We start from the raw sequence: 144,179 nt of genomic DNA, 5'->3' as shown, positions 1-144,179 counted from the left end.
ACAAGAAACAAAGATGTAATTCTATCCACTATACCACGCATCCCCCGAACAGCGCATCAATCTAAGATTCTTGATACCATTAATATAGGCTCATATGTGATGGAAGTCTGGATAGAAATGCACAATGCTAAGCATACGGATGATCTCTGCGCATGTGCAAGACATCGACATTAAAGTTTCTATTAAATTTATAGATATTTTTAAATCAAATTTTATTTCACTAAGAATGAATATTTATGGACTTCGAAGTAACTATAGAATAAGTGTGGAGAATAATAATAAATATAAATATATAAAAATAATGAATAAATATATTATTCGTTCGGCTTCCAGATTCAAACTTGAGACCATCAAAAATAACAAGAAATAAAGATGTAATTCTATCCACTATACCACGCATCCCTCGAACATTGCATCACTCTAAGATTCTTGACACCATTAATATAGGCTCATATGTGATGGAAATCTGGATACAAATGCACAATGCTAAGCATACGGATGATCTCTGCGCATGTGTAAGACATCGACACTAAAAGTTTCTAGTAAATTTATAGATATTTTTAAATCAAATTTTATTTCAGGAAGAATGAATATTAATGGACATCGAAGAAACTATAGAATAAGTGTGGAGAATAATAATAAATATAAATATATAAAAATAATGAATAAATATATAATTCGTTCGGCTTCCAGATTCGAACTTGAGACCATCAAAAAGAACAAGAAACAAAGATGTAACTCTATCTACTATACCACGCATCCCCCGAACAGCGCATCAATCTAAGATTCTTGACACCATTAATCAAGGTTCATATGTGATGGAAGTCTGGATAGAAATGCACAATGCTAAGCATACGGATGATGTCTGCGCATGTGCAAGACATCGACACTAAAAGTTTCTAGTAAATTTATAGATATTTTTAAATCAAATTTTTTTTCAGGAAGAATTAATATTAATGGACATCGAAGTAACTATAGAATAAGTGTGGAGAATAATAATAAATATAAATATATAAAAATAATGAATAAATATATTATTCGTTCGGCTTCCAGATTCGAACTTGAGACCATCAAAAAAAGAACAAGAAATAAAGATGTAATTCTATCCACTATACCACGCATCCCCCGAACAGCGCATCAATCTAAGATTCTTGACACCATTATTATAGGCTCATATGTGATGGAAATCTGGATAGAAATGCACAATGCTAAGCATACGGATGATCTCTGCGCATGTGCAAGACATCGACACTAAAAGTTTCTATTAAATTTATAGATATTTTTAAATCAAATTTTATTTCAGGAAGAATGAATATTAATGGACATTGAAGTAACTATAGAATAAGTGTGGAGAATAATAATAAATATATATATATAAAAATAATGAATAAATATATTATTCGTTCGGCTTCTAGATTCGAACTTGAGACCATCAAAAAGAACAAGAAATAAAGATGAAATTCTATCCACTATACCACGCATCCCTCGAACAGCGCATCAATCTAAGATTCTTGACAACATTAATATAGGCTCGTATGTGATGGAATTCTGGATAGAAATGCACAATGCTAAGCATACGGATGATCTCTGCGCATGTGCAAGACATCGACACTAAACGTTTCTAGTAAATTTATAGATATTTTTAAATCAAATTTTATTTCAGGAAGAATGAATATTAATGGACATTGAAGTAACTATAGAATAAGTGTGGAGAATAATAATAAATATAAATATATAAAAATAATGAATAAATATATTATTCGTTCGGCTTCCAGATTCGAACTTGAGACCATCAAAAAGAACAAGAAACAAAGATGTAATTCTATACACTATACCACGCATCCCTCGAACAGTGCAACAATCTAAGATTGTTGACACCATTAATCAAGGCTCATATGTGATGGAAGTCTGGATAGAAATGCACAATGCTAAGCATACGGATGATCTCTGCGCATGTGCAAGACATCGACACTAAAAGTTTCTATTAAATTTATAGATATTTTTAAATCAAATTTTATTTCACTAAGAATGAATATTTATGGACTTCGAAGTAACTATAGAATAAGTGTGGAGAATAATAATAAATATAAATATATAAAAATAATGAATAAATATATTATTCGTTCGGCTTCCAGATTCAAACTTGAGACCATCAAAAATAACAAGAAATAAAGATGTAATTCTATCCACTATACCACGCATCCCTCGAACATTGCATCAATCTAAGATTCTTGACACCATTAATATAGGCTCATATGTGATGGAAATCTGGATACAAATGCACAATGCTAAGCATACGGATGATCTCTGCGCATGTGCAAGACATCGACACTAAAAGTTTCTATTAAATTTATAGATATTTTTAAATCAAATTTTATTTCAGGAAGAATGAATATTAATGGACATCGAAGAAACTATAGAATAAGTGTGGAGAATAATAATAAATATAAATATATAAAAATAATGAATAAATATATAATTCGTATGGCTTCCAGATTCGAACTTGAGACCATCAAAAAGAACAAGAAAAAAAGATGTAATTCTATCCACTATACCACGCATCCCCCGAACAGCGCATCAATCTAAGATTCTTGACACCATTAATCAAGGTTCATATGTGATGGAAGTCTGGATAGAAATGCACAATGCTAAGCATACGGATGATGTCTGCGCATGTGCAAGACATCGACACTAAAAGTTTCTAGTAAATTTATAGATATTTTTAAATCAAATTTTTTTTCAGGAAGAATTAATATTAATGGACATCGAAGTAACTATAGAATAAGTGTGGAGAATAATAATAAACATAAATATATAAAAATAATGAATAAATATATTATTCGTTCGGCTTCCAGATTCGAACTTGAGACCATCAAAAAAAGAACAAGAAATAAAGATGTAATTCTATCCACTATACCACGCATCCCCCGAACAGCGCATCAATCTAAGATTCTTGACACCATTAATATAGGCTCATATGTGATGGAAATCTGGATAGAAATGCACAATGCTAAGCATACGGATGATCTCTGCGCATGTGCAAGACATCGACACTAAAAGTTTCTATTAAATTTATAGATATTTTTAAATCAAATTTTATTTCAGGAAGAATGAATATTAATGGACATCGAAGTAACTATAGAATAAGTGTGGAGAATAATAATAAATATAAATATATAAAAATAATGAATAAATATATTATTCGTTCGGCCACCAGATTCGAACTTGAGACCATCAAAAAGAACAAGAAACAAAGACGTAATTCTATCCACTATACCACGCATCCCTCGAACAGCGATTCAATCTAAGATTCTTGACACCATTAATAAAGGCTCATATGTGATGGAAATCTGGATAGAAATGCACAATGTTAAGCATACGGATGATCTCTGCGCATGTGCAAGACATCGACACTAAAAGTTTCTAGTAAATTTATAGATATTTTTAAATCAAATTTTATTTCAGGAAGAATGAATATTAATGGACATCGAAGTAACTATAGAATAAGTGTGGAGAATAATAATAAATATAAAAATATAAAAATAATGAATAAATATATTATTCGTTCGGCCACCAGATTCGAACTATAGACCATCAAAAAGAACAAGAAATAAAGACGTAATTCTATCCACTATACCACGCATCCCTCGAACGGCGATTCAATCTAAGATTCTTGACACCATTAATATAGGCTCATATGTGATGGAAATCCGGATAGAAATGCACAATGCTAAGCATACGGATGATCTCTGCGCATGTGCAAGACATCGACACTAAAAGTTTCTATTAAATTTATAGATATTTTTAAATCAAATTTTATTTCAGGAAGAATGAATATTAATGGACATCGAAGTAACTATAGAATAAGTGTGGAGAATAATAATAAATATAAATATATAAAAATAATGAATAAATATATTATTCGTTCGGCTTCCAGATTCGAACTTGAGACCATCAAAAGGAACAAGAAATAAAGATGTAATTCTATCCACCATACCACGCATCCCTCGAACAGCGCATCAATCTAAGATTCTTGATACCATTAATATAGGCTCATATGTGATGGAAATCTGGATATAAATGCACAATGCTAAGCATACGGATGATCTCTGCGCATGTGCAAGACATCGACACTAAAAGTTTCTAGTAAATTTATAGATATTTTTAAATCAAATTTTATTTCACTAAGAATGAATATTTATGGATTTCGAAGTAACTATAGAATAAGTGTGGAGAATAATAATAAATATAAAGATATAAAAATAATGAATAAATATATTATTCGTTCGGCTTCCATATTCAAACTTGAGACCATCAAAAATAACAAGAAATAAAGATGTAATTCTATCCACTATACCACGCATCCCTCGAACATTGCATCAATCTAAGATTCTTGACACCAATAATATAGGCTCATATGTGATGGAAATCTCGATAGAAATGCACAATGCTAAGCATACGGATGATCTCTGCGCATGTGCAAGACATCGACACTAAAAGTTTCTATTAAATTTATAGATATTTTTAAATCAAATTTTATTTCACTAAGAATGAATATTTATGGACTTCGAAGTAACTATAGAATAAGTGTGGAGAATAATAATAAATATAAATATATAAAAATAATGAATAAATATATTATTCGTTCGGCTTCCATATTCAAACTTGAGACCATCAAAAATAACAAGAAATAAAGATGTAATTCTATCCACTATACCACGCATCTCTCGAACATTGCATCAATCTATGATTCTTGACACCATTAATATAGGCTCATATGTGATGGAAATCTGGATACAAATGCACAATGCTAAGCATACGGATGATCTCTGCGCATGTGTAAGACATCGACACTAAAAGTTTCTAGTAAATTTATAGATATTTTTAAATCAAATTTTATTTCAGGAAGAATGAATATTAATGGACATCGAAGAAACTATAGAATAAGTGTGGAGAATAATAATAAATATAAATATATAAAAATAATGAATAAATATATAATTCGTTCGGCTTCCAGATTCTAACTTGAGACCATCAAAAAGAACAAGAAACAAAGATGTAATTCTATCCACTATACCACGCATCCCCCGAACAGCGCATCAATCTAAGATTCTTGATACCATTAATATAGGCTCATATGTGATGGAAGTCTGGATAGAAATGCACAATGCTAAGCATACGGATGATCTCTGCGCATGTGCAAGACATCGACACTAAACGTTTCTAGTAAATTTATAGATATTTTTAAATCAAATTTTATTTCCGGAAGAAGGAATATTAATGGACTTCGAAGTAACTATAGAATAAGTGTGGAGAATAATAATAAATATAAATATATAAAAATAATGAATAAATATATTATTCGTTCGGCTTCCATATTCAAACTTGAGACCATCAAAAAGAACAAGAAATAAAGATGTAATTCCATCCACTATACCACGCATCCCTCGAACAGCGCATCAATCTAAGATTCTAGACACCATTAATATAGGCTCATATGTGATGGAAATCTGGATAGAAATGCACAATGCTAAGCATACGGATGATCTCTGCGCATGTGCAAGACATCGACACTAAAAGTTTCTAGTAAATTTATAGATATTTTTAAATCAAATTTTATTTCCGGAAAAATGAATATTAATGGACATCGAAGTAACTATAGAATAAGTGTGGAGAATAATAATAAATATAAATATATAAAAATAATGAATAAATATATTATTCGTTCGGCTTCCAGATTAGAACTTGAGACCATCAAAAAGAACAAGAAATAAAGATGTAATTCTATCCACTATACCACGCATCCCTCGAACAGCGCATCAATCTAAGATTCTTGACACCATTAATATAGGCTCATATGTGATGGAAATCTGGATAGAAATGCACAATGCTAAGCATACGGATGATCTCTGCGCATGTGCAAGACATCGACACTAAAAGTTTCTATTAAATTTATAGATATTTTTAAATCAAATTTTATTTCAGGAAGAATGAATATTAATGGACATCGAAGTAACTATAGAATAAGTGTGGAGAATAATAATAAATATAAATATATAAAAATAATGAATAAATATATTATTCGTTCGGCCACCAGATTCGAACTTGAGACCATCAAAAAGAACAAGAAACAAAGACGTAATTCTATCCACTATACCACGCATCCCTCGAACAGCGATTCAATCTAAGATTCTTGACACCATTAATATAGGCTCATATGTGATGGAAATCTGGATAGAAATGCACAATGTTAAGCATACGGATGATCTCTGCGCATGTGCAAGACATCGACACTAAAAGTTTCTAGTAAATTTATAGATATTTTTAAATCAAATTTTATTTCAGGAAGAATGAATATTAATGGACATCGAAGTAACTATAGAATAAGTGTGGAGAATAATAATAAATATAAAAATATAAAAATAATGAATAAATATATTATTCGTTCGGCCACCAGATTCGAACTATAGACCATCAAAAAGAACAAGAAATAAAGACGTAATTCTATCCACTATACCACGCATCCCTCGAACGGCGATTCAATCTAAGATTCTTGACACCATTAATATAGGCTCATATGTGATGGAAATCCGGATAGAAATGCACAATGCTAAGCATACGGATGATCTCTGCGCATGTGCAAGACATCGACACTAAAAGTTTCTATTAAATTTATAGATATTTTTAAATCAAATTTTACTTCAGGAAGAATGAATATTAATGGACATCGAAGTAACTATAGAATGAGTGTGGAGAATAATAATAAATATAAATATATAAAAATAATGAATAAATATATTATTCGTTCGGCTTCCAGATTCGAACTTGAGACCATCAAAAGGAACAAGAAATAAAGATGTAATTCTATCCACCATACCACGCATCCCTCGAACAGCGCATCAATCTAAGATTCTTGATACCATTAATATAGGCTCATATGTGATGGAAATCTGGATATAAATGCACAATGCTAAGCATACGGATGATCTCTGCGCATGTGCAAGACATCGAGACTAAAAGTTTCTAGTAAATTTATAGATATTTTTAAATCAAATTTTATTTCACTAAGAATGAATATTTATGGATTTCGAAGTAACTATAGAATAAGTGTGGAGAATAATAATAAATAGAAAGATATAAAAATAATGAATAAATATATTATTCGTTCGGCTTCCATATTCAAACTTGAGACCATCAAAAATAACAAGAAATAAAGATGTAATTCTATCCACTATACCACGCATCCCTCGAACATTGCATCAATCTAAGATTCTTGACACCAATAATATAGGCTCATATGTGATGGAAATCTCGATAGAAATGCACAATGCTAAGCATACGGATGATCTCTGCGCATGTGCAAGACATCGACACTAAAAGTTTCTATTAAATTTATAGATATTTTTAAATCAAATTTTATTTCACTAAGAATGAATATTTATGGACTTCGAAGTAACTATAGAATAAGTGTGGAGAATAATAATAAATATAAATATATAAAAATAATGAATAAATATATTATTCGTTCGGCTTCCATATTCAAACTTGAGACCATCAAAAATAACAAGAAATAAAGATGTAATTCTATCCACTATACCACGCATCTCTCGAACATTGCATCAATATATGATTCTTGACACCATTAATATAGGCTCATATGTGATGGAAATCTGGATACAAATGCACAATGCTAAGCATACGGATGATCTCTGCGCATGTGTAAGACATCGACACTAAAAGTTTCTAGTAAATTTATAGATATTTTTAAATCAAATTTTATTTCAGGAAGAATGAATATTAATGGACATCGAAGAAACTATAGAATAAGTGTGGAGAATAATAATAAATATAAATATATAAAAATAATGAATAAATATATAATTCGTTCGGCTTCCAGATTCTAACTTGAGACCATCAAAAAGAACAAGAAACAAAGATGTAATTCTATCCACTATACCACGCATCCCCCGAACAGCGCATCAATCTAAGATTCTTGATACCATTAATATAGGCTCATATGTGATGGAAGTCTGGATAGAAATGCACAATGCTAAGCATACGGATGATCTCTGCGCATGTGCAAGACATCGACATTAAAGTTTCTATTAAATTTATAGATATTTTTAAATCAAATTTTATTTCACTAAGAATGAATATTTATGGACTTCGAAGTAACTATAGAATAAGTGTGGAGAATAATAATAAATATAAATATATAAAAATAATGAATAAATATATTATTCGTTCGGCTTCCAGATTCAAACTTGAGACCATCAAAAATAACAAGAAATAAAGATGTAATTCTATCCACTATACCACGCATCCCTCGAACATTGCATCACTCTAAGATTCTTGACACCATTAATATAGGCTCATATGTGATGGAAATCTGGATACAAATGCACAATGCTAAGCATACGGATGATCTCTGCGCATGTGTAAGACATCGACACTAAAAGTTTCTAGTAAATTTATAGATATTTTTAAATCAAATTTTATTTCAGGAAGAATGAATATTAATGGACATCGAAGAAACTATAGAATAAGTGTGGAGAATAATAATAAATATAAATATATAAAAATAATGAATAAATATATAATTCGTTCGGCTTCCAGATTCGAACTTGAGACCATCAAAAAGAACAAGAAACAAAGATGTAACTCTATCTACTATACCACGCATCCCCCGAACAGCGCATCAATCTAAGATTCTTGACACCATTAATCAAGGTTCATATGTGATGGAAGTCTGGATAGAAATGCACAATGCTAAGCATACGGATGATGTCTGCGCATGTGCAAGACATCGACACTAAAAGTTTCTAGTAAATTTATAGATATTTTTAAATCAAATTTTTTTTCAGGAAGAATTAATATTAATGGACATCGAAGTAACTATAGAATAAGTGTGGAGAATAATAATAAATATAAATATATAAAAATAATGAATAAATATATTATTCGTTCGGCTTCCAGATTCGAACTTGAGACCATCAAAAAAAGAACAAGAAATAAAGATGTAATTCTATCCACTATACCACGCATCCCCCGAACAGCGCATCAATCTAAGATTCTTGACACCATTATTATAGGCTCATATGTGATGGAAATCTGGATAGAAATGCACAATGCTAAGCATACGGATGATCTCTGCGCATGTGCAAGACATCGACACTAAAAGTTTCTATTAAATTTATAGATATTTTTAAATCAAATTTTATTTCAGGAAGAATGAATATTAATGGACATTGAAGTAACTATAGAATAAGTGTGGAGAATAATAATAAATATATATATATAAAAATAATGAATAAATATATTATTCGTTCGGCTTCTAGATTCGAACTTGAGACCATCAAAAAGAACAAGAAATAAAGATGAAATTCTATCCACTATACCACGCATCCCTCGAACAGCGCATCAATCTAAGATTCTTGACAACATTAATATAGGCTCGTATGTGATGGAATTCTGGATAGAAATGCACAATGCTAAGCATACGGATGATCTCTGCGCATGTGCAAGACATCGACACTAAACGTTTCTAGTAAATTTATAGATATTTTTAAATCAAATTTTATTTCAGGAAGAATGAATATTAATGGACATTGAAGTAACTATAGAATAAGTGTGGAGAATAATAATAAATATAAATATATAAAAATAATGAATAAATATATTATTCGTTCGGCTTCCAGATTCGAACTTGAGACCATCAAAAAGAACAAGAAACAAAGATGTAATTCTATACACTATACCACGCATCCCTCGAACAGTGCAACAATCTAAGATTGTTGACACCATTAATCAAGGCTCATATGTGATGGAAGTCTGGATAGAAATGCACAATGCTAAGCATACGGATGATCTCTGCGCATGTGCAAGACATCGACACTAAAAGTTTCTATTAAATTTATAGATATTTTTAAATCAAATTTTATTTCACTAAGAATGAATATTTATGGACTTCGAAGTAACTATAGAATAAGTGTGGAGAATAATAATAAATATAAATATATAAAAATAATGAATAAATATATTATTCGTTCGGCTTCCAGATTCAAACTTGAGACCATCAAAAATAACAAGAAATAAAGATGTAATTCTATCCACTATACCACGCATCCCTCGAACATTGCATCAATCTAAGATTCTTGACACCATTAATATAGGCTCATATGTGATGGAAATCTGGATACAAATGCACAATGCTAAGCATACGGATGATCTCTGCGCATGTGCAAGACATCGACACTAAAAGTTTCTATTAAATTTATAGATATTTTTAAATCAAATTTTATTTCAGGAAGAATGAATATTAATGGACATCGAAGAAACTATAGAATAAGTGTGGAGAATAATAATAAATATAAATATATAAAAATAATGAATAAATATATAATTCGTATGGCTTCCAGATTCGAACTTGAGACCATCAAAAAGAACAAGAAAAAAAGATGTAATTCTATCCACTATACCACGCATCCCCCGAACAGCGCATCAATCTAAGATTCTTGACACCATTAATCAAGGTTCATATGTGATGGAAGTCTGGATAGAAATGCACAATGCTAAGCATACGGATGATGTCTGCGCATGTGCAAGACATCGACACTAAAAGTTTCTAGTAAATTTATAGATATTTTTAAATCAAATTTTTTTTCAGGAAGAATTAATATTAATGGACATCGAAGTAACTATAGAATAAGTGTGGAGAATAATAATAAACATAAATATATAAAAATAATGAATAAATATATTATTCGTTCGGCTTCCAGATTCGAACTTGAGACCATCAAAAAAAGAACAAGAAATAAAGATGTAATTCTATCCACTATACCACGCATCCCCCGAACAGCGCATCAATCTAAGATTCTTGACACCATTAATATAGGCTCATATGTGATTCAAATCTGGATAGAAATGCACAATGCTAAGCATACGGATGATCTCTGCGCATGTGCAAGACATCGACACTAAACGTTTCTATTAAATTTATAGATATTTTTAAATCAAATTTTATTTCAGGAAGAATGAATATTAATGGACATTGAAGTAACTATAGAATAAGTGTGGAGAATAATAATAAATATATATATATAAAAATAATGAATAAATATATTATTCGTTCGGCTTCTAGATTCGAACTTGAGACCATCAAAAAGAACAAGAAATAAAGATGAAATTCTATCCACTATACCACGCATCCCTCGAACAGCGCATCAATCTAAGATTCTTGACAACATTAATATAGGCTCGTATGTGATGGAATTCTGGATAGAAATGCACAATGCTAAGCATACGGATGATCTCTGCGCATGTGCAAGACATCGACACTAAACGTTTCTAGTAAATTTATAGATATTTTTAAATCAAATTTTATTTCAGGAAGAATGAATATTAATGGACATTGAAGTAACTATAGAATAAGTGTGGAGAATAATAATAAATATAAATATATAAAAATAATGAATAAATATATTATTCGTTCGGCTTCCAGATTCGAACTTGAGACCATCAAAAAGAACAAGAAACAAAGATGTAATTCTATACACTATACCACGCATCCCTCGAACAGTGCAACAATCTAAGATTGTTGACACCATTAATCAAGGCTCATATGTGATGGAAGTCTGGATAGAAATGCACAATGCTAAGCATACGGATGATCTCTGCGCATGTGCAAGACATCGACACTAAAAGTTTCTATTAAATTTATAGATATTTTTAAATCAAATTTTATTTCACTAAGAATGAATATTTATGGACTTCGAAGTAACTATAGAATAAGTGTGGAGAATAATAATAAATATAAATATATAAAAATAATGAATAAATATATTATTCGTTCGGCTTCCAGATTCAAACTTGAGACCATCAAAAATAACAAGAAATAAAGATGTAATTCTATCCACTATACCACGCATCCCTCGAACATTGCATCAATCTAAGATTCTTGACACCATTAATATAGGCTCATATGTGATGGAAATCTGGATACAAATGCACAATGCTAAGCATACGGATGATCTCTGCGCATGTGCAAGACATCGACACTAAAAGTTTCTATTAAATTTATAGATATTTTTAAATCAAATTTTATTTCAGGAAGAATGAATATTAATGGACATCGAAGAAACTATAGAATAAGTGTGGAGAATAATAATAAATATAAATATATAAAAATAATGAATAAATATATAATTCGTATGGCTTCCAGATTCGAACTTGAGACCATCAAAAAGAACAAGAAAAAAAGATGTAATTCTATCCACTATACCACGCATCCCCCGAACAGCGCATCAATCTAAGATTCTTGACACCATTAATCAAGGTTCATATGTGATGGAAGTCTGGATAGAAATGCACAATGCTAAGCATACGGATGATGTCTGCGCATGTGCAAGACATCGACACTAAAAGTTTCTAGTAAATTTATAGATATTTTTAAATCAAATTTTTTTTCAGGAAGAATTAATATTAATGGACATCGAAGTAACTATAGAATAAGTGTGGAGAATAATAATAAACATAAATATATAAAAATAATGAATAAATATATTATTCGTTCGGCTTCCAGATTCGAACTTGAGACCATCAAAAAAAGAACAAGAAATAAAGATGTAATTCTATCCACTATACCACGCATCCCCCGAACAGCGCATCAATCTAAGATTCTTGACACCATTAATATAGGCTCATATGTGATTCAAATCTGGATAGAAATGCACAATGCTAAGCATACGGATGATCTCTGCGCATGTGCAAGACATCGACACTAAAAGTTTCTATTAAATTTATAGATATTTTTAAATCAAATTTTATTTCACTAAGAATGAATATTTATGGACTTCGAAGTAACTATAGAATAAGTGTGGAGAATAATAATAAATATAAATATATAAAAATAATGAATAAATATATTATTCGTTCGGCTTCCAGATTCAAACTTGAGACCATCAAAAATAACAAGAAATAAAGATGTAATTCTATCCACTATACCACGCATCCCTCGAACATTGCATCAATCTAAGATTCTTGACACCATTAATATAGGCTCATATGTGATGGAAATCTGGATTCAAATGCACAATGCTAAGCATACGGATGATGTCTGCGCATGTGCAAAACATCGACACTAAAAGTTTCTAGTAAATTTATAGATATTTTTAAATCAAATTTTTTTTCAGGAAGAATTAATATTAATGGACATGGAAGTAACTATAGAATAAGTGTGGAGAATAATAATAAATATAAATATATAAAAATAATGAATAAATATATTATTCGTTTGGCTTCCAGATTCGAACTTGAGACCATCAAAAAAAGAACAAGAAATAAAGATGTAATTCTATCCACTATACCACGCATCCCCCGAACAGCGCATCAATCTAAGATTCTTGACACCATTAATATAGGCTCATATGTGATGGAAATCTGGATAGAAATGCACAATGCTAAGCATACGGATGATCTCTGCGCATGTGCAAGACATCGACACTAAAAGTTTCTATTAAATTTATAGATATTTTTAAATCAAATTTTATTTCAGGAAGAATGAATATTAATGGACATTGAAGTAACTATAGAATAAGTGTGGAGAATAATAATAAATATAAATATATAAAAATAATGAATAAATATATTATTCGTTCGGCTTCTAGATTCGAACTTGAGACCATCAAAAAGAACAAGAAATAAAGATGAAATTCTATCCACTATACCACGCATCCCTCGAACAGCGCATCAATCTAAGATTCTTGACACCATTAATATAGGCTCATATGTGATGGAAATCTGGATACAAATGCACAATGCTAAGCATACGGATGATCTCTGCGCATGTGTAAGACATCGACACTAAAAGTTTCTAGTAAATTTATAGATATTTTTAAATCAAATTTTATTTCAGGAAGAATGAATATTAATGGACATCGAAGAAACTATAGAATAAGTGTGGAGAATAATAATAAATATAAATATATAAAAATAATGAATAAATATATTATTCGTTCGGCTTCCAGATTCGAACTTGAGACCATCAAAAAAAGAACAAGAAATAAAGATGTAATTTTATCCACTATACCACGCATCCCCCGAACAGCGCATCAATCTAAGATTCTTGACACCATTAATATAGGCTCATATGTGATGGAAATCTGGATAGAAATGCACAATGCTAAGCATACGGATGATCTCTGCGCATGTGCAAGACATCGACACTAAAAGTTTCTATTAAATTTATAGATATTTTTAAATCAAATTTTATTTCAGGAAGAATGAATATTAATGGACATTGAAGTAACTATAGAATAAGTGTGGAGAATAATAATAAATATAAATATATAAAAATAATGAATAAATATATTATTCGTTCGGCTTCTAGATTCGAATTTGAGACCATCAAAAAGAACAAGAAATAAAGATGAAATTCTATCCATTATACCACGCATCCCTCGAACAGCGCATCAATCTAAGATTCTTGACAACATTAATATAGGCTCATATGTGATGGAAATCTGGATAGAAATGCACAATGCTAAGCATACGGATGATCTCTGCGCATGTGCAAGACATCGACACTAAACGTTTCTAGTAAATTTATAGATATTTTTAAATCAAATTTTATTTCAGGAAGAATGAATATTAATGGACATCGAAGTAACTATAGAATAAGTGTGGAGAATAATAATAAATATAAATATATAAAAGTAACGAATAAATATATTATTCGTTCGGCCTCCAGATTCGAACTTGAGACCATCAAAAAGAACAAAAAATAAAGATGTAATTCTATCCACTATACCACGAATCCCTCGAACAGCGCATCAATCTAAGATTCTTGATACCAATAATAAAGGCTCATATGTGATGGAAATCTGTATATAAATGCACAATGCTAAGCATAAGGATGATCTCTGCGCATGTGCAAGACATCGACACTAAAAGTTTCTATTAAATTTATAGATATTTTTAAATCAAATTTTATTTCAGGAAGAATGAATATTAATGGACATCGAAGTAACTATAGAATAAGTGTGGAGAATAATAATAAATATAAATATATAAAAATAATGAATAAATATATTATTCGTTCGGCCAACAGATTCGAACTATAGACCATCAAAAAGAACAAGAAATAAAGACGTAATTCTATCCACTATACCACGCATCCCTCGAACGGCGATTCAATCTAAGATTCTTGACACCATTAATATAGGCTCATATGTGATGGAAATCCGGATAGAAATGCACAATGCTAAGCATACGGATGATCTCTGCGCATGTGCAAGACATCGACACTAAAAGTTTCTAGTAAATTTATAGATATTTTTAAATCAAATTTTATTTCAGGAAGAATGAATATAAATGGACATCGAAGTAACTATAGAATAAGTGTGGAGAATAATAATAAATATAAATATATAAAAATAATGAATAAATATATTATTCGTTCCGCCTCCAGATTCGAACTTGAGACCATCAAAAAGAACAAGAAATAAAGATGTAATTATATCCACTATACCACGCATCCCTCGAACAGCGCATCAATCTAAGATTCTTTATACCATTAATAAAGGCTCATATGTGATGGAAATCTGGATAGAAATGCACAATGCTAAGCATACGGATGATCTCTGCGCATGTGCAAGACATCGACACTAAAAGTTTCTATTAAATTTATAGATATTTTTAAATCAAATTTTATTTCAGGAAGAATGAATATTAATGGACATCGAAGTAACTATAGAATAAGTGTGGAGAATAATAATAAATATAAATATATAAAAATAATGAATAAATATATTATTCGTTCGGCCACCAGATTCGTACTTAAGACCATCAAAAAGAACAAGAAATAAAGACGTAATTCTATCCACTATACCACGCATAACTCGAACGGCGATTCAATCTAAGATTCTTGACACCATTAATATAGGCTCATATGTGATGGAAATCTGGATAGAAATGCACAATGCTAAGCATACGGATGATCTCTGCGCATGTGCAAGACATCGATACTAAAAGTTTCTAGTAAATTTATAGATATTTTTAAATCAAATTTTATTTCAGGAAGAATGAATATTAATGGACATCGAAGTAACTATAGAATAAGTGTGGAGAATAATAATAAATATAAATATATAAAAATAATGAATAAATATATTATTCATTTGGCCTCCAGATTCGAACTTGAGACCATCAAAAAGAACAAGAAATAAAGATGTAATTCTATCCACTATACCACGCATCCCTCGAACAGCGCATCAATCTAATATTCTTGATACCATTAATAAAGGCTCATATGTGATGGAAATCTGGATCGAAATGCACAATGCTAAGCATACGGATGATCTCTGTGCATGTGCAAGACATCGACACTAAACGTTTCTAGTAAATTTATAGATATTTTTAAATCAAATTTTATTTCAGGAAGAATGAATATTAATGGACATCGAAGTAACTATAGAATAAGTGTGCAGAATAATAATAAATATAAATATATAAAAATAATGAATAAATATATTATTCGTTCGGCTTCCAGATTCGAACTTGAGACCATCAAAAAGAACAAGAAATAAATATGTAATTCTATCCACTATACCACGCATCCCTCGAACAGCGCATCAATCTAAGATTCTTGACACCATTAATATAGGCTCATATTGATGGAAATCTGGATAGAAATGCACAATGCTAAGCATACGGATGATCTCTGCGCATGTGCAAGACATCGACACTAAACGTTTCTAGTAAATTTATAGATATTTTTAAATCAAATTTTATTTCAAGAAGAATGAATATTAATGGACATCGAAGTAACTATAGAATAAGTGTGCAGAATAATAATAAATATAAATATATAAAAATAATGAATAAATATATTATTCGTTCGGCTTCCAGATTCGAACTTGAGACCATCAAAAAGAACAAGAAATAAATATGTAATTCTATCCACTATACCACGCATCCCTCGAACAGCGCATCAATCCAAGATTCTAGACACCATTAATATAGGCTCATATGTGATGGAAATCTGGATAGAAATGCACAATGCTAAACATACGGATGATCTCTGCGCATGTGCAAGACATCGACACTAAACGTTTCTAGTAAATTTATAGATATTTTTAAATCAAATTTTATTTCAGGAAGAATGAATATTAATGGACATCGAAGTAACTATAGAATAAGTGTGGAGAATAATAATAAATATAAATATATAAAAGTAACGAATAAATATATTATTCGTTCGGCCTCCAGATTCGAACTTGAGACCATCAAAAAGAACAAGAAATAAAGATGTAATTCTATCCACTATACCACGAATCCCTCGAACAGCGCATCAATCTAAGATTCTTGATACCAATAATAAAGGCTCATATGTGATGGAAATCTGTATATAAATGCACAATGCTAAGCATACGGATGATCTCTGCGCATGTGCAAGACATCGACACTAAACGTTTCTATTAAATTTATAGATATTTTTAAATCAAATTTTATTTCAGGAAGAATGAATATTAATGGACATCGAAGTAACTATAGAATAAGTGTGGAGAATAATAATAAATATAAATATATAAAAATAATGAATAAATATATTATTCGTTCGGCCACCAGATTCGTACTTAAGACCATCAAAAAGAACAAGAAATAAAGACGTAATTCTATCCACTATACCACGCATCCCTCGAACGGCGATTCAATCTAAGATTCTTGACACCATTAATATAGGCTCATATGTGATGGAAATCTGGATAGAAATGCACAATGCTAAGCATACGGATGATCTCTGCGCATGTGCAAGACATCGATACTAAAAGTTTCTAGTAAATTTATAGATATTTTTAAATCAAATTTTATTTCAGGAAGAATGAATATTAATGGACATCGAAGTAACTATAGAATAAGTGTGGAGAATAATAATAAATATAAATATATAAAAATAATGAATAAATATATTATTCATTTGGCCTCCAGATTCGAACTTGAGACCATCAAAAAGAACAAGAAATAAAGATGTAATTCTATCCACTATACCACGCATCCCTCGAACAGCGCATCAATCTAATATTCTTTATACCATTAATAAAGGCTCATATGTGATGGAAATCTGGATAGAAATGCACAATGCTAAGCATACGGATGATCTCTGCGCATGTGCAAGACATCGACACTAAAAGTTTCTATTAAATTTATAGATATTTTTAAATCAAATTTTATTTCAGGAAGAATGAATATTAATGGACATCGAAGTAACTATAGAATAAGTGTGGAGAATAATAATAAATATAAATATATAAAAATAATGAATAAATATATTATTCGTTCGGCCACCAGATTCGTACTTAAGACCATCAAAAAGAACAAGAAATAAAGATGTAATTCTATCCACTATACCACGCATCCCTCGAAAAGCGCATCAATCTAAGATTCTTGATACCATTAATAAAGGCTCATATGTGATGGATATCTGGATAGAAATGCACAATGCTAAGCATACGGATGATGTCTGCGCATGTGCAAGACATCGACACTAAAAGTTTCTAGTAAATTTATAGATATTTTTAAATCAAATTTTATTTCAGGAAGAATGAATATTAATGGACATCGAAGTAACTATAGAATAAGTGTGAAGAATAATAATAAATATAAATATATAAAAATAATGAATAAATATATTATTCGTTCGGCCTCCAGATTCGAACTTGAGACCATCAAAAAGAACAAGAAATAAAGATGTAATTCTATCCACTATACCACGCATCCCTCGAACAGCGCATCAATCTAAGATTCTTGATACCATTAATAAAGGCTCATATGTGATGGAAATCTGGATAGAAATGCGCAATGCTAAGCATACGGATGATGTCTGCGCATGTGCAAGACATCGACACTAAAAGTTTCTAGTAAATTTATAGATATTTTTAAATCAAATTTTATTTCAGGAAGAATGAATATTAATGGACATCGAAGAAACTATAGAATAAGTGTGGAGAATAATAATAAATATAAATATATAAAAATAATGAATAAATATATAATTCGTTCGGCTTCCAGATTCGAACTTGAGACCATCAAAAATAACAAGAAATAAAGATGTAATTCTATCCACTATACCACGAATCCCTCGAAAAGCGCATCAATCTAAGATTCTTGATACCATTAATAAAGGCTCATATGTGATGGAAATCTGGATAGAAATGCACAATGCTAAGCATACGGATGATCTCTGCGCATGTGCAAGACATAGACACTAAAAGTTTCTAGTAAATTTATAGATATTTTTAAATCAAATTTTATTTCAGGAAGAATGAATATTAATGGACATCGAAGTAACTATAGAATAAGTGTGGAGAATAATAATAAATATAAATATATAAAAATAATGAATAAATATATTATTCGTTCGGCTTCCAGATTCGAACTTGAGACCATCAAAAAGAACAAGAAATAAAGATGTAATTCTATCCACTATACCCTCATCCCTCGAAAAGCGCATCAATCTAAGATTCTTGATACCATTAATAAAGGCTCATATGTGATGGAAATCTGGATAGAAATGCACAATGCTAAGCATACGGATGATCTCTGCGCATGTGCAAGACATAGACACTAAAAGTTTCTAGTAAATTTATAGATATTTTTAAATCAAATTTTATTTCAGGAAGAATGAATATTAATGGACATCGAAGTAACTATAGAATAAGTGTGCAGAATAATAATAAATATAAATATATAAAAATAATGAATAAATATATTATTCGTTCGGCTTCCAGATTCGAACTTGAGACCATCAAAAAGAACAAGAAATAAATATGTAATTCTATCCACTATACCACGCATCCCTCGAACAGCGCATCAATCTAAGATTCTAGACACCATTAATATAGGCTCATATTGATGGAAATCTGGATAGAAATGCACAATGCTAAGCATACGGATGATCTCTGCGCATGTGCAAGACATCGACACTAAAAGTTTCTATTAAATTTATAGATATTTTTAAATCAAATTTTATTTCAGGAAGAATGAATATTAATGGACATCGAAGTAACTATAGAATAAGTGTGGAGAATAATAATAAATATAAATATATAAAAATAATGAATAAATATATTATTCGTTCGGCCACCAGATTCGAACTATAGACCATCAAAAAGAACAAGAAATAAAGACGTAATTCTATCCACTATACCACGCATCCCTCGAACGGCGATTCAATCTAAGATTCTTGACACCATTAATATAGGCTCATATGTGATGGAAATCCGGATAGAAATGCACAATGCTAAGCATACGGATGATCTCTGCGCATGTGCAAGACATCGACACTAAAAGTTTCTAGTAAATTTATAGATATTTTTAAATCAAATTTTATTTCAGGAAGAATGAATATAAATGGACATCGAAGTAACTATAGAATAAGTGTGGAGAATAATAATAAATATAAATATATAAAAATAATGAATAAATATATTATTCGTTCGGCCTCCAGATTCGAACTTGAGACCATCAAAAAGAACAAGAAATAAAGATGTAATTATATCCACTATACCACGCATCCCTCGAACAGCGCATCAATCTAAGATTCTTTATACCATTAATAAAGGCTCATATGTGATGGAAATCTGGATAGAAATGCACAATGCTAAGCATACGGATGATCTCTGCGCATGTGCAAGACATCGACACTAAAAGTTTCTATTAAATTTATAGATATTTTTAAATCAAATTTTATTTCAGGAAGAATGAATATTAATGGACATCGAAGTAACTATAGAATAAGTGTGGAGAATAATAATAAATATAAATATATAAAAATAATGAATAAATATATTATTCGTTCGGCCACCAGATTCGTACTTAAGACCATCAAAAAGAACAAGAAATAAAGACGTAATTCTATCCAATATACCACGCATCCCTCGAACGGCGATTCAATCTAAGATTCTTAACACCATTAATATAGGCTCATATGTGATGGAAATCTGGATAGAAATGCACAATGCTAAGCATACGGATGATCTCTGCGCATGTGCAAGACATCGATACTAAAAGTTTCTAGTAAATTTATAGATATTTTTAAATCAAATTTTATTTCAGGAAGAATGAATATTAATGGACATCGAAGTAACTATAGAATAAGTGTGGAGAATAATAATAAATATAAATATATAAAAATAATGAATAAATATATTATTCATTTGGCCTCCAGATTCGAACTTGAGACCATCAAAAAGAACAAGAAATAAAGATGTAATTCTATCCACTATACCACGCATCCCTCGAACAGCGCATCAATCTAATATTCTTGATACCATTAATAAAGGCTCATATGTGATGGAAATCTGGATAGAAATGCACAATGCTAAGCATACGGATGATCTCTGTGCATGTGCAAGACATCGACACTAAACGTTTCTAGTAAATTTATAGATATTTTTAAATCAAATTTTATTTCAGGAAGAATGAATATTAATGGACATCGAAGTAACTATAGAATAAGTGTGCAGAATAATAATAAATATAAATATATAAAAATAATGAATAAATATATTATTCGTTCGGCTTCCAGATTCGAACTTGAGACCATCAAAAAGAACAAGAAATAAATATGTAATTCTATCCACTATACCACGCATCCCTCGAACAGCGCATCAATCTAAGATTCTTGACACCATTAATATAGGCTCATATTGATGGAAATCTGGATAGAAATGCACAATGCTAAGCATACGGATGATCTCTGCGCATGTGCAAGACATCGACACTAAACGTTTCTAGTAAATTTATAGATATTTTTAAATCAAATTTTATTTCAAGAAGAATGAATATTAATGGACATCGAAGTAACTATAGAATAAGTGTGCAGAATAATAATAAATATAAATATATAAAAATAATGAATAAATATATTATTCGTTCGGCTTCCAGATTCGAACTTGACACCATCAAAAAGAACAAGAAATAAATATGTAATTCTATCCACTATACCACGCATCCCTCGAACAGCGCATCAATCCAAGATTCTAGACACCATTAATATAGGCTCATATGTGATGGAAATCTGGATAGAAATGCACAATGCTAAGCATACGGATGATCTCTGCGCATGTGCAAGACATCGACACTAAACGTTTCTAGTAAATTTATAGATATTTTTAAATCAAATTTTATTTCCGGAAGAATGAATATTAATGGACATCGAAGTAACTATAGAATAAGTGTGGAGAATAATAATAAATATAAATATATAAAAATAATGAATAAATATATTATTCGTTCGGCTTCCAGATTCGAACTTGAGACCATCAAAAAAAGAACAAGAAATAAGGATGTAATTCTATCCACTATACCACGCATCCCTCGAACAGCGCATCAATCTAAGATTCTAGACACCATTAATATAGGCTCATATGTGATGGAAATCTGGATAGAAATGCACAATGCTAAGCATACGGATGATCTCTGCGCATGTGCAAGACATCGACACTAAACGTTTCGAGTAAATTTATAGATATTTTTAAATCAAATTTTATTTCAGGAAGAATGAATATTAATGGACATCGAAGTAACTATAGAATAAGTGTGGAGAATAATAATAAATATAAATATATAAAAATAATGAATAAATATATTATTAGTTCGGCCTCATGATTCGAACTTGAGACCATCAAAAAGAACAAGAAATAAAGATGTAATTCTATTCACTATACCACGCATCCCTCGAACAGCGCATCAATCTAAGATTCTTGATACCATTAATAAAAGCTCATATGTGATGGAAATCTGGATAGAAATGCACAATGCTAAGCATACGGATGATCTCTGCGCATGTGCAAGACATCGACACTAAACGTTTCTAGTAAATTTATAGATATTTTTAAATCAAATTTTATTTCAGGAAGAATGAATATTAATGGACATCGAAGTAACTATAGAATAAGTGTGGAGAATAATAATAAATATAAATATATAAAAATAATGAATAAATATATTATTCGTTCGGCCTCATGATTCGAACTTGAGACCATCAAAAAGAACAAGAAATAAAGATGTAATTCTATCCACTATACCACGCATCCCTCGAACAGCGCATCAATCTAAGATTCTTGATACCATTAATAAAGGTTCATATGTGATGGAAATCTGGATAGAAATGCACAATGCTAAGCATACGGATGATCTCTGCGCATGTGCAAGACATCGACACTAAACGTTTCTAGTAAATTTATAGATATTTTTAAATCAAATTTTATTTCAGGAAGAATGAATATTAATGGATATCGAAGTAACTATAGAATAAGTGTGGAGAATAATAATAAATATAAATATATAAAAATAATGAATAAATATATTATTCGTTCGGCCTCATGATTCGAACTTGAGACCATCAAAAAGAACAAGAAATAAAGATGTAATTCTATCCACTATACCACGCATCCCTCGAACAGCGCATCAATCTAAGATTCTTGATACCATTAATAAAGGCTCATATGTGATGGAAATCTGGATAGAAATGCACAATGCTAAGCATACGGATGATCTCTGCGCATGTGCAAGACATCGACACTAAACGTTTCTAGTAAATTTATAGATATTTTTAAATCAAATTTTATTTCAGGAAGAATGAATATTAATGGACATCGAAGTAACTATAGAATAAGTGTGCAGAATAATAATAAATATAAATATATAAAAATAATGAATAAATATATTATTCGTTCGGCTTCCAGATTCGAACTTGAGACCATCAAAAGGAACAAGAAATAAAGATGTAATTCTATCCACTATACCACGCATCCCTCGAACAGCGCATCAATCTAAGATTCTTGATACCATTAATAAAGGCTCATTTGTGATGGAAATCTGGATAGAAATGCACAATGCTAAGAATACGGATGATCTCTGCGCATGTGCAAGACATCGACACTAAAAGTTTCTAGTAAATTTATAGATATTTTTAAATCAAATTTTATTTCAGGAAGAATGAATATTAATGGACATCGAAGTAACTATAGAATAAGTGTGAAGAATAATAATAAATATAAATATATAAAAATAATGAATAAATATATTATTCGTTCGGCCTCCAGATTCGAACTTGAGACCATCAAAAAGAACAAGAAATAAAGATGTAATTCTATCCACTATACCACGCATCCCTCGAACAGCGCATCAATCTAAGATTCTTGATACCATTAATAAAGGCTCATATGTGATGGAAATCTGGATAGAAATGCACAATGCTAAGCATACGGATGATCTCTGCGCATGTGCAAGACATAGACACTAAAAGTTTCTAGTAAATTTATAGATATTTTTAAATCAAATTTTATTTCAGGAAGAATGAATATTAATGGACATCGAAGTAACTATAGAATAAGTGTGGAGAATAATAATAAATATAAATATATAAAAATAATGAATAAATATATTATTCGTTCGGCTTCCAGATTCGAACTTGAGACCATCAAAAAGAACAAGAAATAAAGATGTAATTCTATCCACTATACCACGCATCCCTCGAAAAGCGCATCAATCTAAGATTCTTGATACCATTAATAAAGGCTCATATGTGATGGATATCTGGATAGAAATGCACAATGCTAAGCATACGGATGATGTCTGCGCATGTGCAAGACATCGACACTAAAAGTTTCTAGTAAATTTATAGATATTTTTAAATCAAATTTTATTTCAGGAAGAATGAATATTAATGGACATCGAAGTAACTATAGAATAAGTGTGAAGAATAATAATAAATATAAATATATAAAAATAATGAATAAATATATTATTCGTTCGGCCTCCAGATTCGAACTTGAGACCATCAAAAAGAACAAGAAATAAAGATGTAATTCTATCCACTATACCACGCATCCCTCGAACAGCGCATCAATCTAAGATTCTTGATACCATTAATAAAGGCTCATATGTGATGGAAATCTGGATAGAAATGCACAATGCTAAGCATACGGATGATCTCTGCGCATGTGCAAGACATAGACACTAAAAGTTTCTAGTAAATTTATAGATATTTTTAAATCAAATTTTATTTCAGGAAGAATGAATATTAATGGACATCGAAGTAACTATAGAATAAGTGTGGAGAATAATAATAAATATAAATATATAAAAATAATGAATAAATATATTATTCGTTCGGCTTCCAGATTCGAACTTGAGACCATCAAAAAGAACAAGAAATAAAGATGTAATTCTATCCACTATACCACGCATCCCTCGAAAAGCGCATCAATCTAAGATTCTTGATACCATTAATAAAGGCTCATATGTGATGGATATCTGGATAGAAATGCACAATGCTAAGCATACGGATGATGTCTGCGCATGTGCAAGACATCGACACTAAAAGTTTCTAGTAAATTTATAGATATTTTTAAATCAAATTTTATTTCAGGAAGAATGAATATTAATGGACATCGAAGTAACTATAGAATAAGTGTGGAGAATAATAATAAATATAAATATATAAAAATAATGAATAAATATATTATTCGTTCGGCTTCCAGATTCGAACTTGAGACCATCAAAAAGAACAAGAAATAAAGATGTAATTCTATCCACTATACCACGCATCCCTCGAAAAGCGCATCAATCTAAGATTCTTGATACCATTAATAAAGGCTCATATGTGATGGATATCTGGATAGAAATGCACAATGCTAAGCATACGGATGATGTCTGCGCATGTGCAAGACATCGACACTAAAAGTTTCTAGTAAATTTATAGATATTTTTAAATCAAATTTTATTTCAGGAAGAATGAATATTAATGGACATCGAAGTAACTATAGAATAAGTGTGAAGAATAATAATAAATATAAATATATAAAAATAATGAATAAATATATTATTCGTTCGGCCTCCAGATTCGAACTTGAGACCATCAAAAAGAACAAGAAATAAAGATGTAATTCTATCCACTATACCACGCATCCCTCGAACAGCGCATCAATCTAAGATTCTTGATACCATTAATAAAGGCTCATATGTGATGGAAATCTGGATAGAAATGCACAATGCTAAGCATACGGATGATCTCTGCGCATGTGCAAGACATAGACACTAAAAGTTTCTAGTAAATTTATAGATATTTTTAAATCAAATTTTATTTCAGGAAGAATGAATATTAATGGACATCGAAGTAACTATAGAATAAGTGTGGAGAATAATAATAAATATAAATATATAAAAATAATGAATAAATATATTATTCGTTCGGCTTCCAGATTCGAACTTGAGACCATCAAAAAGAACAAGAAATAAAGATGTAATTCTATCCACTATACCACGCATCCCTCGAAAAGCGCATCAATCTAAGATTCTTGATACCATTAATAAAGGCTCATATGTGATGGATATCTGGATAGAAATGCACAATGCTAAGCATACGGATGATGTCTGCGCATGTGCAAGACATCGACACTAAAAGTTTCTAGTAAATTTATAGATATTTTTAAATCAAATTTTATTTCAGGAAGAATGAATATTAATGGACATCGAAGAAACTATAGAATAAGTGTGGAGAATAATAATAAATATAAATATATAAAAATAATGAATAAATATATAATTCGTTCGGCTTCCAGATTCGAACTTGAGACCATCAAAAATAACAAGAAATAAAGATGTAATTCTATCCACTATACCACGCATCCCTCGAAAAGCGCATCAATCTAAGATTCTTGATACCATTAATAAAGGCTCATATGTGATGGAAATCTGGATAGAAATGCACAATGCTAAGCATACGGATGATCTCTGCGCATGTGCAAGACATAGACACTAAAAGTTTCTTGTAAATTTATAGATATTTTTAAATCAAATTTTATTTCAGGAAGAATGAATATTAATGGACATCGAAGTAACTATAGAATAAGTGTGGAGAATAATAATAAATATAAATATATAAAAATAATGAATAAATATATTATTCGTTCGGCTTCCAGATTCGAACTTGAGACCATCAAAAAGAACAAGAAATAAAGATGTAATTCTATCCACTATACCACGCATCCCTCGAAAAGCGCATCAATCTAAGATTCTTGATACCATTAATAAAGGCTCATATGTGATGGAAATCTGGATAGAAATGCACAATGCTAAGCATACGGATGATCTCTGCGCATGTGCAAGACATAGACACTAAAAGTTTCTAGTAAATTTATAGATATTTTTAAATCAAATTTTATTTCAGGAAGAATGAATATTAATGGACATCGAAGTAACTATAGAATAAGTGTGCAGAATAATAATAAATATAAATATATAAAAATAATGAATAAATATATTATTCGTTCGGCTTCCAGATTCGAACTTGAGACCATCAAAAAGAACAAGAAATAAAGATGTAATTCTATCCACTATACCACGCATCCCTCGAACAGCGCATCAATCTAAGATTCTAGACACCATTAATATAGGCTCATATTGATGGAAATCTGGATAGAAATGCACAATGCTAAGCATACGGATGATCTCTGCGCATGTGCAAGACATCGACACTAAACGTTTCTAGTAAATTTATAGATATTTTTAAATCAAATTTTATTTCAAGAAGAATGAATATTAATGGACATCGAAGTAACTATAGAATAAGTGTGCAGAATAATAATAAATATAAATATATAAAAATAATGAATAAATATATTATTCGTTCGGCTTCCAGATTCGAACTTGAGACCATCAAAAAGAACAAGAAATAATTATGTAATTCTATCCACTATACCACGCATCCCTCGAACAGCGCATCAATCCAAGATTCTAGACACCATTAATATAGGCTCATATGTGATGGAAATCTGGATAGAAATGCACAATGCTAAGCATACGGATGATCTCTGCGCATGTGCAAGACATCGACACTAAACGTTTCTAGTAAATTTATAGATATTTTTAAATCAAATTTAATTTCCGGAAGAAGGAATATTAATGGACATCGAAGTAACTATAGAATAAGTGTGGAGAATAATAATAAATATAAATATATAAAAATAATGAATAAATATATTATTCGTTCGGCTTCCAGATTCAACTTGAGACCATCAAAAAAGAACAAGAAATTAGGATGTAATTCTAACCACTATACCACGCATCCCTCGAACAGCGCATCAATCTAAGATTCTAGACACCATTAATATAGGCTCATATGTGATGGAAATCTGGATAGAAATGCACAATGCTAAGCATACGGATGATCTCTGCGCATGTGCAAGACATCGACACTAAACGTTTCTAGTAAATTTATAGATATTTTTAAATCAAATTTTATTTCAGGAAGAATGAATATTAATGGACATCGAAGTAACTATAGAATAAGTGGGGAGAATAATAATAAATATAAATATATAAAAATAATGAATAAATATATTATTCGTTCGGCTTCCAGATTCGAACTTGAGACCATCAAAAAAAGAACAAGAAATAAGGATGTAATTCTATCCACTATACCACGCATCCCTCGAACAGCGCATCAATCTAAGATTCTAGACACCATTAATATAGGCTCATATGTGATGGAAATCTGGATAGAAATGCACAATGCTAAGCATACGGATGATCTCTGCGCATGTGCAAGACATCGACACTAAACGTTTCTAGTAAATTTATAGATATTTTTAAATCAAATTTTATTTCAGGAAGAATGAATATTAATGGACATCGAAGTAACTATAGAATAAGTGTGGAGAATAATAATAAATATAAATATATAAAAATAATGAATAAATATATTATTCGTTCGGCCTCATGATTCGAACTTGAGACCATCAAAAAGAACAAGAAATAAAGATGTAATTCTATTCACTATACCACGCATCCCTCGAACAGCGCATCAATCTAAGATTCTTGATACCATTAATAAAAGCTCATATGTGATGGAAATCTGGATAGAAATGCACAATGCTAAGCATACGGATGATCTCTGCGCATGTGCAAGACATCGACACTAAACGTTTCTAGTAAATTTATAGATATTTTTAAATCAAATTTTATTTCAGGAAGAATGAATATTAATGGACATCGAAGTAACTATAGAATAATTGTGGAGAATAATAATAAATATAAATATATAAAAATAATGAATAAATATATTATTCGTTCGGCCTCATGATTCGAACTTGAGACCATCAAAAAGAACAAGAAATAAAGATGTAATTCTATCCACTATACCACACATCCCTCGAACAGCGCATCAATCTAAGATTCTTGATACCATTAATAAAGGTTCATATGTGATGGAAATCTGGATAGAAATGCACAATGCTAAGCATACGGATGATCTCTGCGCATGTGCAAGACATCGACACTAAACGTTTCTAGTAAATTTATAGATATTTTTAAATCAAATTTTATTTCAGGAAGAATGAATATTAATGGACATCGAAGAAACTATAGAATAAGTGTGGAGAATAATAATAAATATAAATATATAAAAATAATGAATAAATATATAATTCGTTCGGCTTCCAGATTCGAACTTGAGACCATCAAAAAGAACAAGAAATAAAGATGTAATTCTATCCACTATACCACGCATCCCTCGAAAAGCGCATCAATCTAAGATTCTTGATACCATTAATAAAGGCTCATATGTGATGGAAATCTGGATAGAAATGCACAATGCTAAGCATACGGATGATCTCTGCGCATGTGCAAGACATAGACACTAAAAGTTTCTAGTAAATTTATAGATATTTTTAAATCAAATTTTATTTCAGGAAGAATGAATATTAATGGACATCGAAGTAACTATAGAATAAGTGTGCAGAATAATAATAAATATAAATATATAAAAATAATGAATAAATATATTATTCGTTCGGCTTCCAGATTCGAACTTGAGACCATCAAAAAGAACAAGAAATAAAGATGTAATTCTATCCACTATACCACGCATCCCTCGAACAGCGCATCAATCTAAGATTCTAGACACCATTAATATAGGCTCATATTGATGGAAATCTGGATAGAAATGCACAATGCTAAGCATACGGATGATCTCTGCGCATGTGCAAGACATCGACACTAAACGTTTCTAGTAAATTTATAGATATTTTTAAATCAAATTTTATTTCAAGAAGAATGAATATTAATGGACATCGAAGTAACTATAGAATAAGTGTGCAGAATAATAATAAATATAAATATATAAAAATAATGAATAAATATATTATTCGTTCGGCTTCCAGATTCGAACTTGAGACCATCAAAAAGAACAAGAAATAATTATGTAATTCTATCCACTATACCACGCATCCCTCGAACAGCGCATCAATCCAAGATTCTAGACACCATTAATATAGGCTCATATGTGATGGAAATCTGGATAGAAATGCACAATGCTAAGCATACGGATGATCTCTGCGCATGTGCAAGACATCGACACTAAACGTTTCTAGTAAATTTATAGATATTTTTAAATCAAATTTAATTTCCGGAAGAAGGAATATTAATGGACATCGAAGTAACTATAGAATAAGTGTGGAGAATAATAATAAATATAAATATATAAAAATAATGAATAAATATATTATTCGTTCGGCTTCCAGATTCAACTTGAGACCATCAAAAAAGAACAAGAAATTAGGATGTAATTCTAACCACTATACCACGCATCCCTCGAACAGCGCATCAATCTAAGATTCTAGACACCATTAATATAGGCTCATATGTGATGGAAATCTGGATAGAAATGCACAATGCTAAGCATACGGATGATCTCTGCGCATGTGCAAGACATCGACACTAAACGTTTCTAGTAAATTTATAGATATTTTTAAATCAAATTTTATTTCAGGAAGAATGAATATTAATGGACATCGAAGTAACTATAGAATAAGTGGGGAGAATAATAATAAATATAAATATATAAAAATAATGAATAAATATATTATTCGTTCGGCTTCCAGATTCGAACTTGAGACCATCAAAAAAAGAACAAGAAATAAGGATGTAATTCTATCCACTATACCACGCATCCCTCGAACAGCGCATCAATCTAAGATTCTAGACACCATTAATATAGGCTCATATGTGATGGAAATCTGGATAGAAATGCACAATGCTAAGCATACGGATGATCTCTGCGCATGTGCAAGACATCGACACTAAACGTTTCTAGTAAATTTATAGATATTTTTAAATCAAATTTTATTTCAGGAAGAATGAATATTAATGGACATCGAAGTAACTATAGAATAAGTGTGGAGAATAATAATAAATATAAATATATAAAAATAATGAATAAATATATTATTCGTTCGGCCTCATGATTCGAACTTGAGACCATCAAAAAGAACAAGAAATAAAGATGTAATTCTATTCACTATACCACGCATCCCTCGAACAGCGCATCAATCTAAGATTCTTGATACCATTAATAAAAGCTCATATGTGATGGAAATCTGGATAGAAATGCACAATGCTAAGCATACGGATGATCTCTGCGCATGTGCAAGACATCGACACTAAACGTTTCTAGTAAATTTATAGATATTTTTAAATCAAATTTTATTTCAGGAAGAATGAATATTAATGGACATCGAAGTAACTATAGAATAATTGTGGAGAATAATAATAAATATAAATATATAAAAATAATGAATAAATATATTATTCGTTCGGCCTCATGATTCGAACTTGAGACCATCAAAAAGAACAAGAAATAAAGATGTAATTCTATCCACTATACCACACATCCCTCGAACAGCGCATCAATCTAAGATTCTTGATACCATTAATAAAGGTTCATATGTGATGGAAATCTGGATAGAAATGCACAATGCTAAGCATACGGATGATCTCTGCGCATGTGCAAGACATCGACACTAAACGTTTCTAGTAAATTTATAGATATTTTTAAATCAAATTTTATTTCAGGAAGAATGAATATTAATGGACATCGAAGAAACTATAGAATAAGTGTGGAGAATAATAATAAATATAAATATATAAAAATAATGAATAAATATATAATTCGTTCGGCTTCCAGATTCGAACTTGAGACCATCAAAAAGAACAAGAAATAAAGATGTAATTCTATCCACTATACCACGCATCCCTCGAAAAGCGCATCAATCTAAGATTCTTGATACCATTAATAAAGGCTCATATGTGATGGAAATCTGGATAGAAATGCACAATGCTAAGCATACGGATGATCTCTGCGCATGTGCAAGACATAGACACTAAAAGTTTCTAGTAAATTTATAGATATTTTTAAATCAAATTTTATTTCAGGAAGAATGAATATTAATGGACATCGAAGTAACTATAGAATAAGTGTGCAGAATAATAATAAATATAAATATATAAAAATAATGAATAAATATATTATTCGTTCGGCTTCCAGATTCGAACTTGAGACCATCAAAAAGAACAAGAAATAAAGATGTAATTCTATCCACTATACCACGCATCCCTCGAACAGCGCATCAATCTAAGATTCTAGACACCATTAATATAGGCTCATATTGATGGAAATCTGGATAGAAATGCACAATGCTAAGCATACGGATGATCTCTGCGCATGTGCAAGACATCGACACTAAACGTTTCTAGTAAATTTATAGATATTTTTAAATCAAATTTTATTTCAAGAAGAATGAATATTAATGGACATCGAAGTAACTATAGAATAAGTGTGCAGAATAATAATAAATATAAATATATAAAAATAATGAATAAATATATTATTCGTTCGGCTTCCAGATTCGAACTTGAGACCATCAAAAAGAACAAGAAATAATTATGTAATTCTATCCACTATACCACGCATCCCTCGAACAGCGCATCAATCCAAGATTCTAGACACCATTAATATAGGCTCATATGTGATGGAAATCTGGATAGAAATGCACAATGCTAAGCATACGGATGATCTCTGCGCATGTGCAAGACATCGACACTAAACGTTTCTAGTAAATTTATAGATATTTTTAAATCAAATTTAATTTCCGGAAGAAGGAATATTAATGGACATCGAAGTAACTATAGAATAAGTGTGGAGAATAATAATAAATATAAATATATAAAAATAATGAATAAATATATTATTCGTTCGGCTTCCAGATTCAACTTGAGACCATCAAAAAAGAACAAGAAATTAGGATGTAATTCTAACCACTATACCACGCATCCCTCGAACAGCGCATCAATCTAAGATTCTAGACACCATTAATATAGGCTCATATGTGATGGAAATCTGGATAGAAATGCACAATGCTAAGCATACGGATGATCTCTGCGCATGTGCAAGACATCGACACTAAACGTTTCTAGTAAATTTATAGATATTTTTAAATCAAATTTTATTTCAGGAAGAATGAATATTAATGGACATCGAAGTAACTATAGAATAAGTGGGGAGAATAATAATAAATATAAATATATAAAAATAATGAATAAATATATTATTCGTTCGGCTTCCAGATTCGAACTTGAGACCATCAAAAAAAGAACAAGAAATAAGGATGTAATTCTATCCACTATACCACGCATCCCTCGAACAGCGCATCAATCTAAGATTCTAGACACCATTAATATAGGCTCATATGTGATGGAAATCTGGATAGAAATGCACAATGCTAAGCATACGGATGATCTCTGCGCATGTGCAAGACATCGACACTAAACGTTTCTAGTAAATTTATAGATATTTTTAAATCAAATTTTATTTCAGGAAGAATGAATATTAATGGACATCGAAGTAACTATAGAATAAGTGTGGAGAATAATAATAAATATAAATATATAAAAATAATGAATAAATATATTATTCGTTCGGCCTCATGATTCGAACTTGAGACCATCAAAAAGAACAAGAAATAAAGATGTAATTCTATTCACTATACCACGCATCCCTCGAACAGCGCATCAATCTAAGATTCTTGATACCATTAATAAAAGCTCATATGTGATGGAAATCTGGATAGAAATGCACAATGCTAAGCATACGGATGATCTCTGCGCATGTGCAAGACATCGACACTAAACGTTTCTAGTAAATTTATAGATATTTTTAAATCAAATTTTATTTCAGGAAGAATGAATATTAATGGACATCGAAGTAACTATAGAATAATTGTGGAGAATAATAATAAATATAAATATATAAAAATAATGAATAAATATATTATTCGTTCGGCCTCATGATTCGAACTTGAGACCATCAAAAAGAACAAGAAATAAAGATGTAATTCTATCCACTATACCACACATCCCTCGAACAGCGCATCAATCTAAGATTCTTGATACCATTAATAAAGGTTCATATGTGATGGAAATCTGGATAGAAATGCACAATGCTAAGCATACGGATGATCTCTGCGCATGTGCAAGACATCGACACTAAACGTTTCTAGTAAATTTATAGATATTTTTAAATCAAATTTTATTTCAGGAAGAATGAATATTAATGGACATCGAAGTAACTATAGAATAAGTGTGGAGAATAATAATAAATATAAATATATAAAAATAATGAATAAATATATTATTCGTTCGGCCTCATGATTCGAACTTGAGACCATCAAAAAGAACAAGAAATAAAGATGTAATTCTATCCACTATACCACGCATCCCTCGAACAGCGCATCAATCTAAGATTCTTGATACCATTAATAAAGGCTCATATGTGATGGAAATCTGGATAGAAATGCACAATGCTAAGCATACGGATGATCTCTGCGCATGTGCAAGACATCGACACTAAACGTTTCTAGTAAATTTATAGATATTTTTAAATCAAATTTTATTTCAGGAAGAATGAATATTAATGGACATCGAAGTAACTATAGAATAAGTGTGCAGAATAATAATAAATATAAATATATAAAAATAATGAATAAATATATTATTCGTTCGGCTTCCAGATTCGAACTTGAGACCATCAAAAGGAACAAGAAATAAAGATGTAATTCTATCCACTATACCACGCATCCCTCGAACAGCGCATCAATCTAAGATTCTTGATACCATTAATAAAGGCTCATATGTGATGGATATCTGGATAGAAATGCACAATGCTAAGCATACGGATGATCTCTGCGCATGTGCAAGACATAGACACTAGAAGTTTCTAGTAAATTTATAGATATTTTTAAATCAAATTTTATTTCAGGAAGAATGAATATTAATGGACATCGAAGTAACTATAGAATAAGTGTGGAGAATAATAATAAATATAAATATATAAAAATAATGAATAAATATATTATTCGTTCGGCTTCCAGATTCGAACTTGAGACCATCAAAAAGAACAAGAAATAAAGATGTAATTCTATCCACTATACCACGCATCCCTCGAAAAGCGCATCAATCTAAGATTCTTGATACCATTAATAAAGGCTCATATGTGATGGATATCTGGATAGAAATGCACAATGCTAAGCATACGGATGATGTCTGCGCATGTGCAAGACATAGACACTAAAAGTTTCTAGTAAATTTATAGATATTTTTAAATCAAATTTTATTTCAGGAAGAATGAATATTAATGGACATCGAAGAAACTATAGAATAATTGTGGAGAATAATAATAAATATAAATATATAAAAATAATGAATAAATATATAATTCGTTCGGCTTCCAGATTCGAACTTGAGACCATCAAAAATAACAAGAAATAAAGATGTAATTCTATCCACTATACCACGCATCCCTCGAAAAGCGCATGAATCTAAGATTCTTGATACCATTAATAAAGGCTCATATGTGATGGAAATCTGGATAGAAATGCACAATGCTAAGCATACGGATGATGTCTGCGCATGTGCAAGACATCGACACTAAAAGTTTCTAGTAAATTTATAGATATTTTTAAATCAAATTTTATTTCAGGAAGAATGAATATTAATGGACATCGAAGAAACTATAGAATAAGTGTGGAGAATAATAATAAATATAAATATATAAAAATAATGAATAAATATATAATTCGTTCGGCTTCCAGATTCGAACTTGAGACCATCAAAAATAACAAGAAATAAAGATGTAATTCTATCCACTATACCACGCATCCCTCGAAAAGCGCATCAATCTAAGATTCTTGATACCATTAATAAAGGCTCATATGTGATGGAAATCTGGATAGAAATGCACAATGCTAAGCATACGGATGATCTCTGCGCATGTGCAAGACATAGACACTAAAAGTTTCTAGTAAATTTATAGATATTTTTAAATCAAATTTTATTTCAGGAAGAATGAATATTAATGGACATCGAAGTAACTATAGAATAAGTGTGGAGAATAATAATAAATATAAATATATAAAAATAATGAATAAATATATTATTCGTTCGGCTTCCAGATTCAACTTGAGACCATCAAAAAAGAACAAGAAATTAGGATGTAATTCTAACCACTATACCACGCATCCCTCGAACAGCGCATCAATCTAAGATTCTAGACACCATTAATATAGGCTCATATGTGATGGAAATCTGGATAGAAATGCACAATGCTAAGCATACGGATGATCTCTGCGCATGTGCAAGACATCGACACTAAACGTTTCTAGTAAATTTATAGATATTTTTAAATCAAATTTTATTTCAGGAAGAATGAATATTAATGGACATCGAAGTAACTATAGAATAAGTGTGGAGAATAATAATAAATATAAATATATAAAAATAATGAATAAATATATTATTCGTTCGGCTTCCAGATTCGAACTTGAGACCATCAAAAAAAGAACAAGAAATAAGGATGTAATTCTATCCACTATACCACGCATCCCTCGAACAGCGCATCAATCTAAGATTCTAGACACCATTAATATAGGCTCATATGTGATGGAAATCTGGATAGAAATGCACAATGCTAAGCATACGGATGATGTCTGCGCATGTGCAAGACATCGACACTAAAAGTTTAGAGTAAATTTATAGATATTTTTAAATCAAATTTTATTTCAGGAAGAATGAATATTAATGGACATTGAAGTAACTATAGAATAAATGTGGAGAATAATAATAAATATAAATATATAAAAATAATGAATAAATATATTATTCGTTCGGCCTCATGATTCGAACTTGAGACCATCAAAAAGAACAAGTAATAAAGATGTAATTCTATTCACTATACCACGCATCCCTCGAACAGCGCATCAATCTAAGATTCTTGATACCATTAATAAAAGCTCATATGTGATGGAAATCTGGATAGAAATGCACAATGCTAAGCATACGGATGATCTCTGCGCATGTGCAAGACATCGACACTAAACGTTTCTAGTAAATTTATAGATATTTTTAAATCAAATTTTATTTCAGGAAGAATGAATATTAATGGACATCGAAGTAACTATAGAATAATTGTGGAGAATAATAATAAATATAAATATAAAAAAATAATGAATAAATATATTATTCGTTCGGCCTCATGATTCGAACTTGAGACCATCAAAAAGAACAAGAAATAAAGATGTAATTCTATCCACTATACCACACATCCCTCGAACAGCGCATCAATCTAAGATTCTTGATACCATTAATAAAGGTTCATATGTGATGGAAATCTGGATAGAAATGCACAATGCTAAGCATACGGATGATCTCTGCGCATGTGCAAGACATCGACACTAAACGTTTCTAGTAAATTTATAGATATTTTTAAATCAAATTTTATTTCAGGAAGAATGAATATTAATGGACATCGAAGTAACTATAGAATAAGTGTGGAGAATAATAATAAATATAAATATATAAAAATAATGAATAAATATATTATTCGTTCGGCCTCATGATTCGAACTTGAGACCATCAAAAAGAACAAGAAATAAAGATGTAATTCTATCCACTATACCACGCATCCCTCGAACAGCGCATCAATCTAAGATTCTTGATACCATTAATAAAGGCTCATATGTGATGGAAATCTGGATAGAAATGCACAATGCTAAGCATACGGATGATCTCTGCGCATGTGCAAGACATCGACACTAAACGTTTCTAGTAAATTTATAGATATTTTTAAATCAAATTTTATTTCAGGAAGAATGAATATTAATGGACATCGAAGTAACTATAGAATAAGTGTGCAGAATAATAATAAATATAAATATATAAAAATAATGAATAAATATATTATTCGTTCGGCTTCCAGATTCGAACTTGAGACCATCAAAAGGAACAAGAAATAAAGATGTAATTCTATCCACTATACCACGCATCCCTCGAACAGCGCATCAATCTAAGATTCTTGATACCATTAATAAAGGCTCATATGTGATGGATATCTGGATAGAAATGCACAATGCTAAGCATACGGATGATGTCTGCGCATGTGCAAGACATCGACACTAAAAGTTTCTAGTAAATTTATAGATATTTTTAAATCAAATTTTATTTCAGGAAGAATGAATATTAATGGACATCGAAGAAACTATAGAATAAGTGTGGAGAATAATAATAAATATAAATATATAAAAATAATGAATAAATATATAATTCGTTCGGCTTCCAGATTCGAACTTGAGACCATCAAAAATAACAAGAAATAAAGATGTAATTCTATCCACTATACCACGCATCCCTCGAAAAGCGCATCAATCTAAGATTCTTGATACCATTAATAAAGGCTCATATGTGATGGAAATCTGGATAGAAATGCACAATGCTAAGCATACGGATGATCTCTGCGCATGTGCAAGACATAGACACTAAAAGTTTCTAGTAAATTTATAGATATTTTTAAATCAAATTTTATTTCAGGAAGAATGAATATTAATGGACATCGAAGTAACTATAGAATAAGTGTGGAGAATAATAATAAATATAAATATATAAAAATAATGAATAAATATATTATTCGTTCGGCTTCCAGATTCGAACTTGAGACCATCAAAAAGAACAAGAAATAAAGATGTAATTCTATCCACTATACCACGCATCCCTCGAAAAGCGCATCAATCTAAGATTCTTGATACCATTAATAAAGGCTCATATGTGATGGAAATCTGGATAGAAATGCACAATGCTAAGCATACGGATGATCTCTGCGCATGTGCAAGACATAGACACTAAAAGTTTCTAGTAAATTTATAGATATTTTTAAATCAAATTTTATTTCGGGAAGAATGAATATTAATGGACATCGAAGTAACTATAGAATAAGTGTGGAGAATAATAATAAATATAAATATATAAAAATAATGAATAAATATATTATTCGTTCGGCTTCCAGATTCGAACTTGAGACCATCAAAAAGAACAAGAAATAAAGATGTAATTCTATCCACTATACCACGCATCCCTCGAAAAGCGCATCAATCTAAGATTCTTGATACCATTAATAAAGGCTCATATGTGATGGATATCTGGATAGAAATGCACAATGCTAAGCATACGGATGATGTCTGCGCATGTGCAAGACATAGACACTAAAAGTTTCTAGTAAATTTATAGATATTTTTAAATCAAATTTTATTTCAGGAAGAATGAATATTAATGGACATCGAAGAAACTATAGAATAATTGTGGAGAATAATAATAAATATAAATATATAAAAATAATGAATAAATATATAATTCGTTCGGCTTCCAGATTCGAACTTGAGACCATCAAAAATAACAAGAAATAAAGATGTAATTCTATCCACTATACCACGCATCCCTCGAAAAGCGCATGAATCTAAGATTCTTGATACCATTAATAAAGGCTCATATGTGATGGAAATCTGGATAGAAATGCACAATGCTAAGCATACGGATGATGTCTGCGCATGTGCAAGACATCGACACTAAAAGTTTCTAGTAAATTTATAGATATTTTTAAATCAAATTTTATTTCAGGAAGAATGAATATTAATGGACATCGAAGAAACTATAGAATAAGTGTGGAGAATAATAATAAATATAAATATATAAAAATAATGAATAAATATATAATTCGTTCGGCTTCCAGATTCGAACTTGAGACCATCAAAAATAACAAGAAATAAAGATGTAATTCTATCCACTATACCACGCATCCCTCGAAAAGCGCATCAATCTAAGATTCTTGATACCATTAATAAAGGCTCATATGTGATGGAAATCTGGATAGAAATGCACAATGCTAAGCATACGGATGATCTCTGCGCATGTGCAAGACATAGACACTAAAAGTTTCTAGTAAATTTATAGATATTTTTAAATCAAATTTTATTTCAGGAAGAATGAATATTAATGGACATCGAAGTAACTATAGAATAAGTGTGGAGAATAATAATAAATATAAATATATAAAAATAATGAATAAATATATTATTCGTTCGGCCTCATGATTCGAACTTGAGACCATCAAAAAGAACAAGAAATAAAGATGTAATTCTATCCACTATACCACGCATCCCTCGAACAGCGCATCAATCTAAGATTCTTGATACCATTAATAAAGGCTCATATGTGATGGAAATCTGGATAGAAATGCACAATGCTAAGCATACGGATGATCTCTGCGCATGTGCAAGACATCGACACTAAACGTTTCTAGTAAATTTATAGATATTTTTAAATCAAATTTTATTTCAGGAAGAATGAATATTAATGGACATCGAAGTAACTATAGAATAAGTGTGCAGAATAATAATAAATATAAATATATAAAAATAATGAATAAATATATTATTCGTTCGGCTTCCAGATTCGAACTTGAGACCATCAAAAGGAACAAGAAATAAAGATGTAATTCTATCCACTATACCACGCATCCCTCGAACAGCGCATCAATCTAAGATTCTTGATACCATTAATAAAGGCTCATATGTGATGGATATCTGGATAGAAATGCACAATGCTAAGCATACGGATGATGTCTGCGCATGTGCAAGACATCGACACTAAAAGTTTCTAGTAAATTTATAGATATTTTTAAATCAAATTTTATTTCAGGAAGAATGAATATTAATGGACATCGAAGAAACTATAGAATAAGTGTGGAGAATAATAATAAATATAAATATATAAAAATAATGAATAAATATATAATTCGTTCGGCTTCCAGATTCGAACTTGAGACCATCAAAAATAACAAGAAATAAAGATGTAATTCTATCCACTATACCACGCATCCCTCGAAAAGCGCATCAATCTAAGATTCTTGATACCATTAATAAAGGCTCATATGTGATGGAAATCTGGATAGAAATGCACAATGCTAAGCATACGGATGATCTCTGCGCATGTGCAAGACATAGACACTAAAAGTTTCTAGTAAATTTATAGATATTTTTAAATCAAATTTTATTTCAGGAAGAATGAATATTAATGGACATCGAAGTAACTATAGAATAAGTGTGGAGAATAATAATAAATATAAATATATAAAAATAATGAATAAATATATTATTCGTTCGGCTTCCAGATTCGAACTTGAGACCATCAAAAAGAACAAGAAATAAAGATGTAATTCTATCCACTATACCACGCATCCCTCGAAAAGCGCATCAATCTAAGATTCTTGATACCATTAATAAAGGCTCATATGTGATGGAAATCTGGATAGAAATGCACAATGCTAAGCATACGGATGATCTCTGCGCATGTGCAAGACATAGACACTAAAAGTTTCTAGTAAATTTATAGATATTTTTAAATCAAATTTTATTTCAGGAAGAATGAATATTAATGGACATCGAAGTAACTATAGAATAAGTGTGGAGAATAATAATAAATATAAATATATAAAAATAATGAATAAATATATTATTCGTTCGGCTTCCAGATTCGAACTTGAGACCATCAAAAAGAACAAGAAATAAAGATGTAATTCTATCCACTATACCACGCATCCCTCGAAAAGCGCATCAATCTAAGATTCTTGATACCATTAATAAAGGCTCATATGTGATGGATATCTGGATAGAAATGCACAATGCTAAGCATACGGATGATGTCTGCGCATGTGCAAGACATAGACACTAAAAGTTTCTAGTAAATTTATAGATATTTTTAAATCAAATTTTATTTCAGGAAGAATGAATATTAATGGACATCGAAGAAACTATAGAATAATTGTGGAGAATAATAATAAATATAAATATATAAAAATAATGAATAAATATATAATTCGTTCGGCTTCCAGATTCGAACTTGAGACCATCAAAAATAACAAGAAATAAAGATGTAATTCTATCCACTATACCACGCATCCCTCGAAAAGCGCATGAATCTAAGATTCTTGATACCATTAATAAAGGCTCATATGTGATGGAAATCTGGATAGAAATGCACAATGCTAAGCATACGGATGATGTCTGCGCATGTGCAAGACATCGACACTAAAAGTTTCTAGTAAATTTATAGATATTTTTAAATCAAATTTTATTTCAGGAAGAATGAATATTAATGGACATCGAAGAAACTATAGAATAAGTGTGGAGAATAATAATAAATATAAATATATAAAAATAATGAATAAATATATAATTCGTTCGGCTTCCAGATTCGAACTTGAGACCATCAAAAATAACAAGAAATAAAGATGTAATTCTATCCACTATACCACGCATCCCTCGAAAAGCGCATCAATCTAAGATTCTTGATACCATTAATAAAGGCTCATATGTGATGGAAATCTGGATAGAAATGCACAATGCTAAGCATACGGATGATCTCTGCGCATGTGCAAGACATAGACACTAAAAGTTTCTAGTAAATTTATAGATATTTTTAAATCAAATTTTATTTCAGGAAGAATGAATATTAATGGACATCGAAGTAACTATAGAATAAGTGTGGAGAATAATAATAAATATAAATATATAAAAATAATGAATAAATATATTATTCGTTCGGCTTCCAGATTCGAACTTGAGACCATCAAAAAGAACAAGAAATAAAGATGTAATTCTATCCACTATACCACGCATCCCTCGAAAAGCGCATCAATCTAAGATTCTTGATACCATTAATAAAGGCTCATATGTGATGGAAATCTGGATAGAAATGCACAATGCTAAGCATACGGATGATCTCTGCGCATGTGCAAGACATAGACACTAAAAGTTTCTAGTAAATTTATAGATATTTTTAAATCAAATTTTATTTCAGGAAGAATGAATATTAATGGACATCGAAGTAACTATAGAATAAGTGTGGAGAATAATAATAAATATAAATATATAAAAATAATGAATAAATATATTATTCGTTCGGCTTCCAGATTCGAACTTGAGACCATCAAAAAGAACAAGAAATAAAGATGTAATTCTATCCACTATACCACGCATCCCTCGAAAAGCGCATCAATCTAAGATTCTTGATACCATTAATAAAGGCTCATATGTGATGGATATCTGGATAGAAATGCACAATGCTAAGCATACGGATGATGTCTGCGCATGTGCAAGACATAGACACTAAAAGTTTCTAGTAAATTTATAGATATTTTTAAATCAAATTTTATTTCAGGAAGAATGAATATTAATGGACATCGAAGAAACTATAGAATAATTGTGGAGAATAATAATAAATATAAATATATAAAAATAATGAATAAATATATAATTCGTTCGGCTTCCAGATTCGAACTTGAGACCATCAAAAATAACAAGAAATAAAGATGTAATTCTATCCACTATACCACGCATCCCTCGAAAAGCGCATGAATCTAAGATTCTTGATACCATTAATAAAGGCTCATATGTGATGGAAATCTGGATAGAAATGCACAATGCTAAGCATACGGATGATCTCTGCGCATGTGCAAGACATAGACACTAAAAGTTTCTAGTAAATTTATAGATATTTTTAAATCAAATTTTATTTCAGGAAGAATGAATATTAATGGACATCGAAGAAACTATAGAATAAGTGTGGAGAATAATAATAAATATAAATATATAAAAATAATGAATAAATATATAATTCGTTCGGCTTCCAGATTCGAACTTGAGACCATCAAAAATAACAAAAATAAAGATGTAATTCTATCCACTATACCACGCATCCCTCGAAAAGCGCATCAATCTAAGATTCTTGATACCATTAATAAAGGCTCATATGTGATGGAAATCTGGATAGAAATGCACAATGCTAAGCATACGGATGATCTCTGCGCATGTGCAAGACATAGACACTAAAAGTTTCTAATAAATTTATAGATATTTTTAAATCAAATTTTATTTCAGGAAGAATGAATATTAATGGACATCGAAGTAACTATAGAATAAGTGTGGAGAATAATAATAAATATAAATATATAAAAATAATGAATAAATATATTATTCGTTCGGCTTCCAGATTCGAACTTGAGACCATCAAAAAGAACAAGAAATAAAGATGTAATTCTATCCACTATACCACGCATCCCTCGAAAAGCGCATCAATCTAAGATTCTTGATACCATTAATAAAGGCTCATATGTGATGGATATCTGGATAGAAATGCACAATGCTAAGCATACGGATGATGTCTGCGCATGTGCAAGACATAGACACTAAAAGTTTCTAGTAAATTTATAGATATTTTTAAATCAAATTTTATTTCAGGAAGAATGAATATTAATGGACATCGAAGAAACTATAGAATAAGTGTGGAGAATAATAATAAATATAAATATAGAAAAATAATGAATAAATATATAATTCGTTCGGCTTCCAGATTCGAACTTGAGACCATCAAAAATAACAAGAAATAAAGATGTAATTCTATCCACTATACCACGCATCCCTCGAACATTGCATCAATCTAAGATTCTTGACACCATTAATATAGGCTCATATGTGATGGAAATCTGGATAGAAATGCACAATGCTAAGCATACGGATGATCTCTGCGCATGTGCAAGACATCGACACTAAACGTTTCTAGTAAATTTATAGATATTTTTAAATCAAATTTTATTTCAGGAAGAATGAATATTAATGGACATCGAAGTAACTATAGAATAAGTGTGGAGAATAATAATAAATATAAATATATAAAAATAATGAATAAATATATTATTCGTTCGCCCTCATGATTCGAACTTGAGACCATCAAAAAGAACAAGAAATAAAGATGTAATTCTATCCACTATACCACGCATCCCTCGAACAGCGCATCAATCTAAGATTCTTGATACCATTAATAAAGGCTCATATGTGATGGAAATCTGGATAGAAATGCACAATGCTAAGCATACGGATGATCTCTGCGCATGTGCAAGACATCGACACTAAACGTTTCTAGTAAATTTATAGATATTTTTAAATCAAATTTTATTTCAGGAAGAATGAATATTAATGGACATCGAAGTAACTATAGAATAAGTGTGCAGAATAATAATAAATATAAATATATAAAAATAATCAATAAATATATAATTCGTTCGGCTTCCAGATTCGAACTTGAGACCATCAAAAAGAACAAGAAACAAAGATGTAATTCTATCCACTATACCACGCATCCCCCGAACAGCGCGTCAATCTAAGATTCTTGACACCATTAATCAAGGTTCATATGTGATGGAAGTCTGGATAGAAATGCACAATGCTAAGCATACGGATGATGTCTGCGCATGTGCAAGACATCGACACTAAAAGTTTCTAGTAAATTTATAGATATTTTTAAATCAAATTTTTTTTCAGGAAGAATTAATATTAATGGACATCGAAGTAACTATAGAATAAGTGTGGAGAATAATAATAAATATAAATATATAAAAATAATGAATAAATATATTATTCGTTCGGCTTCCAGATTCGAACTTGAGACCATCAAAAAAAAGAACAAGAAATAAAGATGAAATTCTATCCACTATACCACGCATCCCCCGAACAGCGCATCAATCTAAGATTCTTGACACCATTAATATAGGCTCATATGTGATGGAAATCTGGATAGAAATGCACAATGCTAAGCATACGGATGATCTCTGCGCATGTGCAAGACATCGACACTAAAAGTTTCTATTAAATTTATAGATATTTTTAAATCAAATTTTATTTCACTAAGAATGAATATTTATGGACTTCGAAGTAACTATAGAATAAGTGTGGAGAATAATAATAAATATAAATATATAAAAATAATGAATAAATATATTATTCGTTCGGCTTCCAGATTCAAACTTGAGACCATCAAAAATAACAAGAAATAAAGATGCAATTCTATCCACTATACCACGCATCCCTCGAACATTGCATCAATCTAAGATTCTTGACACCATTAATATAGGCTCATATGTGATGGAAATCTGGATACAAATGCACAATGCTAAGCATACGGATGATCTCTGCGCATGTGTAAGACATCGACACTAAACGTTTCTAGTAAATTTATAGATATTTTTAAATCAAATTTTATTTCAGGAAGAATGAATATTAATGGACATCGAAGAAACTATAGAATAAGTGTGGAGAATAATAATAAATATAAATATATAAAAATAATGAATAAATATATAATTCGTTCGGCTTCAAGATTCGAACTTGAGACCATCAAAAAGAACAAGAAACAAAGATGTAATTCTATCCACTATACCACGCATCCCCCGAACAGCGCATCAATCTAAGATTCTTGACACCATTAATCAAGGTTCATATGTGATGGAAGTCTGGATAGAAATGCACAATGCTAAGCATACGGATGATGTCTGCGCATGTGCAAGACATCGACACTAAAAGTTTCTAGTAAATTTATAGATATTTTTAAATCAAATTTTTTTTCAGGAAGAATTAATATTAATGGACATCGAAGTAACTATAGAAAAAGTGTGGAGAATAATAATAAATATAAATATATAAAAATAATGAATAAATATATTATTCGTTCGGCTTCCAGTTTCGAACTTGAGACCATCAAAAAAGAACAACAAATAAAGATGTAATTCTATCCACCATACCACGCATCCCTCGAACAGCGCATCAATCCAAGATTCTTGATACCATTAATAAAGGCTCACATGTGATGGAAATCTGGATAGAAATGCACAATGCTAAGCATACGGATGATCTCTGCGCATGTGCAAGACATCGACACTAAAAGTTTCTAGTAAATTTATAGATATTTTTAAATCAAATTTTATCAGGAAGAATGAATATTAATGGACATTGAAGTAACTATAGAATAAGTGTGGAGAATAATAATAAATATAAATATATAAAAAATAATGAATAAATATATTATTCGTTCGGCTTCCAGATTCGAACTTGAGACCATCAAAAAAAGAACAAGAAATAAAGATGTAATTCTATCTACCATACCACGCATCCCTCGAACAGCGCATCAATCCAAGATTCTTGATACCATTAATATAGGCTCATATGTGATGGAAATCTGGATACAAATGCACAATGCTAAGCATACGGATGATGTCTGCGCATGTGCAAGACATCGACACTAAAAGTTTCTAGTAAATTTATAGATATTTTTAAATCAAATTTTATTTCAGGAAGAATGAATATTAATGGACATTGAAGTAACTATAGAATAAGTGTGGAGAATAATAATAAATATAAATATATAAAAATAATGAATAAATATATTATTCGTTCGGCTTCCAGATTCGAACTTGAGACCATCAAAAAAGAACAAGAAATAAAGATGTAATTCTATCCACTATACCACGCATCCCTCGAACAGCGCATCAATCTAAGATTCTTGACACCATTAATATAGGCTCATATGTGATGGAAATCTGGATAGAAATGCACAATGCTAAGTATACGGATGATCTCTGCGCATGTGCAAGACATCGACACTAAAAGTTTCTATTAAATTTATAGATTTTTTTAAATCAAATTTTATTTAACTAAGAATGAATATTAATGGACTTCGAAGTAACTATAGAATAAGTGTGGAGAATAATAATCAATATAAATATATAAAAATAATGAATAAATATATTATTCGTTCGGCTTCCAGATTCAAACTTGAGACCATCAAAAAGAACAAGAAGTAAAGATGTAATTCTATCCACTATACCACGCATCCCTCGAAGAGCGCATCAATATAAGATTCTTGACACCATTAATATAGGCTCATATCTGATAGAAATCTGGATAAAAATGCACAATGCTAAGCATACGGATGATGTCTGCGCATGTGCAAGACATCGACACTAAAAGTTTCTAGTAAATTTATAGATATTTTTAAATCAAATTTTATCAGGAAGAATGAATATTAATGGACATTGAAGTAACTATAGAATAAGTGTGGAGAATAATAATAAATATAAATATATAAAAAATAATGAATAAATATATTATTCGTTCGGCTTCCAGATTCGAACTTGAGACCATCAAAAAAAGAACAAGAAATAAAGATGTAATTCTATCCACCATACCACGCATCCCTCGAACAGCGCATCAATCCAAGATTCTTGATACCATTAATATAGGCTCATATGTGATGGAAATCTGGATACAAATGCACAATGCTAAGCATACGGATGATGTCTGCGCATGTGCAAGACATCGACACTAAAAGTTTCTAGTAAATTTATAGATATTTTTAAATCAAATTTTATTTCAGGAAGAATGAATATTAATGGACATTGAAGTAACTATAGAATAAATGTGGAGAATAATAATAAATATAAATATATAAAAATAATGAATAAATATATTATTCGTTCGGCTTCCAGATTCGAACTTGAGACCATCAAAAAAAGAACAAGAAATAAAGATGTAATTCTATCCACTATACCACGCATCCCCCGAACAGCGCATCAATCTAAGATTCTTGACACCATTAATATAGGCTCATATGTGATGGAAATCTGGATAGAAATGCACAATGCTAAGCATACGGATGATCTCTGCGCATGTGCAAGACATCGACACTAAAAGTTTCTATTAAATTTATAGATATTTTTAAATCAAATTTTATTTCAGGAAGAATGAATATTAATGGACATTGAAGTAACTATAGAATAAGTGTGGAGAATAATAATAAATATAAATATATAAAAATAATGAATAAATATATTATTCGTTCGGCTTCTAGATTCGAACTTGAGACCATCAAAAAGAACAAGAAATAAAGATGAAATTCTATCCACTATACCACGCATCCCTCGAACAGCGCATCAATCTAAGATTCTTGACAACATTAATATAGGCTCATATGTGATGGAAATCTGGATAGAAATGCACAATGCGAAGCATACGGATGATGTCTGCGCATGTGCAAGACATCGACACTAAAAGTTTCTAGTAAATTTATAGATATTTTTAAATCAAATTTTATTTCAGGAAGAATGAATATTACTGGACATTGAAGTAACTATAGAATAAGTGTGGAGAATAATAATAAATATAAATATATAAAAATAATGAATAAATATATTATTCGTTCTGCTTCCAGATTCGAACTTGAGACCATCAAAAAGAACAAGAAATAAAGATGTAATTCTATCCACTATACCACGCGACCCTCGAACAGCGCATCAATCTAAGATTCTTGACACCATTAATATAGGCTCATATGTGATGGAAATCTGGATAGAAATGCACAATGCTAAGTATACGGATGATCTCTGCGCATGTGCAAGACATCGACACTAAAAGTTTCTATTAAATTTATAGATATTTTTAAATCAAATTTTATTTCAGGAAGAATGAATATTAATGGACATCGAAGTAACTATAGAATAAGTGTGGAGAATAATAATAAATATAAATATATAAAAATAATGAATAAATATATTATTCGTTCGGCTTCCAGTTTCGAACTTGAGACCATCAAAAAAAGAACAACAAATAAAGATGTAATTCTATCCACTATACCACGCATCCCTCGAACAGCGCATCAATCTAAGATTCTTGATACCATTAATAAAGGCTCACATGTGATGGAAATCTGGATAGAAATGCACAATGCTAAGCATACGGATGATCTCTGCGCATGTGCAAGACATCGACACTAAAAGTTTCTATTAAATTTATAGATTTTTTTAAATCAAATTTTATTTAACTAAGAATGAATATTAATGGACTTCGAAGTAACTATAGAATAAGTGTGGAGAATAATAATCAATATAAATATATAAAAATAATGAATAAATATATTATTCGTTCGGCTTCCAGATTCAAACTTGAGACCATCAAAAAGAACAAGAAGTAAAGATGTAATTCTATCCACTATACCACGCATCCCTCGAAGAGCGCATCAATCTAAGATTCTTGACACCATTAATATAGGCTCATATCTGATAGAAATCTGGATAAAAATGCACAATGCTAAGCATACGGATGATGTCTGCGCATGTGCAAGACATCGACACTAAAAGTTTCTAGTAAATTTATAGATATTTTAAATCAAATTTTTTTTCATGAAGAATGAATATTAATGGACATCGAAGTAACTATAGAAAAAGTGTGGAGAATAATAATAAATATAAATATATAAAAATAATGAATAAATATATTATTCGTTCGGCTTCCAGTTTCGAACTTGAGACCATCAAAAAAGAACAACAAATAAAGATGTAATTCTATCCACCATACCACGCATCCCTCGAACAGCGCATCAATCCAAGATTCTTGATACCATTAATAAAGGTTCACATGTGATGGAAATCTGGATAGAAATGCACAATGCTAAGCATACGGATGATCTCTGCGCATGTGCAAGACATCGACACTAAAAGTTTCTAGTAAATTTATAGATTTTTTTAAATCAAATTTTATTTAACTAAGAATGAATATTAATGGACATTGAAGTAACTATAGAATAAGTGTGGAGAATAATAATCAATATAAATATATAAAAATAATGAATAAATATATTATTCGTTCGGCTTCCAGATTCAAACTTGAGACCATCAAAAAGAACAAGAAATAAAGATGTAATTCTATCCACTATACCACGCGACCCTCGAACAGCGCATCAATCTAAGATTCTTGACACCATTAATATAGGCTCATATGTGATGGAAATCTGGATAGAAATGCACAATGCTAAGCATACGGATGATCTCTGCGCATGTGCAAGACATCGACACTAAAAGTTTCTATTAAATTTATAGATATTTTTAAATCAAATTTTATTTCAGGAAGAATGAATATTAATGGACATTGAAGTAACTATAGAATAAGTGTGGAGAATAATAATAAATATAAATATATAAAAATAATGAATAAATATATTATTCGTTCGGCTTCTAGATTCGAACTTGAGACCATCAAAAAGAACAAGAAATAAAGATGAAATTCTATCCACTATACCACGCATCCCTCGAACAGCGCATCAATCTAAGATTCTTGACAACATTAATATAGGCTCATATGTGATGGAAATCTGGATAGAAATGCACAATGCGAAGCATACGGATGATGTCTGCGCATGTGCAAGACATCGACACTAAAAGTTTCTAGTAAATTTATAGATATTTTTAAATCAAATTTTATTTCAGGAAGAATGAATATTACTGGACATTGAAGTAACTATAGAATAAGTGTGGAGAATAATAATAAATATAAATATATAAAAATAATGAATAAATATATTATTCGTTCTGCTTCCAGATTCGAACTTGAGACCATCAAAAAGAACAAGAAATAAAGATGTAATTCTATCCACTATACCACGCGACCCTCGAACAGCGCATCAATCTAAGATTCTTGACACCATTAATATAGGCTCATATGTGATGGAAATCTGGATAGAAATGCACAATGCTAAGTATACGGATGATCTCTGCGCATGTGCAAGACATCGACACTAAAAGTTTCTATTAAATTTATAGATATTTTTAAATCAAATTTTATTTCAGGAAGAATGAATATTAATGGACATCGAAGTAACTATAGAATAAGTGTGGAGAATAATAATAAATATAAATATATAAAAATAATGAATAAATATATTATTCGTTCGGCTTCCAGTTTCGAACTTGAGACCATCAAAAAAAGAACAACAAATAAAGATGTAATTCTATCCACTATACCACGCATCCCTCGAACAGCGCATCAATCTAAGATTCTTGATACCATTAATAAAGGCTCACATGTGATGGAAATCTGGATAGAAATGCACAATGCTAAGCATACGGATGATCTCTGCGCATGTGCAAGACATCGACACTAAAAGTTTCTATTAAATTTATAGATTTTTTTAAATCAAATTTTATTTAACTAAGAATGAATATTAATGGACTTCGAAGTAACTATAGAATAAGTGTGGAGAATAATAATCAATATAAATATATAAAAATAATGAATAAATATATTATTCGTTCGGCTTCCAGATTCAAACTTGAGACCATCAAAAAGAACAAGAAGTAAAGATGTAATTCTATCCACTATACCACGCATCCCTCGAAGAGCGCATCAATCTAAGATTCTTGACACCATTAATATAGGCTCATATCTGATAGAAATCTGGATAAAAATGCACAATGCTAAGCATACGGATGATGTCTGCGCATGTGCAAGACATCGACACTAAAAGTTTCTAGTAAATTTATAGATATTTTAAATCAAATTTTTTTTCATGAAGAATGAATATTAATGGACATCGAAGTAACTATAGAAAAAGTGTGGAGAATAATAATAAATATAAATATATAAAAATAATGAATAAATATATTATTCGTTCGGCTTCCAGTTTCGAACTTGAGACCATCAAAAAAGAACAACAAATAAAGATGTAATTCTATCCACCATACCACGCATCCCTCGAACAGCGCATCAATCCAAGATTCTTGATACCATTAATAAAGGTTCACATGTGATGGAAATCTGGATAGAAATGCACAATGCTAAGCATACGGATGATCTCTGCGCATGTGCAAGACATCGACACTAAAAGTTTCTAGTAAATTTATAGATTTTTTTAAATCAAATTTTATTTAACTAAGAATGAATATTAATGGACATTGAAGTAACTATAGAATAAGTGTGGAGAATAATAATCAATATAAATATATAAAAATAATGAATAAATATATTATTCGTTCGGCTTCCAGATTCAAACTTGAGACCATCAAAAAGAACAAGAAATAAAGATGTAATTCTATCCACTATACCACGCGACCCTCGAACAGCGCATCAATCTAAGATTCTTGACACCATTAATATAGGCTCATATGTGATGGAAATCTGGATAGAAATGCACAATGCTAAGTATACGGATGATCTCTGCGCATGTGCAAGACATCGACACTAAAAGTTTCTATTAAATTTATAGATTTTTTTAAATCAAATTTTATTTAACTAAGAATGAATATTAATGGACTTCGAAGTAACTATAGAATAAGTGTGGAGAATAATAATAAATATAAATATATAAAAAATAATGAATAAGTATATTATTCGTTCGGCTTCCAGATTCGAACTTGAGACCATCAAAAAAAGAACAAGAAATAAAGATGTAATTCTATCCACCATACCACGCATCCCTCGAACAGCGCATCAATCCAAGATTCTTGATACCATTAATATAGGCTCATATGTGATGGAAATCTGGATACAAATGCACAATGCTAAGCATACGGATGATGTCTGCGCATGTGCAAGACATCGACACTAAAAGTTTAGAGTAAATTTATAGATATTTTTAAATCAAATTTTATTTCAGGAAGAATGAATATTAATGGACATTGAAGTAACTATAGAATAAATGTGGAGAATAATAATAAATATAAATATATAAAAATAATGAATAAATATATTATTCGTTCGGCTTCCAGATTCGAACTTGAGACCATCAAAAAAAGAACAAGAAATAAAGATGTAATTCTATCCACTATACCACGCATCCCCCGAACAGCGCATCAATCTAAGATTCTTGACACCATTAATATAGGCTCATATATGATGGAAATCTGGATAGAAATGCACAATGCTAAGCATACGGATGATCTCTGCGCATGTGCAAGACATCGACACTAAAAGTTTCTATTAAATTTATAGATTTTTTTAAATCAAATTTTATTTAACTAAGAATGAATATTAATGGACATTGAAGTAACTATAGAATAAGTGTGGAGAATAATAATCAATATAAATATATAAAAATAATGAATAAATATATTATTCGTTCGGCTTCCAGATTCAAACTTGAGACCATCAAAAAGAGCAAGAAGTAAAGATGTAATTCTATCCACTATACCACGCATCCCTCGAAGAGCGCATCAATATAAGATTCTTGACACCATTAATATAGGCTCATATCTGATAGAAATCTGGATAAAAATGCACAATGCTAAGCATACGGATGATGTCTGCGCATGTGCAAGACATCGACACTAAAAGTTTCTAGTAAATTTATAGATATTTTTAAATCAAATTTTATCAGGAAGAATGAATATTAATGGACATTGAAGTAACTATAGAATAAGTGTGGAGAATAATAATAAATATAAATATATAAAAAATAATGAATAAATATATTATTCGTTCGGCTTCCAGATTCGAACTTGAGACCATCAAAAAAAGAACAAGAAATAAAGATGTAATTCTATCCACCATACCACGCATCCCTCGAACAGCGCATCAATCCAAGATTCTTGATACCATTAATATAGGCTCATATGTGATGGAAATCTGGATACAAATGCACAATGCTAAGCATACGGATGATGTCTGCGCATGTGCAAGACATCGACACTAAAAGTTTCTAGTAAATTTATAGATATTTTTAAATCAAATTTTATTTCAGGAAGAATGAATATTAATGGACATTGAAGTAACTATAGAATAAATGTGGAGAATAATAATAAATATAAATATATAAAAATAATGAATAAATATATTATTCGTTCGGCTTCCAGATTCGAACTTGAGACCATCAAAAAAAGAACAAGAAATAAAGATGTAATTCTATCCACTATACCACGCATCCCCCGAACAGCGCATCAATCTAAGATTCTTGACACCATTAATATAGGCTCATATGTGATGGAAATCTGGATAGAAATGCACAATGCTAAGCATACGGATGATCTCTGCGCATGTGCAAGACATCGACACTAAAAGTTTCTATTAAATTTATAGATATTTTTAAATCAAATTTTATTTCAGGAAGAATGAATATTAATGGACATTGAAGTAACTATAGAATAAGTGTGGAGAATAATAATAAATATAAATATATAAAAATAATGAATAAATATATTATTCGTTCGGCTTCTAGATTCGAACTTGAGACCATCAAAAAGAACAAGAAATAAAGATGAAATTCTATCCACTATACCACGCATCCCTCGAACAGCGCATCAATCTAAGATTCTTGACAACATTAATATAGGCTCATATGTGATGGAAATCTGGATAGAAATGCACAATGCGAAGCATACGGATGATGTCTGCGCATGTGCAAGACATCGACACTAAAAGTTTCTAGTAAATTTATAGATATTTTTAAATCAAATTTTATTTCAGGAAGAATGAATATTACTGGACATTGAAGTAACTATAGAATAAGTGTGGAGAATAATAATAAATATAAATATATAAAAATAATGAATAAATATATTATTCGTTCTGCTTCCAGATTCGAACTTGAGACCATCAAAAAGAACAAGAAATAAAGATGTAATTCTATCCACTATACCACGCGACCCTCGAACAGCGCATCAATCTAAGATTCTTGACACCATTAATATAGGCTCATATGTGATGGAAATCTGGATAGAAATGCACAATGCTAAGTATACGGATGATCTCTGCGCATGTGCAAGACATCGACACTAAAAGTTTCTATTAAATTTATAGATATTTTTAAATCAAATTTTATTTCAGGAAGAATGAATATTAATGGACATCGAAGTAACTATAGAATAAGTGTGGAGAATAATAATAAATATAAATATATAAAAATAATGAATAAATATATTATTCGTTCGGCTTCCAGTTTCGAACTTGAGACCATCAAAAAAAGAACAACAAATAAAGATGTAATTCTATCCACCATACCACGCATCCCTCGAACAGCGCATCAATCCAAGATTCTTGATACCATTAATAAAGGCTCACATGTGATGGAAATCTGGATAGAAATGCACAATGCTAAGCATACGGATGATGTCTGCGCATGTGCAAGACATCGACACTAAAAGTTTCTAGTAAATTTATAGATTTTTTTAAATCAAATTTTATTTAACTAAGAATGAATATTAATGGACTTCGAAGTAACTATAGAATAAGTGTGGAGAATAATAATCAATATAAATATATAAAAATAATGAATAAATATATTATTCGTTCGGCTTCCAGATTCAAACTTGAGACCATCAAAAAGAACAAGAAGTAAAGATGTAATTCTATCCACTATACCACGCATCCCTCGAAGAGCGCATCAATCTAAGATTCTTGACACCATTAATATAGGCTCATATCTGATAGAAATCTGGATAAAAATGCACAATGCTAAGCATACGGATGATGTCTGCGCATGTGCAAGACATCGACACTAAAAGTTTCTAGTAAATTTATAGATATTTTAAATCAAATTTTTTTTCATGAAGAATGAATATTAATGGACATCGAAGTAACTATAGAAAAAGTGTGGAGAATAATAATAAATATAAATATATAAAAATAATGAATAAATATATTATTCGTTCGGCTTCCAGTTTCGAACTTGAGACCATCAAAAAAGAACAACAAATAAAGATGTAATTCTATCCACCATACCACGCATCCCTCGAACAGCGCATCAATCCAAGATTCTTGATACCATTAATAAAGGTTCACATGTGATGGAAATCTGGATAGAAATGCACAATGCTAAGCATACGGATGATCTCTGCGCATGTGCAAGACATCGACACTAAAAGTTTCTAGTAAATTTATAGATATTTTTAAATCAAATTTTATCAGGAAGAATGAATATTAATGGACATTGAAGTAACTATAGAATAAGTGTGGAGAATAATAATAAATATAAATATATAAAAAATAATGAATAAGTATATTATTCGTTCGGCTTCCAGATTCGAACTTGAGACCATCAAAAAAAGAACAAGAAATAAAGATGTAATTCTATCCACCATACCACGCATCCCTCGAACAGCGCATCAATCCAAGATTCTTGATACCATTAATATAGGCTCATATGTGATGGAAATCTGGATACAAATGCACAATGCTAAGCATACGGATGATGTCTGCGCATGTGCAAGACATCGACACTAAAAGTTTAGAGTAAATTTATAGATATTTTTAAATCAAATTTTATTTCAGGAAGAATGAATATTAATGGACATTGAAGTAACTATAGAATAAATGTGGAGAATAATAATAAATATAAATATATAAAAATAATGAATAAATATATTATTCGTTCGGCTTCCAGATTCGAACTTGAGACCATCAAAAAAAGAACAAGAAATAAAGATGTAATTCTATCCACTATACCACGCATCCCCCGAACAGCGCATCAATCTAAGATTCTTGACACCATTAATATAGGCTCATATATGATGGAAATCTGGATAGAAATGCACAATGCTAAGCATACGGATGATCTCTGCGCATGTGCAAGACATCGACACTAAAAGTTTTTATTAAATTTATAGATATTTTTAAATCAAATTTTATTTCAGGAAGAATGAATATTAATGGACATTGAAGTAACTATAGAATAAATGTGGAGAATAATAATAAATATAAATATATAAAAATAATGAATAAATATATTATTCGTTCGGCTTCTAGATTCGAACTTGAGACCATCAAAAAGAACAAGAAATAAAGATGAAATTCTATCCACTATACCACGCATCCCTCGAACAGCGCATCAATCTAAGATTCTTGACAACATTAATATAGGCTCATATGTGATGGAAATCTGGATAGAAATGCACAATGCGAAGCATACGGATGATGTCTGCGCATGTGCAAGACATCGACACTAAAAGTTTCTAGTAAATTTATAGATATTTTTAAATCAAATTTTATTTCAGGAAGAATGAATATTACTGGACATTGAAGTAACTATAGAATAAGTGTGGAGAATAATAATAAATATAAATATATAAAAATAATGAATAAATATATTATTCGTTCTGCTTCCAGATTCGAACTTGAGACCATCAAAAAGAACAAGAAATAAAGATGTAATTCTATCCACTATACCACGCGACCCTCGAACAGCGCATCAATCTAAGATTCTTGACACCATTAATATAGGCTCATATGTGATGGAAATCTGGATAGAAATGCACAATGCTAAGTATACGGATGATCTCTGCGCATGTGCAAGACATCGACACTAAAAGTTTCTATTAAATTTATAGATATTTTTAAATCAAATTTTATTTCAGGAAGAATGAATATTAATGGACATCGAAGTAACTATAGAATAAGTGTGGAGAATAATAATAAATATAAATATATAAAAATAATGAATAAATATATTATTCGTTCGGCTTCCAGTTTCGAACTTGAGACCATCAAAAAAAGAACAACAAATAAAGATGTAATTCTATCCACCATACCACGCATCCCTCGAACAGCGCATCAATCCAAGATTCTTGATACCATTAATAAAGGCTCACATGTGATGGAAATCTGGATAGAAATGCACAATGCTAAGCATACGGATGATGTCTGCGCATGTGCAAGACATCGACACTAAAAGTTTCTAGTAAATTTATAGATTTTTTTAAATCAAATTTTATTTAACTAAGAATGAATATTAATGGACTTCGAAGTAACTATAGAATAAGTGTGGAGAATAATAATCAATATAAATATATAAAAATAATGAATAAATATATTATTCGTTCGGCTTCCAGATTCAAACTTGAGACCATCAAAAAGAACAAGAAGTAAAGATGTAATTCTATCCACTATACCACGCATCCCTCGAAGAGCGCATCAATCTAAGATTCTTGACACCATTAATATAGGCTCATATCTGATAGAAATCTGGATAAAAATGCACAATGCTAAGCATACGGATGATGTCTGCGCATGTGCAAGACATCGACACTAAAAGTTTCTAGTAAATTTATAGATATTTTAAATCAAATTTTTTTTCATGAAGAATGAATATTAATGGACATCGAAGTAACTATAGAAAAAGTGTGGAGAATAATAATAAATATAAATATATAAAAATAATGAATAAATATATTATTCGTTCGGCTTCCAGTTTCGAACTTGAGACCATCAAAAAAGAACAACAAATAAAGATGTAATTCTATCCACCATACCACGCATCCCTCGAACAGCGCATCAATCCAAGATTCTTGATACCATTAATAAAGGTTCACATGTGATGGAAATCTGGATAGAAATGCACAATGCTAAGCATACGGATGATCTCTGCGCATGTGCAAGACATCGACACTAAAAGTTTCTAGTAAATTTATAGATATTTTTAAATCAAATTTTATCAGGAAGAATGAATATTAATGGACATTGAAGTAACTATAGAATAAGTGTGGAGAATAATAATAAATATAAATATATAAAAAATAATGAATAAGTATATTATTCGTTCGGCTTCCAGATTCGAACTTGAGACCATCAAAAAAAGAACAAGAAATAAAGATGTAATTCTATCCACCATACCACGCATCCCTCGAACAGCGCATCAATCCAAGATTCTTGATACCATTAATATAGGCTCATATGTGATGGAAATCTGGATACAAATGCACAATGCTAAGCATACGGATGATGTCTGCGCATGTGCAAGACATCGACACTAAAAGTTTAGAGTAAATTTATAGATATTTTTAAATCAAATTTTATTTCAGGAAGAATGAATATTAATGGACATTGAAGTAACTATAGAATAAATGTGGAGAATAATAATAAATATAAATATATAAAAATAATGAATAAATATATTATTCGTTCGGCTTCCAGATTCGAACTTGAGACCATCAAAAAAAGAACAAGAAATAAAGATGTAATTCTATCCACTATACCACGCATCCCCCGAACAGCGCATCAATCTAAGATTCTTGACACCATTAATATAGGCTCATATATGATGGAAATCTGGATAGAAATGCACAATGCTAAGCATACGGATGATCTCTGCGCATGTGCAAGACATCGACACTAAAAGTTTCTATTAAATTTATAGATATTTTTAAATCAAATTTTATTTCAGGAAGAATGAATATTAATGGACATTGAAGTAACTATAGAATAAGTGTGGAGAATAATAATAAATATAAATATATAAAAATAATGAATAAATATATTATTCGTTCGGCTTCCAGATTCGAACTTGAGACCATCAAAAAGAACAAGAAATAAAGATGAAATTCTATCCACTACACCACGCATCCCCCGAACAGCGCATCAATCTAAGATTCTTGACAACATTAATATAGGCTCATATGTGATGGAAATCTGGATAGAAATGCACAATGCGAAGCATACGGATGATGTCTGCGCATGTGCAAGACATCGACACTAAAAGTTTCTAGTAAATTTATAGATATTTTTAAATCAAATTTTATTTCAGGAAGAATGAATATTAATGGACATCGAAGTAACTATAGAATAAGTGTGGAGAATAATAATAAATATAAATATATAAAAATAATGAATAAATATATTATTCGTTCGGCTTCCAGTTTCGAACTTGAGACCATCAAAAAAAGAACAACAAATAAAGATGTAATTCTATCCACCATACCACGCATCCCTCGAACAGCGCATCAATCCAAGATTCTTGATACCATTAATAAAGGCTCACATGTGATGGAAATCTGGATAGAAATGCACAATGCTAAGTATACGGATGATCTCTGCGCATGTGCAAGACATCGACACTAAAAGTTTCTATTAAATTTATAGATATTTTTAAATCAAATTTTATTTCAGGAAGAATGAATATTAATGGACATCGAAGTAACTATAGAATAAGTGTGGAGAATAATAATAAATATAAATATATAAAAATAATGAATAAATATATTATTCGTTCGGCTTCCAGTTTCGAACTTGAGACCATCAAAAAAAGAACAACAAATAAAGATGTAATTCTATCCACCATACCACGCATCCCTCGAACAGCGCATCAATCCAAGATTCTTGATACCATTAATAAAGGCTCACATGTGATGGAAATCTGGATAGAAATGCACAATGCTAAGCATACGGATGATGTCTGCGCATGTGCAAGACATCGACACTAAAAGTTTCTAGTAAATTTATAGATTTTTTTAAATCAAATTTTATTTAACTAAGAATGAATATTAATGGACTTCGAAGTAACTATAGAATAAGTGTGGAGAATAATAATCAATATAAATATATAAAAATAATGAATAAATATATTATTCGTTCGGCTTCCAGATTCAAACTTGAGACCATCAAAAAGAACAAGAAGTAAAGATGTAATTCTATCCACTATACCACGCATCCCTCGAAGAGCGCATCAATCTAAGATTCTTGACACCATTAATATAGGCTCATATCTGATAGAAATCTGGATAAAAATGCACAATGCTAAGCATACGGATGATGTCTGCGCATGTGCAAGACATCGACACTAAAAGTTTCTAGTAAATTTATAGATATTTTAAATCAAATTTTTTTTCATGAAGAATGAATATTAATGGACATCGAAGTAACTATAGAAAAAGTGTGGAGAATAATAATAAATATAAATATATAAAAATAATGAATAAATATATTATTCGTTCGGCTTCCAGTTTCGAACTTGAGACCATCAAAAAAGAACAACAAATAAAGATGTAATTCTATCCACCATACCACGCATCCCTCGAACAGCGCATCAATCCAAGATTCTTGATACCATTAATAAAGGTTCACATGTGATGGAAATCTGGATAGAAATGCACAATGCTAAGCATACGGATGATCTCTGCGCATGTGCAAGACATCGACACTAAAAGTTTCTAGTAAATTTATAGATATTTTTAAATCAAATTTTATCAGGAAGAATGAATATTAATGGACATTGAAGTAACTATAGAATAAGTGTGGAGAATAATAATAAATATAAATATATAAAAAATAATGAATAAGTATATTATTCGTTCGGCTTCCAGATTCGAACTTGAGACCATCAAAAAAAGAACAAGAAATAAAGATGTAATTCTATCCACCATACCACGCATCCCTCGAACAGCGCATCAATCCAAGATTCTTGATACCATTAATATAGGCTCATATGTGATGGAAATCTGGATACAAATGCACAATGCTAAGCATACGGATGATGTCTGCGCATGTGCAAGACATCGACACTAAAAGTTTAGAGTAAATTTATAGATATTTTTAAATCAAATTTTATTTCAGGAAGAATGAATATTAATGGACATTGAAGTAACTATAGAATAAATGTGGAGAATAATAATAAATATAAATATATAAAAATAATGAATAAATATATTATTCGTTCGGCTTCCAGATTCGAACTTGAGACCATCAAAAAAAGAACAAGAAATAAAGATGTAATTCTATCCACTATACCACGCATCCCCCGAACAGCGCATCAATCTAAGATTCTTGACACCATTAATATAGGCTCATATATGATGGAAATCTGGATAGAAATGCACAATGCTAAGCATACGGATGATCTCTGCGCATGTGCAAGACATCGACACTAAAAGTTTCTATTAAATTTATAGATATTTTTAAATCAAATTTTATTTCAGGAAGAATGAATATTAATGGACATTGAAGTAACTATAGAATAAGTGTGGAGAATAATAATAAATATAAATATATAAAAATAATGAATAAATATATTATTCGTTCGGCTTCCAGATTCGAACTTGAGACCATCAAAAAGAACAAGAAATAAAGATGAAATTCTATCCACTACACCACGCATCCCCCGAACAGCGCATCAATCTAAGATTCTTGACAACATTAATATAGGCTCATATGTGATGGAAATCTGGATAGAAATGCACAATGCGAAGCATACGGATGATGTCTGCGCATGTGCAAGACATCGACACTAAAAGTTTCTAGTAAATTTATAGATATTTTTAAATCAAATTTTATTTCAGGAAGAATGAATATTAATGGACATCGAAGTAACTATAGAATAAGTGTGGAGAATAATAATAAATATAAATATATAAAAATAATGAATAAATATATTATTCGTTCGGCTTCCAGTTTCGAACTTGAGACCATCAAAAAAAGAACAACAAATAAAGATGTAATTCTATCCACCATACCACGCATCCCTCGAACAGCGCATCAATCCAAGATTCTTGATACCATTAATAAAGGCTCACATGTGATGGAAATCTGGATAGAAATGCACAATGCTAAGCATACGGATGATGTCTGCGCATGTGCAAGACATCGACACTAAAAGTTTCTAGTAAATTTAAAGATATTTTTAAATCAAATTTTTTTTCAGGAAGAATTAATATTAATGGACATCGAAGTAACTATAGATTAAGTGTGGAGAATAATAATAAATATAAATATATAAAAATAATGAATAAATATATTATTCGTTCGGCTTCCAGATTCGAACTTGAGACCATCAAAAAAGAACAAGAAATAAAGATGTAATTCTATCCACTATACCACGCATCCCTCGAACAGCGCATCAATCTAAGATTCTTGACACCATTAATATAGGCTCATATGTGATGGAAATCTGGATAGAAATGCACAATGCTAAGCATACGGATGATCTCTGCGCATGTGCAAGACATCGACACTAAAAGTTTCTATTAAATTTATAGATATTTTTAAATCAAATTTTATTTCAGGAAGAATGAATATTAATGGACATTGAAGTAACTATAGAATAAGTGTGGAGAATAATAATAAATATAAATATATAAAAATAATGAATAAATATATTATTCGTTCGGCTTCTAGATTCGAACTTGAGACCATCAAAAAGAACAAGAAATAAAGATGAAATTCTATCCACTATACCACGCATCCCTCGAACAGCGCATCAATCTAAGATTCTTGACAACATTAATATAGGCTCATATGTGATGGAAATCTGGATAGAAATGCACAATGCGAAGCATACGGATGATGTCTGCGCATGTGCAAGACATCGACACTAAAAGTTTCTAGTAAATTTATAGATATTTTTAAATCAAATTTTATTTCAGGAAGAATGAATATTACTGGACATTGAAGTAACTATAGAATAAGTGTGGAGAATAATAATAAATATAAATATATAAAAATAATGAATAAATATATTATTCGTTCTGCTTCCAGATTCGAACTTGAGACCATCAAAAAGAACAAGAAATAAAGATGTAATTCTATCCACTATACCACGCGACCCTCGAACAGCGCATCAATCTAAGATTCTTGACACCATTAATATAGGCTCATATGTGATGGAAATCTGGATAGAAATACACAATGCTAAGTATACGGATGATCTCTGCGCATGTGCAAGACATCGACACTAAAAGTTTCTATTAAATTTATAGATATTTTTAAATCAAATTTTATTTCAGGAAGAATGAATATTAATGGACATCGAAGTAACTATAGAATAAGTGTGGAGAATAATAATAAATATAAATATATAAAAATAATGAATAAATATATTATTCGTTCGGCTTCCAGTTTCGAACTTGAGACCATCAAAAAAAGAACAACAAATTAAGATGTAATTCTATCCACCATACCACGCATCCCTCGAACAGTGCATCAATCCAAGATTCTTGATACCATTAATAAAGGCTCACATGTGATGGAAATCTGGATAGAAATGCACAATGCTAAGCATACGGATGATGTCTGCGCATGTGCAAGACATCGACACTAAAAGTTTCTAGTAAATTTATAGATTTTTTTAAATCAAATTTTATTTAACTAAGAATGAATATTAATGGACTTCGAAGTAACTATAGAATAAGTGTGGAGAATAATAATCAATATAAATATATAAAAATAATGAATAAATATATTATTCGTTCGGCTTCCAGATTCAAACTTGAGACCATCAAAAAGAACAAGAAGTAAAGATGTAATTCTATCCACTATACCACGCATCCCTCGAAGAGCGCATCAATCTAAGATTCTTGACACCATTAATATAGGCTCATATCTGATAGAAATCTGGATAAAAATGCACAATGCTAAGCATACGGATGATGTCTGCGCATGTGCAAGACATCGACACTAAAAGTTTCTAGTAAATTTATAGATATTTTTAAATCAAATTTTTTTTCATGAAGAATGAATATTAATGGACATCGAAGTAACTATAGAAAAAGTGTGGAGAATAATAATAAATATAAATATATAAAAATAATGAATAAATATATTATTCGTTCGGCTTCCAGTTTCGAACTTGAGACCATCAAAAAAGAACAACAAATAAAGATGTAATTCTATCCACCATACCACGCATCCCTCGAACAGCGCATCAATCCAAGATTCTTGATACCATTAATAAAGGTTCACATGTGATGGAAATCTGGATAGAAATGCACAATGCTAAGCATACGGATGATCTCTGCGCATGTGCAAGACATCGACACTAAAAGTTTCTAGTAAATTTATAGATATTTTTAAATCAAATTTTATCAGGAAGAATGAATATTAATGGACATTGAAGTAACTATAGAATAAGTGTGGAGAATAATAATAAATATAAATATATAAAAAATAATGAATAAGTATATTATTCGTTCGGCTTCCAGATTCGAACTTGAGACCATCAAAAAAAGAACAAGAAATAAAGATGTAATTCTATCCACCATACCACGCATCCCTCGAACAGCGCATCAATCCAAGATTCTTGATACCATTAATATAGGCTCATATGTGATGGAAATCTGGATACAAATGCACAATGCTAAGCATACGGATGATGTCTGCGCATGTGCAAGACATCGACACTAAAAGTTTAGAGTAAATTTATAGATATTTTTAAATCAAATTTTATTTCAGGAAGAATGAATATTAATGGACATTGAAGTAACTATAGAATAAATGTGGAGAATAATAATAAATATAAATATATAAAAATAATGAATAAATATATTATTCGTTCGGCTTCCAGATTCGAACTTGAGACCATCAAAAAAAGAACAAGAAATAAAGATGTAATTCTATCCACTATACCACGCATCCCCCGAACAGCGCATCAATCTAAGATTCTTGACACCATTAATATAGGCTCATATATGATGGAAATCTGGATAGAAATGCACAATGCTAAGCATACGGATGATCTCTGCGCATGTGCAAGACATCGACACTAAAAGTTTCTATTAAATTTATAGATATTTTTAAATCAAATTTTATTTCAGGAAGAATGAATATTAATGGACATTGAAGTAACTATAGAATAAGTGTGGAGAATAATAATAAATATAAATATATAAAAATAATGAATAAATATATTATTCGTTCGGCTTCTAGATTCGAACTTGAGACCATCAAAAAGAACAAGAAATAAAGATGAAATTCTATCCACTACACCACGCATCCCTCGAACAGCGCATCAATCTAAGATTCTTGACAACATTAATATAGGCTCATATGTGATGGAAATCTGGATAGAAATGCACAATGCGAAGCATACGGATGATGTCTGCGCATGTGCAAGACATCGACACTAAAAGTTTCTAGTAAATTTATAGATATTTTTAAATCAAATTTTATTTCAGGAAGAATGAATATTAATGGACATCGAAGTAACTATAGAATAAGTGTGGAGAATAATAATAAATATAAATATATAAAAATAATGAATAAATATATTATTCGTTCGGCTTCCAGTTTCGAACTTGAGACCATCAAAAAAAGAACAACAAATAAAGATGTAATTCTATCCACCATACCACGCATCCCTCAAACAGCGCATCAATCCAAGATTCTTGATACCATTAATAAAGGCTCACATGTGATGGAAATCTGGATAGAAATGCACAATGCTAAGCATACGGATGATGTCTGCGCATGTGCAAGACATCGACACTAAAAGTTTCTAGTAAATTTATAGATATTTTTAAATCAAATTTTTTTTCAGGAAGAATTAATATTAATGGACATCGAAGTAACTATAGAATAAGTGTGGAGAATAATAATAAATATATAAAAATGATGAATAAATATATTATTCGTTCGGCTTCCAGATTCGAACTTGAGACCATCAAAAAAGAACAAGAAATAAAGATGTAATTCTATCCACTATACCACGCATCCCTCGAAAAGCATCAATCTAAGATTCTTGACACCATTAATATAGGCTCATATGTGATGGAAATCTGGATAGAAATGCACAATGCTAAGTATACGGATGATCTCTGCGCATGTGCAAGACATCGACACTAAAAGTTTCTATTAAATTTATAGATTTTTTTAAATCAAATTTTATTTAACTAAGAATGAATATTAATGGACTTCGAAGTAACTATAGAATAAGTGTGGAGAATAATAATCAATATAAATATATAAAAATAATGAATAAATATATTATTCGTTCGGCTTCCAGATTCAAACTTGAGACCATCAAAAAGAACAAGAAGTAAAGATGTAATTCTATCCACTATACCACGCATCCCTCGATAGAGCGCATCAATCTAAGATTCTTGACACCATTAATATAGGCTCATATGTGATGGAAATCTGGATAGAAATGCACAATGCTAAGCATACGGATGATCTCTGCGCATGTGTAAGACATCGACACTAAAAGTTTCTAGTAAATTTATAGATAATTTTAAATCAAATTTTATTTCAGCAAGAATGAATATTAATGGACATCGAAGTAACTATAGAATAAGTGTGGAGAATAATAATAAATATAAATATATAAAAATGATGAATAAATATATTATTCGTTCGGCTTCCAGATTCGAACTTGAGACCATCAAAAAAGAACAAGAAATAAAGATGTAATTCTATCCACTATACCACGCATCCCTCGAACAGCGCATCAATCTAAGATTCTTGACACCATTAATATAGGCTCATATGTGATGGAAATCTGGATAGAAATGCACAATGCTAAGCATACGGATGATCTCTGCGCATGTGCAAGACATCGACACTAAAAGTTTCTAGTAAATTTATAGATATTTTTAAATCAAATTTTTTTTCAGGAAGAATGAATATTAATGGACATCGAAGTAACTATAGAATAAGTGTGGAGAATAATAATAAATATAAATATATAAAAATGATGAATAAATATATTATTCGTTCGGCTTCCAGATTCGAACTTGAGACCATCAAAAAAGAACAAGAAATAAAGATGTAATTCTATCCACTATACCACGCATCCCTCGAACAGCGCATCAATCTAAGATTCTTGACACCATTAATATAGGCTCATATGTGATGGAAATCTGGATAGAAATGCACAATGCTAAGTATACGGATGATCTCTGCGCATGTGCAAGACATCGACACTAAAAGTTTTTATTAAATTTATAGATTTTTTTAAATCAAATTTTATTTAACTAAGAATGAATATTAATGGACTTCGAAGTAACTATAGAATAAGTGTGGAGAATAATAATCAATATAAATATATAAAAATAATGAATAAATATATTATTCGTTCGGCTTCCAGATTCAAACTTGAGACCATCAAAAAGAACAAGAAGTAAAGATGTAATTCTATCCACTATACCACGCATCCCTCGATAGAGCGCATCAATCTAAGATTCTTGACACCATTAATATAGGCTCATATGTGATGGAAATCTGGATAGAAATGCACAATGCTAAGCATACGGATGATCTCTGCGCATGTGTAAGGCATCGACACTAAAAGTTTCTAGTAAATTTATAGATATTTTTAAATCAAATTTTATTTCAGCAAGAATGAATATTAATGGACATCGAAGTAACTATAGAATAAGTGTGGAGAATAATAATAAATATAAATATATAAAAATGATGAATAAATATATTATTCGTTCGGCTTCCAGATTCGAACTTGAGACCATCAAAAAAGAACAAGAAATAAAGATGTAATTCTATCCACTATACCACGCATCCCTCGAACAGCGCATCAATCTAAGATTCTTGACACCATTAATATAGGCTCATATGTGATGGAAATCTGGATAGAAATGCACAATGCTAAGCATACGGATGATCTCTGCGCATGTGCAAGACATCGACACTAAAAGTTTCTAGTAAATTTATAGATATTTTTAAATCAAATTTTATTTCAAGAAGAATGAATATTACTGGACATTGAAGTAACTATAGAATAAGTGTGGAGAATAATAATAAATATAAATATATAAAAATAATGAATAAATATATTATTCGTTCGGCTTCCAGATTCGAACTTGAGACCATCAAAAAAGTACAAGAAATAAAGATGTAATTCTATCCACTATACCACGCATCCCTCGAACAGCGCATCAATCCAAGATTCTTGACACCATTAATATAGGCTCATATGTGATGGAAATCTGGATAGAAATGCACAATGCTAAGTATACGGATGATCTCTGCGCATGTGCAAGACATCGACACTAAAAGTTTCTATTAAATTTATAGATTTTTTTAAATCAAATTTTATTTAACTAAGAATGAATATTAATGGACTTCGAAGTAACTATAGAATAAGTGTGGAGAATAATAATCAATATAAATATATAAAAATAATGAATAAATATATTATTCGTTCGGCTTCCAGATTCAAACTTGAGACCATCAAAAAGAACAAGAAGTAAAGATGTAATTCTATCCACTATACCACGCATCCCTCGATAGAGCGCATCAATCTAAGATTCTTGACACCATTAATATAGGCTCATATGTGATGGAAATCTGGATAGAAATGCACAATGCTAAGCATACGGATGATCTCTGCGCATGTGTAAGACATCGACACTAAAAGTTTCTAGTAAATTTATAGATATTTTTAAATCAAATTTTATTTCCGCAAGAATGAATATTAATGGACATCGAAGTAACTATAGAATAAGTGTGGAGAATAATAATAAATATAAATATATAAAAATGATGAATAAATATATTATTCGTTCGGCTTCCAGATTCGAACTTGAGACCATCAAAAAAGAACAAGAAATAAAGATGTAATTCTATCCACTATACCACGCATCCCTCGAACAGCGCATCAATCTAAGATTCTTGACACCATTAATATAGGCTCATATGTGATGGAAATCTGGATAGAAATGCACAATGCTAAGCATACGGATGATCTCTGCGCATGTGCAAGACATCGACACTAAAAGTTTCTAGTAAATTTATAGATATTTTTAAATCAAATTTTTTTTCAGGAAGAATTAATATTAATGGACATCGAAGTAACTATAGAATAAGTGTGGAGAATAATAATAAATATAAATATATAAAAATAATGAATAAATATATTATTCGTTCGGCTTCCAGATTCGAACTTGAGACCATCAAAAAAGAACAAGAAATAAAGATGTAATTCTATCCACTATACCACGCATCCCTCGAACAGCGCATCAATCTAAGATTCTTGACACCATTAATATAGGCTCATATGTGATGGAAATCTGGATAGAAATGCACAATGCTAAGTATACGGATGATCTCTGCGCATGTGCAAGACATCGACACTAAAAGTTTCTATTAAATTTATAGATTTTTTTAAATCAAATTTTATTTAACTAAGAATGAATATTAATGGACTTCGAAGTAACTATAGAATAAGTGTGGAGAATAATAATCAATATAAATATATAAAAATAATGAATAAATATATTATTCGTTCGGCTTCCAGATTCAAACTTGAGACCATCAAAAAGAACAAGAAGTAAAGATGTAATTCTATCCACTATACCACGCATCCCTCGATAGAGCGCATCAATCTAAGATTCTTGACACCATTAATATAGGCTCATATGTGATGGAAATCTGGATAGAAATGCACAATGCTAAGCATACGGATGATCTCTGCGCATGTGTAAGACATCGACACTAAAAGTTTCTAGTAAATTTATAGATATTTTTAAATCAAATTTTATTTCAGCAAGAATGAATATTAATGGACATCGAAGTAACTATAGAATAAGTGTGGAGAATAATAATAAATATAAATATATAAAAATGATGAATAAATATATTATTCGTTCGGCTTCCAGATTCGAACTTGAGACCATCAAAAAAGAACAAGAAATAAAGATGTAATTCTATCCACTATACCACGCATCCCTCGAACAGCGCATCAATCTAAGATTCTTGACACCATTAATATAGGCTCATATGTGATGGAAATCTGGATAGAAATGCACAATGCTAAGCATACGGATGATCTCTGCGCATGTGCAAGACATCGACACTAAAAGTTTCTAGTAAATTTATAGATATTTTTAAATCAAATTTTATTTCAAGAAGAATGAATATTACTGGACATTGAAGTAACTATAGAATAAGTGTGGAGAATAATAATAAATATAAATATATAAAAATAATGAATAAATATATTATTCGTTCGGCTTCCAGATTCGAACTTGAGACCATCAAAAAAGAACAAGAAATAAAGATGTAATTCTATCCACTATACCACGCATCCCTCGAACAGCGCATCAATCTAAGATTCTTGACACCATTAATATAGGCTCATATGTGATGGAAATCTGGATAGAAATGCACAATGCTAAGCATACGGATGATCTCTGCGCATGTGCAAGACATCGACACTAAAAGTTTCTAGTAAATTTATAGATATTTTTAAATCAAATTTTATTTCAGGAAGAATGAATATTACTGGACATTGAAGTAACTATAGAATAAGTGTGGAGAATAATAATAAATATAAATATATAAAAATGATGAATAAATATATTATTCGTTCGGCTTCCAGATTCGAACTTGAGACCATCAAAAAAGAACAAGAAACAAAGATGTAATTCTATCCACTATACCACGCATCCCTCGAACAGCGCATCAATCTAAGATTCTTGACACCATTAATATAGGCTCATATGTGATGGAAATCTGGATAGAAATGCACAATGCTAAGAATACGCATGATCTCTGCGCATGTGCAAGACATCGACACTAAAAGATTCTATTAAATTTATAGATATTTTTAAGTCAAATTTTATTTCAGGAAGAATGAATATTAATGGACATCGAAGTAACTATAGAATAAGTGTGGAGAATAGGAATAAATATAAATATATAAAAATAATGAATAAATATATTATTCGTTCGGCTTCCAGATTCGAACTTGAGACCATCAAAAAAGAACAAGAAATAAAGATGTAATTCTATCCACTATACCACGCATCCCTCGAACAGCGCATCAATCTAAGATTCTTGACACCATTAATATAGGCTCATATGTGATGGAAATCTGGATAGAAATGCACAATGCTAAGCATACGGATGATCTCTGCGCATGTGCAAGACATCGACACTAAAAGTTTCTAGTAAATTTATAGATATTTTTAAATCAAATTTTATTTCAGGAAGAATGAATATTACTGGACATTGAAGTAACTATAGAATAAGTGTGGAGAATAATAATAAATATAAATATATAAAAATGATGAATAAATATATTATTCGTTCGGCTTCCAGATTCGAACTTGAGACCATCAAAAAAAGAACAAGAAACAAAGATGTAATTCTATCCACTATACCACGCATCCCTCGAACAGCGCATCAATCTAAGATTCTTGACACCATTAATATAGGCTCATATGTGATGGAAATCTGGATAGAAATGCACAATGCTAAGCATACGGATGATCTCTGCGCATGTGCAAGACATCGACACTAAAAGTTTCTAGTAAATTTATAGATATTTTTAAATCAAATTTTATTTCAGGAAGAATGAATATTACTGGACATTGAAGTAACTATAGAATAAGTGTGGAGAATAATAATAAATATAAATATATAAAAATGATGAATAAATATATTATTCGTTCGGCTTCCAGATTCGAACTTGAGACCATCAAAAAAGAACAAGAAACAAAGATGTAATTCTATCCACTATACCACGCATCCCTCGAACAGCGCATCAATCTAAGATTCTTGATACCATTAATATAGGCTCATATGTGATGGAAATCTGGATAGAAATGCACAATGCTAAACAGACGGATGATCTTTGCGCATGTGCAAGACATCGACACTTAAAATTTCTATTAAATTTATAGATAGAATGATTATTCTTTTTTTTATATATTTTTATTTGTTATTTTTCTCCATACTTATTCTATAGTTACTAGGATTTCCATCAATATTCATGCTTCCTGAAATTAAATTTGACGTCAAAATATCTATAAATTAATAGAAATCTTAAGTTTCGATGTCTTGCCCATGCGAACATAAAAGTTACGAAAAAATTTTATATAGCTATTCACGACCTCCCATATTTGAACCGAAGACCTTCAAAATGTTCGAAATGGCAAAGACGCTCAATCCACCAATCCACACTTGCTTCCGTATAGATGGAGATGAAAGCTTCTGAGTTCGGTTTACGAATGATAGTTCGAAATCCGTTGCGATTCTGGCTTGAAAGCACAATTCTAAGAATACTATCAATTTCCGCGCATGCTCCAATTACTAGAATTTGAGATGTGTGTGCATTTTATTGATATTTTGATTTAAAAGTTTAATTTTCGGACTGGAGATCCGTAGAAGTATTCGTAGTAACCTTACAAATTATCTGGAATATAATATTCAAAAAATAAAAAATCTATATAAAAATTAGGAAAATTTATATATATCTATTCACGAGCTATTCACTTCCTTTGAGATGGTTGGAAATAAAAGATTCTAAGTTCGGTTTATGAATCATAGTTCGAAATGCGTTGGGATTCTGGCTTGAAAGCGCAATGCGAAGAATACGAGCGATTTCTCCGCATGCGCCAATTTGTGGAATTTGAGAAGTATGGTGATTTTATTGATATTTCGATTAAAAAATTTAATTTCCGGTCTTAAAATCTGTAGAATAATTCGTAGTAACCTTATAAATAATCTGGTGTATAATATTCAAAAAATATAAAATAAAAAAAATCATATAAAACTATTCATATGCTCCCAGAATCGAACCGAAGACCTGCAAAAAGTTCGGAACAGGTATGTCATTCAATCCAACAGATCACACATTCTTTGAGACACGCGGAGATGTAAGCTTTGAAGTTCGTTTAAACAAAGATTATTTGAAATGCGATAGGTTTCTAGTCTAAAAGCACAATTATTAACTGTCGAGATTACTGCGCCTGCGCAATACGTCAAATTTAAAAATCGTAGTAATTCTATTGATATTTTGATGAAATAAACACATATTGTTTAGTATAGCTTGTGTAGTAATTCTTAGAAATACTCTGGTTGTATAATTTTTAAAAAAATTAAAAAGAAGAAAAAATATATAACAGTTTTCTTCGCCTACCTGAATTGAAACGAAGAAATGCAAAAATGTTCTAAATTCCACTCAATACATCTGGCAACATATCGTAAAGAGATCTAAGCTTTTAATTTCGATGAAACAAACACAGTTTGAAACACGATGGATTTCTGGTCTAAAAGCAGAATGCTATGAATACGGCCATTTTTTTTTATGCGCAAAATGTCAAATTTAAAAATTGTATTAATTTTATTGATATTTTGAGATAAAATTTTATTATGGGAAATATAACAAATGGAATAATTCGTAGTAACCTTAGAATTACTCTGCAGTATAATATTAAAAAATAAAATAACCAAATAAAAAATACGAAGAAATATATAAAACAATTTATCGGTTTTCTGATTCGAACCGAAGACTTGCAAAATGTGCAGAACAGGCATGTCACTCCATTCAACAGGCCGCACATTCTCCAAGACTCGTGTGATGTAAAGTTTTAAGTTCGATAAAAACAATTATAGTTTGAAATACGTTGGGGTTTTAGTCTAAAAGCACAATGCAATGAATTGGGGCGATTTAAGTGCAAGCGCAAGTATTGAATTTACCTAATATTTAAATTTATGAATATTTTGTAATTATAACCATTTAAATAATTCATAGAAACTTTTGAATGACTCTTGAGAATAGTATCCAAAAGAAATGAAAAAGGAAGATGAAATACGTAAATCTATTCATTCGTTCCACGATTCGAAGCGAAGACCTGCAAAATGTTCAAAACAGGCATGCCACCCAATCCAACAGGACGCACATCCTGAGAGGCTCGCGGAGATGTAAGCTTTCAAGTTCGTTTAGGAAATTATTGTTTGAAACACGATGGATTTCTGGTCTTAAAGCACAATGCTATCAATAGGTGCAATTTCTGCGCATGCACAAAGTTTGGAATTAAAAAAGTGTGTTCATTCTATTGATAGTTTGAGATAAAAATTTATTTTTGGAAGAATGACCAATAGAATCATTTGTAGTAGTCTTTGATTTAGAATAAAGTATAATATTTAAAAAAAAATTGATAAAGAAGAAGAAATATATAAAACTTTTCATCGGCTCCCCGATTCGAACCGAAGACATGCAAAATGTTCTAAACGGGCATTACAACTCCATTCATCAAACAACCCAACCTTTGTGATGCAAAGGGATGTAAGCTTTTAAAGGCGATTAAATAAACACGGTTGAATGAGCACACATTAAAATCTGTGGACCACTATGTTGTAGACAACGAGGCATTTTGTCGAAATACGTGTTCAGATGTTTCAATGGTGAACTTGACAATCTGGACTCACTGGAAGGTGTGCTAATTTGGGTGAGCTGAGGATAGGCTTCAGCTTTCGCGTCCACTCCATTGCACGTGCTGTACGCCGGTTGGTCTCTCACCTTAATCTCTGATAAGCGTACGGGAATCATCTGCCTAACAATAATAGCAGCTGACTGATAATTCATTCACTTTTCTCATTCCTTCTTATTTAGTCAATAGACCAAATTAAGTTTGAAGGTTTTATGTGTACTGCTGCCTACTATGGTTATTTTTGGGCTTTTACTCGGCATTTCCATTTTTTTTTATTCGGCAGTTTTAAATAAGAACTATATCGATTGAAAATATCAAAATCCCGAGGCATCTATATCCTTTCCTTGCCCTCCAGGCAATACTACAACGCCAATCTTAGTCCGATTTTGAAGATTTTTATCTTATATGAAAACTTATGATCTTTAGATACGCATTAAATAGCGACCTGTCTTCTCTCATTTTTGACAAACATTTCAGAAACAGGAGTTGGTTAAATTCAAATGAAATTATTTTATGGTTTAAATCATATTTATGCACTTTATCAATAAAGTTATTTTATTAATAAATATTGCAATTGCAAACAAATATATTTAATTACAAAATTATTTCCAAATGTGTATCAAATGATCAAATCAATGGAATACATCAAAATGAAAGGGATTTTAAATAGAACAAACAACCATTTGGCTAAGACATGAGACGAATAGCAGTGGCATGCTGCATAAATAAGAAACGGGAGTAAAAAATAAATTCAAAGGACAAAAAAGAAATAAAATTTAGCATGTTTTAATAAAATAAAATGTTATATAACAATATAATTCAACATAAACAATGAAGAAATAAAAATTCTGTAACAGAATAAATGAAAAAAAAATACAAAGATGAATAAAGGAAGATGGAATACAAGAAAATCACAAATAATATCTTTCACAATAAGCATAAACATGCTATTATAATGAATTTGGTTGTATTTTATTAACACACACATTTACTATTTTTTTTTAAATAAACAAATGACCAGTGCATATCACTTTTATTACAATTTGTATGCATATAAGGTTTTTTTATTTATCCTGCAACCAGTAAAATAAAAAAAAAATCCTAACAGTTTTTCTATCTATATACATAAAAAAAAGAGGAAAATACATAAAGATCAGAGCACAGATGGTGCAACATTATTCAACAGATTCGTGGATATGAACATTATAGCAAAATAATTTTTTAATTCAATTTAAAGTCAAAGCAGATCGCCATTTCGCAACTCATGAATATGTTTACTTTCCAGGAGCATTTTCATTTGGTCTCCAGGGAACCTTTTAGATAAAGAAACCAAAAATATGCATCAACTGGTATCATTGTGATTCAGTCAATAAAGGCAAGTAAGGATATTTTCAGCGATGCATTTTCGTTCTTTCCTTCTTTTCTTTTGAAAAAGGCAAGATGTATTGCCACTTCAATGCAGCCATTCAATTTCATAATTCTGAATGAGGAATAAAACTTTGGTCAGATTCTTGTAACCATTCTTTATACACAACATGAGGATCGATCATCCAGTGTTTGTGGAAGGATGTGTGCTTGAAAGGAGCAAGAAACTCGGGTGAATAATCGATTGGCCGAGCCTGAAAGAAAAAAAAAAGAAAGCAAGTTTTAAGATATTATTTTATTAAAAAAGGATATGCATACAAGATAAACAGCTGTGTGTATAAAGGAATCTCGAAATCGTTTATTTACAAATGATGAAAATACTAAATTAAAAATCAATTTGATGATCAATCAGCATTTGATGAATCCTCTTTCAGGATGTCATCTTTTATGTTGAAGCAAAGCAATGATTTACAGTTATTCATTTTTGTTTCATTTTTAGTTAGAAATATCGTGGGTGTCATGAAATTTTGAGTTGCTTTTTGAGTACCAACATCCATTGTTGCTTTCCAAAAGTGAAAATATACAAAGAAGTTATGGCCAGAACATTTCAACTGCTTTTCTCTCGATTCGAGTATACAAAAAGACAACTATCAACCAACATCAATGCTTTAACAATGAGAGCGAACTGGTATAATTTAGAAGATATAATTAAGGAAAAGAAGATAATTTAGCAGCTCACATGCAATAATTCAATCTTTTAAATGACTGCTAACAGTAGATGGAAGTCCATGTTTCCTTTCTCTAGAGTAGGGATTTCCAAACTTTTAAACACTAAGAGAAATTTTGACACTTTTGAAAGACACTTTTTGAAAATCGAATCTATCGGACTTTATCTTTTGAGCACTGAAATTTTTCAGAAAAGAAACAGTTTTTTCGAAAATGGTTTTTGTAGACATTTTTGTAGGGTTTTGTTTGTCTACAAAAAGTACTTTTGTAGACAAAAAATTATTACTCATCATTTAAAGCCTACATTACATTTTTGCAAATTACAGAAAGATATATATACAATCAAATTCTTACCCAGACCCACCAAAAATTGACTTGTGGACCACAGTTTGGAAGTTCCCTGTTCTATAGTATTAAGTCAATGATAGGGAGAAAATGAGAATACGTCGGTATAAGAAAAAACAGTGACAAGATAAATAAAAGAACAATATACATTAGCAAAACAGAACCGTTCACACAAATATATCATTCTCAGAATGATATATTTATGTAAACCTATTAAGAATTACATCTCATGTACAAATAAACATCGAGGAAAAACGGTTTTTTTTAATAAATAATCATCGTCAGTTTAGATGTCGTCCTCGTTATCCAGGGTTGCCAAATGCGCGAATAGCACTGCTGTGCTAGTTATATGATGCAACATGGTTTTAAGGAGTAGAAAAAGTAGGGAAAGGATGCAATCATTTAACATTATACGAAATAATAGAATATTAAAAGACGGTTTATATTTAGAAACAGAAAAAAATAATTTTTCTTTATTTATTATCTAGAATTTAGCAAGATTGAATTTATATATTAAGGGGGAGGGGCGTATTGCCTCTTCTTTTATAAATCACACAAAATTAAAGACTCAGGTGAAATAAAGAATGATTTTTTTTATCGTGATATAAGTTGTTTAATGATTACTTAATAAAAAAAACGCTACAAAGCAAGAATTACTTCTTTTATTCATTCATTTTTTCCAATTCAAGTATTTGGTCATCAAATTCTGCAGATTTTTCAGCCATCCATTTCCGTTACAAATAAAATACGACATAGTCTAACGTACATTTTTTAGCTATTTCACTTTCATTTGTGATTTCATATGTGAAAATATTTACGATATATCACTGAATGCATTAAAGGACGAATATGACGCAATAAATTTTAATGCCCATAAAAATTCAGCTTTAAATAATTGTTCCTGTACTAAAAAGTTCGGAATCGGTTTATTTTCGGATATGAAATTTGCCATTTAAGAATTTGATGTGTCATCTTTTCCTGTATTCCTTTTAGATACTAAGTTCTTTAACATCAATGATGACTCTTTTGAACTGGCAAGCAGTCTTGCATGTTTTTCTCTTTTGGTATTAATAGTAGATGCCTACTTTCCCATATCACTTAAGCTTATTATCTTCTTACAAAGCGAGCAGTATGCAACAAATGGATTTTTATCAACTTCTAGAACCCATTCAATAAAATCAGGATTAATTTTTTTTATCCGTCGAATTCATATTAAATAAGGATTTTGAGCAACACATTGTTTTAAAAAAAAGTTCTCTAATTTACTTTAAATAAGCTCACAGTTTCTCAAATACTTAAAAAACTTTTAATAAATTCACAAAACGGTAGACTAAACAACAACTTGCTGCTTCCACAGATTGAATGTTACTATTTCTGCCAGAGAAATGCATTCTATGCATTCACGCAGCTACAGAAGTATCGCGCATGCTCATTAGCTGCAATTCGGAAATCTCATGGAAAAAGCGCTATGATCTCGCAAAACGAAACTGGACTGATCTATACAGAAAAAAAAGGGAGAGAATAGGAAAGTTGTGAGTGTCCGCATTAATCAATCGCGAATGGCATTGTTTTGTTTTTGGAAGCTATGACAACGATTTTTTTACTCTTGCAGTGTTCAGGGATCGACCCTTTTTTAGACTGGAAAAAAAATAATAACTAAGAAACTTAAAAATCCCTATATTTTCACGGTTTTTATCAAAATTTTCAAATTCCTCTGCATTTTTCCAAGGTTTTTTTAAAGATGATTTTCGAATTCTCGGTGTTTCCTCAGTTCTGGCGATAGCATGGAAACCCTGTCATCTGATAGGGATATAAAATTACGAGGTCCATTCCAAAACAGATCTAGCGTTGCTTCCAAAACGGGACGTTAATATAACTAAACTTAGTGATCAGAAATTCACTCACAATTTTAATACTGGCCATTCCTTACTGTCAAGCATGACGAACTACATCTTGTCATGCCAAATGCAAACACCATTTTACACTACGGATGCGCAATAAACATTAAGCAATCTGAATGATCCGCTGCGCTCGAAAAGTGGCAAAATTAAGCGCCATTTAAAATATGCAAATTGGTCTAGTTATTGAGGATGTGCCAACATTTTATTTTGCTACATCCCTACAAAATGGAGGGTGGAGGAGGTAGGCTCAATGGATGATGTATCCAAATGTCATGAGCTTCCAAATGAAATAAAAGCGGGTCATTCGGAACAGTGATTGGATTGATTGATTGGCTGGGATTTACAGGCGCAAAAACCATTTTTGACAATCAAGCACCAAACATAAGGCATATGTACACATATGGCCCGTAAAAAAGGGCACGATCGTATCGAAAAAGTTAATTAAAAATTCTGTTCTATGCTGCAAATAGTCAATTTGTTAATATACATACAAAAAAAACTGCTATATATGCTTCAAAACATAAAAAAGAATAATGTTCAGATAAGATCAAAAGAACTAATCTTTTTTTAGGAAGTAAAAAGATGAAAATGAGGCACTTTATGACGGACGTCTTTTAAAATAATGCGAGAAGGATGAAATCAAAGGATGGGTCAAGAATTGAAATGGGAGAATTCTATAAGAAAGCGCCGAATTGATATTAAGCATTAGCATACATCGAGGGGAGGGTTCACTAAATGACAAATACCTATGTGTGAATTGAGTAGGGCCGATTCTTAACCAGATAATAACTATATCCGATTTTCTGTTAGATAAATTCGCCAAATATCAATGGAATAAATGATAGGATGAGATTTGTTTGCTTCTTTAAAGTCCCATTCTGCATTAAGAGCCTTTATATGTAAGACTATGGAGTAATTCAAGTTAATGGGTGACAGGAACGACGGAGTGATGTCAGGGATTCTACAATACTCAATGAGTCTGAAAAAAATGATATAATTGCCGGGAGAGCCATCAGATAGTGGTTGGGACAGAGGGATCTTTGTGTGACTCCTCTCACCCCTTTTAAAGAGAATGTACAGTAATTTTGTGTTTTTATAATTCCTTGCAAACATAGGAACTAATGGGGAGATGAGAATCTCCCATCGAATAAAATAAAAATTGGTGAAACTGGAACAATGGTTGAGACTGGGGGATTGTTGTTGTTTCTTTCTGCGACCTTTTCCACCTATAGGAAACATCACCTACAGTGATTTTTTTTTTTCAGATCACTTGCAAAAATCAAAGTTGGCAGAGGATAGGTGGTCATTAATGATCTATTCAAATATCATATTTTTCCATAGCCCGCGTCCTGGCATAGGGGTAGCGCGTCCTCCCCGTGATCTGGGCGTCCCTAGTTCGAGTCCCGGTTTGGGCATGGTTGTTCTTATGTGTTCTATCTGTGAGGTGTGTGAATGCCCCCCCCCTTGTAAAAAGGGGTTTGAAAGCGAATATTGCGCATGAAGTAGCTAAGTCGCACTCTTGGCCCTAGTTGGCGCTACTGAAAAAACAAGAGATACTCACTCGGCTTAGATCGCTGACAAATAACTGTCAGTGGGCTTGTAAAGTGCCATAAGTCGCAACACAACACATACATATTTTTCCATATGAAATAAAAAAAATGGCGAAACCGCACCAGTGGTTAGGGTAGGGGGACTGCTTCTTTGATTTTCTTAATTATTTTAAATATATGGATTGATGAATAAAATTAATGAAATCGAACTAATTGTTAAAGATACGAATTTTGCCAAAGCATTATCTAGCGATATCTCAAGAATCTTTCGGGCGGAAGGGAGAAGGCGTTCAGGCGACCATTGATGATGTAAGAGACAAGAGATCTGCAATGAAATAAAAAAAATCGAAATCAGCACAGTAATTGTGGCTGGGGGAAACTCCCAACTATACAAACTGTAACTCAAATATAGTATTCCTCTCGAACATACTACATTCTAAAGAGCAAGCGATCATTTAAAATGTATCTGAAATGAATAAACTTTCATATAGAACAAAAATTGAAAATATCAAAGCAGCGGTTGGGTCTATGAGGGATGGGTGTTTTGAACTTCCGTACTGCGTCAAATCTGTTTTAACAAGCCTTTCCCATAACCAATGGTTTGTCTAACGAGCAAAACAACATGTAAAAACAGTGGCTCGCTTAACGAGCAATGTTTCGCAGAACAAGCGGCGAGGAGACACAAGCTGGAATGGCTTGACTGTGCTGAACGTTTGTTTGAAGAGAGCCCTTATGGAAGAAGTTATGGCCGGATAGCATTGTCGAACGCTACTCGGAGGAATCCGAGCCTTATCAACGCGAATAGTGCCTCTGGTCAAGATTATGGGATTAGAGGTGGATAAAAATGGAATCGATGAACTGGAGGAAGAACGTAACCGTAACTACCGAAGAGTTTATGGAACTGCGTTCTGAGACACAGCAGTCGGAGTTTCAGTGAGGAGAGATGGAAATAATAGATTTAATAGAATAATAACTTTCAGTGAAATAAGGGGATGGGATATTATTGCATCGTACAGTAAGAAATGTCATCCTAATAAGGCAGTACTTATTCGTGTTACAAACGGAAATGATGTGCTTCATTTGTGTTATTTAATAAATCTGTTGTGTCTCATTTTCACCAAATTTTGAAACATAAGAACAAATATCTTTAGACAACTTTCTTGAGAAAAACAAAATCAAACAAAAAAAAAACATGCATTATAAATATTAAATTACATAAATATAAATTTGTTTGAATCTTGTTTTTAGGAATGGAATATATTTTCATATTCCATGTGTATTCTTAAACTGTTTCGCTGAACGAGTGTTGCGGATTACGAGTAAGATTCGGGAACGAATGACACTTGCGACACGAAAGTAAAATAATAATAATAATAAATTCATTTTTTTTACTAGGGAAAAACAGTGTATTTTAAAAACGGTTTTAATAAAATTTATTAATTTCAATAATAACAGAATAATAAAAAGAAACAATCACTATTTTCGGTAATGATAAGACAATGATGGTGCTAAAAAAAAGAAAAGACTTCTCAAAATATTTTAATGTGGGATAACTAACAACATAATAATTCAGCTTTTACCTGATGCAAAAAAGGCAAATGTGTCATGTCGATCTTCAGAGTCTTCAAACAAGCTCCAATGATCATGTCATCTGGGGAGTCAGTCGATGGACACTGGCAGAAGGAAACCAACTTTTCTAATGCAGGTCTTGAAAAGATCATGCTGAAATCATAGTGGCTGCCATCAATGTGGTATTTGCAAAAGTCCTTATTTTCAAATGCAGGAAGTCCTTCATTACCAAAAAAATTATTTTAATTATAATGGATCAAAACTTTTCAAATTAAGTTTATGCAAGATGACTCTAGTTTTTTTGGAATGATCCATTGTGCATGCAGATTTAGTGACTGATGCAGGTATTTTCGTTGGGAATCATTCCGGTCTCACTATGCTTCGTTAAAAGATTAAGAATGATGTCACAGACAAAAACTTCTCCAAAAGAGTTTCAAACCTGTTCCATCCATGATGCCATCTCCATTACAAAGGTTCCTGTACACAATGAGCGGAGCACAATGAGAGTAACACATCTTTAATATCGGGCAATCTCTCGATATCACGAATTCAAAGCTACATCTAAACATATTAAATGAAATCAGATATAGCCAATATCTGCGCACAGCCAGCTGCTTGTGAAAAGGCGCCCAGAGTAATAAAGACGAATGTGTGTGTTGATAGTCTACCATTTGGCCCACAGTTGCCAAATTCGGTGCATATATACTTTGGAAAATAAAAATGTGCATATCAAAGTATTTTTTTTAATTTTAATTAATTAAAATTGAAGTGAAATTCTATTTTTCAGCGATAACTTTCAAAAATATGAAATAGTAACTTTTGTATGATCTTTTTTTTTTCCGAGAATCTTCATTTCTTAAGAAATTTTTATTGAATAAATTTTTGAGGTATTGCGTAAATTATAAAAATATTCTGTAGTCCAAATAAGATATCAATGATGAACGATTCTGTTTTCTATTCTCATATTCTTAAAAAACATGTTATATTTCAACAACAAAAAAAACTGTATTAATTAAAATTTAATCACTTCCGCTTCAATTAAAAGTTACAGGAACCAATAGAAAATGAGAGAAAAAACATATTATACAATGAATAGAATGGTATAAGGCTTCTATAATATTATGAGTTATATGACTTCAAAATCTGAAGTTCAAAAATATTTTGTTGAAGATGCTATTTAGAAACCAAGTTATATAAAACATTTAATTGAAACTTCAAGCTAGTATTCATCCCGGTAAATCAGTTGATTACTGAAGGCGGGTAGTATAAAAATAATAAAGATGTTGTTTGGAATCTTTCAAACACTTTCTCAAGTCCACTCACTTTTCAACCTATAAAAATCAAGATTTTCCCTTATTCGTGCATCTATAAAAAACATTAATGTAGAGATTGAGATAGTTTCCGTTTTTTTTTTATTTGTTTATTTTGTAAAACGATCATCAATTTGGAATTTTATGCCTAAGTATTTAAGCTCAATGAGATTATTAATCAAACCTTCTAAATGCTTCCCTCCCCCACACACACACACAGACACATTTTTTCATTTGTTTTTTTATAGCAGACTGATCATCTTCCAATGTTAAAATTTTATTAATATATGAAATTTCACTCATAATATTTATATAAAATAACAGATCTTGTACTTTTGTCTCCAAGATAATAGACAAAAAAATTATTTTTGATATCTTTATCAAATACAAATCTGGATTTGATCGTAAGGCTTTCACATAAAAACAAAGCATCTTTGAGGACTCTCATTTTGATCTCCATTTTCCAAAGTCCACTTCGTTGCGAAATGAATACTTCATCATTCTAACTAGAGTGCTCTTAAATAAAAAGTTCTTCAAACTTTTGACTCAGCCACTTAATTGCTATTTTACTCTTTCTATAAAAATGATCAAATAAGTTACTCGAAATACATAAACAAAAAAATGCCAGAATATAGGAATTTCCCTTTTCACAATCTTTGCATTTGGTTGTCAAATGAAATGCTTTATTCCTCCCATCTTTATTTTTTAATTTTATACCAGCAAAAGTGGTCTCCACAAAATTTCCTCGCGTATTCTCCAACAAAAGTGTTATCACCAACCTCCTGCAAAGAAACTTGGATAATCTTTGCATGGCATTGACAAACAGTAGTTACAAAATATTAGCTTTGTCGTGAATTTAATATTTTTACTGAATCTATCGTGTCACCCAGGGCGAGTTTTTATTTACGATTAATGCCTGGTATGCGGTTAACAATATCTGAAAATCTAATTTGTGTTTTAAGTGCGATTTTTTCCTGAACCAAAATTTGACGTAAAATTATAATTGTAGTCACATCATCACACATCATTAATCATTACATTTGATTCATCAGTGCATGAGTTCGCGTTTACGTGCATCTGAAAGTACAGATCGACAGTCGTCCAATCCCTTGTTGGATTGAGCTTAGAATTTGATGGGTGTCTACACTGCAATTGTTAAATCTGTGTTACGAATTTCATCCATCTAGCTCTCTCTTTGATTGATAACGACCCCTTTAACTTATATTCGAGCAGCCGGACAGACAGACTACCTCTCATTGGGTTTCGCTCAAAATGTGACAGAACTCAGCAAATTGGGTGCTCAGACTGTATACCTCATTTTATTCGTTCTAGCTCAAAGCATTTTCGAGTTACCTTTGTCACAGGTATAATACAAATAAAGTGTTTTTCGGACTCTAGGAGATCAATAACGTGGAGATTCGTCAAAATCTCAAGCTGGAATCTTTCGATGATTACAATACTTTCTCTGTAAGTCGCATAGGAAAAAGTAGAAACAGTTAGCGAGTTAACTATTTTGTTTGGTCCGTCAGCTGTATGCGAGTAAAAAAAAAAAATGCTGCCGTAAAAAGTAATATTCGAGCAACTACAAGCATTTCTCTTGACAAGATTCCAATACTCATGAAAAGACTGATATCACATTTTACTTTACCTTCATAGGGCTTCTAAAAATAATAAAAATCTGAGCATCACAGCATCCCCGAAATGGCACAGAAGAATCTATTTATATGTAACATAAAACCGTTTGCTATTTTGTTTATTTGGTTTATAAATGGACAAGGAAACTTTCTTCAGCAGGTTCTTGCTTTTCTTTCTCTTACACTTACATCTTGCGAGGCCAAACAGTCTTATGTGCAAGGAGACACCACTAACAAACTGAGAAATCAATCACTAACATTTTTCTGAGAATTAGAACAACATTTATAAATTAAGATCTAAAAATACATGTATATGTAGTATAAGAAACTCAATTTTAAAGAATGACAAGTTTTGTCAAATTTTTTACGACTGTCCTTAAGAAATTCTATACATGTATCTAAAGATTATGAGAACATATGTACATATATTTAAATATTATTATAAAAGATCAAAGAAATTGTATAATGTATCTAAAGATTATTGGTGTTAGGCAATCAGCTGTATTCTCTAGAAATATTGATTACACTTAATATCAATTAAATTATTTAAATATAATTAAATGTTTATCATTCTGACAAATTTCCAGACATTAAAACCGTGTTTTTTTTTATAGTCATACATCTGTTCACTCTGTATATGAATTCAAATTTGTTCAAAGTTAATCTATCTTTTAAATTGAGGTATTATAAATTCATTTTTTCTTTGTCTTAAAGACTAAGCAGATTTTAAATAGAATCTTTCTTTTTAGCTTTCAAAATCGAAGGAATTCCTGCAATTAAATATTTGATGAACAATGAAAACAGTTTGAATTTCAGAGTAACTATGTAATCTATTATAAGAAGTTAGGCCAAAATATATTTTCAAAAATGCAAAATTCAGAAAAAATCTGCATTACTATTAAGTTAGTATCATTGAAAAGATAATTTTTGAACTTCAAAATGATGTAAAATTAAATTTTGTGCTGTAATATTTTCTGATGTTATTGAAGAGAAATGCCAAATTTCACTTAGTTTTTAATTATTAAATATTAATAATAATATTTTAATAACAAAAATTTTTGAATTAAAAAGTATATACGTGATAATAAAAGTATATATGCACTAAAAAGTATATATGTGAAAAGTTTTATAACCCTAACAGTCTGGCCTGTAGAGCAGAAACACATGCACACATATTTCTTTATTATTATTAAATATTTAAAAAATGAATAAAATAATGCAAAATAAAGGCAGAATTTCAGGGTAACTGTTTTTTACTGTTGGAAATCGGGAAAATAAATATCTTTTTAACTGCCAAAATTTAGGAAAAAAAAAAAACTGCACGGCTATTAAACTGTTATAATCAAAAAGACATTTTTTGAAATTTTAAAATGTCGGGGTCTTTTTTTTTTTTTTTTTTTTTTTTTTTTTTTTTTAATAATCGTGGAGAAACGCCAAAATTCAGCTTAATTTTTAATTAATTGAAGTTTTAAAGAATCACTTAGAAGTGCACATTTCCACTTTCTAAGATATATATCTGCCAAATTTGGATATCAATAGGATAAACAGTCTGAACTGTAAAGCTCCAATATGCACAGAGGAAAATACGTACACATTCAATAATAGAAATTTTTTAATAACAATATCATTTAATCAAGAGGTATCGTTTTATACTTTCTAAATTCTTCTTTAACATTTCAGTCAATCATTTCATCAATAGTAAAAGAATTGCCATAATTTTTAAAATTTTATTTTAATATCTAAATGAGGAATTATTATTAATAAATAAAGCTCTCAAAACTTATTTCCATTAATCGATTAGGAAGTAGCAGATCAGAAACTTTTATTGTAAACATGAGTTTTCAGTTTGAATCTGACGCACACTTGAACTAAAGGGTTATTTGGCAACAATTTAGTTATGATTTTATTTTTTGAAAAGATTTAATATTTCTCCACACTTAAATAGAACAAGAGATTCTAATTTATGTTTAAAATAATGACGCACAGCCACAAATCAGAGTATACTATCATCTCTTAATGAAGCTTCAAAAGTCGGTAATAAGTTAAAAATGATTTAGTCTGTATAATACTCACCCACTTCCTCCGGTTGGGTAATTATAACCAAATTTCCCCCATACATTGTAGCCATATCTTTCGCCAAGAACAACATTTTCCGAAGAATCATAACAAGCCAGCAACTTCCTCAGCCGTTGAAAACTGATGAGAAAAATATAATTAGGTTATAGTATCACAAAATTAAAGAGCAATTATTTTGGGCTATTCTAATGTAATTAAGTAAATAATCATTATCCTTCACTTTTTAATTTACAGATGAATGACTTATAAAATTAATATTGATAAAGAGTTGAACTGTCCTTTAAATGATATTGTGGAATGGATGCATGGAGTGTCATGATAAGAGTAACAGTGAGGTAAATAGATATAGCTACAATTGTAATCATGCATTGTATATATTATTCCAGAAGCTATTATAATGTGATGAGATTGCATTTGTTGCTTTTATCCTGTTAATAAATTAATATAAATGGTACTGATAAGTGTTCTGGAGAGTAATATACAAACACTAACAATGACATAGATGTCATACACAACATTAATCTTTTTCTACAGAATGATACGATACAGTTTCATTCACTACATTAGCATTAATGAATCTTTAAAAATTATATTTTTTTAGCTCTTATTGAGCTTTATAATAAATAACATTGGCCTGCCATATTTTCTTTTCTTTTTCTTGCTTCAAAAAAGTTAGCAATTCTTGGATTAGATTACTGCTGCAAGGTTTAGGCCCAATGAGTTTTGCATCCACAGGACAGAAATAAATCCTAAAGAAGATTACACAATTTGAATGTTATCTGTCAACCATCTGAACCATCTGTCAACATCCATTTCTTCTTTTTAGGTCTGGATCCTGATGCCAATAAAATTACATTTAAATCAAACTGCCCATTTCGGCTTTGTAAATTTTTTTTTCCCTAAATATAATATAGTATTAACAAACTGTTTTAATTACTAAAATATAAAAAGTATGAACACAACTGAAATGATGATCAAAATTTTAAACGAAGGTTTAGGAAATCCAATTCATTAAAAATAGAAAATGGTAATTAAAAAGAATGGAAAATTATTAAAAAAGAAAAAGACTACTGCTCTGTTATCACTCTGAATAAAAACATTTTTCTACTTTTTTTACTGATAATAATGAAAGGAATGAACTGGATAAAGTTATCCATATCAGAGAAGAGGAAGGGATATCAACATCTTGTTATAAATAATAAAAGAGTAGGCCATAAAAAAGAGAGATCGTAAATAAAATAATAGAACAACTTTCCTGGAATTCTGATTTGACTAAATGACTGGGACAAAGCAGCATCCCCAGGCTGAGATTTAGTCCAGATACTCTCCTAATCAATCAATCACTTCTTCATGTGCTTTCATAATACCAGATGCAATAATTCTCGTACACTTCAAAACTTTTGCTATTTCTGTCTGCTATGTCTGCAATAATCATGACTCTGTCATGTCTGACATAATTTTTCCAGGAGTTCATCTCGGCACATCTTACACCCACATCAGTAGTTCAAAGTTTCGTTTCATAACACTAGATAGGAGATTTTTATATTAGGTAATACAGTTCTACCTAGTGTTAAAACAAGCCATATCTTTACAACATATGTGTGTTTACTTAGCTTTACTTGTTTCCCCTTTCTAAATATTAGTGGTGAAAATTCCTTGAAAATATTCAAAAAGCTTTTTTTACCATACTTCAGATTTTTTAATTACAAATACAATTAAGAGCAAACAAAAGAAATATTTAAAAAACTATCTTTATTTTTTTAGTTGAAAATTTAATGTTTCTTTCAAATAATGCATTTTTTTATTTTTATCATTTGTACTTTATTTTGTAAATATTTTGGCACATTTGCATAGAGGACATGCAGAAACTTATTTCTTCCATCCAAGATCATGTGGATGTCAATGCAGGTTACCATCACAAAGCAGCGCCACCCAATTTCTGGTAAAAACCAGTAAAATAACAGGTACCAACATCCTGTAGGTTATCAGAACAACCAATTGCTGGGGATCAATAAATTCCTTCATTACAAGGCCTTCAGAATCATCACACAGTAGAATAATAATCTCTTAAGGAAGATCTACTTTGAAAATTATCTAATCTTCAGAAGGTTCAGTGCCATTTAAAATAAAAATACTGTTTATTAAGATTGAGTGATGAAAATTTATTAATTAAGTTCTCAGGAAATAAGTGCCGAAATGATTTCTTCAAGCAAAGTAATGGCAACCATATGCTTCAGTAATCCTTTCATTGAATAGCTTTCAAAGTTAATTGCCATTATTATGTATTTATTTATTACTATTTTTTACTCAGCAAAAGTACAAATTATTTGATGTTGCACAGAAAATACCAGTATAACTATATTCTTTGTAAAAGAGTCAATGAAGATAAAGTAACATGTTAACTAATAAATTTGAAAGTTGTTTTTTTTAATGCATAGATTCTAATATACTTTAAGGATAGTTTGTAACCTCATGACAGATACAAAAACTTTTAAAATATGAAACTGTGAAGACATTTATAAATGATAGCAACTTAAATAAAATTTGATTAAACAATTAAAAAACACAAAATATTGATTTATATGCATTTACACATAAATTAAGAGTAATTGAACTGTATATAGAATTTTGATTTGCACTTTTTTTACAATGGATTATTGCTATGATAATTGAATAAGATAAGAAAAATCACTTACCTGAGAAGAGTGTCATCATCAGCAATAACAAGCCAATTAAATGACATATTATTATCAATATAAAATTTCATAATAGAGAGTGTTTTCTCACAGTGACCAGAAGCTACATTTTTCACATTCACTTTAATAGTAGGAATTGTTTTGTCTTCTGTATCACTGAACATCAGCAAATTCTTAACATCATGAGCCCAAGTATTCAACAAAACTTTCACTTTTTAAAGAAGCACAAGGGAAAAAAGACCTATATTATTTATTGATATCAAAAATGAAATAATTTTGAAAATATATTGCAACAGGTTAGAATTACGAAATTCATACTGTAACATAGTAAACTTTATGATATTTCCTACAAATGTTAGGTTTTAACCATTTTAAATTTCATTTCAAATCAAGAGAAAGAGAAAGTATACTTTCGATTTCTCGTCATAGAAAAAAAACAAACAAAGTAAACTGTCAATTTCTCATCATAGTAACAGATATCAGCTCTATGGTTTCAAGCTGCATTAATAAGATATTTTTCTTAATTTTGCTTTATTCTTAAATGATAATAAAATTAGAATAGGGTTTGTAATTCAAATTACTACTATATATTTGAAGAGAAATTTCAATTGTAATACATTAATTTGACTTCTTTCATAAAAACAATGAATTTTCATATAAATGAATTTTTATAGTTTATCACTGTAAAGTGGCAATAATATACAAATATGTTTTTTTAATCTAATTAAACATATAAAGAAACATAAAAATAGCAATTATAGATCATAGCTTTCCTCCTATCTTTCTTAAATATCCAATCAATAAAATCTCGAAGAAGATTTTTAAACAAAAATCAGACTAAATTTACTAATTTAAATTAAAGATTTCAGTGAATCCATGTTTGCATTACTAAAAAATTTGTAATGCTGGAAATAAATAATATTTTTTAAATGTCTACTCATTAAGTCAAATTATGATATAATTATTCCAGAATTAAAATTATTGAAATCCGTATCATTCTGAATGTAAAAATAATCAACAATTCTTAATTATAATTGAAAAATGTTTTCCTCATCTAAGGTTCAAATACAGTTAAGAAAATAAAAAAAAATCATATTAACTAAACAAAAATAAAATTAACAAGTTACAATAAAATGTTAATGGAAAGTTCAAATTATAAGAGATTTCTGATATAATGACAAAACAGCTTTCCAATGTTGAAAATTCCAATCAGAACAATTGTTGCCAATGATTTTTAGCTTAATTTAGGACCAATGTCCACAGTTACTACAGAACATTATATTAAAATTGGAGTTTGGAAATATCTAGAATAACACACACACCTCTATCTTTGTGAAATTTCTTGCATGTTTTAACACCAATGGAAATCTCCTTTGATGATATTGCTGTACCCTAAAATAAAGTCATAATTATTACTAATTAAATGAGATAATATATATTTTTGACAAAAACCATATAAATGGGAATAAATCTCCCAATTCAATGATAATTGGCATTCAACAACAAATTCTAACCACCAACAGTTTAAATCAAAGGATAATTAAATTTAAAAATTTATTAGGCAGCATTAAAGAATATCTAATTTTCATAATTTTTCCAAAGATCATTAGCCAAGATTTTCCGACACTGAAAACAATCAAAGATTTGGAGAAATACATTATTTATATATTCTTGAGATGAGAATATATAAATAAAAAGATAAATTATACAAACACATTTTTGAGTTATCTTTAACAACAATTTCTAAATATAAAAGAGCAAGCAACCCATCCCTGCTAGAAAATCAAGGAAAAAAGAAAGGAACTAAAAATATTAAAAACTCAATGAAATGAAATAATAAGAAATACTGTGCTTAATCTGTTAAATGGGGAATTAACTTAAAATCAACTCATTTCACATTGAAATATTTCGTCATACCCGGTTAACAATAAAATATCAAAATGTTAGATTTTCAAAAGCAAAATTATCCATGCCCAATTTATTTCCTTATTCTTTTCAGCCATTACCTTTTCCCGTAAATATGAAGTTATTAAAAAAAAATTATACTGATTACAGACCAATAAAATCTGCCTGCATTCTACTTTTATAAAAGATTTATAAATCTAACATTTGTTTGCATTAAATTTTGTCTAAAGAGCTATTTAAAAATCCAATTTTTGTCCCGTTTTTACAGTTAAAAACTTGATAAATTGCATGTAAAATAGTGCTTCTAATGAACATAAGACTAGAAGTTATAAATATCATGGTGTTTCCATAAGGAAACAGAACATTTTACTGTAACAATATATATCCTCTGCACTTTAAAAAAATCAACAAAATAGGGATAAGCTATGTTTCAGGCACATTTTTTAACCTTTGATTTATTTTTGTTAAATTCTGAGAACATAAATTAATATTTTTATTCACAAATTATAGATATAAATTTCACAAATTCGTTCAATGAATTCAAAGCATTTTAGTTATCAAAAAAGGTGAATAAAATTAATTAATTAGGTAGCTAGAATGAAACAATAGAAGAATATTCAAATACAAACAATATAAATTATAATTAATAAAATTAGAACTTATATAAATAGAAAAATACAAAATTTCCTAATTTTAAGAATCATAGTTGACATACTAAAATTAACAAGTTCATCTAAGACATTCTATTTTTCTAAAAACTCCAAGAATTGCAGAGCAAAACTTCCTCACTGAATTTAATCTTATTATTTTAAGTGAGTAATTCTTGTAAATAAATAAATTAATTTATTTCATAGTATCTCGGAAACGACTCTAAAGATTTGGATCAAATTTTATATTTAGATAAGGTTTTGCCTAATAAGTTTATTTATATAGGTTATTTTTCCGAAAAAACACAATTTTACACACAAAAGAGTACTTGCATTGTATACATTGTACTTTGTGGTACTTGCATTGTTGCCATAGGATGATAACCTACTGGTACCTCAAAATTTTTTGAGAAAGCGCTATATGACTTTACCCGAATACGATAAGTGGCTCACATCCAATGCAATTATTGCGTTAACTAATTCGAACCACAAATTAAACTAAGTGCATTCATGCTTTTTTTCTTATTTCAATTATCAATTCATTTGTGGGTATGATTGAAAAATATTCATAAGTAATCAATATATGATTCATATCTAAATATTTTCTCCGAAAAAACAAGATTTCGCAAAAATAAATAAATAAATAAAAATAAGAACCATAAGAAGAATCTGCTGAGCAATTCTTCGGCTTCTCCATCCTTATATTTGTTATGCATGATAAGTCTGTTTGGCTCCTTGTTTCCATTCTGAGCCTTTTTATTTTTATTTAATGTTATACAATTTGCTGATTGCATTTCTTTTAGCAAACAACTGTAGATGCATATTATAAAAACGTTTTGATTCTCTCTTAAGGAAAATCGCTTTAAAGACTTTGCAACAAGATGAGTCGCAATCCTATGACCGAAAAAAAAAGCAATTTAATGGTTGATAAGATAATAACCAAATCTAGAAAACTATTTCCTTTATAATTTTTCTGTAATTAATTTTTAACAAGTTATCTTTTTATAGAAAATATAAGAATATTGTAGTTTATATTCACTACATTTTCCCCAACACCAACAGTTATAAAAAAAAACGTTTTTTAATTTGTTACATATTTTTATTTATTGCTTATGTTTAAATATAATGTTGATGTCTTATCAAAAAAAAAATTTAGGTAAATTTTATAAAATTTGTTTCACGATTTTATTTATTATTTTACTCTTTTGTTTAATACTAGAATGGTAACCTCCATGCATCCTTTCCCTAAAAATATGAAAAATCGACTCCAATTCTTGGTCTATTTTGAAATACTGGTGTATTTAATAAAATAAGAAGTATTTTCATTTATTAAGATGAAAACAAATGTAGAATAACTCATGCTTTCACATACAAATTTGAGTGCACAAGATGATATTGCAAATGTTTTTTTTAAAAATACAGCAGTTCAAAGAAAGCTATTTTTAAGTAATTAAGGGAAATGAAATTACACAGTCTAGAAAATCATCAGTTATCCAAGTGGCACAGGCATCCGAATCTTTCTTCAAGCAGAGTTCTGGCTCATGAACGAGTTTAACAGCAAAATTATCCCAAATGAATTTTGCTAACTATAATCAAAAAATTAATTCATAATGATTAGTATTAACAAACAAAAATATTTAAAGAAGTTATTTTATTCATATCATAAAAGAATAATTTGAAAAGGAACAAAGAAGCTAACCAACATTTGTATGGATGTTTTGTCCCAGTTTTGAGTACATTTTTTTTATTATTATTATTTAATATTAAAGCATTTGAAATAGAAAATTACCTTATAAAAAAATTCAAGAAATTCTACATTTTTCACAGAGATTCTTACTATTTTTATTAATACAATAATACCAAGACCTCTTTACTTTTATCTGAAAAAATATTGCAGAAAAAAAATTTTAATATGTTTTTAAAAATCATTTATCTTTTTAAAAATCATTTTCTAGTAACTTTTAATACCATATAATCACATTTTTTCTCTTTTTGCTGTATATTTTGCCAATATCCATTCTTTCACATTTGCAGGCAAAAGGAAGTTCAAAGAAAATTTACAACTGATTCAAAATAATATATAATGCATCAAAAAAGTATTTAAACATATGATATTGCTAATAAATTTAAAATCAAGCAAAGCATAAATCAATATAGAAATCTGTCTTATTTAATTAAATATGAGCTGCATTTGCATTTGAAGTGTTTTATTTATTTTCATGATGTCAAATTTTCAGTAGGATCCCACATTTAATTCTTAATTTTAACAATTTTACTAATTGATAATCCTCCTTTCATGAATCATTTAAATAAAATAATTAACAAACTAATATGCAAAGACAAATAAAAAAAAATAGCTCAAAATAATAGAAGATATAGTTGAAACATGTAGCAAAATAAATTCATGCTTCATCAAAATAATTTATATTTTCATATTTATTTATAATAAGAAAATGAATTAAAAAACATCGGAGTTATTTATACAAGATTCCATACATTAATTTATAAAGTTACAGAGTGCACAGGCAGAATCTGGTGGAAAAATTAAGTATTTTTAAACATTTTTTAAGCCCCTTAGTCAAAAAAATTAAGCCCCTTTGTGCACATAGACATATGAAAACCTGTATGTTATCTAAGCATATGACATTTTCTGTTTTATAATAATGCACGGTTTTTAATAAATTTTTTTTAAAAAAAATTAGCTTTAAATGTTTATTCTTTAAATTTTAATAATTTTTCGGTATTTGCACAACATCTTCTATTGTAAACAAATTATGTCTTTTAGGTTTTTGATAAGAACATAAAAAAAAGATTATGAAAATGAAAAACTATCAATACCAAAAAATCAAGTCAACTTTTATAAGATTAACAACAAAAATGTGTCATTTTTTTTCAGTATTTCTCAAAATTAACAAACTACTAATTTATTTAGATGGATAGATTATTTCTGAAAATATCAACATTGATGCAGAAGCATAGCTTGACCAAACAGTTTGTATTTGATTTTTATATGTGCAAAAACGAATAAGATTCGACACAGCTGGCATGAAAAGTGTGAATTTCCTCCTGTATTAACTTGTTATAATTAGCCATTTTAGTTGCAGTCTTATAAAGCTAAGAGCAAAGCATTGCAAGATGGCTATCATCATAAGACTGGTAAAACTGCCATGAAATTGACGACAGTACAATGCCATGTTCTAAATGAATTTCTTAAATCAATTTTAAAAGAATATATATATATATATATATATATATATATATATATATATATATATATATATATATATATATATATATATGATTATACAGGGTGTCTCAAAAACCTTGAAAGCGACTTTTATTCCTTAAATATTGATCGTAGACATATACTGTAAATTTCAAAGTTGCGTAAAAAAAGGTGCAAAATGTTATGAAACCGGTACAAGTTATCGAAAATTATGAGGACACTAATGTCGAGAGTGAAAAAAAAAATCGTCTCTTGAACAAAAATTAGAATTAGCGATAAATAAAAAAATTTCAGCAAACCAAAATACAATACAGAAATCAGCTATATCCAAAACCAATCGATGAGAAATCGATTTATTTGAAGATGAGGGATTTAGAGGTAAATACTTGGAAAAAGTATATCGCGCATTGCTAACAGTACCACCAACTACCGTAGATACCGAAAGAGCGTCTTCGACAGCTGGTCATTTTTGCACAAAATTACGTTTCAGGCTTGATGACAGGACAAGTGATGAATTATGTTTTTTTAAGATTACATTTCAAAAATTTGTAATAGTACCACAGACTTAATAGTGATATTTACACTTTTTTTGTGATTTAAATAAATAAGATGTTCCTTTACTTTTTTGTGATTCTTTATATATATTGTTATAACTTATAAGTTACGAATTATTTTTTGTGATATTTACACTCTCTAATAAAACTGACAAATAAAACAAAGAAACAACTGTGTTTTCTTTCTTTTTCTAAAACTTCGACTACCGGTGGTATCCCAGTATTAAGATCTAAAAAATACCGAATACCGGTATTGAACTTTTGGTCCGATATTGCAATCACTAGTTGGCGTACCTGGATCTATTTCACCCTGGATTCCTTATCCGAATTCTTCCCTTCTCTTGGTTTTCTTCCCTGATAAACAAGCCTTTACAACTATGTTTTCTATTTATTTTATTCAGCGTGTGGGTAAAGAAGACGAATAAAATGCCTCCTTTGTACTTCTTGAGACAATTAAGAGCTTTTTTAAGCACTTTTCGCTACGCACCCTGTGTTAAGAACCTTTATTATGCATTTCTTACAATAATAGCGTCATTGCTGGTAAAAAGATTTAAAGCAATTCTTAATTAATGCTAAATGGATGCTAGTTCAACAAAAATTTCGGTTCTATCTCAATTAAGAGTTAAGATCTGAAGATTCTATAAGAAAATCTCATGACTCGTTGGGAACTATAAAATGGGATGGGCTCATATGAAGACACATGACAGAACAGCCATATTTAAAAATGGGTGCACTTTGAAAAAATTCTCATTATTATGGAGTGATTCAAAAGATGCACTGAGTCACCATTACAATTGTCTGGGTCAAATTATCTACCTACCGAAATTCCATGGTTATAAGCACAACAGATGCACAGGGGATACACATAAAAACATATACAAACACATACACAAGCAAATTCTTTTTTTTTATCAATAGCTATAAAATAAGAAAACAATATTCACTGACATTTTGTTGGATTTGAATTTTCAAAACAAATTTCGCTTAATCATTTCATTTCATAAATCAAGGATTTTACAAAACCAATTACAATTGCAATCAGTTCCCAATTTTAAAATTTTTTCTATAATAGAAGTATATTTCAAATTTTAACTAAATAAAAGAAATTTGTTAAATCCATTTTTTTCCCCTCATTTTTGCATTAAGAAAGAGTTTTTATAACAATGGCAAATATTAAAATCATTATAATAATATATCATTAATATAAAAGCCAAATTAAAATAACATTCAATGCTGCAATTTGTTTACTGTTTCAATTTAATAATGTGTTTTATCCAGTCAAATCAATTGATATGTTAAGACAACTCACCCAAATAATAAAAATGGAGAGTATTCTAAAAGTTTTTTAAATTTACTTTGTATATTCAAAATATTGAATGAAAATTAGTTGAGTGTAAATATGAAAATGGCACTTTACATACAAAAAAAAAATTCATATACTTATAGACAATTTTAGTTTCCAACTATAGAATAGAATTTAGAATTTTTTATGAAGGTTTGTTACATAAATTAATTAAAATAATATTTTTATAGAAATTACATACAAAAATAAACAAAATTTAAAAAAATAATTGAAATTAACAATTAATTTATAATTCATAAAAGAAGCAAATAAACTACCTCATATTTTGGATCAATAGAAAAATGACAGTTTTTACATTTTCCTTTCACTAACCTGGAATAAAAATGAAAACACAAAGTACAGATACTGCAAGTCTTAAATATTAAAAAAGAGAGAGAGAGAAACAAAACGGTGAAAGGCAATATATAACACAAAAATTTGCTTTCAAAGAAGTACTTTCAAGCTAAAAAATACAATACTATAACAGAAAGACATTTCACATTAAAACAAAATTTTAGAGGACAATCTTAAAGTTAATTGAAGAAATTTATAAGCATATCACATAATACAACTATTAAATCATGAAATTTTTTTCAATTCTTTTTTAAGTAAAAAAAAAGCTTTTTTAAAAAAAATTACTTTGTTTCTCTATAATTTTTATGTATAAAGACAGTTATACAATGGCAGACTATAAGAATACAAACTATATGTTTTGAATGACAGAAATTTTTAATGATTTCATATAATAAACAGAGAGAAATAAATAGCAGTCTATCTTATTTAAAAATAAAAAAAATATTGAATGAAAATATATCACAACATTTATTTCCGTTCCATTCTGAGAGATATACAGCAGTTAAAGTTACAAAACAAGATATTTTGCATCAATTTTTTTAGTAGAAAATTATTTTACTTTGCTTAATTGTACAAAGCTAGGCAATACAGCATCAAGTTCAAAACTTAATGTTTTGCAACCACTACTATCAAGCTAAAAGAAGAATTGTCTAGTTTAACTTTTTCTTTTTAATTTGAGTGTATTTAAATGGATTGAAATATTTTTGAAATGAAACAAACTAATTCATTGGAAATAAGGTATTTATATAGCCATTAAATAATGAATGTGCATACATACTTCTTAATGAGAGATAAACTCATGAAGAATCCAGCAGAAAAATGAGGATAAACAATAACAGAGTCACCTTCAGTTGCAGCAAAATGATGAATTATAGTTGGATGGACATCTTTTAGAGCATATCCAGCAAAAACATTCTACATTAAAAGCAGGTTGCTAAACACAATAAAATTTTAGCAGATTTAAAATGAATTCTATTTTTAAACTATTTTTCTTACTTGAGATGGATCATATGTGGAAATAATTCTTATAACTTGTCTAACATTAACATGCGAATGATCTTCAAGGAAGAAAATCCATTTCACATTCTGAAGTTTTGAAAGCCTGTAAACATTCCAATATATATTTTTATATGCAATATATTTAAAATAAACTGTTATTTGCATTAAAGAATAAAACTTAGAGAAACTTTAAAAATGGACTATAAAAAAGATTTCATGTTTGTTTTATATTTAATATGCCATTTCCATTCATCAATCAGTTTAGTAGAGATATTTATCAATGAAAATATTTAATTGGTATTTTTATATTTGTTTGCTAACATTCATAGAAACATGTGATTAAATTTTAAAAAGTGTATTATAAATAAATATTATATACTTACCCACATCATATCGCTATTTTAAATATTAATTTTAATATTCAAATTATTCAACTGTCAAACAATAATAAAAATATTAAATATAGCAAATCTAAAATTGGTTTTCATTCTGAAAATTCAATTCATTTGAGATGGGAAAAATCCTTAGAATTAGAAATGCTGATTCTAGTGAAAAAGAAAAATTGCAAGATGAATAACAGAAATTGAAGATTGATGTAAATAGTTTTACTAAAAATTTGTCCCTTGCAATGGATAAACAGAAGATTGATAACATTTTTTTTTTTTTTTTTTTACTGTTTTTAATGCAAAAAATATTGTTACATTAATAATATCGCCTTTTTTTATCATTTTTATTCCATGTTTTCAATAGTGTTCATTTCCTCCAAGTTTCATATGACTATTTTCATTCAGTCATTGCCTGTTTTTTAAAGGAAAAAAAATCTGAGAAACTTTTTTGTAAACAAAAATTGAATGAAAAAAAATTGCTTTTGGTTTACCAAAACAATATGCATAATTTTTTTCCTCATCTTTCTTAGAGAATGGACGAGTTGGTAAAGAGCTGGGAAGTTGAAAAAGAAGAAAAAAGAATATTAGCACAACAAACAATGCTTATGAATCTGTACACAAGAAACTAACATTTAATTCTAGAATGCATGACTTATCATTTTTTTAACAAGAAAAATACATGCGTTTTGAATAGTTGCATATAATTTAGGAAAATTATTTAAATTATTTTAGATTATTTTTTCTGGTTAAATTTTAACTAAACAATTGAAATGTGCCAATTTGGCTACATTGTGAATTAAACAATATAATCGTGTTATAATAACTCTGCAAAAAAAAAAAGTTCCTTTTTACTAATATATATTTTACAATGAAAATAAAATATTTTGATAATATTTTTAATAATAGAATTATTCATACAACAGACACTTTAGTATTTTTCTAAGTATCCAGTTTAAACTAATTCTAGTTCTGCTCGTCATATATCGGTGTTTATTGCAAATGTTTATGAAAACACATTTAAAAAAATATTTCCAATCATTCATTGTTGCCCTTTGAAACAGTCATGTGAAGCTTATAAATGGAAATAAAAATGTGTAGCCAAATGGCTACATGATGTATTGAAGGGTTAATAATTCACATGACTGTGAATTATTAATCTCCAATTTCCAAAAGAGAATGTTTGTCTGTTAATAGAAATATTAACAGCAGTTATTTGTCATTAGAGGAACTAATGGATTGTATGCTGTTTATGGAAAAATTTCCATAAGCAGTTGCCTAAATTCTTTTAAACTGAAAAACATAAGAAATCACATAATTCTGATGTTAACAAGCAGTGAATACTCGAATTAAAATAAGACTTCAACAGTTTTTCAACAGCTTTTTTGAAGCTGCTTCTTTCTTTCTTTTTTGTATCAGTCATCATAGTGGTATTGAAGATGAGGTATATATGATTAGTGAAAAATTGAAAAACCTCGCATTAAAGATGTTATACTTGCAAATTCACTGAGAAATATCTAAACAAAACCGATAACTTGCCACTCTCTAAAATACTGTCATACAAAGAATTGAAACAATATTACATTTTTATGATCTATTTAGCTCTAACAAAGAAGCAGTATTTCAAATAATTGCATTTGCACTATATATATTAAAAATGTCACTCCAACTTACACATCACTATCACCATGCATGTATGCTAAATATATTTGTAGACATGCAACATGATGATATAAAAACAAAAAAAAAATTGATAAAAGCAAGACAACTAAATTCAAGGTTATTTGTTTAATTATACAAAAAAAATCCTCATTCGAGCATGACACTTCTTTCACATTCAGATGGTTCTTAGAATATTAGATAAATTCTTCAAATAAAAAGATTAAGTTTGATTTCCCTTTATTTATATGAACAAAATCATGAATATGTAGTAAAATTGTGTAATGAAATAAGATTGAAATGTTTGAAAGATATATTTTTCATTCATACTGAAGCAAATTTATAATTACATGGACTGTCTATAGACAAATCGAAAATTGAAGAATAAATCAATGCATTGATTTTTAAATTAAATATGAGGCCCTTATCTGTTAGAAAGAAAAATGTGCAGTGTGTTTCAAATTTAAGACATGAAATGTGAAAAAGAATTTAAGTTGTACAGCAATGTTAAAAACACATCCCAGAGCATCTCTATAAATTAAAGGGGGGAAAAACCCTTATAAGAGAATATTTTCTAGCAGAACAAATTATATGTGAATGAATTTAAAAATCCATTTGTGTATTATGATGCAGCTTCTAAATCTTTGGTTACAAATTAATACAGAATATCAGAGTTGTTGGCAAAATCATTATTGTTTTGATTTCATTCAGAGTAGCATTTTTATATGAAAAGTGAGGAACAAAAACAAAATATGAGACAATGCTTAATGCAAAATATGAAATGTGACTGCAATTAACATGTACAGAGCAAGATTTTAAATGCTTGTGTAAAAAAATGTAAACACATCCCAGTTGCTAGATGTGATGATGTAAGAGTTTTTTAGTTTTATTTCTTTCCTTTCTATGGTAGGAACATTTTTTTTATTGTAACTCACTTGTAGATTATTAATTTTAAATGTAGTGAAAAAGCTTCTAAATTCTATAAAATGAATTAATTGCATTACATAATTTAATCATTTCTCAATCCATATTTCATGACAATTCAATGATCTATTTGATGAAACATATAAGAAAACATTTTTGTCGAAATCAGAAAAAAGATATATTCAGTATAAAAAAAAGTCATTTATTTATTCAATATGACAAAATATATGATGAAAAAATTTGAGTGTAATTAGGAAAAGATTTTTGCTTCAAAGAATTATAAAATGTTAAATATATTTCAATATTTTTATTTTTAATTACTTTACTACCTCCAAATTAGAAAGTTAATGAATGAGCTATTTGATTTTTTTATATACAATTTGATCTGCTTCATTATTTTTTAATGGAAGGAATATAGTCATTATATTTCACTACCTGCCAAAGTTTTTCAGGTTATATATATAAAATTCAAATAAGTTAAATTCAAATTATTAATGATGCCTAATAAAAAGGGTGAAAAAGAAAGAATATACATAATACAATTGAAAACTTTTTATGTGTTTGTAGCAACATAAAAAACACAATAACTTGCAAGAACATCAAAATAAATAAATTATAACATTTAATACTTGCTAAACAGCGGCCATATAATCCAATTTCCTAAAATATCATCAAAATCCTCATGATTTTTAAAGACTTCTACATGTATCTGAAATAGAATAAAATACTTAGTTACCACAAAATATATACACATTCATATGAGATAAGCTCTCTTTTTAATCTCACATTAATGTGAGCTCTTTTAATAAGAACTGATCATTAAAAAAGTAAACTTGGGGATACACATAATCAGGATAATTTTTTTAATAAACTGGCAGAGAAAAGTATATACAGATTTCTAAAAAAACAAACAATTTGGAAAAATTAAAGCTGATGTCAACAAAAATTTTAATTAAAGCCTGCATTATAATGCATTCAATGAAATAATTTAATAAGTTCGACTATAACAATGTTCAATAGCAATAAATAATTCACAATTTGATTTCATTCATGTATTAAACATGCATATTTCATTCAATAAAAATTTAATGTGTGTTCGAAAAAATCACTGCCTTTTTTTATTTGAACTTAGATTGCTAAAAGTAAGGGAATTTTCACAAATTTAATCAAGACATATTCCTTACAAAATAAATTCAGCAGCATTTTTTTTTCACTCAGTACAGGATGGTTGTAATCAAAATGACCCTACTCAGACCCGTTCAAATTGACAAACTTCATTGAAACTTGGTTTATGTATTATTATAAATGTATTATTATGTATTATAAATGTATCATTATGTATTATTATATGCCCATTACCAATATGTTGCTGGCGATTGGTGCAAATGAAATGTACGCTGAACAAATGATGTGATTAAATATAGTTTTGTGTTTCAAATTTGCATTCTTTGTTCTTTATGCACCACTTGACAGTCGAAATTTGAATAATTAATTTTTATTACATATATCTTTTCTATATGGTTCAGCCAACATATATACCAAATTTCAACAAAATATGACAATCAGAATGATCTACATAAATTTCAGTAGGGTCCCTTTAATTATAATTACCTTGCAGCAATCTCGGATTTGGAATTAGAGGATTCTATGTTCGAAACTCAATTCTACTAAAGATCCAGTGTATAAACAGGTTTGGAGAATGTTAAATTTCCTGTAGTGAAACATCCTCATGCTGATGAGCATGGAAGTTTAAAAGAGGATACTAGTTTAGGTGTTGTCTTATCATCTACTCCATGTTCCAAATTTATAAAATCTGTCTCCAAATGCATCTTGTATTGCTTTCAAAACAAGATATTAATGCAACTAATTATTTCATTATTAAATAACTTTATCATAGACAGATAGTTGCTAAGTATTTAGATGACGTTTATTAAGTTCTTTACATTTTAAGAAATTATCAATAAAGCATAAATTAACTACTCCCCCCTAGAATCTATTAAATATTGATAAGTATTGAGTATTATTTTTCTAATACAACTAGACGATGTGACTATTAATCAATCACAAAAGGAAATAATTATTTATACAGAAGAAAATTTGACTTATGCATTTAACAAAGTGGCAACAAATTTAATTAACTATCAATAAAATACACAGGAATACAAGCAGCCATACTACAATTTCCTATTCATGTGCTCTGAATTTATATTCATGTGTACCCATTTTTCTTTAAAGTTATGAACATTTGATAGAAAAAAATAACACACATGCCAAACCTGTATTTTTTTAGTGAAACATAGCATCACTCTCAATGTTTGGCTGCCTTTATGCATGTGTGCTTTGCAAATATGCATAAAAGAAGAACTGGCTCTGAGTATAATAATACATTATAAATGTATCAACTTTTAATAATCACTGATGAAAAGTCAGTTAACAAGTCAGTCAGTTACAGTTGCAGTAAAACACAAAGGTACTAGATATCAAAGTTTTGGTATTAATAGGCAATAAATATTTAATGGAATACAAACACAGGATAAGGAAGAACAATTGAACTTATGAGCAAAAATTGCTTAAGTAATTACTTGCTTTCCTAGTCAATGGATAATGCACGGACTTAAGTAGTCAAAACATTGCATTTATTATTTCTATTAAATTCTCAGTAAGAATATATTTTATATTTTCAAGAAAAATATATTGACTTACATTAGAATTGAGATTAGAAGTCTGATTCAGGATGTTGAGTTTTAGAAGTTCAGCCAATTTCTGGTGGTATGTATTGGATTGGCTCAATATTACAAATCCTGAGAAGAGAAGATTATCAAAAAAAAAATTTTGAATATTTAATTTCTTTTTAAAATAAATTCATTTTTTGTTTTAAATGGAAACTTAGTTTACTTTTGTTATAACTAATAGATAAAAATATGACAAGGGTAATTAATTTAGCTCTAAATTTAGGGAAAAAAATCCAGCTTCTAAAGTAATTTCAAGATTATATAAAAGTCAAATAGAACTGCAAATAAAGCAACAGTTACATACTATGCAGTTATATTTTAAATACTAAAGGAGACTATTGGATCTGTTTTCTACCTGACTGTTAACATATTAAAAGCTAGACTATTTGATTCAGAATAACTAAATTTGTTACAAATATATTTGGAATGTTCACCTTAAGAATCGAATAGTCTAGCCTTATCTTCAAATAGAATTTTTAATCAATTAAAAAATTGATAACATTTCATACTTATTTAGTGACAACATCCAAACATATTTTCATATAAAAATAGTTTCCTTTCCAATAGTTTCCTTTTCTTGAAATATTTTCCATTCTTTTTTCATCTTATGGATCAAAAACAAATGTTGTTTACCTTCCTTTCTTGTCTGGTAATGACGTCATATCGTTTCCTACATTAAATTCTAAAATTCTAAATTCTAAATTCTTAAAATTCTAAAAATTATCTTTTCAATTATGTATGTAAATTTTTTGTGCGTGCGTGCGTGCGTGCGTGTGTGTGTGTGTGTGTTTTTTTTGCAATCTTAACAGACTTTTGAACATGATTTGCAACAATAGTAACATTATTAAAATTTATTTCAAATTTCATTGTTCCATCAAGTTTTTAAACCTGTTTTTCTTCTGTTAATGAAGATCATTATATATCAGACAATTTTTTTCAATCAAGGATTTTATGATTAAGATATAGGAAGTGATTTTATATCTTATAAATAGCAGACTATCTTTCTCTTTTTCTATAATTTTAAACATAAAATAATTTTATTTTGGTGTGAGAAGCAGTTTGTAATTTTTATATGAATTTAGAAAATATTTATAAATTCTAAAGTGACAGATATTTTTAACTAAGTTTTTCATAAAACATTGTCAATTCCTCTTATTTTAAAAATGTTGGTAGCTATAAATTAATTATTTATAAATGCAATATATATATAAAAATATAAAATTTTAATCACCACATACAGTGGCTCAAAAAATTGAGAGTACACCTTACTTTTACTTGATAAATCCGACTTTCAATTTAAATAACACATTACCGAGAAGTGCAAACATGTTTCTATTTTTACACAAAACAAATGGTTTAATTTAGAGTAAAAATAAAGAAAAATCAATGAAAAACTTCTAAATTTAAGAGTTTCAGAAGCATTTTAAATAACCATATACAGATTTTTGCCTAAAAAATTGAGAATACACCAATGAAATTCTTGTAATATCTGGCATAGAAAGAAAGTGTCGGTATTTAATTGCATGTCTTTTGGCTTTTATAATGGGCTCTAAACGTCGTGGCACCTATTCAATCAATTTTTGGTGATATCTGAAGATATTATATCCCATTCTTCTTCAACCACTGGTTTTAAATGGGTTTTGGTTTTAATTTTGTGTTTTTGGACTACTGCTACGAGTGTGAACCAAAGATATTCAATGGCATTGATGTTGGGGTACTGTGGTGGTATGTGTAACTGCTGTTTATAATAAAAAAGACACCATATTTTGACGTTACGTGCATTCTGTTTAGAGTCGTTGTCCTACTGGAAAATGAAATTTCCATCTAAACCCAAATTTTTAGCACTTTCCTTTAGATTGCTGCGAAGTATATCCAAGTAAACCATATCGTTTATAATGCCATCTATAAAAATTAAATGTCCTACCCTGGATGAAGCCATGCAACCTCAAATCATGGTGGAGTCACCATCATGTTTAACAGTAGGACATAAATTTTTTGGATCCAAAGCAGTATTAGGCTTTCTCCATACTGTACGATGGCTGTTACTGTCAAAAATGTTGAGTTTTCTTTCATTACTAAATATAGCTTTCTTCCAAAGGTTATTGGTCTTCAATTGATGAGTTTTTGCAAACTTCAAATGCTTTCTCTGAATTTGCAAGCTGACGAACGGTTTCTCTCTAACAATGTGACTTTTATATCCAGTTTGTCTAATGGCATTTCGCACAGTTTCAGCAGTTACACTTCTTCCTATGATTTGAAAAGTTTCTGCAACAAGTTGGATGAACCATATAGTTGCAGTAATTTAAAGGAAAGTGTTAAAAATTTGGGTTTAGATGAATTTCCATTTTCCAGTAGGACAACGACCCCAAACAGAATGCATGTAACATCAAAATACGGTATCTTTTATGGTGCCCCGACATGAATACCATTGAATATTCGTGAGCCACACTCCAAGCAGTGGTTCAAAAACACAAAATTAGAAACAAAACCTATTTAAAACAAGTGTTGCAAGAAGAATGGGGTAAAATATCTTCAGATGCCACCAAAAATTGGTCGAAACAGTACCATGACGTTTAGAGTCCATTATAAGAGCCAAAAGACATGAAACATAATAGTGACACTTTATTTCCATGGTGATATTGCACAAATTTCATTGGTGTATTCTCAATTTTTTGAGGCAAAATTCTCCGTATGTTTATTTAAAATGCTTCTGAAACTTTTCAATTTAGAAGTTTTTCATTGATTTTTACTCTAAATTAAACTATTTATGTGTAAAAATAAAAACATATTTACACTTCCTGGTAATGTGTTATTTATATTGAATGTCGGATTTATCAAGTAAAAGTAAGGTGTACTCTCAATTTTTTGAGCCACTGTAAAAAAATTGGAATCATTGGAGATTTCTATGACTAAAAATTCTTTTATATATCAAATATATTGTTTTGCTAAAATTTAACTTTTAAAGATATTTTTACAGCTTATGAATGTTTACTTCCTTCAGTATGTTATTATGAGCATATGATCGAATATATATTTCAAAATCACATCTTTTAGGTTTAGCATTATATTATATTATATATATATATATATACACACATGAACGATTTAGCTATGATTTTATATATATATATATATATATTGCTTAGTTTCAGGATAAAAATATTGTTGCAGTATTTTATTTAATCTACAGTTGTGAATGCAGCTTAAATAAGTTTTTTTATAACTTGCCATGTAATATGGAATTACTGTAAGTTAAATTAGTTACATATTTGGTCCAAATGATAAAAAACTTAAATTCTCATATTATTAGAAAATTATTGTGTTTTTCCAACCTAAATCATTAATTTAACTAGTTATAAAACATGCAGTATATTTTGTTTTATTCATGAATCAAAATTCAGTCTAAATAGTAGTACATTTTATTGCACACTGTATCTTTTTCTACATTTCCCAATATAATTCCTGATTACTGTTCGGAGTACTAAAAATTAAATAATTTCAATAACAAAGTTAAAGTTTTTAACATAAGATATTAAAGTTGATTTGTAAAATATATTTCATATCAGTTCAAAAATATTTTATATAGGTACTTGTGTATTGATGACATATGGTTTAGACCTAAAGTTTGCCTTTTTTCAAAAGCAAGAGTTTACCAGTATATACAGTAGATGCAAAATATAGTTTTAATTTTTGGGCTGGGTTAGGCAAACTAGAATTGGAAGCAGTACTAACATTACAATTCCGATTCTCAATACAGACCCTTCCCAGCTATCCCATCACGTCTTTCCTGCTTGTTTAGAACTTTAGATGTCAGGCAAAGTGTTCCTTTAACATTTTTGTAAAAAAAAAAAGTTTTGAGCTCTTTTAGAAGTATATTATAATGACTATTTCAATATTGTTTTAAAAAATCCAGAAGAGAACAAAGTGTATACCAGCTGTATGTCTTACCAAAAAGATGACACATATACAGATCCCGATACAATTTAATGAACATTTTGATTTGCAGCTGATCAGACAGTAAAAATATACTTATCATGCTACTTTCAGATTATTTGGAGATCAAATACTAATTAGTTTCATGTTTTATGTTGTACTAAAAATTAAATTATGTACTGCAATTTTGAAATTAAGCTTTATAACATGAAGAAACAATTGAATAAGGGAATAACTCAGTGAGGCCAATATCAGTTATAGTAGGGGGCGTTTTGGTTTGGTCAGTTTGGGCGAGAGAGAGGGTGCGCAAAGGCGAGTTCTTGCTACGGGTGCCTAAATGCCTAGTTACGTCTCTGTAGTTCAACTTTTTTGCCAGTCTAGGCCAAATTGTGTCAAACAGTAGAAAATGAAAAAGAAAGTTAGTTACCAATTCCTAAAGTATTATTCTCAGTGCTTTCTTCTACACTATATACACAATTGAAATAGTGACCTACAATAAAAGGAGATTTTTAAATGATGAAGTTTTATTAAGATAAATAAAGTCATGGTGAGTCAAAAAGCAATTTAACTAAACATACTTATGAATATAAAAGTAACGAAATACAAAATCATGTATACACAATAATTCCTTTTTAGCATTCTGAAGACATATATATATATATATCTGACTGATGCCCTGTTTATTGAGCGACAAGGATTTGAAGAAATATTGTTAGTTATGAAAGTTGATAAGTTCTTTTCACTGGCATATTCTACATGAAAGAAAGAAATTATAAAGATTCGCTTTTTCAGCGTATACTGAAGAACGGAGTTCTTGGCCTATGCCGGGCTAACAAGATCAACACACGCATATAACATGAATTCTACATAAGCTGTTTATTTACGTTTTTGAAAACGAAATTTTTTATTTCGGATCAGTTCTTTGTTGAGCATTGACACTTGTTTTTATATCTGTATTTCGCATTTAAAAATTTTTAATCTACAAATTTGCTGTTTTCTTGAGAAGTGAAACTTTCTTTGAAATTAATCATTTTAGAAAGTATTTCTTCACATTTATGGTTGTCGCCTCAAAAAGCATGTTTTAGAATACAAAAAGTATGTTAACTGTTATTGGAATTATAAATGTTTTAGTAAGCATTATTTTTATTTTGATGGATTTTTTTTCTTTCAGCTCTAAAATTTTTATTTATGAGCCATTCTGAATGCAATAAGCATTTATAAAGCTGCTATTTTCAAGTAAAGATATTTTCACAGAGAAGGATAACTGTGGTTATTTCATTAGTGTTCCTTTTTATGCAATAAATTATTTTTTATGTATAACAGTAGTTTTTTCTCCAATACTACTCTTAACTACCACGCAATCTACTTTTAAAAAATTATATTCATGCAAAATTCTATTTCAGTTTTCTTTTCATTCTGCTTTATAAATTTTTGTTTATATATTCAGAGTAGTATGATTTTATCACACAACATTTTGAGAGTAATTTTAATTTCCTCTCTCCCAAAATAGAGAAAATAAAGTTGTCATTAACTTTCAATTTCAGATGCAATAAAAAAAATTAGATATACAAGTAAACAAATCATCACAAGCAATATATTTCGTCACGTGACTATGACGACATGCGAATAAGGTCCAATGGTTGTGCTTTCATATCACGTTGTCAATGAGTGGTTTCGTTATGATTTTAGTAACCGGAAAAGTGACTATTATGGATGGTTATCGTTTTTTTTAAATTTGAAATCGTAAAAACTCGAAACTTGAGGGTACGTTCAAACTCTGACATTTATTTTAAGTGAATTTTTAACTATTACGATAAACGCATATCTTTTGAAAATTTGCTTAAATATTTCATTCCCTAAATCATAATTGATAATTTATAGTTGAAATAGTTTAGTATCTCTTAAATTGATGTATGTGTATGATATAAAATTTCGAAACTTAATGATGGTATTTTTTTGTTTTATTTATTTGAATTATATGTGCATTTTGTTTCGTTATGCGCTTCTGTTTTTAATTTTTTTTAAAAAATATATTGTTTTGTTATAGTTGTGAAAGTGTATATATTGTATATAAATTTATCAGAAATTATCAATTCTATTTTTTTCTGCTATTTTCAATATAATTTCTCTTTTAGATATTGCCAAAATGATTACACTTCGTGCTGGAACTTACTTATCTCCAAGTATTCCTGTGGAATACTTTGAAATGATTCTGCAGTACTTAGAATCGAAATTAAGTATTCACACTACATTGTTATATGAGTCGAGATGGGAAGGACCAAGACTTGAGAGAGAAGATCCTTTTTTGTCTGGATACTTGGATCTAGGTAGCATACTTTTTTAAAAAAAAAATTGTGTGTTTTAATGACTTATTTTGTAGTGCACTTGCTGCTGAAAGGATGTGTTACTAATAGTATGCTGCATTTTCATAATACAAATCTTTAAGAGAAGGACATTTGTAATTTCAGTGTTAAAATACTGATTGTATAAAACATCTCTAAAATTATATTAATTATTTATAATTTTTAAATTTTGGATGAGGAATTTAGTATCTTCTTGAATATCAACTCCTTAATTTGAAATAAAAAACATTTTTTTGAAAAATGAAAAATTATAGCAAATTTTTTTATATTAATAAGCATGATTAATTTTTTTAAAAAAATCTTTTTTAAAGGCAGATAAAAACTTTAGTGTTGATTTTTTTTGGAAAAAAAAAAACTGTGCCTTTATCCATTAAATATCAAAGAAAAAGTTTGCGGCAAGACCCATAATTCATATTTTATATTTAAGAAATTAAACTCTTAAATATCATTTTCAATTTGCTGCATGCTGTTATACGAATTTGTATTTTTAAGCTTATTCTATTCTATTCTTCAATAAAATTATGTATTTAAAAAATTATTTTTTAATTAATGTAGTCTTTAGTATAATTTTGTATGTTGTAATTTCATTACTATATTTTTAAAAATTTCAGATTAGAGTTTCCTTTCCATCTTTATATTACTTTTCTTTTCAGCCTGGATGAGTAGCACTGTTTATTTACGAATGTTGAAAGATTCCAGCCCTATTGAATTATTGCCAATTTCATCTGTCCACAAGCACATACGCAATTCTGATCGTCCAGGCTATTATTCAGATGTCGTAATGCACAAGGACCTTGGGTATGATAAGGCATTTTAATCTTTTCAAACACTCATTTAATATATTGTTTTCAATGTTTCATTTATATCCTACAGTTTTTATTAGAATTAAAATTGTTTGTGACAAATTTTGCAATTGAAATTACTTTCTATATTCATAATTCTTTGGTATATTTATATAGCTTAGATATTAAATATAATTTTGTTTATTTTTTCTACATGAAATATTTTTCAATTGATTACAAATTTAATTACATCCATAGTTTGATTGTAGTATTTTCTGCCTTATTTCTTCCAAGTTTTTACTATTTCTAATAATTTTACTTCATTTTTAATATAAGTATTTAATATTACTAAATAATTATAAGGATAGCTATCTGCTGAAATTGCAAGTTTGATGTTTCATTGTCAAAATTTTGAGAAGGGGGAAAAAATTATTAGAAAAATATTATGCAAATTTTTATTAATTTACTTATTTATTACTTTCTCTGTAAAATTCATTACTTATATGTGAAGATTATTGTTGATCAAATTTCTTTTAAATGCTGTATATTAAGAAGACCAAAGAAATTTTGTCTCTTTAATATACTGCCAAGTTACCAAATGTGTTTTGTATAAATAATTTTCCAATTTTTAAATTTTATTTTTTAAACTATTAATCCATAAACCATTGATTCATCTACCCATTATTATGCTAAGTATGTAATTAAAAAAAAAAAAATCTCTTTGTGTGTCATAAATTGGATTTTGACATCCATGCTTTTTCTACTGTTGTGCATTTTTGCAATAATAGTCTCATGAGCAGTATAAAAATTATCAAGTTTGTAAGAAAGGGAGGCATTTACTATATAATTTACTCCATTATCTTTATTATTATTCTTCATGAGCAAATATTTTATTTTTCTTTGCTTTATTTAATACTTTATGAAAAGTGCATTACATGCAGTTTTATTATGTCTATTTAGATGTCTTATGATATTGTTCAACCAGGCTTCTTCATCACTTGAAATACATTCTTACTAAAATTTTTATCTTCATTAAAAATAATTATAACCTGGGAACTACATAGTAGTTTATTTCCACTATACACTAAACAATACAACAGCTTATCAATTCTTGATGTACATCTGCACAGTCATAAAACCTTTATCTTAAAAAAGAGGATTGATAGCTGGAAAGGTATTTTCATTTATTGTAATTACTTGATTGTTTTGTTAGCACTGTTCCATCTGTACTTGATACAAAAAATCTAATTAAAAATAACCATTAGTCTTTTTCTAATGTATTTTGAGACTTTTATTTTTAGTTAGATCTAAAAATTAGTTTAATTTCTGCACTTTCAATGAATATAATAATACAAAATATATTCATTAACCAATTAATTCTAGTATTATTGCTGAAATTTAATTTTGAAACTTTTAATAAATTTTAATCTTATTATTACAAATGAACAAATTAAGAAAAAGCAAGGTGGAAAAAAAACTAGGTTTGAGATAAATTTTGCATTTTTTTTTTTCTATTATGCTTACTTACATTTAATTTTCAATATATTGTATCATTTTGAATTTATAGCTTTTCCTGCACTTAATTTGAGAAATCTTATTGTGGAAATAAGATTTCTCAAATTAGTTGGAACATTCCTAATTTCAATTAATTTTCCAGATAGAAACCAGCAGGAAGGGTCTCCCTGAAATTTACTTGCTTATTTTCCAATATATGTCTTATCTCACTCCCACTGTATAAAATTGTAGACCTTTTATAACGCTGCAAATGTCTTGCTTGACATTGGGGAACAATAGTTACGAAATATAGATCTTTGATATCGGATGTCCAACAAGATATGCAGCATTTAATATTTACAGATTCAAACATCATGATGAGTATTTTGATGTATAACATATGGGCCCCCTGAATATAGCGTCATAGTCTAATTAAGGTGTGGAGCTTGTGTCGTAAAAACTTGAAGAAATGAGAAGGAAAAAATCAAGTGAAAATTAATGTTTATTGAGAATGTTCAGTGCAACAAATTTTCGAAATGTTGACTGTTTGAACAAATGCATGGTGAAGCCTAGAATAGAAATTCGCAACTACTTTTGTCAAAACATCTGTTCCAATTTCCTTGACATCAGTTTCAATTGCTGCTCTCAAGTCATCCAATGTTGAAGGCTGTATGTGATACACTTTGTCTTTCAGACATTCCTGTAAAAAAAAGTCACTCAGGTAAGGTAACAAAGTCAGTCTATTGTGAAAATGTTCCACTACAAAAATCAAAGTTTCACCGAGTGTGGTGAGGTCTAGTTTAATCTTACATAAACCAATAATCACTTATCTTGTTTATGCCATGCAAGAATGAGATGACACCATCATTCAACACGTCAAAATAAGCTTCACTGGTGACAATTTTTAATTTAAAAAAAATGTCCCAATGATGCCTTCAGCAGATAATGCTCATCAAACATGAGCCTAAGTGGCCTAGAACCTCCAAATCTGTTTATTAACATATCCACGGAAGTGGAAATCCATCACATTACTGATCCAGATCAGATTAAAATCAGTTTTGCCACATTCAATCTTATTAATCATGCCTGCAATATCAAATCTCCTTAAACCATCCAAATCGAAGAATGGTGATTGATTTGAATTTTGTAAGTGAACAGAACAGCATAAGAATTTGCATATTCACTTACAGACGCACTTTTCGTGTTCTTGGTTGCCACAAATTTTCATAGTGACCTAGGAAGCTTCCATCTCGTACAATCGTCATATGCATCATAATTTGGCATACAACCAATTGAATTCATAACTAACGTTCTTCGTGTAATTAGACTGTGATGCTATATTCAGGGACCTCGCATGTATTACATCAAAATACTCATTTTGATGTGTTCGATTCGAATCTGTAAATATTAGATGCTGTATACTTTGTGGGATACCCTGTATGAATTTAGCATTCCATATCCATTCCATTATCGAATCCATACATTTTGAATACTTTTTTCTCTGATTGAAAACAAAATTGCAGTTGTAGCAATAAGATGGCATACCGAATGTTATTAACTTAAGATGTGTATACGAGTTACTGTGTTAGCATGCCTGCGAAAGTACAGACAAGTTCACATTTTTGGCCCTGACAGATTTGATTCAAAATTTGATTAGAATATATATTTTTGATGCTAAACCTCTACCACACCTATACCAAATTAAAATTCAGCGTAATTTCTATCAGATTTTATCTATTTAGTTTTTACAGTTTTTAGTGACTAATTTCACTTGTACTTGAACAGCACTATAAATAATTTTTTTTCGGAATTGACTTCATTCAAAATTTTATAATAAAAATCTATACTTTTGGTCTAAAGTTCATATACTAAATATTCATTTGTCTAACTCGAATAGAGAAACTGATTTATTGCATTCATGGAAAGAAACTGTGCCAAAAATTTGCTTTTTGAATTGGAGAGAAGATTCATCAGAATCTTGAGTTCGTATTTTTCGACCATTGTTATGTTTTCTCTATAGTTCATGTTTGTGGATTAAAGTTTTGGGATATAAATTAAATATTTCATACTGTCTCTTTTCAGTTTATCATTTGATTAATATTTAATTGAATTTAACTTTTCAAAAATTGCTCTTTGCTCTTTCTTATTTATAAAGTTTTGGTCATGATTTTTTTTACGCTGAATATTACATAAATACATGTAGAGCACAGATAAGCAATAGACAATCACACAACTGTATCTACGAGATCTTGCAGTAGGAATGTTTTGGAATTAAAGAAGCTCAAAACATTTTTAAAGATATTGATCCACTAGAAAAATAGATTATTCTTTTCATCTCAACACACCATCTAGCAAGTGATATATCTTTTCAATAATTCTAACAACAAACAAAAATTAAGATCTTGGTGATGTAATTTTCATTTTTTTATAAATAGTTGGAATTTAAGGTAACAACATTTATGTATTTTTTTTATATATATTTCAGTTTAAGTAATAAACATATAATGCACATAATATATTTACAAATTTTAGAAAAAAGATTTTAGACATGCAAGTGAAAAAATAGCAAATAACATGTGAAACACTTTTTTTGTTTAATATTTCCATTAAATAAATGAATTGCCCAAGAAAATTAAACCATCTGAAAATGATAGACTATTCTCTGCATTTTCTCTTCTAGCATTCTGAAAACCAAATTTTTTTTTTATCATAAAACATTTTCTTATCTTTTGTATCCATCAAATATTTTAATACTCTTTTATCCAAATTAGAAAGATTTTTTTTTCTGATTTATGATTAAATTGTAAAAGATAAGTTGTTACAAATGATATATAATGAGAGTTTTATTCACTAAAAATAAAAGCTTAATTCTTAATATAAAGTAATATCAATTTGTTATTTTAAAATTCTTATCTTCTCCTTGTACATTTTTGTATTTTTCTTAATGATATTTAACCAATAATATATCATTATATTCAGATTGTGATGAACTAATATTATTTTTCTACTTTTTCAATTATTATAGCTAAAAATATACCAATTTTGTTCTCATGCATTTCAAATATTATTTCTAAAAAAAGGGTATTTCTATTTCTAAAAAAAGTATAACATTATAAGCAAAAGTAGTAGCATTATAAGCTAAATCATCAATGTATATTCATAAGGTAATTTTGACAATGAAAACACACAAAATTTGAACTCAATATTTTGATAAATCTTTATGGATTACACCTCCCTGAGTTCAAAAGAAATATTTTTGGAAAATGTTCGTTGACAAAGATAACTAAAAATATTTTGAGGTAGACAGAAAAAATTTATTATATGATATTTAAACAAAATTTGTAGATTTCTGTCAAATTTTGAGCAAAATTAGTTCAGATAAAATCTGTGTCCAGTTGTTCAAATATAAATTAATACGAACTAAACAAAGAGAACTAGATAAATAAAATTCATTTCATAAAGTCAACATCCATAATTCAAAACTTATCAAATTTTGAGCCAAATCCAACAATAGGTTAACCATCTGCACTTCCAGAAGCATGTAAACACGATCTCAAAAATGCAATGACTTAAATATGTGACAATCAACATGTAATTTTGTGAGTACATATGTAGTTCTGTATCAAGTTTTTGTTTCAATCGGTTCAGAAAAATGCATCTAGAACACAAATTCGATTTTTGGATACTATTAATCGTATGCCAATGATTAATAACCAAAACACTCTCCAAGGATCACACGTTGGATTGAGTAAAACTGTTTAATTTATGCCAGAAAATATTTCATTGCTATTGTACATCAATGCTGTACAAATCATTCTCTGGAATAACACCTTTATTAGAGAAAATATCACCTTTACTAGAGAGTATGCGAGAAAATTTTAGGGAGACAACTCCCAGTGATTTTATTTCTTTAATTAATTGCACATTTTTGTGCTTTTACAAATATATCTGCTCATCCTTATATCCAGTGTTCCTGGAATGAGCATGAATAGCTTAAAAATTCTAGTAAATTTCTTTAAAATAATTAGTCAAGATTTCTTTTCAATTCTAGGTTATCTGGTCCCAGGTTAAAAATTATTTTAGATTTTTTCCTAACTTAAAGTTAATAATTTCAGTTTTATTTTGATATAATTGGATTTTATTTAGATATAAAAGGTAACTGCATTTATATTAAAAGAGTTAGCTTCAGATTTGAACATTGAATTTTATCTTTCCTGGAATCAATTAATTTTCTTTTATGTAATAATTTTCGATCACATTTTTTATAAGTTTATTCAGTTTTTATTGTCCTGTTAATTGTACTTATTTTATTTCTTAGTGTTTTCATTTGGCATAATTAATTACTCTCTGAAATCCAGCATTTTTTGCTGAAAATCTGGAAAAACAGGGAAAATTTAGGATATTGTATTATAACTAGAATTATAAATGTGTATCAGATTTTGAACTAAATCAAACAACATGTTGGCTGTCTGCCAATACATTTTCATGCATTTATGAAAGTAATAAATCAAATGCAGCAAGTAGTTAATTGAAATTTGGTATATAAAGTTCAAAGTTATATTTTTGGTATAGATACCAAAAATAAAAATGTGCATTAAATTTTATATCTAATCAATTTATTCCTAGAGGTTGAAATACATGCAACAGATTCTTCACTGTTCTGTAAATTGAAATGTGAATTGCATTTATTGTGTAAGCATATTAAATAAGAGAATAGTGGAATAATCCTTTTGATTTTTCTTCCATGCCGTGTATTTTCTTCTGTGAATATATTAACTAATGACATTAACTAAATATTATGCATTTGTCATGTTCATATACTGAATATTAAAAAAAATGAAACTAAACCAGGAAAGGATTTTAAAGAAAAAGACAAAAGGGAAATATGAGAATTAAATGATTGGCCAGTGATTTTAGGCTTCAGTGCTAATTTTAAAAAATTTAAAGGGTATTTTTTAACCTTTAATTCATTACTTTACCATGTACATTAAATTATTCTAGTCTTTAGTTTTATGTATGTGTGTTTTTACAGCACCATTTTGTCATGTTATTTTTTTATTATTATTTATATTTATTCTTCACTACATTGACTATTTTACTAGCATGTAATACTTCTAACATAGAAAAGAAATTGATATGGATAAAGAAAACATATTTTTTAAAAATAATTACTGGGGGCCATTGCGGTAAAAAAAAGGATTTGTCTCTGTTTTAAAGTTAGATGGATAAATCATAAGTTTTCATAATCATAACAAAATTTATTTCATGAAATATATTAACAAAGACTACATGTAGTTGGATTTTTATCATATATGTATCATCTATAAAGAATTGTTCATAAAAAAAGTGTGTGTGTATGTTTGTATATATATATAATAAACTTCATTTCTCTTACAGTGAAAAAGTGAAAGATTTTATAGACTTAAGAGGATGCAAATGGGCTGACAACTGCCCCGAGTCTTTGAGTGGGCATGTCATCACACTGAGTAAACTTAAAGAAATCGGCGAAAATGCTTCTTTCTTTGGAAATGTACTTTATTCAGGTACAAAAATTTATATTTTAATTATCAGTAATTCTTATCACTACTTTAATTTTCGAACACCTTCATGTAAATTTGTTCATGCTGAATTATACAGGGTGTGTAGCATCATGGAAAGGGCTTAAATTTGAAAGCCATTTTTAAGCACATTAAAAAGTGCTTAATTTTCTTGGAAAGTGTAAAGAAAACTTAATTGCTTGTTTTCGCAGGGGTTGAATACAATAAATTGAAAGTTTGACCTTTAAGGTTTGTTTATGGGATAAATCAAGAAAGAAAACCAATGAAAGGGAAAAATTCAGAAAGGGAATCTGAGGCGACATAATCCAGAGGTTCTATCACATATTAAGATAATGCTTAATGACTTGTCCCCCTCCCTCTCTTTTTTAAATTGTGTGCATTAGTCGATTAAAATACTGGAATGTTATCCTAAAGGGGAAGTATGAAATATGTACTACATGATATTTGTTGTAACTCAAGATATGTTCAAATTTCAATTTTTAGTGTTAGATGGTGAAGAGTTTATTTTAATTATGCTTGATAAATGTATGTTTAAACTTTTATGTGTTGCTATAGCAGAATATGCAGATTGTTCATTTAACGGAAAATAAGTATATGGCAGAATGAATTTAATGCATCCAGGTGATATTTCAAAGAATTTTTTCTAAAAGTACTTAAGTGAAACATTAATACATTACATATTAGACCATCATTCTTGTTAAAATGTCACTTTGTAGCAAATAATTCAACAACTTATTAAAGGTATTTTATTGTACTATATTCACTGTGTGTGTAATTATGCTAATCAATTTTGTAAAATCCAATATGATGAAATTTTAACTTTGAGCCATAAATTAAAAAATAAAAACTTTAATTTTAATATGTTTCTGCTATAACATCAAAGCATATTATTGCACAAAATTTTACATTATTTTAAAGGTGAAAAAAAAAGCTTTACTACTATACCAATTTTGTTTGAATAAAAACATTTTTTTTAGTAAATTTTTAAAAATTAGTTATAGTCACATTTTATAACAATGATTTTTATCGTAGTAAAATTCAAAACAACATTATTATCTCATTGAATTATTGTGTCATATGATTTTATTGCTCTTAAAATCATAGTAAAAAAATAAAATATCTTTTTTTCTTTATTTAAAACTTAAAAACTTCAAACTAGTTCATTGAATAGGATTCTTCTTATGATGATGACTGTTAAATTTTGAGGCAATGCAATATATTGTCTGGTGTTGGCTTAAAAAAAATACTTCTTTTAAAAAATTACATTAGCTGGAATTTTTTTTTTAATTTTCATTTTGCTTCTAACCAAGAGCTGACATCTTTTTAATTTCGTGAATTTTTTTATATTAATTATAAAAATTATGAATTATTAACACAGTCATTTTTTTATAAAATATATAATCATGTTTTTCTGTTTTTTTTTTTTTTTTTTTTTTTTTTTTTTGTTTTCTGGTCGATGCTGGGGTAAGGTCTCGGCTTCAGAACTGGAGGGTTTCAGGCTCGAGACCCGATTCCACCGAATAACTGTCATGTAAGCAGGTCTAGTGCACATTAAATCTGTCAGGGCCAATTGTCCTTCCATTGGTGTGGTGTGGAAATTTGAACAGCGGGGTGTCAGCTCGAGTGTCATCTTCGTTATCTGGCCACAGTTCAAAATTATAAGGTCCGTCCCAGAATAGCCTTAGTGTTGCTTTAAAATAGGATGTTAATATAAATAAATTAAGCTGAATGCTGCTTTTCTTTTCTATAAAAAAATTGATCTAAAAAGTCGATTAGAGAATGGCATTGTGCTGTTGTTAACCTCATGATAGTAGCCACCCTAGAATGCTTTAGCTCTTTAACTTTATATGGCTGCAAATAAAATGTTCTTGATTAGTAAGTATGGTGAGTTAACCAAGGAGGAAAATCACAGTCTTCATACCTAACATGTCAAATTTTATTTATCACTAAATGTATAAAAGCCAAATATAAAATTTTTGGTCATGCTGTACTTCTATATTAATATCAACACGTTCAGAAATGATTATCAATCCAAATTGATTGGGAATTTCATAATTTTAAAAAATGCTGAAAACTATTTTTATTGTTCATCCTATAAAAGTCTACTTAATTTTCTAGTAATAATAGTTTTTCACATATATATATATATATATTAAAATCTTTTCATTGCTAAATTATGAGATTTTATGTAACTTATTATTCACGATAAACTAGTTTTCATCATTACATATATGCATATGCTAACGTATTATTTTCAAGCGCTGAATACAGTGAAACTTGTATATAACTATACTGTCAATAATGATAAACCTAGCTATGGTGATATTTTCCTTTGTTCCTGGCAAAACTCTTATTTACTCACTGCATTCTGAACCTACTTATGATCATTTTTAAGCTGCACTTGTCTACAATAATGATTTTTATTCTTTACAAAGCTGTTAGTACATTTTGCACAATTTTTTTGCTCCAAAAAGGACACTTCATTGTCTGTAATGTGGGATTAAAAGAAATAAAGAAAGAATGTATCCCAACAGGTGTTAATTGTTTTATTGTTTTGATTCTTTTATACTAAAGGGATCAGGGAAGGTGAGATTTAATGATAGGCAACAAACATCAGTGCACATTCCAATGAAATATATAATATATAAATTAAAGACTGCAATCCTTAAAATGTCATCTCTTTGCAATTTCCCCTCTTCTGTTATTGATTTATTTCTTTTTACCATTCAATCCACCAATACCTCAATTAGAAATGAAGTTTTCTGGAATTCTCCTTTTTCTCAGGGAATTTAATTTTTTGAAATTGTCATTGTAAGGGAAGTATCTGTTTGCTGTGTGTACAGAACTCAGTAGTTACAAGTGGTAATTGATCAACTTTTAAAATTGTAATTGTGTGGGAGAGAGGGGGGGGGAAACTGGCCTCTTTCTGTATTGTTTTTAAAACTTTTTATTTATAGGTAAGACATCGCTCACTTCGAGCAGACCTTAATGACCTTTTTCTTGCAATATGTTTTTCTTGTGCTAAAGTTATTGCCAGTAAAGTAATCTGAATTTGAAAAGGAAACTTCTCAGGGGAGTCAACTTCTATTACATTACAGCATCATTGAAATGTAATTGTTTGATTAATCTGTATGCTGCTAGCATGTTGTTTTTGCAGTATGGTAATTAAATTTTTAAATTCTTTATGTAAATGGTGTAATTTATGAAAAGAATTTTGAATCATTTGATTGTTAAAACTGATGCAAAAAGTATTTTTTTACAATTATCAAAATTCATTAAAAACACTTCATAAATAAAATAGAATTATTAAACAGATATTTTTTTAGAGCTTTAAAATAAAAACTATTTTTTGTGCACTAATATTTTTGGAAGTTATTGCAGGAAAACACAAAAGGTTTGATTTATTTTTAATTAAAATTCTAATTCATTACTCCTCTTGCGTATGTTTGGAAATTTGGTGAGAAATTAAAGTAATTTAATTTATAGTAGGAAGTCATAAATTCAAACTTGAGAAGTATGTTTATGTAACTGAGACAAAATGGAGTATAAACTGTAGCTGTATAACACTATAAATCACAGGGTTACTTGACTTTGCTGCATTCAATTTCACAGACAATTCTGGACTTGAACTCCAGAGTAGTTGTTTGCTTTTCATTTCTGGAAATCTCCCAATGTCTTGAGAACCAAGTTTCAAGTTTTCTAGGATTTCTCAAACAAACATTTGCTTACCAGTGTGAAAATTGCTGTAACTGTATTGATATTAAAACTTTACTGCACCGCAAAAGTTGAGCAACTTGTTAATTGAAAGTTTCTTAAATAATGTAAATGATTTAAAACGATAGAAATCAGTGCACTTTGGAAAACATTTTGTAAATTATGGATATCTCCATAAAATTTATTGAATTTTAAGATGTACTCAATTGATAGTATTCACAATTTTTTATTTCTGTTATAGTACAAAATACAGTAATAAGGAAAATTTATTAAAATTAAAAACTATAAAAAAATTTTAGATTTTGAATATTTTATTAAAATTTATCAAATAATATATATGAATTTTTGTTTCTTAATTGTAAATTCTTTATTTGTGTATTCTCATGCCCTTAAAATATTTTTTTTTTTTTTTTTTTTTTTTTTTTTTTGCTGAATATAAGTAAATGTTAAATCCCCCCCCCCATTGTTTAAAATTGTAATTCTTTTCTAACTATGTTGCTCTGGGTAGCAAGCATTTTTGCCAAAATAAATAATTTCGATGTCATTTTAAAAACACAAATTGTGTTTTTAATTTTTTTTAAATATTATTTTTTATGGAGTTGTTTTTACTGTAGGATCACATCTGGAAAGCATTAAAATGGTTATTGGCAAAAAAGTAGATGCTGCAGCTGTTGATGCCAACTGCTTAGCTTTTTTTTTGCAAAGAAATTCACATTTAGCTGATGAAATAAAAGTGCTGACTTCTTGGGGCCCATTACCTCCATACCCCTTTGTTGTGAACTCTAAACTTGATGGTAAATTTTATTTTATTTTAATGAAATTCCTTTTTTTTTTATTCCTCACAGATTATATATACAAGTTGTTCTAAAATTGGAGCAAGGCTTTATTTCCTTAAATATTGCTTCTTGGTATATATTCCCCATTACTGAATTTTATTAATGAAGGTGAGGCAGTTGTAAGAAAACATTTTGGTATCTGCAGAGGCTTATAATAAATAAATAAAATTATATAACACTCACATTGTTAAAAGCGAAACTAACAAACAATTGCTAAAATGTTTCGCTTGTATTCTTTTAGGAATTCATATATTCTTTACATTTGCATTCCTAAAATAAATTATCTCATCTAAATTTATATTAAACCTTTCTGATTTAAGAAATAAATATATCTTTGCAAATAAAGTGCAAGAATTTATGCATAGATGAATGTATTTTAATTTGTGCATAGATGGAAATATTTTATAGCCAAATTCACCAAACAATGAGTTAACTTTCTAGTCACTCAAACCAGATTTACAAGTTAATTCTTACTTGCGAATAATTCTTATACTCAAATGCAAGTTTCTTTACTTATGTTTTATCTATCTCTTATTGCCCAGTTGACTTCAAAACAGCTTTTTCTTGTTCCAAATATTTTGTATACTTCTGGCATTTGGTACTTATGTCAAATTTGAAGTGAATAAAAAACAAACATATATTGATTCCCCCCCCTTCCAATTTGGGATACTTGAAATCAAACTTGAGTTATGACGAATATGCAGAATTTTTAACTGTGCATTTCGATTTTTATATACTAGTTTGATTTTTGTTTGTATGTTTTTATGGCTAAAAATATCAGCAGTAATGTTGGTTTCTTCATAATAATTATAGGATAATCATATTTATCAAGATGATTAACTTGTATATTTTCTGACAATTACATATTACCATTTAAAACAATACAAAAATAATCTAGAAACTATTCAAGCGTAAAAACACAAAATCAGCCAAAATTATTTCTTAATCCATATTGGGAAAAACAACCTGCTATATTCTGCTAGAACAATTCTTATTGTACTATACATGTGGTAATGTGCAATTAAAACGTGCCACTCCAAATTCGGCGAGTCGAAATTCAGAATAAATGGGCTTATTCTGGTCGTGCATTTGGCATGGAGAGTAATAAATCAACAGGTTAGTTAATTTGCAAGTCAAAGTTTGATCGCACTATTGAATAAGGCTGTCACTAATTGACTCTAGAATACACTCTAGAAACTGTATAAAATTAAAATTTTTATTATTAATTTTAAGGAAACCCAAAGTGTTTTCATACAAATGGCTACCTTATTTAATAAAACTTTATATTTGAAAGTATGTGTCTATTTGTAATATTAAAAGAAGTAATTGCATTGTAAATTTTTTGAAATACCCATGTGTGTGTGATACTTAAAAACAAACTTTAAAAATCCAGTTGGAGTGGTCTGTGTTAAATAAAGAATACAAATAAATAGATGAAGATAGTAAAATCCTATCCTAAAATAAAGAAATGCCTGAACATTAACAAGGATTTCAATAAATCTGAAAAACACCATATGTAATTCTTTAGCTAAATAATTGATATTGCATAAGTCTAGAAAACATAATAATATGCAATCATTGCGAAGTTTGCACATCAAAATCTAAGTTAAAAATAATAATAATATAATAAAGCATCTTTATTTAATTGAATTAAATAAAAATTTAGAAGGGAAAAAAAAAGGTTAGTGATTCTAAGCCGTATTAAAACCTGTGTAATTTTTGTAGGCGTTTCAAGGACACTCGTTTTCCCTACTCTACACTTTCTCCTTCTCCGTTGCCGTGGTTTCGACAAAGCTTGTTTTTTTTCCCACTCCAGTACATTTCAGTAAGGATGTTAAGCTGGCAGTGTAAGCAAACAATTTTATTCAATCATTGAATCTGAGATATATTCTGAAGTAGATAAAACAAATAATAACAATTCTTTAAAAAACCAGTTGGAGTGGTCTGTGTAAAACTTTCTCACACATTCTTTAATAAAGGTGCCAAGAATGCATTGCATGGTGTAGAATAGTTATGAAATATTAATCTTTGGCATGAATTTAGCATTTTTTACTGGATCTACCGTTTGATTCTCGGCCAATTTTTTGGTATTTAATCCCTGGTAAATGGGCACTAATATCTGAAAATCAAAATTTCCGTTTAAGACGCGTTTTTTTTTTTTTTTTGGTTGAAATAAAAATTATAGTGATAAAATCACATACCAAATTTGATATATTTAAAACATTGCATTTTTGAGTTCGAAAAATAAATGCATATATTTTTATACATTGTTATGTTTATCAGAGTAAATTTTTGCATGTTTCATATTGAAATAAATAAAAGAATTATAAAACGTTAAAATATCTAATTTAAAGGTTCTTTACATACTACTTAGCATAAATGAATCCCACAATCCCGAACAAACTATAACTTACTTGAATAAAGTATGAAGCAAAAAGCTATCGGAATACCTTAACAGCTGTGTAAAACAAAAGTGACACTGTTGTCTGCCTCAGTAACGAGGTGGAGAATGTGACCTCGAACCACCTACTCTAAAATACACAAACTATAGTTAAGTGATATCTGTATCAGAAATTTAAAATATGCTCAATACACCATTGTTTAGATTTCTTTATATGATATAAAATTTATGCTAATTACTATTTTTTATTTATTTATTAGAATCGGTGAAGTCAGATATAATGAAATGTTTGTTAAATATGCACCAAGACCGTGAAGGCTTAAAAAAGCTTGAAGAATTCCATGTTCGAAAGTTTGCTCCAATCAGCGCAAATGAATATGACAAAGAAGAGTTCATGATAGAACGCACAAAGGATCTCAGTTTTGGAACAACATATTACTAAAAAATGGTAAATTATTTTAATTAATATGTAAGTACTGCAAAATTTTTAAATTTCAGAAAAGAAATTTTGACAACAACCAATAATATATACATTGTATGATATTAACAACCAATATTAATTTTATATCTTCAGTTTAAATTAAATAAGGAAAAGATTTTCCTTGTTGAAAGTTGCATTGTCTATTAATTAATTGTATTATCTATTGACCTGTTTCATCCTCTTGGCTCCAGTCCTTATTAAATTAGTGGAGAAAATAACACAAATTTGAAATCTTTGTTCCTTTATATCTTTATACAAAATAGACCAGTCTTCTCTTGTGATTTGTAAATAGAAATTGTTCCCTGTTGTATTTCTTTTTTTTTTTTTAATAAAGAATTCTATTTAGAATTAAAATTTAGGATGTGCAGTATCATTAAAAGTTCATTTTTTTTTATTTTTTTTTATTCTAACACTTATTTTTCTTTATAAAGATTTTATTTATAAAACAACTGAATTTTTTAATATGCAAATCTGATCAATTATATGAATGTAATTCATTAACATTCCACCGCTCTTTTATCCATAGTGGAATAATCAATGAGTCCAGTGGTAAGTGTAAAGTTTTCTCTCGGTCTAAAGAAATAGGAATTGTGTGGAGAAAACACATCTTTTTCATTAACTTGAATCTTTTTGCTTCTCTAGGTAGAAAAAAAAATTTCTTTACAAGAATGCTTAATGTATTCATGGAAATAATGCAAGTTTGATTTTATGTGTTTTCAGCTCATTATTGTTTTTTGCAAATGATTACTTCTTTATAAACTATTTTTTATATATCAATATTATTATTAATGAATCATTTAAGTACTTTTACAGCAAATAATTTTTAAGTAAAAGCTTTAGAATTTGTCTGTATAATATGTCATGAAAATATGTTTAATTCCCCCTGGATATTCAAAAGTGAATACACTAAATGCTTAAAGGCATGCAAAAATTTTTTTAAAAAAATCGAAACATTATTGAAAAATAGAAAATGTCAGCAACATTGACTCATTCAAAAAAAAATTCAATTTTTGAAGGAACCGATTTCTGAAGAAATTGTTGTAGTGTAATGTCCCCCCCTCCCACCTTAATACAGCCAATTGTAGAATAATAAAGTATTTTTCAATATGCAGTAAAACTGCTTTATTAAGATTTTCATAAGAAACTTGTATAAAGAATATTTTAAATAATTTTACTTCAATGTTTGTGAAAAATGTTCATCAGTTACTGGTGATATTCTTTTATATTATATTGCATTTTATAAGTGTGTAAAATTATATATTTACTTTCCTAACTTGACTAATTGCTTTGTAACTTATAGATTTATCATTAAACTACTACTACCAATGTTAATTCTTGTTCTCTCTCTGAAGTTTCTTATAAAATGATTATTTTTAAAGATGAAATTTGATTGCTCACCTATATAAAATCTGTTTTAACATGTTAGTCATATAGAAAGTAAGTTCCCCATATCAATAAAAGATGGTGCAGCATTAAAGAAGTGCAAATTTAAAAATATGAGCCAGGTAACTTGTGAGCTTATTAAACCATGTAATTAAAAGCTTATATTAACATTTCTATAATATATTAAAAAACCATTCTTATTTCATCTGCCAACAATGAAATTAAGTCCTCAAAGTTGGACTTTACTGTGCAGCATTAAAGAAGTTGCAATGAGCTATTCAGAATTTGAGACATGGGATAATCATTGCTAAATATAGTAAATTCAAAAAAAAAAAAAAAATGGGTGCCGCAGTTTTGTTGGGGTATGCTTATATTTGACCACCCTACCTATATTCTCAATCTTACTCCCAACAGTATTCACTATTTTTCTCTTGAAGTAGTTCCTGTCTGTCATTACTTTCCTGTAGACAACTGTGATACATTGATTCTATTCCTAACTGGCAAAGTTCAGTGGCACTTCACTCAAAAACTTATTTCACAATATGACGTTACAGTTGCAGTGGTTATTATACTGAGAAGTAACAGAAATATTGCTGTACCTCTTGCAATAAATCTTTTCAAGTAATTAGGTTTTTGTTTTGATTTATGGGAAACTTACTTTCTTGAGGATCCTCATGTATCAATTTTTGTGTTATTAATTAGTTTGATTAATCTCTTAACTCATCATTTATATGAATTATCTAAATACAGATAAGTATAAAGACTTGACAGTCTCCAATCTATTGGGTCACTTTGTAAAAAATCTTACTTCATTATTCCTTCATATCATGATATTCGTGATTTATGTATTAATAAGGGAGTAGTACAAAAATTGGCAATACAAGATGCTATGTAAAGGGAAGCCAGATCATGATGCATTTTTAACTATTACTTACTTTTTATCTTTCAGTTTATAATTCATTATTATAAATATTATGGAATCCTGAAATCTGTTGCTTTTAAAAACTCATTATGAGATTACATCACAAGTATTAAATTAAAATTAATTACATTAGTTAATTAAGTTTTGTTACATTAGTTATTAACTAAGTTTTGAAAATATTAAGATGATGCATAGTCATCAGATATATAAAGGTATTCCAAATTTAAAATCATAAAAAAATTATGGAAAATTCATTACAAAATTATATCTTGATATACATTTTTAAAAAATCGAGCTAGATAAAAATGTGTAATGTAGAAAAGTTTATCTGCTAAAATCCTTGTTTTAAAAATAGAATTTGAATCTTTTTTTGCTGAATCTAAATGGTTAAGGTTTCTGTAATTCATGAAGTACAATTTTGTTCATTTATCTCTCTGAAGTCTATTCAGGAAGAACAATTTTGAAACTTTCATGAAGCATAAAATTTATTAAAAATATGTTCTTCAATTTACTTCAAATCTGGTTATTGTCTTGTATTTGCTCATAATTTAATTTAACATTCTTTGCAACTCATAAAGAATTTTAGACAGTAAGGAATATGATTTATAAATAAATGTTTTTGTAACCAGTTGTAATAAGCTAGGAAATGCCTTTAAAGATTGTTTTCCTATCTGCATTTTTATTTAAAGAATTTGTATCTTGTAGATATTCTATATTTTACTTATTTGAAGACTTATAAAAATAAACTATGGAACATCATGTTCTTTATGAACCATTTAAAACAAAATTTGATGGATGTATCATTTACCAAGAGCAAAATTACTTTATATATATATACCAGTGTACCCTTATTGGTTATTTGCAACATTTCAGAACCTGGTCTGTTTGAATGATGACTAATTGATGTACTGTTACATTTAAAGATATTGATTGGTGGCAACTCTAGGACTGAAGTGTCAAAATTTTGAGACCAAATTTGCTCTCAAATCTATTGCATGTTTGGTTCTTGGTCAATTGTTTATGATGAGAAGCACATTTCATCGGGGGTGTGGATGCTTCTTTCATGTGCGAAAATTAGAGAAATGCTCGCTCAAGGTTTGCGCTCATCATCTGACCATAATTCAAAACTGCAAAGTTCATTTCAGATTAATATTTATAGAGCTTTAAAATGGGACTTTAATATAATTAAATTGAATTTTCTTCAAGATGTATATCAGTAGGTGGGAAAGACTGATGAATGCATTCATGTAGAATTTTCATACATTTTACACTTGTTCTTCTTATTTTCAGCATTCCTTGATCTATTTCCATTCAACTGCCAATAGCTTCTGGAGGGTTTACAATCTTTAGAAATGACACAAATGCATGAAGAAATTTGCAGTACTTAAGAGAAAAACTATTCATGCATTTACTTACTTGTGAAATTGTTGGGCTTTTATATTTCCTTAAACTAAATATTTACAATTGCACTATTTTTTGAACAGGTATTTTTAAAATGTGTATGTTGCAGATGTGTATAATTAAGTTATTCAAAGTTCTCTCATTAGAATATTTGGAGCTTATCTGTTATCTAGATTGCTTTTGATGATAGCAATATAATCAAACTGTTGAATTTAAAAGATTGCTATATATATATATATATATATATGTATGTATGTGTGTATTAATGTTGACTTATTTTGTTATTGTTTAAGCTATTCCAATTATCATTTGTTTCTTATTTGAATTAACTGTATTTTTATGGAAGCTTGAAATAAAAATTATTCAGTATATAAAAGTTTCTTAATCATGTAATTAAATTATTCCTATTTTACAAAGTAATTTTTCATAGTCTTTTAAAGAAAATAAATTTATTAATTTTGCACAAAAATAATGAAATTTCTTTATTCAAAATATATTTTCTGATATCACATTTTTATTTTCTATAATATTAAAAAAAATGATTTTTTTAAAAACTAAATATCCATTTTTTACCCCCTTGATAAAAAACTAACATTCCGGAGACAGATTATGCTGTAATTTTCTTGAGGTTTTTATATCAACCATTTTATATAAGTTTTCTAGGTGGGGTTTTTTTTCCCCCTCTCCCTTCTTATTGGTAAAGAATAGTTGAAAATTATTGTCAAGAAAACTGTTTTCATTAAAATCGATTATAAAATAATTTTTATAAATTATGCTTATTATATGTGCATCTAAAGTTTAATTATTTAAATATTTGTTACTAATAACTATATTATTGTATAGTTATTAAATATAAAATGTGAAAATAGAGGACACAATTTTTAAAGAACATACATTGCAATTATATATTATCACATTTCAAGTATATATTTTTAATCATGTAACTATGCACTATGCTTTTTTGTGGATATTTACATAATAGATAAAATATAAATACAAAAAAGTATTTTATTTAATAAGTATTTCATATTTTTAAATTAATGCAAATACGTTAAAAAGATTTCCAAATATCATTTATGAGCTGATGCAAGACGTTTATTATAATTTCTGGTTAAAAGGAATTTTAAAAGGTTCATACTTTTATTTGGCTACATATTAGTGTATGTGATATATTTGATTCATGTCAAAGTATGAAATTTCTAAAATGATATGTAATAACAACTTTAAGTAAATCATATTATATATTTATGTTACTTTTGTATAAAAATATTGAAAATACAATGTTATTTTTGATATGCAAGTATTTTGTTATAAAGTTCTACATATATACATATTTAAGTACTTAGTCATGTAACCATAAAAGCATTTATTATTATAGCATTCAACATCAGCAACTTTAAATCAAAGAACTAATGCTTATTCCTTGTTAATGTTGTTATAATTCTAGGTACCTTTCAGTATTTTATTATATATATAATATTATATAAAGATGAGCAAATTTTTCTTATTTTCTGTGTTTTATTATTTGAATCTGCTTTAAAATTAGTTGGCATAATATCTCATATCACATAATATTCAAAGTTATGGTTATTTAAATCTCGTTCTTTATTTTCATAATTAATACAATTTCTGCTTAATTATTGTTTTGCAGAATTTTTTAAACAGCTTCAATATTTTTTAATAATTTAATTACATTGTCAATTTTAGATTAATGAAGCAAGATTCAGTGATAAATTTCCAATAGCAGATGCTGAGATTTTTAATGAAATCCATAAAAATGATTTGAATGAATTTTTGTTGAGAATTATTTGGACATAATAACACAATAAATTGTGATCATATAATAATTTTCTTTCTTATTGTTTTAAAATGTCTCTTAATAAATATTTTTTAAGTATAATTTGCAAATACAATAAATGATAAAAATTATGGAATTTCTTTTTAATATCTTATAGGTATTATAAATTTGCTTTATGAAACAAAAAAAAATCATTTCATATTAAGCAATGTTTATGTCTATTAAATAAATTTATGATTGATTTTCATGATGTTTCTGTTGAATAAAATATTTTATTATCATTGAAAAAAGTGAACATTATTTGTCAATTATTTTTGTAATTTTGTTAAGCAAATAGTCATTTTTATGTCTCATGAATTAAAAAAAAATTTTAAGTATAAGAAAAAGTTGCATATTAAAGGTGTAGGGCAGAAGTTCTAAAATGCAGTTTATTATGTAAAAAGAATTTATTTTAAAATTATTTTAAATATACTCTGAATGTTGTGTAAAAGCTTCGCAATATTTAATATGCTATAATGTTTCAGAAATGCTTGAGACTTTATTAAAAACTTTATTTTAATGCTGCTTTGTCTTTTGTTTGCAATATTAAACTATTCTGCAGCAAATGCTCCTAAATTTTCATTTCTTAGTTTTAACCGTAACTAATTTTAATTCTTAATTGCTAAATTTTAACTTAATGTATATCTGATTTATAAAACCATTTTGTGTCTTTGAATTAAATTTATTTTACAGAAATGGGAATACTAAAAACAGTTAACTGCAACACAATCTTTGATTCTCCTGAGAATAATTTTTTGAAATTCATCAGTCTCAAGAATCACATTGAAGTATATTATTGTATTCCCAGCATAAAGTAATAATTTAATTATATAATTCCATAATATACTAAAGGAATTTTGTGTTCATATATATGGAAATCTTTTGCATACTGAAGCAATTATTTTAACTTGCATTGTGAAATCAAATTTTATTAAAAAGTATGATAAGCATGAATGTATATATGATTCTTAAATCTTTTTATTTATAATTTGTTTAGAGATTTTGAAAATAGAATATTTAAAACAAACAAAAAATGAATTTTGCAATTTATCCTCGCACAATAAACCTTTGTACGATTAGATACTTATTAATCAGAATAACATAGTATTAATAATACATTTTCTTCAGGTTCTGCTTTTTGGCTAGTAAATTTCATTCAAATTATCTTGGTAAAAATTGCAGCTTCACAGAGGAAACTGAAATGTACCCTGGTGCAAGACCAACGTGTTTTTTAAAAATAATTGAAACTTCATTAAAATATTCTGCTTTCAAAAAGTTCAGAAGAAGAACTTTAACATGAAGTAGCCATTTTTTTTTCTTTGAAAAAAAAAGAGAATTAGTTTGCATTCTTATATTACAAATTCCAATTTATATACAATTTTAACTTTTCGTTTGCTTAAAAAAAAAAACTGTACATTCATAAAATTTTGAAAAAGGGCAAAGAATATTTTTTTGCATAATATAATTTTTATGCTAAATGCTATACTTGAAATACTACGTTATACTTGAATAAAAAGAACAACATTATAACAGACAAATTTTATCGTGCTGAAAGCTATAGAATTTAGCATATATAAATAATCGTAATAGAAACTCTGCATCTCCAAATACAAATTTTAGCTTGATTTTAATGATTTCTTTTGCAGATATTTACCTGTAATATCATTTTTAATGATAATAGAATTTTAAAAAATTGTGTGCCATCGATGACAACAAATATTTATTCTAAAACAATGTTGTTTTTTACCTCTGGTGTAATTTACTGAATTGCAAATTTATAGGAACATTTTAAGAACTGAAACTAAAATTCCTGCCTCTGACATTCTAATTCCCATATTTTTTTCAAATTCTTTTAGATGATTATTCAAGCATTTCAGTAATTTAGATTAAAAATGATCAAATAATCTTTTTTTTTTTTTTTTCCCCTAATGAATTCAAAGATTTTCATGGGGGGGGGGATTTTTTTTTTTTTTTTTTTTTCGCAAATTTGGTAAGAATTGAAGTTAGAGAATAAAGAAAATTATTTTTAAATAATTAAAATTCTAATGGAATCATCTGCAAGACACATTTTAATTTTACGGTACTTAACGATTGTCGCGACTCGCGGACTTACTCAGCAATCTTAGGATTAGCTGTACATAATACAGCCATCTTGACGATATATCACCGTTTGCTTGGTAATTAACTCTGTCGATCGCTATAATATGCAAATACCAATTTTATTATCACTCGCCCCCTCCCCTTTAGTTTTTTACTGTCTTCATTTTTCTGTTATTTTTTAATCATCTATTGTTCACCAGACGCAGGTCCGTGTGGACTCTACTGGTAATTAAATAAAACTGTAAAGACATTTAAATTTTTAAAAATGCAAGATTAGTTATTGTTCGTGATATTTGTTATTATTGATTAATGTAATGAGCGAAAACTCTGATTCAATATGGAAGTAGAATGGTGCTTACGGACTGCGGAATACTAAAAATTTTTCCAAATAAAAACGAATCAAGACAATGATTTCAACAGATAAGTTCAAGCAGTAATATTCTAATACAATATGCAAAATGTAAACATTCTTTTTTTAGACATTGTGTTAAATACATTATCGGTAAATTTTTCCCTCATCCAGAAATAGTCTCTTTTTTGACAATTATCTAGATCGGATCTAATCTCAATCTGAATTGAGTTCTACAGTCAGACAATATGTAAAACATTATATAACAAACTTTTTTAACTATCAATATAATTTAAAGTTTTAAAAGATCACAGATTTGAAAGAATTTCTATATAAAGCATCAATGGATGATGCAAGCTTAACAAATGTCCCAGAGAATTCTATGGCACAATCTACAACAAGAAATTTATCTCCTACTGAAATACTGCAATAAAAAATAAACCTTCCTTGCTGGGAAGCATTGCACACAAAAACTTCATAATGAGGAGGGTTTTTTTTTTTTTTTTTTTTTGTATCGATACCACCAACAGAAGTATATGAATATTTTTTACTACACATGAAGTGTCCCAGAGAAATGATGATAGCAAAACAGAGATTCTGCAAAAACTACTTCAAGGAAAAATAATTCTTTGATTTCCAGCACAAACTGTTTTTAAAGAATTTCTCATTAAAATGAGATCACGTAAATTTTCAGTACACATCGAACACTTGTTCCCTCTTTAAATAAATGTATATATTCTTTTTCTCTTTATATATACACGCCTGTTTTGTTTTTACCCTTTAACAGCTGCAATGAGTCATACATTCATTTTTGTATGTGCAGTAAGTATAAATTACGGTCATAGCGCAGAAAATACCGTGGAAAGTTTGTGTGCTTCTTACAATGAAAATGTGAGATGCTCAAAGCATTCGCGTTAGTTTTTCAAATTTACTTAAATACACAAAGTGGAATCTTAGTGACAAGTATTAGCAACATTATGTGTCACCTGGCAGAAGTTTGGGATCCATCTGGGATTTGCCTTTCAAATCATTCGCTTCAATGAATGATGCGTAGCAAGTTTCAGACATAAAGGGTTCCTGGTCCGCTCGAGTATCATTCGACAAATCCAAACATTTGTCGTCATAAAACGTGCACGCAACAGGTTTTTCACTGACATGGAAACAGTCGTGCATAATCAAATGTTTTTTGCACGTAAACAACTGGCCGCACACTTCGCAACCAAAAGACTTCTCATCCCCATACACCCTGTATTCACAGCCGAAATCACTTTTCTCAACGAAAAAATCGTCGCTAGTGATCGTATGGTTTAACAAAGCACTTTCCACAAGCCGTTCGCTGTAAACGTCGCAATCGAAAGGTTCTTCATTTGCCTGAAACAGATACTCCCTGTTAAAAGGGGCATTATCACGAAACGCCTGTCCGCCGACATCGTACAGGACAGGTTTATCGCTGGTATGAGTGTTGCTGTGTCTGTCGTAATCCCTCTTCCGAATGAACGATTTGTTACAGACTGCACATTTGAAAGGCTTCTCATTCAGATGCGTGTACGAGTGATAGTTCAGCGAAGATTTCTGAGTAAACGACTTGCTGCAAATGTCGCACGAGAAGGGTTTTTCGTTGGTGTGAATCCGCAGATGCCTGTTCAGAGTGGTCTTGTCAGAAAACGGTTTCTCGCACAGCTCGCATTTGTACGGTTTCTCTTTCGTGTGAACCCGATAGTGCCTCACGAAGCTGCTCCTATCGGAAAACGCTTTTCCGCACACATCACACGGAAACGGTTTCTCGTTAGTGTGCATTCGGTAATGCAGAACCAGAGAAAAATTCTGCAGGAATGCTTTGCCACACTGATCACAAATGAAACGCTTCTCATTGGAATGGATACGGTAATGGGCATTGTGGTGACTTTTATCCGAAAAAGATTTGCCGCAGACTTTGCACACGTAAGGTCTTTTATTTGTGTGGCCACGATAATGTCTGTTCAGATTGCTTTTGTCCGAAAAGCACTTCATGCAGACATCGCACTTGTAAGGTTTCTCTTTCGTGTGAGTGCGGTAATGGCTGTCGAAAGCTACCTTCCGAGGAAACGCTTCGCCGCAGAGATTACACACAAAGCGTTTATCATTCTGACAACGCATTTTTATTTTTTTATTTCCGACTGAAAATCCTGAATTTTAGACCTGGGGAAAGCAGTGAATTCTTCTTTACCAAAGAGGTTCTAGTATCACATTTCTTCAGTAGATAATTTTATTTAAAAAAAAAAAAAAACTGGCATCTAAGTGCGTAAATGAAGCTTTGACATCTTAATTGTCAGCATTTTCCTTCAGCACACAACAAAGATTTGATTCCGTGCAACGGATAACTGTTCCAGAATTAAAAAGTGCAGTTCCTCTCAAAAGAACACACTTCAACAGAGTTTCTGTAAAAGAAAATTCATATCTTAAGTCAAGTATAAGTATTCGGTTTTTACAAGAAATTCTCATTTAAAAGCTATACATAAAAAATGAAGCAGACAAGCATATAAAAAGCGAGACGGATTTGGATCATTTCATGCCACCATATGTAATGTTTACTAAATTAATCTATATAAATTTAGATTTAGTGGATGCACGGTGCTATGAAATCACGACCTCTCTTTTGCGATAAATGAGAAGTCGATGAATTGAGTAATAAAAATCCGAATATTACTATTTGTAAAAATGCGCGATTTTAGACCACTCCCTTGACCATCTCAAAGAAAATCCACCAATCAGCGCAATACCAATTGACTTAAAATAATGAGATTGTTGACTGCCCAAATATAATGATATATAAAGCTTCATAACTCGGTCACATTTGGTAGAAGATTGAAATGTTGTTGTTAATTCAAAAGTTAAAATGTCAAAAATATTTTTCTGCATATGATTCCTTAAAACCGAAGATCTTCACAAAATTTAGACTTTACAATTTTTTTTAAAAAGAGCATTTATTGGCTGTAGCAAAATATTTTTTTATTGCATTAAAACTGAAAAGTGAATTTTATAATGAATCAGATAATTTTTTTTGAGTATCTCTGAAATATTGCAGAAATTATTAAAAAAATTCTGCATTACATACAAGACTTCAATGCTATACGATTCTATTTTCTTTACTCGTATTATTTTAATATGCTTGATTGAACAAAAAGGTTTTTATATTAGTTAAAGTTCAGTAATTTTTCTTTTGAAATTAAAGTTCAAATTTTAGGGCAGCCGAACAAAAAATGCATAGAAAAATGAACAGAAAGGCATAAATCTTCCAAAACAGTATGAATTATCTATCTATCTAAACTAGAAACCAAAAATATTTTGCTGAGGCTGCTGTTAAGACCAAGTTATATATATAATTGAAAAATTTAGCTATCATTAATCCCGGCGAAGCAGCTGGTCACTAATGACAACTAGTGCTTCATAAATCTGCTCTATCCATAGATTCTCTTTCATAGATTTTATTTTTTAAGTAATTCCAAAAAGAAGTAATCGAATGGGCGCAAATCTCATGACTTACAAGGACCTCTGTTCCCAAATACTTCGGTTAGTGAAGTACATAAATAAAAAGATTTATGCTGTGTGGTAAATCTAATTTTATAAATTAATTGGCTAATGTTTATTCGTTAGATTCAATGTTTATTCATTTTACAAAAGGACTTTATCATTACAACTACTCCGCCCTTTAAAAAAACACTTTTTTTTTTAAATATAGAGATGCCCGAGAGCTATGGCTTGTAAAGTATTAAATCAAATGACTAAAAAATAAAGATATTAAATCCCTTTTCAGCAAATTACTTATTATCAAGTTGTTTTTTTAATTCTTAGAAATATATGCCAAGAAGTAGAAAGAAATCATTGGTTTATCGGAAATATTGGTTATATATATAGATAGATAGATATAACTTCATGTCCGTGATTCCGCAAACTGTTCCACATTAAAGCCGTATTACTTTGAGAGTCTCATTTACTCTGCGTGTTTCTAACTGAAACAGTCTCACAACTTTACACCGCTGTTGAAAATGTAAATATCCGGTTCATCTATCTTCTAAATTACGCAGTATTATAAATTCACTTTTTTAAATGTCTCGTAAATTACACAGACATGAAACAAAATCGTTCTTTCATAAATTTCAACAAGGGAAAAAAAGCACGCGATCAAATAGTTGATAAAACAATGAAAACGTTTTAAACTTCAATACATTTCAAACGTACACACACAGAGAGAGAGATATATTACTGATATATTACACAAGAAATGCATGATCAGTAGCATCTGAATACCAAATAAAAAGCTGCTGACCTTTTGAAATTTGTGAATGCGACTCTAAACGCATTTATTTCAGCTGCAATACAGAAAACTTAATGTAACGAAAAAATTACTCGTAGGTATGAGCTGAAATGTTGCATAAAATGTCCTTATTCCTTCAATTTATTCCCAAATTTAAATACATTGATAAAAATATTTATATTCTAATGATTTTTTTTTTTTTTTTTTTTTTTTTTGCACATTAAAGATTATTTTCAAAGATAAATATGTGTGCAAAATGTATAGAACATCTTATATTTTTGAGACAAATAGTGTTTAGCACAATAAATATATTTTTAAATATGAATAAAAGTTCGAAATTTAATTTTAACATTAGAATGTCAAAATTTTATCTCATAATTTGGAAATAAATAGACCTAAATTGATGAAACTTAGTTTCCTAGAATAGCTTTTGTTGTAGTTTTAAAATTTGATGAGAAAAATGGGGACTACCATTAGAGATTGTTATTTCAATATATAAGGACTCCTTATAAAAATTTTAATTCAAGAATCTTTAGAAGTATGTTAATTTGTTTCAAATGATATATATATATTTTTTCATAACTTAACGTGGAATCATGCTAAAATAAAGCTGGAGGGCTCATTTTTTTTTTTTTTTTTCTGCGACTGTAAATATCTATACTACAGTAGACAAGCAGTAGTATATGTATATTTTTACGAAAATTCAATCTCTAATATTTACAAGCAATATTATATGAAATTTTACAAAAATACATGTAATACTTCGTCAGTGCCATCAAAGAAAATGATTGACATAAGTTGCAAATCATTATCGTTAAATTTTCTGTGAAACACTGTGAACCTTTTTCATTTTCTTTTTCATTCAGTTTCTCATCTGTCCTCTTAATTCTCTAGAAATCGAATTTTCACAGTAAAATGTAACTTCAAACATATTCTTTGCCTGATCGAAATTCGATAAGATCAGTATTGAAAATAAAATATTCTAAAACTTAAATGGAATGGTTACCAGTTTGAAGCACTGGCACTTACAATAACAATGATATTAGTAATAATTTTTCAAGCCATTTAAGTAATATTATATTGGAAAAATGATTTGCATTTTGAAATAAATTGTAAAATTAATAACAAATATTGTGTCAAATGATCCTTAAATCCATTTGTTTAATAGGCAATTTAACAACTTAAAGAATGTCTTTCTAATTATAAAAGTTTCTGAAGTTCTCCTTTACAAAAAGCTGGAGAAAAGGCAAGTCTCAATAACTTTCAGAGAAGGAAACAATTTGGTATTGGACCAATTTATTTTGCAGCAGATTTTGTATCCATTGACACAAGGTGGTGATCTGAAGCTATCTAACTTTCTAGTATCATTAAAATTTATAAAGATACGTAGCAAGCAAAGTTCAATACTATTCATTTGAAAAACTATCTTGATCATTACATGGGAAAAAGAAGATCTTTGAAAAATGAAATATTGTGGGAAGAATTACAAAATATGAATCCATTATTATGACAGAGAAGTTTGCATAGTATCAATATTACAATCAAGAATGTTTTGCATAATTGAAGAATCTCTGTAGCACTTGCTGTAAATAGAAGAATCTGAAAGAACAGCTAAGTCTACATATATATCATATAATTGGAAGAGAAATGAAGAAGAAAAGAAAACACAAAAACATCACATACAAATAAAGAAGAAAATAGCACAGAAACAAATCAGTGCAATTCAAACTCTGATTTTAAAATGTCTAATTCTGATTCAGATAAATGTTACTTAATAGCTTAAGAATTGAAATAAAAATTATAAACAATAATAGCTTTCATTTTAGTTTCAATATCAATTATTTATTACTTAATCAAACTTAACACTTTTTTTCTGTTAATTTATTTAAAATTACTTTTTTTTTTTCAAAAATTAAAAAAAAAATGACAAATAAATTTTTACTTATTGTAGTCCATAAGAATTGATATTTAACTCAAATACTTTAAATAAATTATATGATGTATTTCTAATTTTTCTTTGCCTTATTTTACACTTAATATCTATTTATAGAAACATTATGTTACATATAAGTGCAAGTATATCATATGAATAGAATTAACAAAAAAATAAATCTTGAATCAGAAAAATAGAATGTTTACTCTTAAAAATAAATAATAAGGAATTTTATATCAATATTCATCACTGTTTATATGTTTTAATTCTGATTAAATTCATCAGCTGTTTAACTGCCAGTCAATATCCATGCATATATAATAATTCAATGCAATAAAAAAAATTATCATGAAAAAAGTAAATAATAAAGAATATAAATAATGAAAAAGATGAATGAAAATGAAATGAAAAAGATGTAAATAGAAAAAAATTTAAGATAAAGAAAATATTTAAACTGAATGAAATTTAATATTTGGTTCTTAGATTCACATTGCAAGATTCAATAAAATTTTGGGCCAAATGAAAGAGGTATTGTTACAAATACAAGAGAGGTAAAGAGATCAAAGAGGTAAAATACAAATTCAATACACAATTAAACTACACACGATATATGAGTAAAGAAAGAAAGACCTTTCCAATATATATATTATAATAATAAAAAGATTTATATAAATTAAATGAACTTTTATCATGAGTCAGTAAATATATCTCAAAGTGGTTAAATCAATGTTGGATTGGCAGTATATTTTCAAAAAATATTAGAAAAGACAATACAAGAATTAACTTTATCCATATTTTATAAATCAAAAATGCTATGAAAGCATAAATAAGTTTTGGGATATCACATGATAGAGCTGCTGTGGACATGTAAACATATTCATACAGAATTGTTAGAGCAATAAAATTTAGCTACACATAGCACTATATGCTTATTAGAATTGAGCAGTTTTGACTTGATATAAGCAAAGCAGTAAAAACGTTAGCAGTGCAGCTACCCTTTAAAACTCTACACAATATGTCCCAGAAATAATAACAATAAATAAAATTTAGTAATCAAATAAACTACAATTTTTGCAATAGGCTGAAAAATTTGAAGACAGAAATATAATAGAATACTGGATGTATTAAGTTTTGAGCTGAATAACATTTTAGAAAATAGTTCTGAATTATATCCATATGCTAACTATATTAATATAATCTATTACACTTTTTGAATCTAAATTGATACTTTTATTAGAAAACTAATTAACATAGTCAATAAAGATGTATTATATAGAAGAAGGTAGTAACTAAGAAAACGGGAAGGAAAAATAAAATAAATAGAATTTTAACTTTATAAAAAAATATACAAATACAGCAGTTAAATTCTAAGTTAATGTTTTTACATCTGAAATACAATTCATTTTTAAATGTTATATCTAATGTTAATTATAATGAAAGGAAATAAAAAATTTAGAATGAAAACTGTAAGAATTTATACAAATATGTAAATTATCATGATATTGTGAAGTATATAAATTCGTTACAAGTGAGAAAATTAGAATCCAGCAAATGATGTGTGCATTCAAAACCAACTAATTCAAACAACTCCTCACGCATACTCTTTTAAGAAAAACTGTTAAAAATATAGAACAGTCAAGAAATATGTTTGTTTGTACCTTCAAGTAATAATTTGCCAAATTTGACATTAGTTTTATCATAGTTAAGACTAAACTCATTCATACTCTTTTAAGAAAAATTGTTAAGAGTATAGGACAGTCAAGAAACATGTTTGTTTGTTTGTTTTTCAAGTAATAACTTGCCAAATTTGACATTAGTTTTACTACAGTTAAGACTTTAATGTTGGTGGTCATCTTAAAAATTAGTAAAAAGAAATGAAAGAAAGAAAAAAGGCAAGAACTGACCATGTCATGTTCTTAAGTGCAACTCAATTTTTATTTAACAGCATGACAATGACTTCATACAGGAAATATACATTAATAAATCATGCAAAAGGCATCTCTAGCATCAGTTTTCTGACTCAAAAACATGAAATAGGGAAATCCAAATATATAAGAGAAATTTCATCAACAGTTGAAATTGATAAAATTTGGAGCATACTATTTCATTAAAATAAAATAATTTTTTCCAATTTTTTTTCATGCATTATGCCATCAATTTAAAATAAGGGCAGATTCATTTAAATATGCTTTTCTATATAAATATAACTCATAGGACTGAAACATTACACAATTTTTTTTATTGTGCAAATATTTGTGCATTTTATATGTTTTGAGACATATATTTTAAGTGCAGGTATATTTGTAATTGTTCTTGAAATAAAAACAACAGTTTCTGAATAATTAAAAGAAATGATTCTTCAAATAAGATTCATGGGATTTTCTCCAAAAAGAATTAAACTTTCTTAGATTTAATTCAAATAAATATTGAAATTTTAGACGGCAAAAAATACTAAAAAAAAGAATTAACTTACCGTAGCATTCACAAGAATAAATATACACAAATTTGATTGGTTGATTGAAAAGGAAAACAGGGTAAGGGTACTTGGGATTTTTTGCAATAAGCTGTCGTCTCTTTTGGAAAATAAATAATCAAATAAGAATCATGCCACTTTTTCTGCTTTCATCAGAACTTCTCGCAATAATATACAAATCTTATTTTTGGTTAATATCTTGTTCTGCAAAATAGATCGCACGACATGGGAAAATAATTCCCTAAAAAATACTTTATCTTGTCAGATATGATGCTATTTACATTTTTAACAGGAAAAACAAATATTAAAGATGCAATCAGAATATAAAGCTGCACGTTATATTCTAATGATGAGCTAATCCTAATGAAAAGAGAGATTAATGTAATATTCTGGTTTAGAAAAATGCATATTAATTTTTAAAATGTATTTTTAATTAATATTTTAAATACAAAACATTTATTTCAAATACGTTTAAAAAAATGAACGGTTATTTAAAATTTTTAAATGT

At 29.1% G+C, this 144,179-nt stretch overlaps 3 protein-coding genes across 4 annotated transcripts; 1 reads left to right on the top strand and 2 right to left on the bottom strand.

Annotated features, from left to right (window-relative positions):
- Window positions 1-76,160: 76,160 nt before the first annotated feature.
- On the bottom strand, window positions 76,161-110,378 carry LOC129975740 (beta-1,3-glucosyltransferase-like). Of its 2 annotated transcripts, XM_056088926.1 has the most exons (13): window positions 109,929-110,371; window positions 109,778-109,840; window positions 105,389-105,486; window positions 103,315-103,394; window positions 99,717-99,822; window positions 99,499-99,635; window positions 98,645-98,699; window positions 94,714-94,830; window positions 92,015-92,084; window positions 90,693-90,903; window positions 87,994-88,116; window positions 82,988-83,129; window positions 76,161-77,139 (listed from the first exon to the last, which is right to left on the bottom strand). In XM_056088926.1, exons 1-13 carry the CDS (start codon window positions 109,987-109,989, stop codon window positions 76,993-76,995), a joined length of 1,410 nt encoding a protein of 469 aa, XP_055944901.1. In that variant the 5' UTR covers window positions 109,990-110,371; the 3' UTR covers window positions 76,161-76,992. The 2 variants fall into 2 exon arrangements, with proteins under 2 accessions (XP_055944901.1, XP_055944902.1); XM_056088927.1 differs by lacking the exon at window positions 76,161-77,139 and having other exon boundaries at window positions 83,046-83,196; window positions 109,929-110,378.
- A 594-nt stretch (window positions 110,379-110,972) lies between these two features.
- On the top strand, window positions 110,973-132,572 carry LOC129976421 (uncharacterized). Its single transcript, XM_056089981.1, has 7 exons — window positions 110,973-111,114; window positions 111,486-111,677; window positions 112,367-112,511; window positions 119,387-119,532; window positions 123,876-124,055; window positions 126,759-126,946; window positions 130,575-132,572. The coding sequence occupies exons 2-6, from the start codon at window positions 111,497-111,499 to the stop codon at window positions 126,938-126,940; spliced, it is 834 nt and encodes a 277-aa protein (XP_055945956.1). The 5' UTR covers window positions 110,973-111,114; window positions 111,486-111,496; the 3' UTR covers window positions 126,941-126,946; window positions 130,575-132,572.
- A 1,925-nt stretch (window positions 132,573-134,497) lies between these two features.
- LOC129976715 (zinc finger protein 84-like) lies at window positions 134,498-143,798 on the bottom strand. Its single transcript, XM_056090419.1, has 2 exons — window positions 143,672-143,798; window positions 134,498-137,388 (listed from the first exon to the last, which is right to left on the bottom strand). Exon 2 carries the CDS (start codon window positions 137,105-137,107, stop codon window positions 135,947-135,949), a length of 1,161 nt encoding a protein of 386 aa, XP_055946394.1. The 5' UTR covers window positions 137,108-137,388; window positions 143,672-143,798; the 3' UTR covers window positions 134,498-135,946.
- Between the last annotated feature and the right edge of the window lie 381 nt (window positions 143,799-144,179).

The sequence above is a fragment of the Argiope bruennichi genome, chromosome 7 (genome assembly GCF_947563725.1).
Source record: "Argiope bruennichi chromosome 7, qqArgBrue1.1, whole genome shotgun sequence".
Lineage (NCBI taxonomy): Eukaryota > Metazoa > Arthropoda > Arachnida > Araneae > Araneidae > Argiope > Argiope bruennichi.
Note: the sequence above shows the minus strand (reverse complement) of the source record. Positions and strands in the feature narration are given on the sequence as shown.

Bases quoted from the DNA above. Each gene is read 5' to 3' on its own strand.
- LOC129975740 (XM_056088926.1), bottom strand. From the start codon at position 109,989: ATGCTAAAAAGGAATTATTGTGTATACATGATTTTGTATTTCGTTACT. The intron at 98,700-99,498 runs GTATGTATGCAC...TTTTTATTCCAG, and splicing joins AGTTTATCTCTCATTAAGAA to GTTAGTGAAAGGAAAATGTA. The intron at 88,117-90,692 runs GTAAGTGATTTT...TTTTCTCATCAG, and splicing joins GATGATGACACTCTTCTCAG to TTTTCAACGGCTGAGGAAGT.
- LOC129976421 (XM_056089981.1), top strand. From the start codon at position 111,497: ATGATTACACTTCGTGCTGGAACTTACTTATCTCCAAGTATTCCTGTG. The intron at 119,533-123,875 runs GTACAAAAATTT...TTTTTACTGTAG, and splicing joins TGGAAATGTACTTTATTCAG to GATCACATCTGGAAAGCATT. The intron at 124,056-126,758 runs GTAAATTTTATT...TTTATTTATTAG, and splicing joins TGTGAACTCTAAACTTGATG to AATCGGTGAAGTCAGATATA.
- LOC129976715 (XM_056090419.1), bottom strand. From the start codon at position 137,107: ATGCGTTGTCAGAATGATAAACGCTTTGTGTGTAATCTCTGCGGCGAA.